At 39.7% G+C, this 116,540-nt stretch overlaps 2 protein-coding genes across 2 annotated transcripts; both read left to right on the top strand.

The window, feature by feature from the left end:
• The first annotated feature begins 16,347 nt into the window (after positions 1-16,347).
• CLCA2 (chloride channel accessory 2) lies at positions 16,348-48,944 on the top strand. Its single transcript, XM_007978078.3, has 14 exons — positions 16,348-16,981; positions 17,850-17,987; positions 21,105-21,255; positions 23,550-23,658; positions 24,930-25,089; positions 27,083-27,310; positions 31,420-31,650; positions 32,693-32,870; positions 33,980-34,086; positions 36,353-36,577; positions 39,162-39,432; positions 42,446-42,616; positions 45,227-45,460; positions 46,969-48,944. Exons 1-14 carry the CDS (start codon positions 16,796-16,798, stop codon positions 47,409-47,411), a joined length of 2,832 nt encoding a protein of 943 aa, XP_007976269.3. The 5' UTR covers positions 16,348-16,795; the 3' UTR covers positions 47,412-48,944.
• Positions 48,945-60,304: 11,360 nt separating this feature from the next.
• CLCA1 (chloride channel accessory 1) lies at positions 60,305-93,420 on the top strand. The gene is made up of 14 exons (XM_038002423.2): positions 60,305-60,511; positions 65,093-65,233; positions 65,405-65,552; positions 68,149-68,254; positions 73,892-74,069; positions 77,436-77,654; positions 78,628-78,855; positions 82,182-82,356; positions 84,443-84,549; positions 86,509-86,724; positions 87,309-87,570; positions 88,642-88,812; positions 91,734-91,970; positions 92,812-93,420. Exons 1-14 carry the CDS (start codon positions 60,350-60,352, stop codon positions 93,201-93,203), a joined length of 2,742 nt encoding a protein of 913 aa, XP_037858351.2. The 5' UTR covers positions 60,305-60,349; the 3' UTR covers positions 93,204-93,420.
• The last annotated feature ends 23,120 nt before the right edge of the window (positions 93,421-116,540 follow it).

The raw sequence follows: 116,540 nt of genomic DNA, 5'->3' as shown, positions 1-116,540 counted from the left end.
AGTGAAGTCTGGAGTTAGATGCTCCTGGGTTGGCTCCTGAGTTACCAGTGTCATCGGGGATGCCAGCTCTTTCTACCTTTCAGCTCTACTACTCTTTGCTTTTTGACTGCCCTCACACCTTTTACCTGACAGTCACAGAGCCTCCCTCAGCTTCTGACACCATGATAGGAAAGAAGAATGGGGATCTTCCAGACTTCTCTTTTCCAGGAGAAAAATCTTTTTTCTGAATGATCCCAAAACCACCACTTCCTTCTCTTGCGCCTCCCTCCTGCTAGCATATCCTATTGTCAGGCCGCATACTCATGTTCCAGTATAAGGGGTGCTTGGAAAAATGAGCATCAGACATTTGACCTCTGTCATGGAAGACAGGTTCTGCCAGCAAGAAAGAAGGAAGGAGAATGGTGATTCATAGGCATTAACAAAACCTAAGCAGAGGCCACACACATGGGAGACCAGCAATACATTAATTGAGATTAATATCTATTAAACTCTTGCTCTGGCCTAATCATAGTTTTAGTCACTATATGTCTCAATTATTACACCAATTTTACAGATGTATCAACTGAGGCATAGCGATGTTTAATAACTTAGCTAAGGCCACACAGTTAGTAAGAAGCAGAGCTGGGATTTCAATCCAGGCAGACTAACTTCAAAGCCCAATCATTTAACCATTTAACCACTGCTTCCACATGATTGTGGTAACACAGGATTAGCAGATGAAGGCCAATAAAAGTTCATATAATGGAAAACAGAAGTGGCAGGAGATTTTGATGTATTCTTATACTCTGGAATTTTATTCTTTTGGTTTTATTGCCTTCTTAGTAAGTAATCTACAATGTGTGACTCATTGCTATAATCTAGATTATGGTAAATTATTCAAATGGAGATAAAGCATGTATGTGATGTAATAACATTTAGGATAAGTTATGACACTAAAAAATTTACTCTTTTATTCTTTAAAAAGATAATATGCTTGAAAAGTTTCTTTTAAAAAATGTGTCACTTACTCATAACTATTGTTTTTAAAAGACTCAATATTTTTTGTAATATGAATATTTGATCTTGGATAAAATGTACTACATATTGTACACTTTTGTTTTGGAAATTATTGCATTTTTAGTAACCAATTATAATATTACATCAAAGAACTGATTCATTTTCCTTTTTCCTAGTTATCAGACTCTAAAAAATCTCTACTCAAAAATATCCCATTACTTTCTAATGGAGAAAAAATTAAAAACAGATATATTGTGAAAGATACATACTAATTTATTTATTTTTTATTTATTTATTTTTTTTTTTTTGAGACAGAGTCTCACTCTGTCACACAGGCTGGAGTACAGTGGCACAATCTCGGCTCACTGCAAGCTCTGCCTCCCGGGTTCACGCCATTCTCCTGCCTCAGCCTCCCGAGTAGCTGGGACTACAGGTGCCCACCACCACGCCTGGCTAATTTTTTGTATTTTTAGTAGAGATGGGGTTTCACCGTGTTAGCCAAGATGGTCTTGATCTCCTGACCTCATGATCCGCCCACCTTAGCCTCCCAAAGTGCTGGGATTACAGGCGTGAGCCACCGCGCCTGGCCTAAAATTTTTTTTTTAAAGTTGTTCCTGGCCGGGCACGGTGGTATGGTGGGATATGGGAAGAACCCTGAGACCTTACTCTGAGACCTTGGCTATGCCCAGCTAGTTAAAGGGAAAATGGCAACTTTAGAAAATAAAGCTGACATGTCACAGGAAAAAGAATGGTAGAGGAGAAAATACTCTGACTTTGAATTCAGAAAAGAATAAATAGAGGTGAACTCTAGTCCCTTTTGAAGGCCCCAGGAAGATGAATGCCTTTGCCAAAATAGTCTTTGAAAGCTCTTATTGAAGAATCCCTCTTGGGGAGAGCACTTGGTAAATGTCTGGGGTGGGGGGGAGCTATTCTACTTCTCCTATCTTGCCTGGGTTTTGAGTGAGTGGTTCTTAGGATTCAGAGGAGTAAGGCACAGGCTCTGTATGAGGCCAGGAAAGGCTTGTTTTGTTAATGGTTGGTTGGATGCTTTTACTTTTCAAAGTGAGGAAGAGAGAAGAGAAGAGAGATGAAGATCCCTCAGGATAGAAAGAGGCTGAGGCAAATTGGGGGCCAAGGAAGATCCACATTTGTGGAAAATTATTTAAAGAATGTTGCCAGCCAGGTGTGTGGTGGCTCAAACCTGTAATCCCAGCACTTTGGGGGGCCTGCGCAAGTGGATTACTTGAGCTCACGAGTTCGAGACCAGCCTGGGCAACATGGCAAAACCCTATCTCTACAAAAAATCAAAAATTAGCCAGGCATGCTGGTATGCACCTGTAGTTCCAGCTACTCAGGAGGCTGAGGTGAAAGGATGGCTTGAGCCTGGGAGGCGGAGGTTGCAGTGAGCTGAGATTTCACCACTGTACTCCAGCCTGGGCAATAGAACCAGACCTTGTCTCAATAATAAATTAAAAAATAAAGAAAGAATTGTCAGGTTCTAACTGAGGTCCTAGGGGAGTCAGTGGGTGAGTGGCAGGTAGCTAGAAAAACACTTGAGGAATCATAGACAGTTTTGACATGGCTTTACTCTCTCTCTGGGCATGAGTGAACCATATGGACAGTGTTAGTGGGGTAACTATACCTTTTTCAGACAATAGTGGCTCCAATCCTTAATGCGCCTCATGTGGCATGGTTACATAATGTGTGGGGTTGTGCGCCTGCACTCCAAACCCACTGAATCATGCTGCACCAGAAGGCCACTTCAGCCTACTGCTGACTAAAGTGCAGCCATATCACTTCCACTCCACCCCCTAGGCTGAGGGCCTCCTCCAGGCAGGGATACATGACCATAGGGGTCATGACCATGGGATACTGAATCCATATCCCACAACAACAATACAGACAGCAACAGCTCCCTACTAGGATCCCAGCTATGCTACTTAAGACTATTAGGGCCCAGCGTAGGCCAGAGCCTGGGGAATGCCACCGTCTCTGCAGGGGGTCATCAGTAAGGCTCTCAACTGCCTTAATCTCCCATGAGACCCCTTGCAGGGCAGCTGTTAAGTTCTGCTGATTGTCAGGGATAAAGGTACAACACTGTGTTTCTAAAAGGACACAGGTACCACTTGGGCAGCAGTTATGATGCCTAAGGTCATTTGGTTTTGCCACACCACCTTTCTGATCTGATCAACCTCATCCGTTAACAGGAGGAGGTCCACTCAGGTGCAATTCAGAGCCCAAATGGTGTGCTCTACAAGAGGAGTAACTTTTGCTTCTACAGTTATGACACCCGCTCCAGGGATAGTCATTGCCAAGGGGTAGAACCACCAGGGTGCTCGTCGCACTTGCAAAAACCAAGAGCGTAGCACCTCCCAGTTACACAGACATCTGGGCAACATGGAGAGAACAGTGGCAGGTACATAAGGCCACTCCAAGGTACAACATTCAATCCAGTCATCTGGTAGGTAAGGCCACCCTGTGTCCCCACAGATTCATAAAGTCTCAGGGGCAAAAAGTCCATTGGGGCCTGACCTAGGTGGGGCCGCTTGTTCCATCCTACCTTCGGTGTGGTGACACATGTTATGTTTGCACAGGCCATGATAGGTACCCATCCCACAGTGGTGTTACCGCAATGTTGCTCTATGCACTGCAGTGCCTGGGCCAGGGGTACTACATGTTCCCCCGCTAGGCAGCCCCACCTGTCATAAACACTACAGGCCAGCCAGGGGGTGGGCGCACCATGGGTCTTGCAGCATCCTTTGTCCAAAGCTTGCCACTTCGCGTTCCAGGTGTCAGCCATGGGACCCCAAGTCTCCAACTATGTCCAGTTCTCTGCAGATGTAGGATGCATGTGCCAAGGCAAGCTATCCGCAGCTGCTGCTGGAAGGGTGGTGCAGATCCAACAGTTGAAAACATTGCTCACCTCAGCATAGGTCCACAATGCAGTTGGAGCATGTTAACCTATGTCGAAGTGACAGAGCAAGCACAGGTGCTAATGGGGGTAAATCACGTCCCTCAGGCAAAATACAGGCTAACCTTTCATCCCTGGATAACAATGCAACCGCCAAGGGCTTTTGCCCTGGGCGATGGTACCACACCTTCTCAGCTCCCTATGGTTTCTTTGAGTCCTGTATCAGTGCCAAAGTCACAGGGGAGTACATAATAGGCCACACAGACAGTACATGTGTCCCCCAAGGAGGGCTCCTTCCCTGGCTGCCCCACCTTGAAAGCCAATTGCAGGGGCCATGCATCAAACACCCATGGAGTGACACGCAAGTCACGCTGCAGGCCCTCCCCCCAGGGAGCTGTGATGGCCAACCACCAGCAGGGGGGGACTTGGAGGATCCACACCCACAGCCAGGTTTTCTGTTCTCCTGCCTTCAAGGGTGTTGGGGCAGGCAACAACAGGTTACCGTTCGTCCCCATATCTGGTCAGCAGAGGTCATCCCTGGTATGTATCTGCAACTGAATGGGACAGTGGCCCAGTGTAACAAAGCCTCCACTGGGACTGGGCCGCCTTTCGGTGGTCATCCATTCAAGGTTTGGAGCACCAGGTCCAGCCTTGAACTCCAGCCCCACAAAGATGGGGGTGTGACATGCAAACTTAACCCATTCTTCAGGAGCCTGTTATATCACTCAATCATACCCACAGCTTGTGGGTTGTATGGCACATGGAGTCCCCACTTTATGCCCATTCATTGTGCCCATTTTTGTACCTGTTGTCCAGTGAAATGTGTTCCCCTATCACTCTCAACACATAAGTATTGCAGGGCCTGAATGGTGTTCTGTTGGGTGACCACCCTGCAAGAGTAGGCGAACAACAGGCTTGTGGCCATGGCCACAGCTGTTAGCACATGTGTGTACCCTAGCAGCTTCAGCAGTGGCCCGGTGTAGTCTACTTGCCACCTGATCAAGGGCACTTGCCCTATTGTTACTGTTGTGTAACACTGGGCAGCTGCCTCTGATTAGGGTATGTCTGAGCACATGCTAGGCATTTCTGACAAGCCTCCCAAATATCTTGCATGGGCAGGGACAGATCCTAATGCATATTGACCCGTGACATCAGTTTACCCCCGCATGTCCCAGTTTCTGGTGTAGCCACATGACCACATCTCATGTAGGTGCCGACTCTAACCATCAGACCTTGGCCAAGACATCTGCCTCATCATTGTTGGGGGTGGCCAAAGGCCACTTCTGTATTTTCCTGGTAGTTAACCACAAGGTTAAACATTGATAGACCACCCAACTATCCGTACAGATTACCATAGGTTTCACCTCCTTGGTGATCACCATCTGTACTGCTTCATGTTCAGCCTGTCAGCCTCTTTGTCCATACCCAGTTTCAAACCATATTGTGTCAGTACTAGGTTGGACTGCAACAGCGTTCCAGGCAGCAGTAGCACCTCGGCTAGACCCATCTGTGTACCATGCCACATTGGGAATGGGGGGACGCCCTTCCTTAAATGGTGAAGGCTCAGGGTCTAGGGGTGCCTCAGGCTTTATCTTGCATTAAGACTACAGGTCCCAAGACCTCTTGCAACTCTGCTGCTAAGGGGCTTGTACTCAGCATACTCCACCGCTCCAAGTAGGTGCCCCACTTTGCCAAGGTGGATGTCTGTGCCATCCCAGTCTGGGGGGTCATTACCCATGATGCACCCATCCTGCTATTGGTAAGTCATTGGCACAATGACTGCAGCCCATCCTGTCACACTCTCACAAGCCTAAAGGGCGGCATATAGAGTTGCTAGCTGTTTCTCTATCAAGGAATACCAGAGCTCAGCTCCCTTCCATAGAGATCAAAAGCCTAATGGCATTCTCAAGCACTCCTTGTGCTGCCATGTGTGGTCACATGCACATCCAGCTCAAATGGGTACCCCTGGTCAACTACCCATAGGGCTTGTGCCGGCTGAATAGCCTGCTTGGCTGGCAGGAAGCCAGTCTCAGCCACATCATTCCAATCCGAGGATTCTTTGTTAACCAATGCAATGGTTTTATCATTTGAGCTAAATTGGGCACAAATGCCCACTAATATCCCAGGAGGCCCACAAAAGTCTGCAGGTGCTTCACCGTGGTGGAGCAGAGATATGCCTAAATCTTATCAATGATAACTTCTGGGATGGCCTTTGTCTCACCCAACCAGATAACTCCCAATAATTTCGCAGATAATCTAGGCCCTTGGACCCTGGATTCATTGACAGCCCAACTGCAGGGTGCCAAATGTTGCTGCAAGAGGGGCACTGCCACTTCTAAATCTGCAAGAGAATCAGAGGTTAATATAATATCATCAACATGATGGAATAGACAGGCCCCTTCTGGACATTGCCAGGTGGCTAAATCTGTGGCAACTAGACCATGACATATGGTGGGGCTATGCACATAGCCCTGTAGCAACACTGTGAAAGTTCATTGTCCCCCATCCCACATGAAGGTGAACTGTTTCTAGCTTTCTGGAGTGATGTCTATGGAGAAAAATGTATTGGTCAAGTTCAGTACATAGTGGTACTGTCCCAGTTCTCTCATCAAATGGTCCATCAAATCCATTATTGATGGTACAGCTGCATGCAAAGGGGGTGTTACTTAATTTAGTTCTCGCTAGTCCACGGTCATCCACCAAGTTTCATCAGGCTTTCTATCTGGTCACACTGGAGAACCGTAGGGGTTGTAGGTACCACACACTATCTGCACCTCCTCCAGCTTTTTAATTGACTCAGTTATCTCGGTATGCCCACCCAGGCTTCACTTTCACTGATCAGCCTCCATAACTGTCAATGTAAGCAGGTTTACCTGGAAACTTATCCAGGTTCCCATAAACAAGGCTGCAATCCATGCCAGTATCCGCCAGTGCCAGCACCCGCTGTACATTGGTGGGGGAGCAGTGGATCTCTAATTCCACATGTGGCCTCCAGTCATCTAGTGTCCCCACAAGCCGGGGACCTCAGCCAGTTCCCTAATCAAACAGAAAAAGGCTCTACGTTTCCACCTGGCTGCAGCAAGTAGTCTTTGAGCTAAAGCACCCAGGTGGGACCAGGTGGCACCGGGTGGTGCAGTAACATCCTTCTCCCCCTTGGGAGAATTTTCTGGAATTGCTGCTCTGAAGAAAACTATCTTCACAAAGTTAAGAGTACTTCATTGGGCTGCTTATCAATTTTCTCTCATCCAATCCCGGCCAAAATCAAATCTATCTACATCTGTGAGCATGTCACTCATTGCAGCCCACTTTTCTCCCATGGTGTGACCCCTATGGGCAAGACGTCGTCCCCTTCTTTACGGCGTGGACCTCTAGGTCCCACCAGTGGCCTTCTGCTTCTCCAAGAGCCGCCACAGCAGTAGTCACTTCATGTATGCAGCACCCTACGTATGGGGTGAGGACAGCAGCTAGGAAGCCAAAGGCACTTGGGAGCACAGAACCCAACAGCAGATCCCTCAAGTGGGAGGTGAAATATTCATCATCTGGCCCCCTGGGTATTCAGTTCAAACATAGTGTGATGGCTAATACTGAGTGTCAGCTCGCTTCAATTGAAGGATACAAAGTATTGATCCTGGGTGTGTCTGTGAGGGTGTTGCCAAAAGAGATTAACATTTGAGTCAGGCAGCTGGGGAAGGCAGATCCACCCTTAATCTAATCAGCTGCCATCGAATATAAAGCAGGCAGAAAAACGTGAAGAGGAGAAAACAGCCTAGCCTCCCAGCCTACATCTTTCTCCCATGCTGGACGCCTCCTGCCCTAGAACACTGGACTCCACGTTCTTCAATTGGAGACCCGGATTGGCTCTCCTTGCTTCTCAGCTAGGAGACAGCCTATTATGGGACCCTGTGATCGTTTAAGTTTTAATACTTAATAAACCCTATTAGTTTTGTCCAAGAGAACCCTAATACACATAGTCTGCCGCATACTCATCTCCCAGGTGACTTACACCAAATTGGCATACAATTGCCATTTACTCATGGTTTCAAGTATTTCACTGGTGGTGTTCCACACAGTCCGTATGGCTGCCCATAGCCACTCAATCTAGGTGTGGTCACCTTGCCCTTGTGTCAGCCACCAGCTAACCTGCAACTGCTGATGGAGGGAGGGGTGAGTCATGATAGAGGCCATCTTTTTCATCTCAGAGGCAGAAGAGGAGATACTATCTGCTCCCTCATCCCACAAATGAAGCATCCAGATGAGCAGAGGTTCCCCTGGATGCTGACGGCACTGCCTGCCTAACTCCCAGAACTCAGTCGGGGTATAGGCAGTATCTGAAGTACGCTGCATTATGGTGGTAGGTCCATGAGCCTACCCTTGGGGCCCCAGTGGCTACTTATGATCTACCTTCTGATGGGCCACTGGGTAAGCCCATAACAGGGGTTCTTCCTTCTTGGTATCTGACCAAGTGGGGGTCTCTGGCTGAGATAACCAACCCAGGCCTGCATTCACAGCAGGTTTTTAAATTAAATTTTATTTTTTTTAGACAGGGTCTCTGTCACTCAAGCTGGAGTGCAGTGGCACAATCTCAGCTCATTGCACCCTCTGCCTCCCAGGTTCAAGCAATTCTCCTATCTCAGTGGCCCATGTAGCTGGAATTCCAGGGGCACACCACCACACCCGGCTAATTTTTGCATTTTTAGTAGAGCCAGGATTTCACCATGTTGGCCAGGCTGGTCTCAAACTCCTGACCTCAGTAATCCACTCACCTTGCCCTCCCAAAGTGCTGGGATTACAGGCGTGAGCCACCCCACCTGGCCCACAGCAGCTTCTAATTCCTTTTCCAAGCTCTGTAGCCAGCACTTCAGGCACCCCACTGACACCTGGAGGTCCCCATTCATGGCAGTTTCTAACTCTTTTTCTGAGCTGTGTAGCCAGGCCTCAAGGTGCGCTGCCTGCACCTGGAGGGCCCTTACCTGCATTGCATCCCTCAGGGACTGGGTGTGTACTTCTTGTAGTGCAGTCAAAAATGCCCATCCAACTCTGCCAGCAAAGGCTCACCCCTCAGTGTCTGTGCTTCCAGCTACTTCAGCACCTTCTCCATGCTCATGGGGGACCCAACTACTGCTGCCCAGGTTTCCACTGAAACCCATCCAAGCAGAACAGCCGCCACGGGGTACCACCACAACCCATGTTTCAGCCACATGGCCAACCTGGAATCAATGGGAGACCAAAGGCTCACTCTCCTCAGGATCCTGTTCATGATGCCAATTGTCAGGTTCTAACTGAGCTCTGAGGGGAGTTGGTGGGCAAGTGGTGGGTAGCTGGAAAAACACTTGAGGAAATATAGACAGTTTTGACATGACTACTCTCTCTCTGGACGCAGGTGAGCTGTATGTACAGTGTTAGCAGGATAATTATACCTTTTACAGACAATAATGGCTCCGAGCCAAGCACGAGCTCACATGGGTGATCACCTAATGCACCTCATGTCATGTGGTTACATAACGTGCAGGGTTGTGCACCTGCACTCCAAACCCACTGAGTCATGCTGCACCAGAAGGCCACCTCAGCCTGCTCTTGACTAAAGTGCAGCTATTTCCCTTACAAGAATGTTGCCATTTTCACTGCTAAAGTTTTATTTTTTTTCTGTGATATAAGTACCGCTCCAGTTTCCCTAAAAACTCTTTAGAAAAGTCTAAAATGCTGCAAACACAATATATACATGTTTCTTTGAGAAATTCCAAATACTGCATTTAAGACAATGTAGTGAAACACAGAAGCGGCAGGTGTGGATCTGGGAAGCAGGAGTTTTGAGAAGTCAAGCATCCAGGGTAGTTGCAGAAATTTAGGAGAGGCTTGATCTTCCACAGACCATGAAATTGACAAAGGCAAAAGTCAATTATACCTACTTCTCTGAGGAGTAAAAGAACTCCAGCTGACAATACTGATAATTATATTAATTAATAATTACTGTAGAATCAGCTGCCATTTGTGAGGCATTTATGGATGAGACATTAAGAACCACAGCCTTATAAGCTTAAACTTGAACTACATTTTTGTCATTTGACTGCCAATAACCTGACTAGGTCTCAGGTTATTTTTGTCATTGTTTCTCATTTTATCTCATCTCTTGTCAGTCAGCATTACGTTAAGGCCATTTGGGCAGGCAAAGAAGTATGATCCTTCCTCTTAATAAGCCTATAAGCTGAAGGGCTTTTATTTCACCCACACAGCAACAATATTTAATAGGGAGGGGAAAGGAAATTCCAAGAAAGTTGGAGGATGAAGACAACCCAACCTGTTGTCTGAGCTTTGTCTCCCTTCCTCACTGGCATTACAGTTACACCCTCCAACTGGCCCCCCCTCCACCTGCGGCCTCCTCCCATTGACTTTCAACTCAGCAGCCAGAGTGGTCCTTACAAAAAGAACATCAGAAGGTCATACTATATCACTCCGCCATATTCACCACTGATTCCCCATTTTACAGAGTAAACTCCCATGCTTTACATAAAGTTGCAAGCTTTGCATGATCCGTGCACCAGAGGCCACCTGGATGCTTTAGCCTCTCCAGAGCCAGAGATTTCACCTCCTCTCTCACTCTTCTGTCTTGTGCCCACTCCACTGCAGCACCAGCCAGTCTCAGCCTTTTGCCTTTCTACCTGCTGTGTTTTACTCTAGGGTAGTTGCATGATTCCTCCCCTCACTCTTGATAATCTTATCTGTGAGGCCTTCCTCGTACCAGCTAACACAAAATAGGAAACCCCAACTTCCACCCTCTCATTGCCTCCCCACCTTATCTGATTTCTTATTCTCCACAATATGGTCACTAGATGCTACATTATATTTCTTTGTTGCCTCTCTCCCTTCTCTGGAATGTAAATTCCATCAGGCCGGGGACTTGGTTGGTTTTGTTCACTCATATCCAGCATGTAGAAAAGTGCCTGACATCTAGTAGGAACATAGTTTTGTTTGTAACAGCTTTATTGAGATATAATTGACACAATTTTACTTTTGAATGAATGAATGAACCAGTGTGCAAAAAGAGAGAGTAAGAAAAGTTAAGGGAGCAGTCCCTTGCTGAGTAAGGCAATCATTGAAAATTACTTGTTTGAGGCTATGTGTTGGAGATCACTGAGGAAGCATAAGAAATTTTTTTAAAAGTGCCCATTAAAACAATCTTATCATGCCTCACATATGATCAATAAGAAAATAGATGGATTGAACTGGGGTGGGGAGAGGGGTGGGGCAGGGTTTTAATAATAGAGAAGTGATTGTGAATTTTAGGATTTCAAAACCACAGATCAGTGTTTTTGTTTTGTTTGGTTTCGCTAAAAAAAAAAAAAAAACAAAAAAACAAAAAAAAAAAAAAACACAGTTCTTTGCAGTTGTTTCTTTAAAAAGAATATTTAAACTATGGTGTCACCATAGAAATGCATAATTAATGCAATGTTTTTCTCCTGAGTTCTGAAGAATACACAGGCCTTTTCCACAGAAGGTAAAAATGTGTTTAAAGACTATAGAGACTACCTCTTTCTGGTGTAAAGGCTATAATCGCGAAATAAATCCCTAGATATTTCCCAGGACCTTTCTTGACCCAGAGGTTACTTCAAGTATGGCCCAAGGACCAGTGGCCCCAGCCACATAAATAAATTTCCAATATATATTTCATTTATTAGGTTGAGTTTAGAGTAAGTTGTTAATGTTTGTCATAATGATTCATTCATTCTTTATGGGCAATCCTTACTTATTAAAGATGTCATTGATTGGCTGAAATTAACAATTCCCTGTTAATTCACAATTCATATTTTAGTGTTAACTATAAAATAAAACAAAGGCTGCAAAAGTCACAAATTAATTTACATTCTCATTGGAAACGTAAGGGAGCATAATGGAAGCTTAATAGACATGTAGAATATTGGTCTCATCTTGACCCACTGAGTCAGAATCTGCATTTGAATAGGTGATTCTTGGGTATAATAAAACTTGAAAAGCACTGTTCTAGACAGCTGTTGGTACATTTTGGAAGAGAAGTCTGTGCAGGCCCATTCTGTTGCTGGGAATTTATTTAGAGATTCATAGCCCCAGATACCTGCACCCCAAGAACAGAAGGGGGAGCCCTAATCCCCCAGTTGCCAGTTGAAAAACTGGTATAGATACTTCCCGTTCTTCACAGGGCAGGCAATGTGAAATGGAGTATTAGAAGCAGCAGAAGTAGAGGAAGGAGAACAAAAAATACCTGCTACCCCTTCCCAGTGGGGTTGCAAGCAAGAGGAGAATCTGGCAAATCCCTGGGGTCTCAGAAACATATGGAGGCCACTGTCAGAGCACCAAGCAATCGAGGGGAAACTAGGGAAGAACAGAGTCGAAATCTTGTTCTTCTACTTCTGTATACTGTTCTGAGTCTCCCTGGTTATTTTTCATCTCTTTAATAAATTTCCTACACTTCTGCTTTCTCTCTTTTTTTTTTTCTCTCAAAAGTAACAGTAGTAATAATGATAATATCTTATATCCACATGATGCTATATACTCTCTGGTACATAGTAGATATAGCAGTCTTTTACAAAAGGCAAGTTTGTGGCTGTTTTGCAAATGATAAATGTTCCATACACTTTCTCCCAATTTTTAATTGGGTTATCATTAAAAGTATTTCTTGTTTTTCATTCATTTTGGCAAATTTTGGAGGGTTTGGGTATGTTTGTGTGCACACAATATAATCTGTTGAGTTATTGCCACAGTGAATTGAATGAGGAAAGAGGAAAAATAATACCATTCAGTAGATCAACCCCCTTATTTTGAAGATGATAAAACCAAGCCTGAAGAGTTTAAGTGATGTGACTTGGATCCTACAGCAAGTGAATAAAACCAGTATCTCCCATTCTTTACATTCCATAGTACACTGTACTGATATGCATGGAATAAATTTTAGAGAACCTGTGAGCTAAATCTTAACCTTGTGTGCAAGACAGATCTCACCTAAATGGTCCTTTAAAAAAGATAGCTACTCTTACTATTCTTTAACTTCCACAGAAGCAGAATTTATAAGTTCCTGTGACTCATGAGATACAGTATGATTAAGAAGGGCTTTGAAAAGTGCAAAGCACCATACAAACATGAGAGATTGTTTCTAATAATGACTGGTGCCCATAAGCCTTTATTGCCATGAGTGTCTTTGCAATATCCAAACTCAGTGCCTCCTTCTGCAATGTGAGACAGTCCCTGTTTTGTTCAATTTTGGAATATTTTTACCATCAGTTTCTCAAGCATCTCTCTCTGAAACCAACTGGTTTATCCTGACATGCTCAATTATGAGTTTATGTTTTATTGTGTTTCACCTTTGCTCTTGATCTCCATGATTTGGCATGGCGGTGATTTGACAACACAAATGGCTTCCCAGACCCTATCTGGACCATCCACTTTGTTGCTTTGCTTTGAAAATGAGTCTAAATTTGAAGGAAATGGGATAAAGGAGGTAGGAAATGTACCATCTCGGCCCTTGGCAAACTCTGTGTTTTGTTTAAATTCTTAGTCTTGACAATTTGTCTCACTTCTTTTCCGATTTATTTCACAGGGATTACATAAACTAACGTGGCCCATGAGCTGTGTAGCCCAACCATACAGTGTACTACACTTTCCTCTTCTAAATGGGATTGTTGAAACCAAAGCCTGAGAGGAAATAATCCAAAATTTTCTTTGATTTCCCCAGGATGCCAAATCTCCTGACTTCTCTGACACCAACTGGGTGTTTTATTCACTTAGACTGTGGGTCTGTACCAGCTGACTCCATGAAAAAAATAGACCCTTCTGGGGCCAGGTTGAACTACAGAGTCAAACAATTAACAAAGATGTGCTTTAGATTCTTCAGTTACTGAAATTGAATAAATTTTCTTGAAAGCAGAATAAAAGCAAAGCAGATTCCTAGAGTTTATAAAACATTGAAATAAACGCTTAAAAACTGTATTCCTCCTTTCTTTTCCTTTAGGTATATTTTCTTTCTCAGATATTATAAAATCTAAAATCTATGGCTATGACCAGTTAATTTTTGTTTAATGAAAGGATAAAAAGTTCACTTTATTGACAAAGTCACACTTCACAAAAAGATGCTGTGCTAGGTATAATTTCTAATTCCTTTAGTCAATTTCATTTTCTCCACCTTTTTAGTTTTGTCTGCTGTAAGGTCAGCCTGCTGAAAGAAGGAGGCAGTAAAAAGAGACCTTCAACTGGCCCAGTCCCAGGCCTGGTTGCTGAAACAAAAAGGGCTGTGAATTATAAGTTAAAAAAAAAAAGCAGATAGACAAGGGTAGATATCATGCCTAGACTCTCAACCCAGGCTAAGCAAAGCCTGAGTGAGCTTGTTCAGGTTTCAACCCAAGTAAAGCTGAACAAAAATTGTTCGTTTGTGGCTGTTCTTTATAAAGTTGCATGCACTCTCTAGCCAATATTCTCCACCCTTACATCCCAAGGGAATCATCGTAATGATAAAAACAAGTGGAGAGAGTGCTGAATGTCAGTCCTCAATCACTCCCTCCCACAGCAAACAACCTATACAAGTGTCAAGAAAAATTTCCCTGGGTGTTGGCAAAAAGTCACTCTTGCAGTGTGCTTACGAGTTTAGTTTTTGAGCATATTGCTTTATCGATGGGAATATTTTTACTCTTAAAATCACAAGAGGTTGGCATAAGAAAATCAACTGCCAAGGATATTTGAAATGAAGTGCATTGTTCTGCTCAATGAGTCACATGTACAGACAGAGCCTTTGGAGCTGCCACACCTCCGGCCTTCTACTCTGAAAGACACAGTGAACAAGCAGAACAAAACCAGAGCTGGGAATTCAGTTCGGGAGAAAAGGCAGCTAAGCTGACCTTTGAACTTTAGGGTGAGACACTTGGGCAGCCACGTAATGACCAGCGTCATCTCATTCTCAAGGGAGAGCGCCATGCCCAAGCACTGCCTGTCAAGAGGGAGCAAGAGGGAAACTGTTCTAGAACAGAAGAGATGCCTTCTAGAAAACAAGAGTAGGGGAAAGAATTTTTACACTATAATCCAGGGCTCCTTCACTATCTGGTTTTATTTACTTCTCCTGACTCCATTCATTCAGTCATTCAACAGAGAGTTTACTGAGTTAGGTGCTGGAGAAGTACTGAATAAAAACAGACTCCATCCCTTCCCTCATACAGCAGGAAGCTGACAATCAATTTATACACTATAAATGTGACACTGTTGCCATGATCATGCTGCAAAGGTGAGTTATCTGATGCTATGGAAGCATGAAAGAAGGGAATTCGACCTAGTTATGGAGCTCAGCAGGCTTCCAGGATACAGCTGGAATTTGAAGGAAAAGCAGGTGAGAAGAAGCATGAGAATAGGATTCAAGCAAGACAGCAAGGGGAAAAAATCCCAACATCTGTCAACATTGCAGTGCAATATCAAAGCCCAGGTTCAGAAGACTCCAACCTTGGTGTGAAGAAGAGTGACATCACACTGCCCATGAAGATGGACAGTAGAGCAGAAAAGAGACAATGTTGGTGAAATGCCTGTTGACAGCAGGGAGAGACCCTTTCCTAACTGCTACACTTCCTTCCCCAGACATTCAGAGATGGGGCCACAGCAGGGAAGAGTCTCAGGTTTTGCTCTGACGCTGTGAATAAAACTTTTTCTTTAGTTTTACAATAGCTGTCACTGTGTAGCATTTTTAAACACAAAGAAGAGGGAGAAACGGGGTTGCTAAGATAATTTAGTAACTAAGAGAGAATATGATATATTGAAAAACTGGAATTTGGAGTCAGTTGGTTCATTCTAGTATGATAATAATACTCCCAACCTTGAACAAGTTACTTAGATTTTTTTGAACATTAGTTCTGTCAACCATAAAATAGGCATAATAAAATCCATCACTCAATAAATGTTAGTTTCTTCTCTCATTGGCTAATTTTCATAATCAGAATTTCCAAGACTCGGTGTTTTCACTTGAAAAGTATGAATTATACCTGCATCAGAGTATTGATATTTAAGTAAGTGCATATGTAAAACTTTAAAGCATGAGGTAAGTATCAGGTATTATGAAACAGTCATAAAATATTTGAGAAAGTTACTATAGATTAAATCCTGTTTTTGGTCCTAGAGAAATGGAAGGTTGACTGAAGCGGGACCTTGCCCTTAGGAGACAGCTGAAGGAGAAGTCTATTCTTCTTCCTTATGCAGAGAGAAAAGGTAGCAAGGCCAGAGGGAAAGGCCTGCACAGGTACCCAAGTTCCTGGCAGTTGGCTCTCCCTGGGGGATATCTGATACCTGACCCCCAGCCATCAGCTGAGAGCTTGCCCAGACTTTCTGACCCAAGAGCTCTAGGGACTGGGCTGCTGAATGGATTTCTAAATCTTCAAAATAAACAGCCAAGGAAATCTTACACCAAGTGAAAAATGACTTGAGGGCAGTAGAAAGTAGTTGTGCCAACTGATGGAGGAGGTTATGAGAAACGAGGAGAGGAAAATCACTATAGGTTTCTGTGTTTCTACTGCAAGGGGATTGAACAGTCCAGATATACTAATTTCCTGCCCAGCCAGCCAGATTTCCTGCTTTTAAGCTCCTTTGGTCTTATTTCTCTCTTCTTTCTGAGAAGTTATAAAATGAATGAGGAGCAGAAGGTTTCTTGCCCAACCATGATTCAGGAGGCAGCTGAGCCACAGAACAGGCAAGTGTAGCATTGCCTAGAGGAAAAGGACTAGTAGAGGCAGGTCCCAGATGGATCCACCCCAGACTTTTCGAAGAAGACACCTCCTTCATCTTGTATTCTAAAACCTTGCAAGTTCAGGAAGAAACCTTCTGCATCCACATTGAAAACCTGACACAATGTATGCAGCAGGCTCAGTGTGAGTGAACTGGAGGCTTCTCCACAACATGACGCAAAGAGGCATTGCAGGTCCTGTTTGCAACCTGAAGTTTGTGACTCTCCTGGTTGCCCTAAGTTCAGAACTCCCATTCCTGGGAGCTGGAGTACAACTTCGAGACAATGGGTATAATGGATTGCTCATTGCAATTAATCCTCAGGTACCTGAGAATCAGAACCTCATCTCAAACATTAAGGTGAGTGGAAATTATGGAACTGATACTAGTATACCATTTGATCAGACCTGTAGCCTTATTTAAAAAGCTAACTACCCTGCCTGGTTTGTATTTGAGTAGTAGAGAGAACAGCATTTTTAAAAGATAGCGCCACAGCGTTATGATTATGGCTAACTAAGCCAGTTTGCTCATCTAATTCTGTGTAGTCTCAGCTCAACAAAGTGTTGATCTAGCCTTCTCTTTTGTTATTGTTGGTTGCTACTAATTTCAGCTTTTTTGTTTTCCTACATTACCGTTTTTGGGGTAGCAACTTAGAAAAATAACAACCCATTGTGTCAACAAAAATTGAATATTTAACTGATGAATAAGCATGGTAATGAGCCTGCTTGTTAAAATCATATTGCTGGTTTCCATCCTAAGGGTGAGAATTCTCAGGCAGAAAGGGTGAGAGTCTGTATGGTGGGCCAAAAAGCAAAATTATTTCTTTTCACTTGAATGAGCTATAACATAATTGACTATTTTTACTTTAATATGGCAAGGGAGGTATGAGCCTCCTTTTGGTATTGCTCTAGTGAAATCAGTGTCATCATAAGGTGTGGTCTTGAATGTGCACACAGGTGTGACACGAAAAGGATTTGTTCAGTAAAAGCTTAAAAGCCTTTCTCAAAATTGGGAAAACTATGAAGGCAAGCACAGACATATAATTAGTGTCCTAAAATCTTCCAGATAGTCATTTAAAGTTTTTTAAAAATTTTACTCCTATGTTTTCACAAAGTCTAGGTCTCTTCAAAATACTTCAATATTTTTATTACTGTTTAAGCATACCAGAAAACCAAAACATACAGGATTTACAAGTGGTAAAGGAAGTTTTTCTTTTGTCTGGCTATAGGAAATGATAACTGAAGCTTCATTTTACCTATTTAATGCTACCAAGAGAAGAGTATTTTTCAGAGATATAAAGATTTTAATACCTGCCACATGGAAAGCTAATAATTACAGCAAAGTAAAACAAGAATCATATGAAAAGGTAAGAATCCAGGATTTTACTCAATGATCTCAAGGGGAAAACAAACACCAAAATATACTGTGCTTAAACTATAAAAGTGAGAAGTTAAGTAAAAACAAGTCATCAGTATTAACAATGCAAATAATTTTAATGGGTAGAATGTTATCAACAAAATACATGAGAATAAATGAATCCTAATTATAGAGTGAAAAATGAGTCAAATGCCATTGCCTAAGTAGTTTCTCAGAAGAGCTCTTTATTTTGTAACTTATGGAGTCCTTTCTGAAAAGTTTGGTTAAGGATCAAGAACTAGTTTTATGTTACTGAGGATGAGCTACAAAGGGAACAGTTCCAATTATGAGTATACCCATTTACCATCCTGTCAGGAGCAATAAACATGCATGTCCAGACAGAAATATAAACCACCATGCATTTAAAAATATGACTGCCGTCTCATGCCATGGTGTAGACTACCAGAATTTCACATTAACTCCAGTCCAGGATATTGTTTTAGGGGAATACGGAGATTAGAAGGAAGGGAGGAAGGATGTGGGGATGTGGGTGAGTAGGGGAATGGCTACCATTTTTTTTCCACCTATAGAAGAACTTCACCTTGAAAAGCTCTCATAAGTTGCAGATCATGATTAAGCACCCATGATGATGTCTGGTACATACTAGCATGCACACTAAAAATAAATGATAAATAATATAAATGGTAAATCACTGTTTGAAGTCAACTGTGAACAAGAGTCCATTGCAGTTACCAGAAGGACTAGAAGCAGAGGCACTGACAACTTAGCTCAGGGTTTCAGCAATGGAGTGGGTTTGAGACTGTAGCTACATCTCTAACAGAATGACTCAAACATGCGGTACAGCTTTTCCCTTTCCTTATTTCTGACCCTCAGTATGAAATTTCCTAAGTCTGTTTCATCCTTAGCTCTCCTTCGAAGCTACTCTGTCAGAAATTGAATGGTATAGCAATCCAGATAGGTACCCCAATGTCCTGAAGAAGTTAAAGAGCCTGTGAAAAGCTGTTGACTTATGACCAGATGAAAGCATTTGAGAATGCTTGCACATGAAGATAGGATAGGTGGGGGAACTGGGGTAAACTGGGAAGAGTTAGTGTTTAAGCTCCAACTAAGTGCCAGGCATTTAACATATATTATTTAATTATCACATAACTTAAAATTAATTTCTGTGATCACAAATTAAAACACTGGGGCTTGAATAAGGTCTGGACTTTGTCCCAAATCAAATAGCTGGTAAATTCCAGAGCCATATTTGAATGTCTATTTGACTCCAAAACCCATGGTTTTTGCACTAAGCTTTGTTGTCTCTAGTTGTCGATAGAGATTTCATGTATCTATTTGGCCTTCAATAGAACTAAGAAGTATTGGAGACAACAAACACCAAAACCAGGTTGCCATAGGTAATACTCTTGATCCTAATGGAGAGGAGAGAAATAAATAAGTAAAGCAAAAGTGAAAATATGAGTGAACGGAAAGACCAAAGGAAATAATAGTCACTGAATGCTGTTCATATATCTGTTGGATACCAATTCTTTAACCTCAGAATGTCAGTTAAGCAAACACTTAGTGAATGATCATTATGTATGGGGCCATGCCAGGCACTGCAGAGAACCCAAGGACCAACAAGGTAGTTCCTGTCCTTGCAAGTCTACAATGTGATGTAGGTAGGAATCAGGGAAGGGGGAAAGGGTTAGGAAAAGTAGGTAAGAGCTAAATTACTGTGGTTTATAAGATATAAGGTAACCCCAAGCAACATCTGAGTATTCCATTCCATGAAGGGCACTCTTTCCGTTTGGCCTCAGGACAAATTTTCAGACATAGGAATGAGGTTTTATCCAAGTGAGGACTCTCCAAGAGCATGACCTCTTCAGTCTTTTCTGTAGGTACTTCCTTGTAATGACTTCGGCTTGAATTCTTATCTTTCCAAAAAGAAATGTTAATTATTATAAAAGTAATTTATGGGGGGAGGGGGGAGGGATTGCATTGGGAGTTATACCTGATGTAAATGACGAGTTGATGGGTGCAGCACACCAACATGGCACAAGTATACATATGTAGCAAACCTGCACGTTGTGCACATGTACCCTACAACTTGAAGTTTAATAATAATAAATAAATTTAAAAAAAAAAAAAAAAAAAAAAAAAAAAGTAATTTATGCTCATTTAAAAAATTAAATAATGTAGAAATATGGAAAATAAAAATAAAAATATTATTGTCCTCTTCTCCTCAGTGGCACACACAGACACAGATGCACACACATACATACACACACACAACATATATACATATTGTGCATATAGTGATAATTATGTATATTGGATCACATTAAATCTATTTTTCCAAAATCAGCTTTTTAAAAAACTTAACAGCATATTTAACTTTTAAGGGCATATCCAGAAAAATATGTTATCTTCTTCCTAAAAATAAAAGAAACAATGTTATATATAACATTTTATTATCTTGATAGTTATATGAGTAGATATTTCAGTTTGGGACTTCAAATACATTTTAGCAACGGTAATGGAAGTGGTCAGGCCATAAGATGAGATATAACTTCATTGGAATGATTGTTTTGCTGATCTAATTGGTTACAGGAAAGAAAGGACAAATTTTCAAAGAAATAATGTTCTATTGTCTTACACCAGTAAAATAACCCACAGAAAGTTGTTCACAAAAGGTTGTAACATTTTACAGCCTTCTGAGTGGTTCTAAATGATAGCTTTTAGAATTTCTTCAAATATTTTAATTACATTTTATGGTCTTTTGCTATATCAGACTTTTATAGGATTGACTTTTGATAATATTTTAATCTGGAATGTGGAAAGATCAAATGGAAGTAATGAAGTTCCATAAAAATTTGCTAATCTTTTATAACATAGACCTTTTTGGAAGTCCCAAGTGATTTTATTGATATGTAGGCGTGGGTGCATTTTAAACTCCATCCACAAGGTGTTTTTCTTCAATTCTGTTTTTAAATTGGGGTATAATTACATACGATAGAATGCACATATGTTAAGTGTACAGTTCAAAGTGCTTTAATGAATGTATACATTTGTGTCACGAACATCAGAGCTGAGAAAGTGTTACAAGGCATTTCTTTTAATGTAGGCAAATGTCATAGTGACTGACTGGCATGGGGCACATGGAGATGATCCATACACCCTGCAGTACAGAGGGTGTGGAAAAGAGGGAAAATACATTCATTTCACACCTAATTTCCTACTGAATGATAACTTAACAGCTGGCTACGGATCACGAGGTAAGTGGGACCAATAAAACAATAGCCATTGAACGGTACTAGTTATAATATTCCGTGCTTGGTGCTGAAAGGGACTCGCTCACAAAACCTGAAACTTGTCAAGGACTTTTCATTCAAATGGGGAGATAGGCCTTATGCCCATGCAAAGATGAGGGGCTAAAGTGAACCAGAAAGAGTTCAGCACCAGATTAGTGGCCCAGAGAGGAGTGCTATAAGAATTCAGTCAAGGAAAGGTCATTTAGAGCCGAGGGTGGTCAGAAATGGCCTCACAAAGGAAAAGGTCTTCAAGGTTGAACATCATTTTGATAAATGGAAAGAAGGGAGAAAATAGTGGGAAGACTATGAAAAAAACTGTGGCAGCAGAAAAATCATGTAGAAGAGACAGAGACCCCGATGATGGTGCAGGGAGACTGTGGGCAGTGGGAGAAAATGCTGAAACGCACATGAGGGCAGTTGATGCACTAAAATGGCCACATTTTCAAGTCACCGCTCAAGGTTTCTAAGCACAGGAGTGACTCCATCAAAGCAGTGTTTTAAGATTAATCTGGCTTCCTTTGATCAATGAGGGAGAAACTGGATATCAGGAGAATAACTGGGAGAATTGGAGATACAAGGTCACAAGACTTAAAAATGGGTGGAGACCGTGAGACGGGAAGAATAGTAATAAGGACAATGAGGATGTCCTATGTGCTGCCGCTCTGTGGTTTGCTTTTCAAATGTTATCATACTTAATTCTAGCAACTCTAAGTGATGAGAAATATTCCGGAGATAAAAAACAAAAAGAGGTCTGAACGGCTACAGAAGGAAAGGCAAGAGGCATGTAGAGACAGCATTAAGGAACAAGGCACACACCAGGTTTTTGTCAGACATGGAAAAAAATCAGCTTAAAGAAGAAATCCCACAAGTCTGGATCTAGGCAAGTTCATGGTGAAGAGCAGTAGACTATGCCAGGGAAAGTGGTTCAGCCTGTGGTTAGATATTGATGGCTGGAGTTTGAGAGAGAAGCCAGGGTTATATAGGCCTTGAGACTGGTATTTAGTAAGTGAAATCTGAAGGAGAAAATAGTGAGCACAGTTCGCCAGTCAAGGACTATCTATCCCAATCTTTATTTTTTGTTTTTGATTTAACTTAACAGTAATGCCTTTCAAACGATGTCTTAATTTTCTTTTTTATCCCTAGTTAAATCTAAACGAGGGTTTTGTTAACGAGGATTTTGTTATCCTTTGTATAGTTAGCAGGAAGTGGAGTGACACACTCCACAAAATACACTTTACAAAATGCTTTATAAATCTTTAGAAAAATGTAGTTTTTTTTTTTCTTTCCTGGTAACCACGAGATGCTGATAATCTCTGCTCAAGCATGATTTCATCAGCACTTCTAAATTTCATGAGTAGGCACAATCTTTCCCTCAACACTCACAGCTTGGACTGTTACCCTCCCTTCCTTTGTCTCGAGGTCCAAAAATTACACAATATGCTACAGCCTGAGTCAACTCAGCACACACTTCCTGAGTTCCCAGAACTTAAAATAATTCAGAAAAAAGAAATGTGTGCTTTGGGAGGGGAGTTCATCTGGAAAGCTTATATGGGAAAGTTATGGTCTGAACTTCGAAGGGAATGTAAGGTTTAGAGAGAGAGAAAGTTCTAAGGGATCTCATGCTGAGGATGGGGGTTTCCCTGACCTAGGAGCTGTAAAATATACATAAACATGGAGAATAAGGGATAAAATCAAAGAGAAGGGACCATCCAGGCTGGTCCTTCCCTGGGAGAGAACATTCTGTAGTCTCCTTTTTTGCTCCTTTCTCCTTCCCTAGCTCCTAGGTTTCAACTATTGCTCTAGATAGGATAATTACCTGCAAGAAAAGAAGCAGGTCTGCTTCGATAGCTCAGACAGAAGATTAGGAAAGCTTTATTTGCCTATCTGGATATGCTTCTTTCCCTTTCTCCAAACCCTGAACTTAGAGGCCTCTACGAAGCTGAATAGAAACCTGTCGGGCAGCTTCACTGGGGAGATGAGAGGATGTGGGACTACTCACTAGCTTCAAATAGATGTGCAACAAGTAAATTACTGCATTTACAAGACCAAACATATTTTCATGCTGCCTTTTTTATGATGGTAGGGTGAAGTAGGAGGAAATGTGAATAGGATAGGGGAGATGAAAAGGGGAGAGAGGGAAGTAACTTAAACTCTTTGGAATGAGTATGTGTAGTCAAGACATGTTACGTCTTCACTAGTTAGCAAGGCACATTGCTGAGATTTTAGAAACTCAAAAGCAAAAGCTCTTTCTTCCACAGGCCGAGTGTTTGTCCACGAATGGGCCCATCTCCGTTGGGGTGTGTTTGATGAGTATAACAATGACAAACCTTTCTATATAAATGGGCGAAATCAAATTAAAGTGACAAGGTTAGTACTTCTTTTCATGTTATAATTCATTATTTGACTCTAAAATTGCTTATAACTTAAGCAATTAAATTATTGCCTAATTTAAGCAATCAATTTAATTGCAGCTAAAACTTAGTTGACAAGAAAGAGATCCTTTCATTTTTCAATTCTTAAGTTATATGGCATTTTTCTTTAAATTGGTATTTATGTGGTTCAAATATCAAAACAATATAAAAAGTGATGCCTGTAGCTGTCTTGCTCGCAGCAGTATCTTCACTGTTTCCCCTCATGCCCTCTAAGTAACCACTTTGATTAGTTTCTTGTTTATTTTTTCAGTATTTCTTCAGGCAAATTCAAATGAATGGAAATATATGTTTTTCTTCGCTCTGTGTTTTTCAATTGCGTAGGGTTCCATTATGTGACTGTACCATAATTTATCTAACCAGTCTCCTCTTGATGGACACATGGGTTGTTTCCCATCAACAATTACTGGGTCAAAGGGTGATTTGGGTAGCTATTGACTGCTTCTTCTCCTAAAAGTGGCACTATTTTTCATTCCCATCAACAATATTTGAGATTGCTTATTTAGGAAAGAATTCTGTTAAATATCATCATTACATGTTAATTCTCTTTTTTTCCCTGATACCAAGTGGAAATGAACTCAAAGGAGTGCTAACCCAGGATCTTGCCACTCATGTCCATCTGGATTTCCTGGTATCTTTTGCGTTGACTCTATTTAGTTGTTAAAGCCCTTGTTAATACAGAGCCCCTCCATCAAGATAAAATGCTTTAAAATAAAATAGAGTACATTTCTAACTTAGTGAACTTTCTTAATAAAGCAGATTTTTGTTTGTTTTTGTTGTTGTTGTTGTTTTTTGAGATGGAGTTTTGCTCCTGTCGCCCAGGCTGGAGTGTAATGGCACGATTTCAGCTCACCGAAACCTCCACCACCTGGGTTCAAGCAATTCTCCTGCCTCAGCCTCCTGAGTAGCTGACATTACAGGCACCCACCATCACACCTGGCTAATTTTTGTATTTTTAGCAGAGACGGGTTTTACCGTGTTAGCCAGGCTGGTCTTAAACTCCTGACCTCAGGCGATCCACCTGCCTCAGCCTCCCAAAGTAATGGGATTACAGGTGTAAGCCATAGCGCCCCGCCAGCAGAGCAGTTTTTAAAGGTTTGTATATATCTAGCAGGCTACAATCCTTGAAACAATTATATGAACTAGTCAAGAAGAAACATAAGTGTTTCTAAAATAGACCTAATTTCCAGTTTCTCTTTCCATTTTTAGGTGTTCGTCTGACATCACAGGCATTTTTGTGTGTGAAAAAGGTCCTTGCCCCCAAGAAAACTGTATTATTAGTAAGCTTTTTAAAGAAGGATGCACCTTTATCTACAATAGCACCCAAAATGCAACTGCATCAATAATGTTCATGCAAAGTTTATCTTCTGTAAGTATGCCCTTGGAATGACACACTCTTGCAGGATTCCTTCTCTTCCCATGTTTCAAGTATTTAAATTATAAGACAATTAAGATGCACTATACTTTAGAACTTGGGGGACCCTAGAGTTCATCTAGTTTTTATTCTACAGATTTAAAAATTGAAGCTCCCAAGATAATTACCAAAATGATACCTTTAGGAAAGTGACTATTTGCTTTCCTGGGAGGTTTAACAAGGGAACTCTGGGGATCACAAAATAAATTGTTCATATGCTGGTGTTCTTGTATCCTTTCATAAGAAATTACATTGGGTTAATGAGATTAATATAACAAATGGTTATAATTCTCTTGTTTGAGGTAGCAGGCCACTCTCTATTTGAAATGCATTTCCTAAATCTCTTTACTTTGTTTTGAATAGTCTAGAACTTAAAGGTAAGGTATCACCAGGGGAAGTCAACCAACTCTGCTTTGCAGAAACCCAACCTTGTCAATATTCCATGCTAACTAACTGACAAGAGACTAGCATATAAATCCAGAATATTATTTTTTAAATTATTAATTAAAAAGAGTACTCTGTCATGGGAATCTCATATGTGCATCCTCTGGCCAACTTATTTTCTCTCTGGATGAAGCAGCCTGGAACAGCCACTTCTCACCAGATGCAGGGTCAGAGAGCATGGAATCAGAAAGGAGGGAGTTAGGTGATTCAGAGGTTAGTAGCATCAGCCTTCATGACCTGATATATCTCTCTAAGTTCACAAAAACCTGTAAGTCACATCTGTGGGTCATCTCTTCACAGATCTGGGGGTACAGCCCACACATGCCTCTGTGGAGTTTTCTCTTTGTTTCCATGGCTGACCAATGCCCCTTGGATTGACATGCTATTTTATTTCACTCTGGTTTAGTCAGGACTAGGAGTTATTTTGAACCTTTAGGGTAATTTTTCATATTTCTTGTCCCATCCATTATGTTTCTTATTTATAGCTTTAATATCTGATACTAACCTAATGCATTTGATCCACATTATTTGTGACTAGGTACTATCTTCACGATGTTTTGAAAGACCTACTCATAAATATCTTGTCAGAAAAGTTTTACAATCCCATAACCATAGTCACGAAATGGAAGAAAAAGAGTTAAACAACGCAAAGCAAAATCAGATTCTGTTCCAGTCCCCACACCGTCCTAAGAAACTCATATCCTTGAGCAGTTATCAACCTTTCAAAGCTTCAGCTTTCTCTTCTGTGAAATTAGAGCTGAGACAAGAGAGGCTATTCAGTGGCTTCTAGCTCTAAATTTCCATGGCTGTGTTAACAGGAAGTATCGACTCTTTGTAGGAATAGAGCCACTGGGAATAGATGGTTATGCATTACTTAGCAATGCAAACCACATTTTTAAGTGGGGGATTAACATAGGTTCAGTATCATTCAGTGAATTATATCTATATTTCTGTAAATTATATCTATTTTCCAAATTGAGTGAGAGGTGGGGGCATCAGGAAGTAAATTTGTTTATCCCCTTATCTATTTTTACAGAGATCAATATTTGAGGTAGAAAAATATATATTGACTGATCAACAAATAAAGGCGCAGTGGTCATTAAATATTATTCCAAGGAGTAGGCTTGGAATAGGAGTAGGTCATGATAACTTCTCCTGGCTGTTTTCTTAACAAAATATTGTGCTAAGGGAGGAGGGAGATTGTTTTCTTTTGTTTTTCAAGACTATGTGTATATATACACATATATGGTTTGTTATCTAATACCAATAAACTTTAATAGAGATTGCTCTCAGACCGCAAAGGTGCTAGTGTTTCCAGCAAGAAAGCCAAGGTTTATTTGTAAATTTGATGTCATTCTTGAAGGAAAGAGGTATATCACTGTACCACTTTTGATTTCTTTTCTTTCAGTTCACCTTTTCTTTTACCTATACTTCCTTGAGAATGAGAACTATGTTTGCTTTGGGAGGCATTCCTTTCTTTATTAAAGACGGTTTTTGTTTCCAGGTGGTTGAATTTTGTAATGCAAGTACCCACAACCAAGAAGCACCAAACCTACAGAACCAGATGTGCAGCCTCAGAAGTGCATGGGATGTAATCACAGACTCCGCTGACTTTCACCACAGCTTTCCCATGAATGGGACTGAGCTTCCGCCTCCTCCCACATTCTCGCTTGTACAGGCTGGTGACAAAGTGGTCTGTTTAGTGCTGGATGTGTCCAGCAAGATGGCAGAGGTAACATTTTGAACGAAAATGAATGTAAACATTTATCATTTTTTCTATCAGTTCTGTATTATTTTATTTTAAGTTCCAGGGTACATGTGCAGGATGTGCAAGTTTGTTACACAGGTAAACGTGTGACGTAGTGGTTTGCTGTACCTATCAACCCACCACCTAGGTAGTAAGCCCCGCCTGCATTAACTATTTATCTTGATGCTCGCCCTCCCCTCTGTCCTCCAGGCTGGATGGAGTGCAGTGGCACAGTTTCAGCTCACTGCAGCCTCGACCTCTACGGCTTAAGTGGTCTTCCCATCTCAGTCTTCCAAGTAGCTGGGACTGCAGGCGTGGGACACCATGCCTTTTCTCTCAGTTTTTAATTATTTTTATTTTCAGGAAGTAAGGGTGAGAGTTGGAGGAGGCAAAAGGTTTGGAATAGTCAAGGACATCCTATTTTTCAGGGGTTGGGAGGAACAAATTCAGAATGTGGCCAAAAGTTGAGATAATGCAGATAAATGAAATCCACAGATAATTTCTAATGCTTATTTTTGCTACTAATTGAAACTCTTTCCAACCAAGATCCTTTTCCAAAATTCTTACCTATTACAATCCAAAATTCTATATATAACGAAAAGTTGCTGCTGGCTACATTCTACTCACAGGTAAATATCCCTGGTTGAGGAAGTAGACTGTGAATTTGCAGTGAAAGTGAATGTCCATTATATGGCTATTTTCCACATCATTGTGTACAGAAGACCATATCTCAGTCATCTAGCAATCTAGCAGCCTCCAGCTGCTTTAACTGATTAAAGTCTTAGTCTCCACAATCAGGCAGCTGTGTTTTAATCCTGGCTCCTTCACTACTGTGTAATATGTCTTTGTTATAAAGAGCATGATAGCCTCTCTGAAGCAGTTTTCTCACCTGTAAGATAGGGATAATAATGCCTGCTTTTATGAGAGTCAGCTTTTAAAGTTTTAGGAAATCTGCAAACCAGTAATTAAATGTAGTTATTAATAACACTTAAATGATATAAGCTTACAATAAAATATACGAAAACAAATACACGAAATACTCAAAACTCATCACTTCTTAATTTTTCCTACTATTTTTTACTATTATCTGTGCCCAGGGTCAGCAAACTATGTCCCACTACCTGTTTTGCATGGTTCACAAAATAAGGACAGGTTTACATCTTAAATGGTTAAAAAAAAATCAAGAGGCTTTTTCATGACATGTGAAAATTATATGAAATTTTCCCACAAATAATTTTATTGGAATATAGCAATGCTCATTTGTCAACATATTATCTATGGATACTTTATTGCTACAGTAGCAGAGTTGGGGAGTTGCAACAGGGAACTTATGGCCAGCAAAGCCTAAATTATTTACTATCTGGCCCTTCACAGAAAACTTCTGCTGATCCCTGAGCTAAATTCTTGAGGTTATTTCTGGTCTATTGCATTTGTATGAATGTGCCACTACAATTTCATCCTAACTGTGCACTCAGTGACGTCACATTAACAGCAGGAAATCAACCATGGTTTCACACATGGAAGAATATTTACCCCACAGAAACTGGCGTTTGCTACGAGTCAGGCCTGCCTGCCTACCTTCCTCTCTCCCTCCCTTTTTCCCTTCCTTTCTTTTATTCTTCATCAGAAAACTGTTATTAAACATTTACCAGCATACCACTGTCTACTTCATAGGGTTATTGAGGGGGGAGTAAATGAGATAATATGACATTTTTAGTTCAAAATAAATAATAAGTGGTAGCTGTTTATTTTAATAGTAACTTGTCCAAGGAGAGAATTTATCCCCTCATGCTCTGTGGATCAATAGTCCTGGAACACTTGCCTTTTTGGCTGATACCTGAAAAACTAAAAACTCTACTAATATAGCCAGCATTTGAATAATTTTGCTATGTTGCCTACCTGCAGTTGACTAGGGCATGTTTTTTGTTTGTTTGTTTGTTTGTTTGAGATGGAGTTTCGCTCTTATTGCCCAGGCTGGAGTACAATGGCACGATCTCAGCTCAACGCAACCTCCACCTTCCAGATTCAAGCAATTCTTCTGCCTCAGCTTCCCTAGTAGCTGGGATTACAGGCATGTGCCACCATGCCTGGCTAATTCTGTATTTTTAGTAGAGACGCGGTTTCTCCATGGTTGGTCAGGCTGGTCTCGAACTCCCGACCTCAGGTGATCTGCTGCCTTGGCCTCCCAAAGTGCTGGGATTACAGGCATGAGCCACCATGCCTGGCGGCATGCTTTTCTTAAATATGGTCTCAGAGTAATTTATATTGGCTATCTGCCTGTATTGAGCAAGAATGGATGGAGTGAAGAGGAAAGATGATGGTACTTGAGAGGAGACCTGAAATATGTAGAAGAGAAATAAGCCCAAAGTAACAAACTCATGGCAAACCAAACTTTCCTCCCTTTTCCTGCCAACAACAGTCATTGAACCATTATTTCCATTCATTCATTTATCAGGTGCCTACGCTGCACTGACCTGAGGGATATGGAGATGACAAGAACAGTATCTCTGCTTTGAAATGCTTACAGTTAATGAGGGACACAGGGCACACACATGTGAATAGATACAATACAATGTGACCACGCTCCACAGAGATGTAAGTTACTATGTGAGCACTGAAGAGGCAGCACCTGGTGCTGTAGCAGAAAGTGGTCAAGGAAGATTTCACTGAGAGAATCAACTTGGAGTTGAATCTTGAAGGATTCAACTAGGTGCTTGCTAGGTTGGGTGATGTACGGAAACAGAAGAAAAGAGGACATTTGTGGGAAGGGAAAAATGTGTGCAGTGACCAAGAGGCAAAATAAGAAGGATTCGTTCAAGGGAAGGGCATTCATTTGTATGACGCTGGATGGATCTGAGAGGTGGCGAATGGGATAGAGACATAGGTGTGGATTTGAGAGAAATTTAAGATATTGAGTCGATGGGACCTGTTCAAGAATATGGAGGCTAGTAACAGAAATGGTAAGAGAGTCCTGGGTTGCTGGCTTAGCTAGCTGGCAGTAGAGATCAAGATTGGAAGTGATGACTTGATGGCCATGAAGATGGCAATAGCTATTCTATTGTGAGTGCTTACTCAGTATCCATTTCGCAGATGAGAAAACTGAAGCTAAAAAAAAAAAAAAAAAAGAAGTAATTTTACTATGATCACGTAATTAGCAAAAGTTGAAGGCAGAGTTCTAAGACCTTGTTTTACCCCCTTTACAACTTACTTCCCAATATTGTAAGAGAAACAGTATTTGAATTCAAAGTGTAGAGTTGCCATCTTCACGGTCGTCAAATCATCACTCCCAACTAGTTAAGCCAGAAACCTGTGTCCTAAGAAGTGTGAAATGCAGGTCTAGATCTACCCAGGAAGATGCCTGAGTTGGAGATAGAGATCAGGGTCATCCCTGAGTGGGTGGTCATTGAAGCTCAGCTTGCTGCTCCTCTCTTTTCCCAGAGCTTTCAAAAGAAGTGACCCCAGTGAATTAATCAATAGCATCACCTCCCCAAAACTGGTCACTAATATACTTTAAACCTGGTTAGCCCTTCATGGTTTAACTGTACTGCCATATATGTATCTCACTTGATCCTCACAGCAATTATAATTTAATAAACAAGAAAGCTATCATCCTCACCCTATAGATGAAGTACCCAGCCTAAGGTGACCACAATAGCAGAGGGTAGTGCCAGGGCAGATCATGGATCCTCTGACTGCCACTCCTCTGTAGCAAAGGTCTCTTTGCAATGTTTCCTTTTACCTGGACTGCATTTTTAAAACAGCAGTTACAAATCTCGTCTCAGCTGGGTTCATGGATCTTTGAATTCTGGGTTGGAGTGAAATAGTGGGGATGATGAGACACAGAGAGTGGTAAATTACGAACATCTTGCTGGGGGCAGACCCCCAAGCCACTCCCTCTTCCCTGAAAGCATTCATTTTTGAGCCTGCAATTAATCAAATAATATTCTAATATTATGTTACTCTTTAAAGCTCAAAAAATTATGATACAACATCCCTAAAGAATTAGCAGAGATGTTTGCTAATTGAGTTACTTCATCATACTTTTGTCTACCAACCAAATGTTGCCATTTTCTTTTTTCCTTTTTGGGACATAGGCTGACAGATTCCTTCAACTACAACAAGCCGCAGAATTTTATTTGATGCAGATTGTTGAAATTCATACCTTCGTGGGCATTGCCAGTTTCGATAGCAAAGGAGAGATCAGAGCTCAGCTACACCAAATTAACAGCAATGATGATCGAAAGTTGCTGGTTTCATATCTGCCCACCACTGTATCAGCTAAAACAGAAGTCAGCATTTGTTCAGGGCTTAAGAAAGGATTTGAGGTACAGTAGAGCATCCTAAGCCTTGGATCACCATCATTTTCCTTTCCTTCATTTGGTATACGAGGTTTCCTCTGATGGGGGGCAGTCTGTTACAGGGTGGTCATAACAGCCTCAACTATGAAAGTAATGATGGATTATCTTTAAAGTCAGGAGCCGTGCCTTATTCACCATTGTACTCCTTGTGCCTAGCAAAGTACATAGCATAAAATAGTTGCTTAATAAATGCTTGTTGACAGAATGAGCAAATAAATGAATACAATGGACAAAACTAGAGAACCTAAACAACATCTGGGCATTTTCTAAACTGTTCCTAGTCATTCTGGGACTGCCTCAGCTGTGGCCATTTTTCCCTTTCAATTTTCTTGTCAAAATTAGCATGTCTGGCTTCTGTCTATAGTCATTCTAGACTTCAAGCATATCAGAACCAATCAAGGCCAGAATTGTGTTTCAGGAATGACAGAGTTTATTTAAATCAATACAAGTTTGAATTCAGCATCTGGGATGCTTATCTGATAGCAAACAAGACACATCAGCTATGGTTGTTACTGCCCATAGTCTAAACCTTGGCTATCTATTGAAATCACCTGGGGATTAAAAAAATACTAATGCGTGAGTCTCACCCCCAGAGATTCTGATTTAATTGATCTGGGATGTGACCTGACCATTAAAATTGTTTAAGTCTCCCCATCTGATTCTAACGTGTAGCCAAGACTGAGAACCACTGCTCTAGGCCCTCTTATTGGTCACTTGCTGGATCTCAGAGGCAAGCCTCTCACACTATGATGTATTCCATATCCTCTATGATACAGTTCTAAACTATGGGGACATCTTGATGATTCAAGCAGGAAAAGTCCCTGCTCACAAGCACACTGGCAGTGGAATGTAGGGTGACAAGTGCTGTGATGGGTTGAGGTAAAACTTCAGTGGGGTTGGGCGTGGGGTGGAGGAGCTACAGTGGGAATTTGGATGACAGAGAATTCTTTTGCTCAATAAAACAATTTGAACTACACTTCCTTCCAAATGACTAATTCTGTATGTTCAGGTGGTTGAAAAACTGAATGGAAAAGCTTATGGCACTGTGATGATATTAGTGACCAGTGGAGACGATAAGCTTATTGGCAATTGCTTACCCACTGTGCTCAGCAGTGGTTCAACAATTCACTCCATTGCCCTGGGTTCATCTGCAGCCCCAAATCTGGAGGAATTATCACGTCTTACAGGTAATAAACTTTTAAAAACATGCCTTTTGGAGCATTTCCCTTTAACTTGAATATCCAAGACACAACTATGAAACTCATTATATGGCTTAATTGAAAATATATAAACTGTTTTTTAAAAACACACACACGTATTGCTAAAATCTGTCAACATTTTGCTGATTTTTTTTTTAACATTTTCCCTAAAGGTTCTAATTCTATACATCCAAAAAATAATATTTTATAATTCTGTGTTAAGCCAGTCTGAACATGCATAATCATGGAGCTAAAACATATGTTTAAGATTAAATGCTTTGTGGCCGGGCACGGTGGCTAACACCTGTAATCCCAGCACTTTGGGAGGCTGAGGTGGGCAGATCACTTGAGGTCAGGAGTTTGAGACCAGTCTGGCCAACATGGTAAAACCCTACTTCTACTAAAAATACAAAAATTAGCCGAGCATGGTATCAGGTGCCTATAATCCCAGCTACTCGGGAGTCTGAGGCAGGAGAATCACTGAACTTAGGAGGCAGAGGTTGCAGTGACCTGAGATTGCACTACTGTACTCCAGCCTGGGTGACAGAGTGAGACCCCATCTCAAAACAGAAAAAAGATTAAATGCACTAACTTCTATAATAGTGACACACACAGTGTTTTAAGATACATATCTTTTTATACTAAATGAGGCACAGAATAATTTTCTCTTATATTCCTTATTCAATAAAAAATGGGCATGCTGATTTGATAATTGAAAGGTTTTATTGGATTATCTTTAAATGCAAAGTTTTCAGAATATAAATGTAAACATAGGGACGTAAATAGCAATGAACCTAAATTATCTTAAAATTACTTTAATCTTGAGTATTCGATAAATATTTATTGAGTTCTTATGTACTGTGCATAAGTTCTAGGCCCTGGCAATACAGTCATGGATAGAACAGCTGAAACTACTCGCCTAGGGCCACTTACCATGTGGTTGTATAGGATGTCAGGCAAAACAAGTCAAGCACAGCACCCATTTCCCCAAAACAAACACTCTAATGTCAAGAAAGTTTGTTGGAAAAGGCCTAACATTTTTATTTTTGTTTTATTTTACCCATTTTAATAGTGAACATCCCTATCATGTATTTCAGGAGGTTTAAAGTTCTTTGTTCCAGATATATCAAACTCCAATAGCATGATTGATGCTTTCAGTAGAATTTCCTTTGGAACTGGAGACGTTTTCCAGCAACGTATTCAGGTCAGAATTTTCTCAATGTTATATTTCCAGGTGGAGAGTGGGAAGGGAGAAGGAAACAAGGAAATTGACGAATTGTGCTACTTGCTTCATTAACCTTACTTGAATATGTAACAGCCTGTGTATGAAAGGCTTTTAAAAGGCTGCTTGGCATCACCAGAGCCAGGCTTTCAGCCCTAGGAGCCATTTACCACAATTGCCACCTCAGCTTTTCAAAGTCTACGAGTGGAGCTTGCTCCTTCCTTGTGGCTCAAAGTGCAGATTGGGGTGTGGCAGAGGCAACGTGCAGAAGAAAAATAAGGAACAGTGAATTTAGTTTTAGTGTCGTAGTAACTTTCCATCAATCAGAATTCATCTTATTTTTGCTTCCTCAACATCTTTGAAGCTCTTCCTTGTATAAGGGGTATCAACTATTTCATTAAATTCTAACTACCACAAATATCTAAATATCTCTTTGACTACCACAACTTACATGATTTTGCTCACCAAAGCTTCCTCTAGTTAAGTTATTTTTTATAGGGCCATTTTTTTTCTTTCCAAAGTACTTTAAAGATATTTTGGACATAACTGAATAATGTTTTGAACAAAATTTCGTCTATAGTTTCCTCACAGATGGCAAGTGTACCTGCCAAGTTAATGGCTTGATGTGACCAATGCAGCCTGTCAATTCTTGTTAGGAAATATTTAACACGAAGATTATATTTACACAGTGAAGGCAATAACCACAATTCCATAATAAGAAGTAAAAATGTGAATTACAAATGACAATATCTGGTACAGATTAGGTTATAATTGGTTCTTCTGATAATGCTCAATCTTTATGCCCTGTGACTTCCTCTTCAATAATATGGAATAAAAACAATTGTTTTAAAAAATAAAAAACAAATTTAACAAAATATTATTCGTATGGGATCAAATTAGCCTTAACATTCCCAGACTTGTCCCCCTCCCCAAAAGCTGTTGGACTTATTAGCCCCACTGGCCTGAGGTGGGAACTACATGTAAATCCCCTTCAACAGCCCAGGGCCCAGCATAGCATGTGGCACAGAAGTCAGCAGTCCATAAATATTTCTTGAATTGACTTGAACAAACAATTCACAATGCCTTTGCTGTTATCCACCAATATAATTTTACATGCTTTGCAGGTTTCAGCAATTTAACGAAGCATTGCTAATGTGTTTGTTTAATAAATGTAAATTTTCAAAGTTATTTAGAGACTTATAGCCATTGGAAATACATAGTGATTAAATGCAGGGGCTCTGGTGTCAGGACCACTGGGTTTTATCACAGTTCCACCTCCTTGCTATGTGACATTGGCAAATTACTTCTCCAAGCCTACTCTTCTCATCTCTAAAATGTGGATAACGATAGTATTTATCACAGAGGATTTTTATAAGGATCAAGTAAGATTGTGAAGCCTTTAGCACAGTGCCAGGCAAACGTTTGTACTCTGTACATGTTACACATGCATGTGCAAACACATGGCTTATTGTGAATGGCTAAATAACTTTTGTTTGTTTGTTTGAGATGGAGTCTCACTCCGTTGCCCAGGCTGGAGTGCAGTGGCGTGATCTCAGCTCATTGCAACCTCCACCTCCTTGCTTCAAGCAATTCCTCTGCCTCAGCCTCCCAAGTAGCTGGGATTACAGGCACACGCCACCACACCCGGCTAATTCTTTTGTATTTTTAGTAGAGACACGGTTTCACCGTTTCACCGTGTTGGCCAGACTGGTCTCAAACTCCTGACCTCAGGCAATCCACCTACCTCGGCCTCCCAAAGTGCTGGGATTACAGAAATGAGCCACCGTGACCAGCCTAAATAATTTTTTAATGTGGCAAAACCAAGCCAAAACCCAAGTTTGTATTTCTTATCAAAACATGTAAAAGGATCTGGACAAATTATATACAAATTAATAAAATTTAAGCATATTCACAAATGAAAATTTTTAAAAGCTTGTTATTATAATTGCTGATCTGAGGCCAATGTTGGTTTGGATAAGAGGTAATATGAGGACAACTAAAATCTCTTAATAAAGAATAATGAAATGACACTTGCATTAACTACAACAAAATGTTTTATACCTACTGTACTTAAATAACATGCAATATTTTGCTTTGCAAAGTATTTTTATATGAAAAATGATGTATAACTATAGTACCTGTCAGAATTAAATTATTTTTATTTTTTCCAATTCATTGTTGTTTGTTATAAAAGATGGAATGATTATGCATACACCAGAAACTCTAATATGTATCTTCTCTTTAACAGCTTGAAAGTACAGGTGAAAATGTTAAACCTCACCATCAATTGAAAAACACGGTGACTGTGGATAACACTGTCGGCAATGACACTATCTTTCTAGTTACGTGGCAGACCAGTGGTCCTCCTGAGATTATGTTATTTGATCCTGATGGAAGAAAATACTACACACATAATTTTATCACCAATCTAACTTTTCGGACAGCTAGTCTTTGGATTCCAGGAACAGCTAAGGTAGGTGTTGTGAGCTTGTTCCTAAGGACAACATTCTGCCAAGTTTATGATTTTCAGTTGAATTACATGATTAAATGCATTGTGTAAAGAAAATCTTGTTTTAATATATCCAAAGTTTACTTTAAATTTATGAGGCCATTTTGTGAATATTAAAAATTTAAGAGGAATAACTAAAGTATATTCTCAGTTTTAAATATTAGATATCAAACACTTCAACACTGAAAATTAGTATTTCCACTAGTATTACAATTAAATTTTTTTCTAGCCTACATGTTTCTTTACATAATCCATATAAACACACTTTTCTATATGCTTAGAAAAAATCTCTGCTTAGAATTTATAATATGAATACATGCTATGCATATGGTTTTTAGCATCTACTGGGTGTACTGGGTCTTGTTCTAGGTACTTTGCAATAAAATGTCATGGTAAGAGTATAAATAGGATACTATCAGAACATACAAGAGGGTGGGAGGAAGAATGCTTTTGGAAGCAAAGACATCAAAATGGAAATATAAGGAATAACGGGGCCAGAGGTGGGTATGACATTCTGGGCAAAGGAAACAGCACATAGAAAGACTCAGATAAAACGAACATGACTTCATAGAACTAGAGTAGTTCAATAGAGTAGGGTAGTCTATAAGGTAGGGATGTAGGCAAAGGAAGGAGAGGGGAGTAGTGAGGCTAGACAGATAAACAGGATCTGTATTAGCAAGGGCTTTGCACAACAGTAAAGTGAACAGGGGCTTGAATCCTGAAATGAAAGGGAACCACTTATGGTTCTATGGAGAATTGTAAGTTGATCAGATTCACTCTTGCACTGCCTGAATTCAGTGCCTCCTCACTTGCTGCCCCACTCACTGCTGTTGTTGTTACTGTTGTTGTTGTTGTTGTTGTTGTTGAGACAGAGTCTTGCTCTGTCACCCAGGCTGGAGTGCAGTGGCACAATCTCAGCTTACTGCAACCTTCACCTCCCAGGTTCAAGCAATTCTCCTGCCTCAGCCTCCCGAGTAGCTGGGACTACAGGCACTTGCCACCATGCCTGGCTAGTTTCTCTATTTTTTTGGTAGAGATGAGGTTTCACCATATTGGCCAGGCTAGTCTCGAACTCCTGACATCAAGTGATCTGCCTGCCTCTGCCTCCTGAAGTGCTGGGACTGCAGGTGTGAGCCACCGTGCCTGCCACCCTCTCGACAGCCCCTTAACTAGCCTCTTTGACTCTAAACTGCCATCCTCCAGTGCATTCTTTACCTCTATCAAAGTGATCCTTCTGAAGCACAAATCAGTGTGTCTCTTGTTCAAAACCTTGTTGGTGGTTTCAGAATAAAATCCAAGTGGTAACTCTTACATACCAGACCCTTCATGTTTTGGCTTCTACCCAAGCTTCTCTCTTAACTTCTTCGATGCTCTGCTCCTATTGAACTTTTCTCCAAATTCATCATGTTCTTTTCACACCTGTGTATAAGGGCCAGGGACAACTTTACCTGCTTCTTGCTCCCCTTGCCTGACCTCTTGGTCTGGATTAGATGTCCTGTATCGAAACATTTATTGCACTCAGATAACTTTTTGATGTGGAAGTTCCTGCCATGCATCTGTCACTAAGGTTATGATTCAAACAAACAAACAAACAAACAAACAAAAAATGTGGTGCTTGAATCATGACTAATGGAAAATGGTGAAGCTCATGAATCCCAATGAAGAAAGATGGCTAGGGTGTGGTGCATCTTAATTCTCCACCCTGAGTTACACTTCAACCCCTTGATTTTCTGTTCTTCCTTCTGCTTTGTTGTGTATCTCTTGTTACTTCTGGGGGTTTGATAAGGAGCAGCAGCAGAAATCAGGAAAAAGCAATATAAAGTATAGCTTAATCAAAAGGATGAATTTCTTCTATATTATAATTTTAGTCTTTTTCTTTCAGATTTTCTTTTTTGTCGGTTTTTCCCAGGCAGATACGCAAGAGTGGTGTTTAACAGTATTTCTATAAATTACTCAAATTAGATATTGTATAATCCTGACCTATTAAAAATAGTAGGTCCTTTTCTTGGTCCCTAAGAGTGTATGTGTTTTTTGCTGATTGAGATTTCTGAGTGTGGAGTTTTTTGGGAAGTGGAGTGAAAGAAGGATATTGTTGCCTTTTTAGTCCATGGTGTCCACATAAATTATAATGGTCCACTTAATTTGATGTAATTTTCTCAGTTACGAAAAGAAATGAAAAACATTTAAACTCCTTTTTGGGGAAGGGGCTCAGATTAATATCTGTAAAGTACTTTGAAGCTGGACACTATTATTGTTATGTTCTAAAAATGGGAATCAAGATGTATCCTCCCTCACTCCAAATAAATCCGAGGTGTAATTCCTAAAGAATCACCTAGAAAGAAAGGTGACTTATGCTATGAAAGCCATGTAAATATGAATTTATTCGTCCCTTAACCAATGCTACTTTTCCTGGCATCTTTTTGTAGTATTTTTAAAAGTGTAACATCAACAAAACAAGAGCAAAATTCTCCAGCAGCTTAGATGTATGCTTTCAAATTAGGGTTGATTTTTTTTCACACTTTCCAAAACAATAAGACTTGTTTTACAGCCTGGGCACTGGACTTACACACTGAACAATACCCACCATTCTCTGCAAGCCCTGAAAGTGGCAGTGACCTCTCGTGCCTCCAACTCAGTTGTGCCCCCAGTCACTGCGGAAGCCTTTGTGGAAAGAGACAGCCTCCATTTTCCCCAGCCTGTGATGATTTATGCCAATGTGAGACAGGGATTTTATCCCATTCTTAATGCCACTGTCACTGCCACAGTTGAGCCAGAGACTGGAGATCCTGTTACACTGAGACTTCTCGATGATGGAGCAGGTAACAAGGAATGTCTTGACATTTTATCATGTTCTCAACAGCTCTTATGATATGATGCGGTAGTATCAATATTAAGCCTATCTGTAAGATTCCTTCAGTTCAGTAATTTTTCTTAATCTTACAATATTCTCAAATTCTCATAGAATCATTGATATTTCCATGTTAGCATGGAAAAAGAGAGTCCTCGTGAGGATACTCATAGTGTCTATGTTTGAGCAAAAGGTGGGAGGCAGCCGCTGGACACTTTGGTCCTGGCTTCCATTTGATGAGGTCATACGGGAGCAGGCTTCTATGTCCTTATGACATACTTATATTCCTCTAAGAGTCACCAGCTTTATTATTCACTGAGTAATCAGACTGGACTGTTAAAGTAGGAAATGAAAATCAGAAGGGAGGTGCAGCGACAGCGAACCCACTTTTTCCCTTTGGACCCCAGTTGTGAAGAAAAAATTGGAAACTGAACTTGTGACCTATAAGATGACCCTAGACCCAAGAGGCTGGGTTGATGAGAGGGCACAGCTCATTTCTAGCACAGCCACTGCCTTTTACATGTGTGATTTGGTCCCAAGAAGACCCAGCCTGCAAGCCTAGAGGAATCAGAATAGACAAAAGCTCTCATTCTGCACATACAGCGTTCAGAGCCTGGTCATCATACATTATAGATGGTACAGCATCCAGCCAGGTAAACAGCAGCACTTGGGCTCCTTTGAAAAACAAATTCCTTTGTTGTTCCATCTTTCCTATTTGGTTATTTTCCTAAACTACATTCTTAGAATGGCGGTAGACCTGCCTCTGTTGGCAGCCCGAAGTGTTTGATCTACTAACAAAATTATATTCTTTTGCCCTGTTGTTTCAAAGTTAATCTTTTTTCAAGAGTCTTAAGTTCGGTAGCCCATTAGTATCTTGCCATGGCAATCATGTATGATGTGCAGGAAAACAAAAGTTCATTCAAAGGGTTTTGGTTCAAGTCCACCTCAGGGGGATACCAGAGAAGTCTTCTTACTTTGCCTATTCGATTGGATCCAAATGAACTTCTCATGCTCTGATGGCTTATCCATGGTTATACCTTTCAATTTTTGTTTATGGTCCAAAAATGCACTTTTGTAGAATGTTTCTCTCTTGCCCCACCCTGTGGGCTGGCCTGGAGAACAGAGCCTACTCTCCTAGGGAAAATCATCTGATTCAGCTCAATAGGCTTTTATATTATTCCCTGGAACTATTTTATTTGTTTGCTATCTAAATGTATACCCTAAAAAAAGAAACAATAAAAAATACTGCTCAGGCATCAAAATGTAAATTGTTTCCCCTCCAATCAATACCTAACATGTATGTACATAGTTGTTTAATACTTACTTTTATAATGGAAGCAGTATTTATCTGCTCAGTAAATGAACTATAATAAAACTTATACCTCTGAAATGATTTACAATTTAAAATGTACCTTTTCATGCATATTCTCAAATAATCATCACAACAACCCTGCAAGATAAGTTATCTCCATTTTATAGATGAGAAAACTGAGGCTCAGAGACATGAAGCCTCATAGCTACTACGTGACAGATGCAGGCCTTCAAACCAATTCCTCTGTCTCCCAAGCCAATGTTCTTTCCCCATTTCTTTCTGCCTCAGTGATTAAAAGAGGTGGCAGTGGTGACTTTAATATGGAGAGATTTTCCTTTGTAATTTCTCAACAAAGATAAACCTTATTAATCATTAAACCACTAAATACCAAGATTTGATTTTTTTTTTTTTTTTTTTTTTGAGACAGAGTCTTGCTCTGTTGCCCAGGCTGGAGTGCAGTGGCGCAATCTCAGCTCACTGCAAGCTCTGCCTCCCAGGTTCACACCATTCTCCTGCCTCAGCTTCCCGAGTAGCTGGGACTACAGGCACCCGCCACCATGCCCGGCTAATTGTTTGTATTTTTAGTAGAGACGGGGTTTCACCGTGTTAGCCAAGATGGTCAAGATGTGATTTCTTACAACAGACAAAAAAGAATTCTAAATCTCCCTTGATAATAAAATGTTTAGCACTTCTTATTTCATTTAAATATACTCCTGTTTTTCTTATGTTAAGGAGCCCTGCCTCTGCAGTGGGGAAGAGGGAGATGGTGGGGACACTTTAGCAATGATACACTGCTGGTGTGCAGCGCCGTGTGTGTGGTATGAAAACTGAATTGACCTCTAGGATAGAGGACAAGCTGCTTGCCCAATATGACCACCTGTACTTGAATGGCAAAAGTGATCTATACTTGGGCTAAGCTGGACTTCCCTCTGCTGCCCTGGGGTCTAGGCCTTCGTGCCACTGAGTCATGAATTTGGCTTGGAATTGAACTGCTCTCTGAAGATCAACACAAAAGGAAGGAAGTACATCACTGGCTAACCTTTCAGAATGCCCCCTGAAGCAAGGCACAGTAGATGCTACCAAATTCTGTCAAACTCCAGGTCATCAAGCCCCCTAGAATCTAGAAAAACAGTTCCAGATACCCTCTAATGAGGAAATTAAGTAATTTCACACTATTTTATAAGCAACCAAAGTTTGTATTTATTAAAGGTCCTTAATCAAGTGACTTCTGGGCATTCACAAACCCTTGAAACTGTAGGAAAATGTGTATATGTGCATATATATTTATTTCCTAGAGACAAAATAGCTTTTCTTAACATCTCAAAAGGGTCAATGACTATAAGCAACCTGAAGAATGTGCTTGATTTCTTAAAAAAACTAGTATTATTTTCAACGATAAGAACAAGAATGTTAAAGGTGATAATTAAATGTTTTATTAGCATGGTACAACTTATTCACCTTTAGAAAATCATTTTTCTGAGGTAAGAAATTACAGGGAGAAATTATGGACCCATTGGATTTTTTATCACCTGAGAATATAAAAAGTAGATAAGAGCATGATCATATACCTTATATAGAAAGAATAAGGGGAGTAAATCTTGTTTTTAATGACTTAAATATTAGTAATCTACTATGATAACAAGTGTTGACACTGTGTTTTTTATATATACAGGTGCTGATGTTATAAAAAATGATGGAATTTACTCGAGGTATTTTTTCTCCTTTGCTGTAAATGGTAGATATAGCTTGAAAGTGCATGTCAATCACTCTCCAAGCATAAGCACACTAGCCCACTCTGTTCCAGGGAGTCATGCTATGTATGTACCAGGTTACACAGCAAACGGTAAGAACCATTAGCTCTGTTATTTGAGTAACATCATTTCATGTACATATCTCTGATGGGTATGTGTGTACTGGGGTGGCAGGGAGTGAGAGAAAGAAAATTTCAAAAGTCTTTACACTTAAGTCCATACATAATTTGTTGACTGTTTCTTCAGTCCTCAGTGATTCGTGGTAGGCGGGTAACAGGAAGGCAATCGGTAATGTCCACAGATTATAGCTACCTTTATTTTAGTCATTATGTTGACCTCTTTCTTGTTTCATCAGAATTACTAATAGTTAATTTCTCAGTTCCTGCTTCTGTGTTTCCTCTAGAGGTTTAGACAAGAGAAAGAGGCAAAAAGTTATTAGCAGTTGAAAGAAGGAGGCCAACAGCCCAAACAGTCCACACAGGAAATGAGTTCCTAAATAAATATGAACTTGGATGTTACAGACAACTAAGTGATTCCTGAAGATGTTTTGTTTTCCTTCAAGAAAAAAATGCAAAATAAATGGAAGATATTTATCTTTTTAACACCATTATAATAGTTCCTGATAGGAAGCAGTGGTTAAAGCACAATAGACAAACAGAAATATGTCATGCTATAGTCTTTGAAAACAATCTCAAAAAAGACTTCTAAGCATTTGTATTTCCAAAAATGCAGATGCTTTATGAACATTATTCATGTATTTTAAAAGTTATAACTAATCATTTGGACTATTCCATAACATGACTCTATCCTTTTTGTTTACTTTTCAGTCCTCATTCTTTCTGACCTCACCAGTATCAAACACAGCCAATTGATCCCTCTTTTGCCATTTCCTGGTTTCTGTGATACCTCACTCTCTTAATTACCTCTTATTTTCCAGAATTTTTTATCAGGCTCTTTTTCCAGCTCCTTGTTTTCTACCAGGCCGAGTCTGTTAGCTGAGTCTGAACCTTCTTACTTTCCCGTCTGGAGCCACATTGCCTGGCTTTGAAACCCAGCTCCTCCATTTACTAGCTGTGTGACTTTGGGCAAGTGACTTAGCTTCTGTGTGTCTCAGTTTCATCATCTAAAAAAATAAGGGTAATAATTGCCCTCTTCATAGCCATGTTGGGAAAATTAAATATCTGATACATGTAAGGCCTTAGAAAAGTGCCTGGCACATAGAAGGCACTCAGTAAATACTACTTATCATTACAGTAATAATTATTATTAATCTCATTAATCTGTATGCCTTTAATAACATCTATCTGTGTATAACCTCCAAATTCATAACTTTAAAATTATTACATTTAGCTAAAATCTCTTTTTTAAGCTTAAAATCCAGATCTAAATGGCTCATTAACATCTTGAATTAGATGTTTTACAGGAATCACAAACCTTGTAATTTAATTTTTGGTCTTTTTCTCCTTAGCCTGCTTCTCCTCCCAGTTTGCTCATTTTAGAAACCTGGAATTTTTTTTTTCTTTCACTTTAAACCAGGTTTCTCTTCTTCACCGTTCTATATTCATATCCATCACCAGCTTTTGCTTGACCTCTGCAGAAGACCTCTTGAACTGCCTCTTTCTTGCCCCCCTCTCCACACTATTTCCCATCCCAAGCTGCTATCTTCTCTCATCTGGACTATTGAATGGGTAAGTGGCCACCTTGTTGCTTGCTGTGCTTTAATTAATTCTACACCAAGCAGCCAGAGTGTTCTATTAGAAAGGAAATATAATTTTGTCACTTCCCTGCTTCCCTACAGCATATAACATTAAAATCTAAAACCACATTGGACCGTGAGGTCCTGTGTAAACTTATCTCCTGCCTCATCTCAGATGACTCACTTTGCTTTTAATTTAGCTTTTCTAACTTGAAACCTCTTTTCACCTCAGGGTTTGCTGTTCTCTCTACCTAGAATCTTCTTCCCTCTCTTCTTTACCTGGTCAGTTCCTACTCAACCTTTAGGAAGCCTTTCAATGTTACCTCCTTGATACCACTCTAAATTATAGACCCACTTTATTTTCTTTCGTAGCATCCTGCCTTCCTTCCTTCTTACACTTATCATACTTTGTAAATATGTGTTTATTAATGTGATTAACATGACTATAAATTCCATGAGGGATACTGTTTTGTCTGTAATTATTGGTACAGCATATGCCCTCAATAAATATTTACTGAGGCCGGGTGCAGTGGCTCACGCCTGTAATCCTAGCACTTTGGGAGGCCAACGCGGGCAGATCACAAGGTCAGGAGTTCGAGACCAGTCTGGCCAACGTGGTGAAACCCCGTCTCTACTAAAAATACAAAAATTAGCCGGGCATGGTGACGGGCACCTGTAATACAAGCTACTTGGAAGGCTGAGGCAGGAGAATTGCTTGAGCCTGGGAGACAGAGGTTGCAGTGAGCCAAGATTACACCACTGCACTCCAGCCTGGACAGCAGAGTAAGACTCTGTCTCAAAATAAAATAAGTAAAATAAAATAAATATTTATTGAGTGAATAAATGGATGAATTAGTGAGCAAAGGATTGTACAAATACACTCAGTTATTCTAAAGATGTAGTAAATAAAAAAAGGTTTAAGAAAGTCTCACCGTGTCAAGAACAAGCTATTCAGAAGCTTTGTAATTTGTCGTTTTGCCTTTTTTTTTTTTCTTTTTTGTCTCAGGTAATATTCAGATGAATGCTCCAAGGAAATCAGTAGGCAGAAATGAGGAGGAGCAAAAATGGGGCTTTAGCCGAGTCAGCTCAGGAGGCTCCTTTTCAGTGCTGGGAGTTCCAGCTGGCCCCCACCCCGATGTGTTTCCACCATGCAAAATTATTGACCTGGAAGCTGTAAACGTAGAAGAGGAATTGACCCTATCTTGGACAGCACCTGGAGAAGACTTTGATCAGGGCCAGGGTAGGTTTGCTCATTTCATGACCTACTTTTCCATAAGACAGCATTTCTAATAACTAGGTCAGTGGCTAGTTGAGTGAACATAGCTTTGGGGGTTTAGAACTGAAAAAGGTACAGAGGATGTTGTGAAAAGCTCTGAATTGCTGATAAGGCTTTAAATCCTGGAGTCCCAGAAGGACAGTGTGTCGCCTACCCCCGGAGTGAGGAGGCCCTGGCTAACTCACTGATACTAATCACTCAGAAATCCTGACTAGAAGCATAAACACCATGTGTTATGGTATCTGTTTAGTAGAAATAGGCTCCGCACTACAGAGCATGTGCTTCCCAGTACTGGAAGTGATTTCTTTCTGAAAGTTGGGTAGTAAATATTTATTCATATATTTATCAGTAGGCTTCGGGGAATTTTTTGCGTAACTCATGCAAACCTTGGTGCATTTTTGTTTCCTACTTCTGGCCGTTATTTTTGTTAGGAAGGCTGGGACCAGTCCCCTGATTCAGGGCTTTCTTATTCTTGCTTGGGCAAACATTGACGGAGTACCTTTTTCTACTTTCCCTTTTCTAAGGCTTATGTTAACTTTCAGGCTTCCACCTCCGTTGTCTTTTTCCAAATTTTTTACCCAATTTTCACAACACTATTTATTCAGAAATTTTATTTTTCCCCCATTAATTTGATCTCCACCTTTATCATATACTAAACTTCTGAATGTGTTTTGGCCTATTTTTTGATGTGTCTCTTCATGCATCAGTAAGTACCACAGCATTTTAATTATTGAGGTATTATAGCATTTGTATATCTGGTAGAGTTAGTCTTTCCACGTTGCTATTTTTAGACTTCATATGTTCAATTTGATTGCTTAATTTCCATATGAATTTACAATAAATTTGACTAGTTAAAGCAGAAATGAAGCATTTTAAATAAAATCACATACCAGGCCGGGTGCAGTGGCTCACGCCTGAAATCCCAGCACTTTGGGAGGCCGAGGTGGGCAGATCACCTGAGGTCAGGAGTTTGAGACCAGCCTGGCCAACATGGGGAAACCCCGTCTCTATTAAAAACACAAAAATAAGTCAGGCATGGTGGTGCATGCCTGTAATCCCAGCTACTTGGGAGGCTGAGGTAGGAGAATCGCTTGAACCCGGAAGTTGGAGGTTGCAGTGAGCTGAGATGGCACCCCTGCACTCCAGCCTGGACAACAGAGCGAGACTCCATCTCAAACAAAACAAAACAAAACAAAAACAAAAACAAACAAAAAAATCACATAACATTTACAAAATAACTTAGGAAAAAAATAACATCTTTTATGTTGAATCTTGCTTTTCAAAAAAAAAAGTCCTCAGGTTTTAATGAGTCCTTGTGTAGTGTTTTAAAGTTTTGCTTGTATTCGTATTTCTCGTTATGTTTATTTCTAAATATTTTGACTTTTAGTTGCTGTTCTCATTAGTAATTTCTAATAAACTAGAAAATATACTCAAAGTGACTTAATTTTCCTATTTATATTTTTTAATTTCAGCTACAAGCTATGAAATAAGAATGAGTAAAAGTCTAGAGAATATCCAAGATGACTTTAACAATGCTATTTTAGTAAATACATCAAAGCGAAATCCTCAGCAAGCTGGCATCAGGGAGATATTTACGTTCTCACCTCAAATTTCCACAAATGGACCTGAACATCAGCCAAATGGAGAAACACATGAAAGCCACAGAATTTATGTTGCAATACGAGCAATGGATAGGAACTCCTTAAAGTCTGCTATATCTAACATTGCCCAGGCATCTCTGTTTACTCCCCCCAATTCTGATCCTGTACCTGCCAGAGATTCTCTTATATTGAAAGGAGTTTTAACAGCAATGGGTTTGATAGGAATCATTTGCCTTATTATAGTTGTGACGCATCATACTTTAAACAGGAAAAAGAGAGCAGACAAGAAAGAGAATGGAACAAAATTATTATAAACAAATATACAAAATGTCTTCCTTCTTAGATATAAGACCCATGGCCTTTGACTACAAAAACATACTAACAAAGTCAAATTAACATCAAAATTGTATTAAAATGCATTGAGTTTTGTACAATACAGGTAAGATTTTTACATGGTAGATCAACAAAATCTTTTTGAGGGGAGATTAGAAAACCCGTAGACTTTGGCTATGAACAAATAATAAAAATTATTCTTTAAAGTAATGTCTTTAAAGGCAAAGGCAAGGGTAAAGTTGGACCAGTGTCAAGAAGTTTGTTTTATTGAGGTGGAAAAATAGCCCCAAGTAGAGAAAAGGAGGGTAGATCTGCATTATAACTGTCTATGTGAAGCAATCATTTAGTTACTTAGATTAATTTTTCTTTTCTCCTTATCTACACAGAACAGGTTGCTTGTTTACAACTGAAGATCATGCTATATTTTATATATGAAGCCCCTATTGCAAAGCTCTTCACCTCTTGCTATTTTGTTACATATATTACAGATGAAATCTCACTGCTAGTGCTCAGAGATCTTTTTTTCACTGTAAGAGGTAACCTTTAAAAATATGGGTATTACCCTTGTCTCTTCATACCAGTTTTATAAAAAAAGTCTATTGAATTTATTTGTTTATAAGTTTCTATTCCCATCAAAGCAGCTTTCTAAGTTACTGCCTTGGGTATTACTGTATGATAGTTATAGCCCTTCTAATGCCTTAACTAAGGAAGAAAAGATGTTATTCTGAGTTTGTTTTAATACATATATGAACATATAGTTTTATTCAATTTCAACCAAAGAAAAGGTCAGCAGAGAGATACTAACCTTTGGAAATGATTAGCTGGCTCTGGTTTTTGGTTAAATAAGAGTCTTGAATCCTTTCTCCATCAAGAGTTACTGACCAAGGGCAGGGGAAGGGGGAAATAGAGGTCACAAGGAAATAAAAATCATCTTTCCTCTTTAATTTTACTCCTTCCTCTTATTTTTTAAAAAGATTATCGAACAATAAAATCATTTGCCTTTTTAATTAAAGAGTTTAAAACTTTATTGAAGTATATACATAATAATGTAGACTAGATCTAAGTTTTATAACCAGGACCAATTAAGAATAAAAATTAGATTATGTTTTAGGGTGGTGGAGAGGGAAATGTGGGGAATTGGGACAGGAAGAAAGAGACAGCATGAAGCCCTAAATGAGAGACTCAGACCAGTGCTGGGGAGAAAAACAACCAGCAACCCTCTCTACCCAGGCCACCTCCTTGTAGTTTATACTGATCCAGGGTCTGGCCTGTTACTAAGTCTCACAGTGCCTACATTTTCACAGATGAAAGCTTCAAGACCCTTGCAGCTCAATTCCTAGCTGGCAGTCAGTCCTTCCTCCCTCTATCACTATTATACTTGCTAGCATGGAATTTGCTTCTCTCTAGTTTCAAACTGGGCTAGTGAAACACAGAGATGGATTGTAGTGGGTTTCAAGTTCTTGAATATTTTCCTCATTTTACAGACAGGAAAATGGAGGGTTGGGTGAGTAATTCAAAGTTTTATACTTGTTAATGGCAAAGCTATACAAAGGAAGAGCCAGGTTCTCAGACCACTCCTTTACTCCTATTTAAGAAGGTATGGGCAGATGCCAGGGTTTCTACCTAGAGATATTTAACTGTTTCATGATAAGTTCGCAGGACAGCAGATCTAGCTTTAAAGAAACCTGGTAGGTTTTGCTGTTGATGTTGTTGTTGTTTGTCTTCCATTTTGTGGGTACAGGAATGGAACATATGGACTTAAGTCCAGAAATCAGTGAGTATAAGAGGCAAAATTAAGGGATTCTAATGATATTAAAGTAACAAACAAATATAACAGTGTAGAAAGAGTGACCTCATGAAGTGTGTAGGGTAAACACTGTTCAGTGGTTGTAAGGAGTGAAAATATTAAACAAAAAGAAAGATGTAGTAAATGTAGGAAAACACAGATTTAGAGATTCCAGCAATCAATAGAACAGAGTCATAGTAAATGCCCTGTTGATTCTGTATACCTGATTTAAAAAAAAAAATAGAAACAATAGGGCATTTGGCCGAAAAGAATGAAAAACTATGATGTGCTCACTGGTCACTAGTGAAATACCATGATGTCAATACATGTGACATCATTAACAAGATGACCCAAGATTGCCAGAGGAGGAAGATTGTGGGCCAGATGCACAGTTATCTGAGAGAGGGAAGAGAAGTCTATGGAATTAAGCAATATGGGCAGATACAATTTTCAAATTCCAAAATAGTCATTGTTATGTAGTGGACAGAAATTTGTTCTGGAAAGCGAAGAGAACGTCCCCCCATTTTTTGCCCTCTTCTTTTAGGGATAGTACAGGAAGATTAAATCTCAATGGAAGAGAGACAAAAGAAAGGGATGGAGGATTTTTAAGAGCTGCTAATACAGCCTATGCACTGAGCAGATCACTGTTTGTGTGGACACCATCGACTGTCCTAAAAGTACCTTTGTACTTGTATGTTAATAACAGAAAGTCTTCCAAAAAAAATGTTGTGTATGCTTTATCTTCTATTACAATGCAATTATTCTTAGAAGAGTTAACCCCTAGATATAGCTTACATTTAAAACTTAATGTGACACTGATGGTAAAGCTGCTCATATCAAACTAATCCTCTTACAAATAACAATTATAATTCTGGAAAAAAATGTAGAACACAATTCTTGAAGCAATGGACACTGACAGAAGCAGGTAGAAACTGAAGGAGATTTGACCCTTAAAAGGGGAGAATAAATAGAGATGAGATACACATTTAACCAAATTTTTTCCCAAAGGCTCTCCCTAGTTTGCTCAGAACATCTGGATAGCGCTCAAGCCGAAAGCAGCCATCTTCCCAGGTTGACAAGTCAGAAGTAAGCTATCTGGGTGTCAGAATAGTTGGAAATTGAGGAAGGAAATCCCAAAAAGAAGCAACCACAAAGAGGAAAGTCCCCAAACCTGCATCCTCTCAATCTGGAAAAAAAAAAAAAAAAAAAAAAACAAATTTGATTTAAACTATCAATCCACAGATCTTAGATGTTCAAGTGAACCTAAAATAGGATCTATACAAAGAAAACACCTAGGCATATCATACAAATGGTGACTGACTACTCATCAGAAACAATTGAGGCCACAAGACAATAAAATAGCATTTTAAAGTGCTAAAAGAAAATCTGTCAACATAGAATGATTTCAAGCAAAAATGTCTTTCAAAATGTAGGTAAGTAGAAGCTAATTTTTGCCAGCAAGAAATACCAAATAAATTTCTTTAGGCTGAAGGAAAATGATGTCTGATGGAAATATAGATCTACAGCATTGAAGGGTTTTTAGAAATTATAGGCTGGGCGCAGTGGCTCACACCTGTAATCCTAGCACTTTGGGAGGCCTAGGCGGGTGGATCACCTGAGGTCAGGAGTTCAAGACCAGCCTGGCCAACATGGTGAAAACTTCTCTCTACTAAAAATACAAAAATTAGCTGGGCATGGTGGCGGGTGCCTGTAATCCTAGCTACTCGGGAGGCAGAGGTAGAAGAATCACTTGAACCCTGGAGGCAGAGGTTGCAGTGAGCTGAGATAGCACCACTGCACTCCAGCCTGGGAGACAGAGTGAGATTCCATCTCCAAATAAATAAATAAATTATAAATAAGTAGGTAAGTATCTATGCTGTTGGTTTGCTTTACCCAATTCCTTTAAAAAACAACTATGGCAGAAATAAAAACAATATATTGTGGTATTAATAACATGAAGAAGTATGATATAAGATAATAAGGGCAAAATGAACATAAAGGTGACAAATGGAATTATAATATTGAAGGGTACTCTCATTATACATAAATTGGTATAATATTAATTCACAGTAGACTGGGATAAGTTAAGGATGCACACTGTGACTTTTTTAGCACCCATTAAAAATAGAGAATGGAGGCCAGGTGTGGTGGCTCACACCTATAATCCTAGCACTTTGGGAGGCACAGGTAGGAGGATTGCTTGAGCCCAGGAATTAGAGGCCTGCTGGGGCAACAAAATGAGATCCTTCGCTACAAAAAAATCAAAAAAATTACACAGGTGTTGTGGCACATGCCTGTAGTCCAAACTACATGGGATGCTGAGGCAGGAGAATCACTTGAACCTAGGAGGTCAAAGCTGCAGTGAGCTGTGTTCATGCTACTCTACTCCAGCCTGGATGACAGAGTGAGACCCTATCTCAAAAATAACACATAAAATAAAAATATCTAAAATAAAAATATGCTAAAACCCTACAATGCACAGGACAGCCCCTGTTAGCAGCAGTTAACCCACATGGGTCTGCAGCAACTAAATTCTTGCCCCGTTGAAGGAAAGAATTTAACCGAGGGGCATAAGGCAGAGTGAGAGACTGAGGCAAGTTTTTGAGCAGGAGTAAGAGTTTATTTAAAAGCTTTAGAGTAGGAACAAAAAGAAGTACATTTGAAAGAGGGCCAAGTGGGCAACTTGAGAGATCCAAGTGCCCTGTTTGATCTTTGACTTAGGGTTTTATACGTTGGCATGGTTCCAGGGTTTTGCATCTCTCCTCCCTTGATGTTTTTCTTGGGACAGGCTGTCTGCATTCACAGTGGCCGGCCAGCACTTGGGAGGGGAGCATGCGCAGTATGTTTACTAAAGTTGTGTGCATGCTCATTTTAGGCATCTTTTTCCTTACCAGTCAAGTGTTCCTAGAGGAAGGTCATTTACCAGTTAAACTCCACCATTTTGCTTCTTAGTGCACATGCTTGAGTTCACCTGCCCAGTTCCTGAGGTCTTATTGGGAAGCGGCTGATCACCAGCTTCAGGTATTTTCTATCTATTGGGAAACTACCTTCTCCTGGTGCTGGCTGCAACCAATTATTATTTTAGAGAGACAGTTGAACAACTGCCTGACCATCACCTGATGGCTGCCTGACATTCCTGATGGAGGGTGGGGGGTCTGTCTCCAGTCCTACTCATGTCTGCCTAGCTACCTACTCTAACACCCCTACAACAAAGAATTATTCAGTCAAAAATGTCAATAATGCTGAGGCTGAGAAACCTTGCTTTCTAAGGAGGAAGAGAAAGAGGCAAGGATATTTGATACGCAAAGAAAAGAAAAAGTGACCTTATTGAGGGGGAAAACAGAACAGGAGTGTGAACCAGATCTAAATAAAGCTGATAAGACAAAAGAAAAGAAAAAATACATTTAAAACAAAATTAAGATGATCCATAATGGAGGACTGGATGTATAAGACTGGTAGAAAATCCACCTCATGAAAAATAAAGATGGAATGTATACAAAGTTGGGTGGATGCTGCATTATGTGTTAAGATCTGCAAATGCAAAGTGCAGGGAAACAGGAAGTAGAGGCAGAGGGAAGTCAGATGAGCAGCAGGCTCTGAAAGAAAAAGAAATCCGATTTCTCGTGTATGTATGCATTATAGGAAGTTTAATGCCAGATCTGGCACAAAAAAGAGATGAAATAAGGTATGAAAGGGATATATCACAGAGTACACGGTGATAGAGAAACACTCAAAGACATAGACACACAGGCATGGGGGTGATTAGAGCTTGTTCCCAAAGATCAAAAGCCATGCCTTGGTCCAAAAATCCCTCCTGCCCTTAGAATGAGTAGCTCTTATCAGCAAGATGGTTCCCGAAATGGGTGGAGAGTGACCTGGATGGTGGCCACTTTTATTTCCCAGTCCCTCTCAGCTACAAGCTGCTGATTCTTATCAAAAAGCTGCTTTCTGACAACTGTTGCCTCAAGGACCCAGGAAGAAGGAAGCTATCCAGTACCGTGGGCAATTACTTTCTATTTCCCTAGCTCTGTGTAGCGAAAGCAATATAAAAGAACAAACATCTAAAAGGAGTATGTTTTAAATTGGCATGATCTTACTTCACACTAACATAGGAAAGAAGAAGCAAGAACATGAAGAAGATAAATGGTGGAGAGGGGCCCCAGAAGATTGCCATTTTTACAGTTGAATGCACAGGCTTTCATAAGAAACCAATGAGGGCTCGGTATCTCATTTGCATAAGGCATGACTTTCTGATAGCTCCACCCTGTCCTCCTAGTGTGCATGTAGGCCCTTAGCTTGAGTTGCTCCATATTGCTTTGTTCCTCTTACTGCGCATGTGTTAGCGGACAGAATTTTTCATTGCAGGCATGTCTGGGAAAGTCGACTGTGTAGCCTTTTTTATCTGTGTGGTTGTGGGCATGTCTTAGGCAAGCCCCTCTGTGCAAGCTCCCTTATCTATGTCTGTAGGTTGTTCTTTTGTTTGAAAGAATTCAACCGAAGACCCACCCTAACTGCCTCCTTGACTGGTTTCTTCCTTCCTTCTCTCTCAAAACATCTCCTTTGCCCTCTGAAGCTCAGCTGAAAAATCAACTCACAAAAGGCAGATTAGTTGGAGAAATGGCATACAAATTTATTTAATGTGCACATTATTTAATGTCCAACAGAGTTCAGAAGCTTGTTTACCATCCTGGCAAAACAGATTATGAGACAGGGGAAAGAGGAATATAATATATTAGTGTGTGTATATATATATAATATTTATATTAGTACATATTAATACTACAGGGAAATTAAATTAGAAATCAAAAATAAATCAACTAGAGAATCCCCAAATGTCTGGAAATTAAGCAACATATTTCCACATAACTCATATGTTAAGAAAGAACTCACAATGAAAATTAGAAAACAGTTTGTAATCCCACCACTTTGGGAGGCTGAGGCAGGCAGATCACTTGAGGCAGGTAGTTCCAGGACAAGCCTAGCCAACATGGCAAAACACCATCTCTACAAAAAGTACAAAAATTTGCCAGGCGTGGCGGTGTGGGCCTGTAATCTCAGCTACTCGGTACGGTGAGGTGAAAGAATCACTTGAAATCAGGAGGTAGAGATTGAAGTGAGCAGAGGTTGCTCCACTACACTCCAGCCTGGGTAACAAAGCAAGACATTGTCTCAAAAAAAAAAAAAAAAAAAAAAAAATTTATATTCTGTCTGTATACACCCTGCAACAGTTTTTATAAGACTATTTTTTAGTTTCTTAAATTTCCTCCTGACTGTTGCTTTAGCTTGTCATATAAATTTTGATACACCATATTTTAATTATCATTTAGTTCCAAATATTTTCTAATTTTCTTGTGTGTGTGTGTGTGTGTGTGTGTGTGTGTGTGTGTGTGTGTTTTGAGACAAGGTCTCACTCTGTCACCCATGCTGGAGTGCAGTGGTGTGATCTCAGCTCACTGCAACATCCACCTCCCGGTTTCAAGCAATTCTCCTGCCTCAGCCTCCTGAGTAGCTGGGACTACAGGTCTGCACCACCATGCCCAGCTAATTTTAGTTTTTTTTTTTTTTTTTGTAGAGATAGGGTTTCGCCATGTTGGCCAGGCAGGTCTTAAACTCTTGGACCCAAGTCATCTGCCTGCCTCAGCCTCCCAAAGTATTGGGGTTACAGGCGTGAGTTACCATGCCCAGCCTCAGAATATCCTTGATACTGATACTTGGCAAGGACACTACAAGAAAGGAAAAGTACACACCAGTCTTATGAACAAATATGCAAAAAACCTAAGCAACATATTAGCAAATTGAAAAGGATGCTACATCATGATCAACTAAGATTTACTCTAAGAATGTAAGAGTGACTTAACATTGAAGAATCAATCATTGTAACTTGTCATGTTATCAGAACAAAGAAGAAAAATTATATACTCATCTTAATAGATGTATAAAGAGCATTTGATAAGATTCAACACCTATTCATGATTTAACAACAACAACAAAAACACCTTTCAGAAAACTAGGAATAGAAAAATACTTTTTTTTTTTTTAAAGACAGGGTCTCAGGGTCTCACTCTATTCAAAGTGAGAGTGAGAGGCAGGATTGTAGGAGTACAGTGGCTCTCCTGGGCTTAAGCAATCCTCCCACCCCAGCCTCCCAAGTAGCTGGGACTACAGGGACATGGCACCACACTTGGCTAATTCTTGTATTTTTTGCAAAGATGGGATTTTACCATGTTGCCCAGTCTGGCCTCAAACTCAAGCAGTCCTCCTGCCTTGGCCTCTCAAAATTCTGGGATTACAGGTGTGAACTACTGCACCTGGCCCAAAGAGACTTTCTCAATCTGATAAAGGTATCTAAAAATATCTCTAGGTAACAGCATACTTAATGGTAAAATATAGAATTCTTTAGAATGTTTTTCTCTCTGAGATTAGGAACAAGAAAAAAGATATCCATTCTCTTCACATTCAATATTGTACTCAAAGTCCTAGCTAGTCCAATAAGAGAAGGAAACAAAAATATTGGAAAAGAAGAATCAATATGTTATTACTCACAGATGACATAATTATATACATATAAAATCCAAAAGAATCTACAAATACTAGAAATAAGTGAATTAAACAAGTTCACTAAATTTAAGGTCCATACATAAAAATTTATTTTATTTGTATACACCAGCAATAAGCACTTAGAAAATTGAATTTTATAAAAATACTGTTTACAATAGCACCAAGAAAAACCCCTAAGAATAAATCTAATGAAAGATGCACAAGATACCTATCCTGAAACTATAAACCACAGTTCAGACAAATTAAGTAAAACTTAAAGTGAAGAGACACACCATCTCCATAATTTGAAATACACAATATCATGAAGATGTCAATTTTTCTAAAATTGATCTATAAATTTAATGCACTCCTATAAAATCCAGATTTTTTGTATGTGAAATTGACGAGCTGCTTTTAAATTTTATATATGAAATGCACCTAATGTAGCCAAAATAGTCTTCAATAAAAACGAATCTGGACTGTTTACACTACCAGATAATCAAGGTAAGGATAGTCACACAGACCAATGGAACAAGGAACAGAACAGAGAGTTCAGAAGCAGACCTGCACATCTGTAGTCACCTAAGCACAACAAAAGCACAACTGTAATTAAGTAGGGGAAATATGGTCTTTTCAATAAATGCCCTTGGCTTACTGGCTATCACAGAGGAAAACAAAACAAAACAAAAACCTTGAACCTTTCCTCACACCATACACAAAAATATTTTGAGATAGATCAGTATACCTAAACATTAAAGGTTAAGCAGCAAGGCTTCTAGAATCATATATTGTATAATATCTTCATGAATTTGGGGAAGCTGTCTTAAATATGACACAAAAGCATTACACATAAAAGATTAAATTGGACTATACTAAAATTAAAAACCTCTATTCATCTAATGATACTATTAAGGCAAGCCACAAACTAGGAGAAGATATTTTCAATATATCTTTCAGTACAAAAGACTCAGTATCCAGAACATATAAAGAACTCCCGTAAATCAATCAGAAAAAGACAATTTAATTAAAAATTGTGCAAAAAGAACCTTGAAGAGACACTTCACAAAAGACCAATATGTATATAAAAAGGTCTCTAACAACATTAGTCATTAGGGAAAATGCAAATCAAAACCACCAAATAATATGACTATACTCCCAAGAAAATGAATACAGTTAGAAAGACTGATAGTACAATGTACTTGGAATGTGGAATAACTTGAACAACCACTTGAAAAGTATTTGGGAGATCAACATAAGCTAGTATCAAAGAAAAACTTCATGCAAACACTTGTTAAAGATGTTAAGGGGTGGGGGCCATGGAGATAGGTACAAGGACCATTGCAAGGAGGTCTTGCAGTTGGGGAGAGAGAGTGGATTAACGCCAACTCCAATAAGGACAAGTGGGAATTTATAACCAAGGAGAAGGCTGGGGTCAGTGGATGAAAAATGCCTAAGAGGAAACATCAAGGATAAGGAATGTCTGGCTAAACTGACTCAATAGGGTTATTGCTGAAGGCAGACCATGGTGGAAAGATGCTGAGAATGGTCAGATACCAAAGGTGGGGATTTTCCCTAAACTGACTTAGCAGGATTCTTGCTCAAACTGGATTCTGCAAGGACAGAGAGGGAAGCCCAAGGTCAGACCTAGTCAGAGAAGACTCAGGATCCTGACTTAAGTTTTAGTCAAAGGAAGGAGTCTTTGTCACTAGACAGATGTATACCCTGTCACCCAGCAATGTTACTCTTTGTATATTCGCAACTGAAATCAATGCTTACATCCATGGTAGCTTCATTCATAATAGCCCCAAACTGGAAATAGTCCAGATGTTCATCAAGAACAGGTGGTAAGTAAATCGCAGTATATTTTTACAATTGAATGCAATGGAAAAAGAACATATTACTGCTATATTCAACAACTTGGCTGAATCTCTTATAGAAAACGTTATGTCACAGTAACCAAATGCAAGAGTACATATGGCATATTTCTGTTTATATGAAGTTCAAAAACAGGCAAAATTAACCTATGTGGCAATAGAAGTCAGAACAGCGATTATCTTTTTGGGGGATTGATTGGAAGGGAATGCAAAGGAAACTTCCAGAATGCTGGAAATATTCTTTGGTGAAAGCTTGTCCCTGCACCTCTGGTTTGTGTTATTTGGCCCATTTGGGCTGCCTCTGACAAAGCCAGATCCCAGTGCCATGGTGCAGTGCTTTATCTGAGCCAAAGCCTCCGCGCATCCGTTTCAAGCCAGACTTGGGCACGGGAGAGAATGGAGGAGCTGCCCACACAGTCTGCACAGTGAAGGCCATGCTAAACTAGACCTTCTTCCTGGGGAAAGCTAAGAAGAAACACTGGTTTTAGGAGATGTGTGAATTTTAGCAGCAGCCAAGACTATCCATTGAGCAAGCAGCCAAGACCCAACTTGCAGGGGATGCCAAGCAAATTTGGAGAGCACTTAAACTGGGTCTGTCACACCAGATGACCCCGTCATAGGGAAATGCAGCAGCTGCAGCCAACAAGGGCAAGACAACTAAAGACCCCACTAAGGGATGAAAGGTGGGATTACCCCAACAAGAGAGCAAACAATACAGATCAGCCAAAATGCTGAGTAAAAGTGAAGGAAATAGGCGATAAAGGAGGGAGATTATAAATGTCTTGAGACCAGCTGTAGCAGCAGGCATTGCAATTTATTTCAACAACCCTCTTGCCTTATGCGTTTGAGCAGATTGCAATTGACCACCACTTTGAAGGAGATTCTGTAAATGATTAAACTTGTACCTTCTCTCAGGGAAAAAGTGAGACAGCTTGTGCTCACACACAGAGAAATGCAAATCCCACATTATAATACTGGAGCTAGATATGATGAAAGTACAAGAGTGAATCTGAGCAGCTCAAAGAGTGAACTATATCATACTCTTCTTATTGAACCTCCTCAGACTTGCTTGGTTCCATCTGTCTACTGGGCACTCAGTCACTTGCTCCACCTCAGTCACTATCCACTCCTTGCAGGTCCAAGCAGTTCCACTGCCTGAGGTCAAGGTGGAACCTCTTGTAACCCCTGGCTCCTCACATACCACAAGGCATGGAGGTCTCTCTTTCTAAGCAACTGCTGAAAGGGCTGGATGACACAGCCAGAAAGTCTAGGGGGAGATGATCACCTGTAGAAGATTAGGAGCCAAATGCTTTTCCTTCCTCTCTCCAAAGGGCTGCTCCAAGGCGTGGTTTCTTTGCACAGCCCCTCAGGAGACATCCCACACAGGAAGGCAAGGGTACCTGTGGGCTGGCCTGCTGGGTCTCTCAGATGCATGACTTAGTAATGCTCCTCCTTCAGTAATGATTCCCAGCCTTGCCTGACTCATTTCCCCATTCCCTCATTCTCACTGCTCTGGGATTAAACTCTCAAACTCTTAGCACATATGACTGCCTTAGGCTCTGTTTTTCAGGGAACCTAGGCACATACATTTGGAGTCTGAGATAACTTGGAATCTAAATTTTTAAATTTTGTATAATAAATGTATACATATTTTGATATAAAAGCATATTTTGGATCATCTGGACAACCACATTATAATTGAGTATTTCTACTCTATTTCAGTGTTTCCCTTTTAATTGCTTAAGATTATGCTAGCAAAAAGTACTGATTTAATTTTTATGAAAAGGCACAGACAAGATGAAATTGATGCTTACCACCATCTGAAGACCAAATGAAGTTATGGATGTAAAGATATTTCAAGTATTTCAATATAAGAAAATGGTGGGCCAATTTGAGGTTCCACCTGAGGTTTGGCAAATGGAAAGAATATATACAGCTGCTGACAGTCCGTAATTCATGTTCCAAGGGACATTTCGTTTCGGCAAAATAATTTAATGTTGTTAATTGGAATTTTATTGACTGGTAGGAGCTATGGAATAGAGAAAGCAGAGGTCTGATGAGGAACTTGAAGGAGTATGCTTTGTAAAGTAAGATATACATGTTATCTTTACTCTCCATTATAAAATATTCAATAATATCTACATCACTTACTAATGCTTTTGGTACAAATGGATGTGGAATATAATTGAATATTTTCTTATTTAAGGGGAGCATGAAGAGGTGTTGAGGTTATGTCAAGGTAAACAAAACCACCATTGTGGTAAAGACCACCATGAGGGATAACTAGATATATGGCTTACAAGATATTTATTGAATATGCAGAACAGTCTGGATGTTCCTAGGCAGGAAGGGGTTGGGGTAACTTTGGGTGGGTTGGTGCCCATGGCTGGGTAAACATTTCTAATAAGTAAACAAACCTATCAATGGCCAAGCTGCTTGTCACCTGTGAAGACTTCCAAGGAACCGGATGTGGGCTCCCCCACCCTTACCCCAGCATCTGGCACACCTGAAGGCAAACTGAAATATTTACAAGTACACAATTTGAGACTAAGATATTGTTATCATTCTCCTACTGAATACAAAAGCAATAGTAAAACACAAAGACCTGTGATAAATCACCTCTGACAAGTTGGAAATGTGTGTCTTTATATATAATGGTAAAGAAAGACACCTTCATAACCCACATTTTCCAAAGAGAGAAACCACAGGGAGATGTACAGCAATGGGGCCATTCAGGAGTTCTGTGTTCATCTTGATTCTTCACCTTCTAGAAGGGGCCCTGAGTAATTCACTCATTCAGCTGAACAACAATGGCTATGAAGGCATTGTCATTGCAATCGACCCCAATGTGCCAGAAGATGAAACACTCATTCAACAAATAAAGGTAAGTTCTTAGTAATTACCCATGCTTTTTAAAACATAGCATAATGTTGTGACAGAGAGAACATGAGTGCCCTATTCCAGCTGCACGACACTGGCATGTACTTTTATGTCTAAGTTTCAGTTTCTTCATCTGTAAAATGGAAATAATAAGTTAACCATTAGGATTCTTCTGTCGGATAAGATAATAAATGCAATGCACATAACTCAGAGTGATACATTGTTGGTAATTGATAAATGATAAATTGATATGTACTGCTGTGGATTATGTCACTGAAAATTTAGTTCTATAGTACGGCAGGGTCAGCTACATTTGACAGATATTGTGAGATGCACAGATCCTTTGCCTGATTTTACCCTTGGCACGTATCAGGCTCTCCTTTTATTCTCCTAATTGGAACCCCCTTCCCTGTGATCCTAAAGGAAGCCCAAGATACAAATCTCTGATGTAAGAACAACCCTGACCCTCTGATGGGAGAAAACCTTGCATTTTATCAGCCCCAATTCAAGGGATCCTTTCAAGGATTTCTTGCTACCTCTTACGTAGCAGAAGGGAAAGGAAGAAGACTTCCTGTCCTGGCAGGGGCATCTATACCATTGAAGAAGGTCTTGTACAACAGCAAGCAGCTAAAACTAAGAGGGAAATGCTTTATGAAAGACCACCCCGGAATCTGGTTGTAGCACATCCAGAGGCAGTGCTGTACTAGTAAGAGGACTAGTCTGTAAAATGGGAAGAGTAATAATAAATATCTCTCTTATTGGATTTTGTGAGGATCAAAGTTTAAAATGCATGCCTATAAAGGGAAGCTGGGTGGAGTATGTAAGAATACAGTGCAATATTTTGCATGTCTTCTGTTAATCTAAATTTATCTCAGAACTTTAAAAAATAACTTTAAAAATGCATGCATTAGTGCCTGGTACATAGTAAGAGCTCAATAAATGGTAGATATAGTCATCAGCTCTCTCTAGATGGAAAATTAATAGAACAAGGGCCCAGAGGGGTTTCCCCAGAGATCCATTGCTCTAAGCAGAGGCAAATACAGAAAGATAATGTTTGGGAAGAAAACCGTCTCTACCTGCCGGGAGTGTGTGGTTAGAGAATTGGAGCAGTAGGGGATGGGGAACAGAGTGGAGGGTGTCATTCACCATAAAGTTTACCTACTTAACCCAAAGAGACTCAGGCTGTCTGTGATAAAAGGGGGATTCAGACCTCTTGAATCTCTCAATCATCTAAAATGTTGAGTGAGTTTTTGATTGTTTCTAAATTTGGAAGTGGCATCAGCAAACATGTGACCAGTGTGTTTCAGTCTCTGGCTAGACAGTGGGGTTCAGCAATATGCCAGAAGGAGAATGTAGATGCCATATTCATCTTCAATGACCCTGGTAATTTGTATCTACAGTATATAGTGCTTAGAGCTTTTAAAGTGCTTCCACTTCATTGTCCTTGGAGGTTTTCTTCCTGAGATATGTACTTCTCACTACAATTATTAAATTGGCTTTCTAGTATGGATCCTGAAGTTGGGGGTGAGATAATGATGGCTTCCATCATTTCCTTCTCTGTAACAAGAACACTTAAGTGAATAGAATGCTCAGAGACCCTAATTCCCTCCTATTCGATGTGCCAGATCTGCAGAGTTGAGGGACCTCGTCGAGGGCTTGGCCACCTTTCCCGACCATTCCTCCCTCTGCTCCAACAACCTTCTTGCTGATGAGAGGCTCTCCCCTGGTGCCCCTGTGGGGACAGAAGCCTCTAAGTCAGCCTTTAAAATACTTGCTTCAGCAGGACAGTCCCCAGATTTCTCTACCTACAAGAGCAGTTGATGGCTCTGCATCACTTCCATCCACTGCATTCTTGCTAATATTAGTAGGGTGAGTACACGTCACAAGCTGAGGAAGGGAGAGTCAGAGAGAAACTCTCCCCTCCATCAAATATACATACACACACATGCCCATGTACACACGCAGACATACACACGCGCGCACACACACACACAAGAAGGTACACAATAGGGTTATTTTGGAGTCTGGGCAATGCACAGGACCCCACGCACTGCCTGTCTTGGCACTTCTATACCAGTTTTTCACTTACCAAACCCACTTTATTTATCCATTCATTTGTTTATTCATTCAACAAATATTTACGGAACATCTAAATTATGTCAGGTACTCGAAGTCCAATGGTCAATATACTGTCCCTGTCCTGAAGGAATTTCTAGCCCATCCTATAAACTGTCACCCCCAACCTTCTCTCAGCCTGAGAGTCTAAGTGTGTATTAGGATGTGAGGTCATTTTCTGAAAATCTGGAACAGATGCCAAAACAAAGATCCCTTATTATTGTTTCTATTACAATGTGGAAGACAAGAGCATTCCATGTTACTTATTCTTCCTGGGAGACATTGGAAATTCCCATTTCACAAGTCAAATGGTAATATAATACTCTAATATGTGAAGTTTTATACCTACTTTTCAAGTTTTTGGTGATCTTGGCTCATTTTTTAATTTTATTTTTTTAAAGTGACATAATATTAAACTCTCCTAGTGAGTGTTAAAAATCCAGGAGTTTTAGAAGAAAAAAATGTAAATCATTAAGAACACTTAAAAAAATAGAGGCAACCATTATTATCACTATTTGAAAGGGAGAAACTGAGGCTCAGAGAGGTAAAATAAGTTCCTCAAGTTGACCTCTTAGGAAGAGGCACAGCAGGATTCCCCCGTGCACTAATCCCCAAGTGCTGCTTCCCCATAAAATGATGGAGTGTTTCCGCTCCGAAGATGACCCCCACTAGGCAATGGAGTCTGGTCACTCTGGTCTGTTCCCACAAGGACTTTGCTCCTGCAATGACCCCTTTTTCTCTTACATTTTTGGGTTTTTTTCCATTAGCATAGAAATATTGTACAATAGTTCCCATTAAAACAAACAAAACTGTCTTGTCCTGAAGTCCACTTCCAGCTACTGCCTATTTCTCCATTCCCCTTTAGTTCACAGAAAAACTTCTGAACCTGTTGTTGTCTGTACTCACTGTCTCCACTGCCTCACCTCCCACTTTCTCGAATCCACTCTATGGAGCTGCTGTCTTTATTCTGCCACAAGGGCTCACCATGCTGCCAAGTCCAGCAATCAGTTCTTAGTCCTCATATGAAGTGATGGCTCAGCAGTGCTTGACACTGATGATCACGCCCTCCTCCCTACAACACTCTCATCCCACAGCTCCTCATTTCCTCTGCAGGCACTGGCTGCCCTTCTGAGGCCCCTGTACTGGCTCCTCCTCTTCCTACCTCTGAATGCTGGGGTCCCCCACATTCACTAGGCTCAGTCTTCAGCCTCTTCTTTCCTGTCTATGCTCACTTTCGAAGCAAATGGTTTTCAGTCCTAACAGACATACTGCCCCTTTTCTTTTTTTTTTCTTTTTTTTTTTTTTTTTGAGACGGAGTCTCGCTCTGTCGCCCAGGCTGGAGCGCAGTGGCCGGATCTCAGCTCACTGCAAGCTCCGCCTCCCGGGTTCCGGTCATTCTCCTGCCTCAGCCTCCCGAGTAGCTGGGACTACAGGCGCCCGCCACCTCGCCCGGCTAGTTTTTTGTATTTTTTAGTAGAGACGGGGTTTCACCCTGTTAGCCAGGATGGTCTCCATCTCCTGACCTCGTGATCCGCCCGCCTCGGCCTCCCAAAGTGCTGGGATTACAGGCTTGAGCCACCGCGCCCGGCCTATACTGCCCCTTTTCTATAACAGTATCTTCTATCACTCTCCCTGCTCTCTTGTCATAATGTATCTCAGGGAATCTGCAGACACATTTATAATTTAACACTGTAGCTATTTCATTTTAGAGAAGTAAAATAAGGTGTAATTTGAAAATATATAATTATGCTATTTTCTTATATCTAACTCTTAGTACCACGCTGTACAAAAAATAAATACTTCTATCAGCCCTTGGTAAAGTTTAAGAAAAAGAAAAATAAATAAATAAATAAATAATACCATAACATTTAGTATTACATTTAATTTGACTTAGTATATAATCCCAAAATGATTACAAGAGTCAGCAGGTGTTAAAATCACATTCACTTTTTCTCTTCATTACTACTTGCCGTGAGACCTTGAGAATTGTACTCTCAGTTTCACCCTCAAAGATTTATTGATCCTCAAAGGAACGAGTGAAACGAAATGCGTAGCTAACATTTTATACTTGCTTGTGCGAAGCAAACATTGTTCCTAGCACATCACATGTTTCACTTTGTTCCTCACCACGACCTTATCAGCCAGTCACTATAATATAATATTCCATTTTGTAAATGGGAAAACTGAGGCTCAGAATTAGAAATTGCCGAATGTCCCACAAAAAGTGGTGCAGCCAGGATTAGAGTCTGTCTCTAGAGTCTGCATTGCTAGTGATTTTTCGATGACACAGGGTATATGGCAAATGCTCACAAAGCTTAGCTATTATTATTAAAATGTGTTTCTACATTTCTTCTTCCCATCCTAACAAATAACTAGCTTTTGAAAATGTGAAATCCCGATGTGAATTTGAATGACTGATAATTTAATTTATTTTCAGTCAATTATTATGTATATATTTTTTTCTTCCCAGGACATGGTGACCCAGGCATCTCCATACCTGTTTGAAGCTACAGGAAAACGATTTTATTTCAAAAATGTTGCCATTTTGATTCCGGAAACATGGAAGACAAAAGCTGACTATGTGAGACCAAAACTCGAGACCTACAAAAATGTGAGAATATCAAGTTCTTCTTTAAAATTCCACTTCCTCCTGTAACCCAGATTTTTTAAAATCAAAATACTCTAAAATCAAACGTGATTGTTTAAAACTTACTCCAGCATGAATATGGTTAATTCATTTGCTGAAACTTTGTGATGATAAAAACTTTTTCTTAAATTTCAGGCTGATGTTCTGGTTGCTGAGTCTACTCCTCCAGATGGTGATGAACCCTACACAGAGCACATAGGCAAGTGTGGAGACAAGGGTGAAAGGATCCACCTCACTCCTAATTTCCTAGCAGGAAAAAAGTTAAAAGAATATGGACCACAAGGTATGAACTATTCTACCATACGTCTCATACGATTTAACTATTTTATGTTCAAAGTGTATCAACACTAGCATTATCTTTGTGAGTAAGCACGTATAAGCCAAACTATTAGAGTTTAAAACATCATCGCATTTTTCACTTGAAATGGAACATGCATTTCACTTAGAATTTCTAGCATTTCTCAGCTATGAATTTAGTTTACTTCAGATACATGTACAAATATAGTATTTTGAATTTTCATAAATTATTGTAGCATCATACTATAACTGTAAAAGAATTTAATTTGTATTATTAAGTTTGTATGGATATGTAAGGAGACAACGGAATTAAATCTTCTGCCTGCAATTCATATGATAGCCACGAGATGGCGTATATGTGCAGTGTTCTCAGACGTGCATTCAAATTATGTATGAATCTTGTTAAAATGTGGATTCTCCTTTAGGAGACCGAGGCGGGCGGATCACGAGGTCAGGAAATCAAGACCATCCTGGCTAACACAGTGAAACCCGTCTCTACTAAAAAATACAAAAAAATTAGCCGGGCGTGGTGGCGGACGCCTCTGTAGTCCCAGTTACTTGGGAGGCTGAGGCAGGAGAATGGCGTGAACCCGGGAGGCGGAGGTTGCAGTGAGCCGAGATCGCGCCACTGCACTCCAGTCTGGGTGACAGAGTGAGACACCGTCTCAAAAAAAAAAAAAAAAAAAAAAAAAAAAAGTGGATTCTCATTCATTAGGTGTAGAGTGGGACTCAAGAATCTGCATTTTTAACAAGCTCAGAGGAGATGTTTATTCTACTGGTCTGTGGATCACACGTTGAGTAGCAGACAGAATACCTTTCCAATTCAGCTCTCAAAAACATGTAACTAAAGAAAAAACTCCAATGATAAACTTTATCATTTATATATGAGGTATACATAATAATTATTGGAGGAAGTATTAAGTAATGACATATATATAAAATGTACTTTTCAAGTATAACCAAATGTGATTCATTACTAAATAACTAGCATTAGATTTCTTTATCTCAAAAAAGGTTTGGATCCCCTAGAACCAGCTTGATTTTCTTTTTTTAAACACATAAGGCAGAGAAAACAAGCAAACAGAACACTATCCAAGCCCCACTCCCAAATACACTAGAGCGCTTAAAGACCTGATCAAAAGGATGTGTCAAGCGTACCTCTTTGTTGTTCTACAACACATTTCACCTCCATAACAGGAACAGAACATTCTCAATGTATGGCTCAACAAATAAGTGTTGAATTGATTGACCTAACTGCCCCATCCCACTCCTGAGCCCACTCCAGCCATCACGATCATATATAAAACCATTCCTTTATAATGTCTCCTTTCTGTACTGTGACTCCACTCCTATTCTCTCACAATCTTCCTTTAAAGAGACCACGAACACCTACAAAATAAAGTCCCAATCCTTAGTGTGGGATACTAGAGTTTCCACAGAATGCCCCACTTCACATAACCGTCCAAATTCAGCCTTCCTTGGAATTTACATTCCAGAAAAACTGAGCTGTACGTAAGTCATTAAGATTTCATTCAAGTTTAACAAATATCACTGAATGCCTGCTAAGTTCTAGACACTATGTGCCCAGATATGACAGTGAAGAAGTCATATTGTCGGTCCTCATGGAGACCATTTTCTATTGCAGGAGACTGGCAATTGAGTAGCAATGGCTGTTTATCATTGTAAGTTCCTAATGGGAGATAGTGAAATGCAAATGGGGAGTACTGGGCCTAGGATGAGGATATCAGGGCAGGCTTCTAGGCACACAGAAGCTTGATTTTCAAAGAAGAATAGGAGTTATCCAGGCAAAGATAGGAAGGAAGTATTCCAAGCTAAGGAAACACAGGTAAAAAAGACCAGAGTTGAACAAGAGCATGATGTGACTTAGGAAAAAAGGAGTTCAGGAACTCATCCTAATTCTAGAGTTTGAGAAGTGAGTGGAGAACAGCAAGAAACAAGGCTGCAGAGAAGAGCAGGCCTGAGGCATCAGGGACCTGGTACACCATGTTGAGAAGTTGGACTTTCCCTGAAGGATGGAGACATGGAAGCCAATCTGGTGACTATTGCAGCAATTCAGGAGTAAGTGGCAATGGGCCTGGAAAGGTGAGAATGAATAAAACAGACAGAGATGGAGTAAGCAGACCTTGAGGTTTGATGAGATAGGAGCCATGAGGAAGAAGAATTGGTTGAGGATGTTGCCCCGGCTGCTGTGGGAATGCCTGGGCTCCCATAGCCGCCTTTGCTGACCTCTGTCATCATGCCTGCACCACCAGGCATTTTAGCTTCTAATCACACATGCCCTCCACTACACCAGGAGCTATGTGAGGACACGGCAGCTGTTTCTCTGTGTCTGAATGGCTGCTTGGCACTTACGAGGTGCCTGATTAACATTTGATAAGCCAAAATAAGTATTCATATTTCAAGAAAATGTACAGCTATATTAGATCTAAAGAAATCAAGTCTTTCATTTAAAAAATTAACACAGCAAAGCATAAATATTCCAAAACATTGCTTTCTCCTAGTGTGAGAAGGTAATTTTGCCATTCTTACTGTAATCAGTTTTTTAAAATACTTTCTCACAGGTAGGGCATTTGTCCATGAGTGGGCTCATCTACGATGGGGAGTATTTGATGAGTACAATAATGATGAGAAATTCTACTTATCCAATGGAAGAATCCAAGCAGTAAGGTGTGTATATTTTTATTTAACTTGTTCCAAACTATTTTAAATTGCAACCTTTTTTTTCTTGAATTGATTACTTTAAAAAATGTGTGTCCTGTCTTATTTTCTAATTTAAATTCATTCTTAGTGCCTTCTTTTTCAGAGTTCCACAAAACCACTGTTTTGTTACTTTACAAGTGTTTCAGTTCATTGAATTCTTCACTCTGCAGCTAGAAATCATTTGCCTCCTTTTTTTTTTTTAATTGTACCAACCATAAAAAATCTACAGGTGCTGTGTTCAGTGTCTCCATCATCCCATACCAGCACCAGTGACATAAACAGAGCTAATGAGGCTCTTCAATGCCTTGAGGGCAGAATACTATCTTTTTTTTTTTTTTTTTTTTGAGAAAGGGTGTTGCTCTGTCACCCAGGCTGGAGTGCAGTGATGCTATCACAGCTCACCCCAGCTTCAACCTCCGAACTCAAGCAATCCTCCCACCTCAGCCTCCCGAGTAGCTGGGACTACAGGCACACATTACCACATCAGACTAATTTTTATATTTACCGTAGAGATGGAGTCTCACCATGTTGCCCAGGCTGGTCTTAAGTTTTCGTACAGACAGGGTGTCCTTATGTTGCCCAGGCTGGTGTTGAACTCCTGGGCTCAAGAGATCTTCCCACTTCAGCCTGCCAAAGTGCTGGGATTATTTCTGCCATCATGGTGGTGTGAGCCACTATGCCCACCCAGCCCAGCATGGTATCTGTGTGGACTTTATCAGTATGAATGGGCTTGGGAGGGACTGTGAAACTTATCTGAAAAAGAGTTTGAATATCAAAGCGAAACAGAAACTCCTCCCAGTTTGAATTAAACCTTGCGCGATGTCAGTAGAAATCAAGCACAACCCTTGGAAAGAACGCTTGGCTGCCGTGAATGTATGGGCTAATTCTTGCAACCAGCAGTCTCAGTGCACAAAAACTGCTTTAGTGCAAACAGAAGTGATAGGGAACTTCCCAATGTATTTTAAAGAGTTAGTATAACTCAGACACTAAAATCTGACAAATGGAATGAAAGAAATTCTGTAGCTACAGCCTCTCTAAAAAGATAGAGGCGAAGATTTCAAATAAAAGGATAGAAAATTACATCTGGCAAAATTAAGGGAATAACAAACACATTAAAGCCAAGTGAGAATGTGTTCCAGAAATCCAAAAATGTTGTAATAGTAAGTAATGAATATAGTACATGAAGAAAAGAAGAAAATAAATGATTGTTCCAATAGATTCTCAAAAGAAACTTGATAAAAATGCACGTTTATTCCTGCATTTAAGAACAATACCCTCTTTTTAAGTAGAAGTTGGTACAGCATCCTCTCCATGTCTGCTTCCAGTCTTGCTTGCCTGATAGCCCTTTAAGAAGATGCACTCAGCTTTGATTCCTGTCTCGGCCTAGCACAACTTTTTCAAAAGGGGCTCAGAACTCAGTTCTAGCTTCCATTTATCCCACAAGGCCATTACTGCTCTTTACTTTTCCCTTTCTTTATAACAGTCAGACTCTGTACACTTGGTCCATTTCCATTATATTATGCCTTAGTGTTGGATCTCTTCAGGCGTAAAGAGACACCAAGTAGGCTGGGCACAGTGGCTCACATCTGTAATCCCAGCACTTTGGGAGGCCCAGGGAGGATCACCTGAGGTCAGGAGTTCGAAACCAGCCTGGCCAACATGGCAAAACTCTGTCTCTACTAAAAATACAACAAAACAGGCCAGGTGTGGTGGCACACACCTATAATTCCAGCTACTCAGGAGGCTGAGGCAGGAGAATTGGTTGAACCCGGGAGGTGGAGGTTGCAGTGAGCCGAGATTGTGCCAGTATTCTTTCTGATAGAATATTTCTTTCCAGAGATATTCTAGAAATGAGTACATATACAACATGTTTTTCTTTCCACAGATAAGACATGATCACCATGTCCTCTTTAAACCTTTTAATTTTAATATATTAATAATATGTATTGCTCATTATCTTCCAAATTTTTAAATTATTTGTAAGGCTTAGAAGCAATCACACAAATGACAGCACTGCCCAGGACAGGAGGTTACTTCATTCATATGATACAGAACATCTGTTGAGAGCCAACAATCTAACTCATATTTAATAGGGAAATACTAGAGACACTGCCAGGACTAAGAATGGCCACTGTTATCACAATTATTCAACCTTGCTTAGGAAATTGTGGCCAAATGATGAAAAGGTAAAGATAAAAGATGGAAAGGAAGAGAGAAAATCACTGTTACGCAGATGATCTGTGATCCACTTAGAAAACACAAGGAAATAAACTGAAATTAAAATTGACAAGGGAAGCCAATAAGGTGACCAGGTACAAAATAAATATTCAAATTACTTTTCCATATATTAGCAATAACCAGTTCAAAAATATAATACTCCAAGACAGCAATGAAAGGTATAATAAAAGTAGAAACAACACTAAAAAATGTGGAAGACATATTTAAAGAAAACTATAAAATCCTTCTCAAGGGGTTAAAAGAAAACCAAGATAAATTGAGAGACATTCAATTCATGGAAGACATAAACAAATTTCATATATAGGTTTTATGAAATTCTAGTCAAAAGTACATCAATTTTTACCTCATTAAAAAAAATCCAAGAGTTCGTTTAGTAGATAGTAGCTAAGATCATTTTGGAGAAAAGACGTCCTTGTTTCTTGGATCATGAGAGGAAAATCACAGAAAGGCAATCTGTCAGAAACTGAGCACAGACTCTGACCCTTTGAAATGGCGACATCACCTACACATCTAACCTTCCTATATTTTCAGATGTTCAGTAGGTATTACTGGTAGAAATTACTGGTAGTAATGAGAGATGTAAATTTGACAAGGATGAGGTTCATGTATTATCTAGTAAGTTACTGTCAGTGGGATGAAAGCTCTCACAGATGGTTGTTAGAGGCCTAAATTCATAAAGGGGATTCTTACTTTTCAAATTTTAAATATGCTATAAAACTACATTAATTAAAACAATGTGGGCTGGGCACAGTGGCTCACCACACCTGTAATCCCAGCACTTTAGGAGGCCGAGGCAGGCGGATCAGGAGTCAGGAGATCGAGGCCTTCCTGGCTAACACGGTGAAATCCCGTCTCTACTAAAAATGTAAAAAATTAGCCAGGCGTGGTGACGGGCGCCTGTAGTCCCAGCTACTCAGGAGGCTGAGGCAGGAGAATGGCGTGAACTTGGGAGGTGGAGCTTGCAGTGAGCCGAGATCGCGCCACTGCACGCCAGCCTGGGCGACAGACGAGACTCTGTCTCAAGAAAAAAAAGAAAAAAAAAAAATGTGGGCAGATATTTACATTTACACATATAATTTAGTTATTATAGGTAGAATTACAAATCTGTGAAGAAAGGTAGGATTTCTTGAGATAGACAATTTTTTTAACTATGTGGGGAAAATATTAACAGACTCTTTTCCAATTGGATGAACTCTTTAAAGATAAAAAGCAAAATCATAATGAAAACTAGAAGAATGTTAATAAGTATCAAATCCCTGGATAGCAAAACTCTTTCAATGCATTCAATCATTGAAAAATATAACTAAGAGAATAATAAATGTGGCTACATAGAAATTCAAAATTTTGTTGCACATAAACCAAACATAAACCAAATAAAAAGGAAAAACAGAAAAAGATATTTGCAAAAATAAAAAAGAAAGCCTTTAGAAGCTTAGTATTGTAACACATAAAGAGCTTTTGAAAAATCAGTAAAACAGTAACATCCAAATAGAAAAACAGACAAAGGAGAAGGATAGATAATTTACAAAAGAAGAAATTAAAATGCCCAGGAGTTTGAGACCAGCCTTGGCAACACGGTGAAACCCTTTCTCTACAAAAAATACAAAAATTGGCCTGGCATGGTGGCACGTGCCTGTGATCCTGGCTACTTGAGAGGCTGAGGTGGAAGGATCATCTGAGCCTGGGGGTGAGGTTGAAGCTGCAGTGAGCCATGATCACACCACTGCATTCTAGCCTGGGCAACAAGAGTGAGACCCTGTCTCAAGAAAAAGAAAATTAAAGAAATGAAATAAAAATGTCCAATAATAAAAATGTTCATACTTACTAGTAATGAGAGATGTAAATTTGACAAGGATGAGGTTCATGTATTATCTAGTAAGTTACTGTCAGTGGGATGAAAGCTCTCACAGATGGTTGTTAGAGGCATAAATTCATGTAACTTTTCTGGAAAGCAATTTGGGTGACACATATTAAATTTAAAAATTTATTGATCCTGTGATTTCATGTTTAAAAATGCATTTCATGTTTAAAAATGCATTGTAAGGACATGATAGAGAAGCTGTATCAACAGGCTTTAAAATGTTCAAACTTTTGGATCTAGTAATTTCTCAGGGAATCAATCACAGGGCAAATTTTGAAATACAGTCAAACTTGGATATGAAATTTTGTTTATTCATTGATGTTTTATTTATAGTACTGACAAATTGGGAAGGGAAACTAAGTTCAACAAGTTAGTCTGAATACATATGATGGTATTAAACGATATAAAATTATTAAGATCACATTTTGAAAATTTTTTTTTTTTTTTTTTGAGTCAGTCTCAACTGTGTCTCCCAGGCTGGAGTGCAGTGGTGCGATCTCAGCTCACTGCAACCTCTGCGTTTCAGGTTCAAGTGATTGTCGTGCCTTAGCTTCCCAAGTAGCTGGGATTACAGGTGCACACCACCATGCCCAGCTAATTTTTATTGTATTTCTGGTAGAGTTGGGTTTCGCCACATTGCCCAGGCTGGTCTCAAATTCCTGGCCTCAAGCAATCCACCCACCTCAGCCTCCCGAAGTGCTGGGATTATAGGTATAAGTCGCCGCACCCAGCCACATTTTGAAAAATATTAAATAATATATAAATATATAAATAAATGATATTAAAAAGTTAAATATGCTAAGTTTTTTTAAAGCAGGAAACAAAGCTATATGTGCAGTGTTATGTTAATATATACATATTCAACATGGTAACAGTAGCTCATTTCTGATAGTGAGACATGTTTTTTTCCTTTTCTTCATGCTTTTTGCCATTTTCCAAATTTTCAATAGTGCTCATGCATTGTTATATGGTTAAAAAATAAAATTAAACAATAAGATGTAGGGGGAAAGCATTCCAGCTGTAATAGCAACAAAACTCATAAATACCTAATGCATGGAAACATTTAAAATACCTATGAGCATACCAGAACTCCGCAAAAGTCGTATGCAATAAAGTAATTAGAAAACAAACAAATAAGAAATGTCAGCAAATCTTTTGTGGGAAATAAAAGAGGGCTCTTGACCTTCTAGGGATGAAGGGAATAGATTCAGAGGTGCCTGAGGACTTATGTCTGTATTAATGCTAACCACAGCCCTAAGCCAGACTTGGCTCTTCTGCTGCATAGAAATACATTCTAATACCATTTTTGTAATCCCCCCAGATACTTTCTGGCAAACAGAAATGACTCTGATGACAGTTTAACAATTTTGCTATGATGGGATGTCCTTGTTTCTTGGATCATGAGAGGAAAATCACAGAAAGCCAATCTGTCAGAAACTGAGTATAGACTCTGACCCTTTGAAATCATGACATCACCTAAACATCTAACCTTCCTATATTTTCAGATGTTCAGTAGGTATTACTGGTAAAACTGAAGTAAACAAGTGTCAGGGAGGCAGCTGTTACACCAAAAGATGCACATTCAATAAAGCAACAGGACTCTACGAAAAAGGATGTGAGTTTATACCCCATTCCCAACAGACCGAGAAGGCTTCTATAATGTTTGCACAACATGTTGATTCTGTAAGTACCTTGTTTTCCCCTCTGCCACCCCCCCGCTTCAGATTCTTTTGAATTTAGTGAGGCTTTTACTCCAAGTGCTCCAAGGGAGAATCAAAGTTTAGAGAAATCATCAGTGAGCAATGGATTATCTCTGGGACAAGCTGGGCGTGCAAGTCAAGGATAAAGTCCTATCTTCCTTTCCCTCACCCTCCAAGTGTCTACGCTTTCTTCTCCATCATCCTCCCCCAACTAGTTTTTAGTTCAAGTGCTTAGGATTACTTTAAATACTCACAAAGGCATACAAGCACACACATTCTTACTTAAATAAGGACTTTACCCAGGAGGATTAGGCAGTTCCTTTTATTAGTTAATAAAGACATGATCAGTAGGCTCTTGATTTAACTTTTCAGAGAGTTCTTTTCAGCCTGCATGTTTGCTTTTGGCTAACTGAAATTTTCTATCTTTTTAAGAGTATTGGTTACGTTAGGGAGTGCATATATAGTTTAAATAGCTTTAAAGTTTTAAAATTCTTAATTTTTTTTAATGTCCAACTGGTCATAAAATGAACTTGGCCAGTTATTGATATTACTGCTAAATATATAAATCAGAAATTTTGCACAAAATGAGATTGAAGGCATCAGTTAACTGACTTCAGTGGGAAGTCTCTCTTATTTTCCAGTCTCATATAAAATTACATTTTCCTTTTGGAATGGAGGTTGAAATAAATTGCAAGAGTCTGTCAATAGGAATGTAGCATAAGTTTTTAAAATGTGATGCACCATGGCTCACCAGGCCCATCATCCTTCAATTTGGCATTGCAGTTCATTCCCAGGCCTATTCAGAAACTTCCAAGAGGAGGCCCAGATTATATATTTTAAATTAGCCACAGAGTTAAATCTGATGCCTAGTCAGATGTGGTAGCCTCTGCCTGGGGTTTACACAAAAGTTTTTCAGGTCTTCTTCCTAAAAAGTATCCATACTGATAACATAAAAACATTACCAAAACACATGACCTGAAAAATGCACATAAAGAGAAAAATGTTGTACAACTAATGATTACTTTCTAAATTAATAGAATCCTAGATACTAGGATTTATAATTGAATGATAATATTGTAAAGTCACTGAGAGGAGGAATCATGTTACTTCTCTTTTGTATACTATGCCTTAATAAAAAATCCCCCACATGTGAGGGATATAAATACTAGCAAGTGTTATATGACATAGGAAAGGGAAAGGAACCATCATTTATTGGCTGTGTTAGTATTGACCCTAGTGCCTGTATTCTCATTTATTCCCTGCATAATAACTATCACTATTTTGTAGATTTAATAATTCAGGTGCAGGGAGGTTAAGGTTAGTCAAAAAAACAACAAAGTTATATTGAGTTTTTGTTATGTGTCAGACACTAGGGCTAAATTTTGAGGAAGCAAAATTTAGGAAGCAGGTTTTTGTAATAGATGGTGTATTAGTTCATTTTCACACCATTATAAACTATACCTAAGACTGGGTAATTTATAAATGAAAGAGGTTTCACTGACTCGCAGTTCCACATGGCTAAGGTGGCCTCAGGAAACTTACAATCATGGTGGAAGGGGAAGGGGAAGCAAGGCACACCTTATAAGGCGGCAGGAGAGAGAGAATGCAAGGGAAACTGTCACTTACAAAATCATCAGATCGCATGGGAACTCACTCAGTATCACAAGAACAGCATGGGGGAAACCATCTCAATGATCCAATCACCTCCCACCAGATCCCTCCCTCAACACGTGGGGATTACAAATCAAGATGAGATTTGGGTGGGGACACAGAACCAAACCATATCAGATGGATTTACAGTCCAATAAGTGCATTGCAATGTTAAAGGGGCCTTATTGAAATTTCTACAAGATACTATAAGGCTGTAAAGGGCAGAATGGAAATTCTCAGTAGGAAGAGTAGAAAATGAAGAAACATTTCAGAAGTGACTTTTTGGCTGAACATGAAGATAGTTTACAACATAGAAGACAGAGGAGAAGCAAAGCCTTAAAGATGCCAAAGGTTGGCAAGTTTGGGAACTGACAGACTATAGTGGGGTAAATTAAGAGACATAGAACACACAGCCAGAATGAGAATGGAGAAGGAAGCAAAGTTCCAAGTCATAGAGTTTGCCGTTGGTATATGAAGGAGTGGATTGTAATGTATGATCAATCATGAGCCACCAAAGGGTGTTAAGCAGAGGAATAAGAGGAAAGACTCTCAGGCAGCTAGGAGGTGGACCAAACAGAGAGGAAACAAGATGGAAAAGTTATATAGGAAACTGCAATCATCTGAGGGAGGGACTGTGATGGCTTGGGTGATGGATATTTCATTGGAGATGGAGAAAAGATGATGAAATGGAGAGACAGTGAAATGTATTGGTCTTGGTTACTTTTTAGGAGGGAAAAGGTAGGAAAACTTCCAGTTTCCTAATTTTGGTGATGGAGTGCATAGTGGTGACATCAAGTTAGGAAATACATGTGGAGGAGGAGTAGATGGGAGGAAGGTGATAAGGTCAATAATGAACATGAGGAGTTTGAGGAGCATGTGAGACCTCCAAGTGGATTTTGGAGAGAGCTGGAACGTTGGGAGTTGAAGGTTGGAATACAGTGTGTTAATAAATGAGTGGGAAGTAAGGAAGTGGAGTTTGGTAGTATAAGGATGGAGAGATAAGATGGTTCCAAGAGAGGAATGCTGGAAAGGGTGCCATGGAGAGAGTAGTGATGGCTTGAAATGGTAAATTTGAGGAGTAGGAAGGAAACCAAAAAGAAGAGGTAAATGGATTGCCAAGGAGCACTAAGGGTCTAATGAGATTGAAGGCCTGATTTAAGGTGGGAAGTCTGCATTATGACCATGATTTTCCCCAGCACTGTTTTACAGTGATTGTGCAATTGAGCCAAGGTTATGCAATAGCAGAGCAGACAGGAAAAGGACAGAGGATTAAACTATTTTAAATGTGGATTTAGAATATTTCTATCAGGCTGGGCATAGTGGCTCATGCCTATAATCCCAGCACTGTGGGAGGCCGAGGTGGGCAGATCACTTTAGCTCAGGAGTTCAAGACCAGCCTGAGCAACATAGAAAAACCCCATCTCTACTAAAAATACAAAAATAAGCCAGGCATGGTGGCACAAACCTGTGGTCCCAACTACGCGGGAGGCTGAGGTGGAAGGCTTACTTGAGCCCCGGAGGTAGAAGCTGCAGTGAGCTAAGATTGTGCCGCTGCAGTGAGCTAAGATTGTGCCACTGCACTCCAGCGGCTGACTAAGTGATACCTTGTCTCAAAATAAAAGAAAATATTTCTAACAAATTATCAAATATTTTACCACATAGTTTACCATTATCTATATCATTTCATTGACAATTTCAGGTAGTTGAATTCTGTACAGAACAAAACCACAACAAAGAAGCTCCAAACATGCAAAATACAAAATGCAATCTCCGAAGCACATGGGAAGTGATCCGTGATTCTGAGGACTTTAAGAAAACCACTCCTACGACAACACAGCCACCCAATCCCACCTTCTCACTGCTGCAGATTGGACAAAGAATTGTGTGTTTAGTCCTTGATAAATCTGGAAGCATGGCGGTATGTTCAATGAGTCTTGGTCTTCTGGATGCTGGTCACAGATATGCATGTTCTGGACCCTGACTCGGAACTGGTTGGGAATAAACATAACCGGAGGGCCAGAATAGTTGTAACTATAACACTGTCTTCAGAAATGCCCACTTCACCTTTGTTCAACAAAGATTCAGCATCAACTATCTCATTTGCCAAATTGAATTAATTTTCAATTTATGAGCCAAGATCTGATGAATTATATGAGCTTAACATTTTTAATGTTTCACTGACGATATATAAGTCTATAGGTCCACAGCCTTATGTATTACTCTGTTCTCATACTGCTATAAAGAAATACCCAAGACTGGGTAATCTATAAAGGAAAGAGGTTTAATTGACGCACAGTTCTCCCTGGCTGGGGAGGCCTCAGGAAATTTACAATCATGGTGGAAGGGGAAGCAGGGATGTCTTACACGGCAGCAGGAGAGACAGTGAGAGAGAGAGAAAGAGAGAGAGAGAGAGAGCGCGCACAAAGTGGGAAGAGTCCCTTATAAAACCTTAGATCTTGTGAGAACTCACTCACTATAGTGAGAACATCATGGAAGAAACCACCTCCATGTTCCAATCACTTCCCACCAGGTCCCTCTGTTGACATGTGGGGATTATGGGGATTACAATTTGAGGTGAGATTTGGTTGAGGACACAGAGCCAAACCATATCACCTGATACAGAACTTATCTAGAATTATTACTAATGCATTGAACTTTAATGATTATGTAATCTGGTTTTATCTTTTACTATTTATACACTGGCCCTAAAATTCTACCCAAAGATGCTGCTAAATATAAATAAGAAGTTTTTCCCCCTAGGATATGCCTCAAGTAAGCTTATGGTCATTTGCTCTACATTCATGCAGCCACTTCCAAATTCCCTATTGCCTTTTCTGTTATTAGTCTTTCCTTCTAAATGTAACCTGTTTTTCTTTTGCTTCTCCATTTAGACTGGTAACCGCCTCAATCGACTGAATCAAGCAGGCCAGCTTTTCCTGCTGCAGATAATTGAGCTGCGGTCCTGGGTTGGGATGGTGACATTTGACAGTGCTGCCCATGTACAAAGTGAACTCATACAGATAAACAGTGGCAGTGACAGGGACACACTCACCAAAAGATTACCTACAGCAGCTTCAGGAGGGACGTCCATCTGCTCTGGGCTTCGATCGGCATTTACTGTGAGATGTGTTTTTCTATTGTAGTTTGGAATGTTTGCAATTTATGTTGCTTAACAAATTTCCATTTCCAGTGTTTCCATGCATGCCTAGGGTCCAACTGGATGAGAGAGCCAAGGTCAGAGCAATGGTTCAAATGATGCAAAGATACAAACCTCCAAAGATACTAGTAACCAATTCATTTATGCTTTTATGCTTTTTTGCATCTGTGCATTCATGCTTTTCTGCATGCGTATCTGCATTCAAAATATTCATGGTGTGCCTTCTACATGCCAGGCAATGGTGCTAGGCCCTAAGAATACCATGAGGGCCAAACAGACACTACCCTTCTGTCATGGAACTTACCATCTTATTGGGGGAGACACATTAACCAAAATATAACACAAATAAGTGTATATTTACAAACTACAATGAATGCTGTGAAGTAAAGGTACACAATGATGTAAAAAAGTATCTTCTATGGGAATAAAGAGGTCTGTGAATATGGTTAAGCTTTGAGGCAACTGAACACTCCAAACTTTAGGGCGTATCCGACCTCCTTTTGGGAAAGCAAATAGTTTATTTATTGAAGCAGGAGGCCTTGGGGACTGTAACTATGATTGTATTGGGGTAATACCTAAAAATCTCATCTGACCATCCAATCACATCATTCCTCTACTTAGATGTCCTGTCTCCCCATTTTCAGCGAAATTAAGAAAAAAATTCTCTATCTAATGTGTAAAATCTGTCATGATGCAGCTTTTATCTACCTTTCCAGGCTTAAGCACCAGGGACTCTCTGCCAGGCAGCCTGTGTTTAAGCAACTGGATAACCTGTCCTTCAGAGCTTCCACATCTTTGCCACATTAAGTCCTCACCAGAGCACTGTCTCCTCCCTTCTTTGAACTTTTAATCATGCTCATTCTTCAAAGACCCATCTCAGACACCACCTGCTTCTTGACATCTTTCCTAATTCTTTCAACCATATAGAATTGCTTCCTAAACCCTATAACTCTTAAAAGAAATTCCCTCTTATGACATCTAGCTAGTCTGTCTTACATTCTAATTATCCATTGTAATTGAGAAGAACTACTTTAGGAATAGGACTTATCTTCTTACCTCCTAGACTGCTAGCACAATATCATTTATGCAGGAGGTTCTTAGTAAATAAAATTGAATTCATTGTTTGATGCACTAATAGCACCTGATGTTTAGTTGCTGCAAGTATAAAATGCAATATTCCATCTTTACCTGGAGGCTATTTTAACCACATGAAACAGAATAGGAGATTGAAAGGGGCTGGCAGGGATAAGGTCTCAGAACCTCGCAGTATCTTAGGCAAGTTTGCCCTAAGCCTGCTCGTTGGGCACATCACACTCAATAGTGCTGTTCCAGTTTCCCACATGGCAGCGGAAATCTGTAGTTTCCAGCTGACACTGCTTCATGTGGACAATGGGCTTGACCATTTCTTCAAATGCTTCTGTCCCGCTGACCATTTTGGTCCACTTTGAAGATCAGTGGGGAAGGACCACTGGGCCTGAAAGTGGTTTCTATTGCATATACAGTCAGCTACGAAACCCTTCTCCAGATGCCTGCATGCATCTGCATTTTATTACCCCTGTCACCCACCCAAGCCTTGACTAAAGGAGCAAATAAGGGAGGAAAACAGACAATGAAATCACTGATGTGCTGTACCAAACTCTCGCTGTGCAAGACCCTAGGGGAGATGACTAATGCCAGATGGCATGGTGGTGAAGAGAGAACTTCTGATTCTGCATTTTCCGTTCAGATGAGTAAGAGAGAGAGTGCTATACCAGTGGAATTTAGGATGCCTCCTGGAGTGGAGTCTGGGTTTGGGGTGGGAGAAACTCATGTGCCTTCAGGGTGATGAGGCAAAGGACCTTGGATGTTATACTGTCTTCAAGATCCCTGCTAGTCCCTGCTGCAGGCCCTGGTCAGGTCTGCCCTGGGCTCCTTGCAGTGGTGTCTGCTGTAGCCATAGCAGTTTGGCTTGTTCTCTTGGCTTGCTCAGGGCCCAGTGGTCCTTCCCCACTGACTCAGTCCCACCCTGGCTCTCCCTGTTGGAGAGGAGCCCTGAGCACCACCCTGTCCTCCATCCAGCCTCTAGCCACACTGTACACTCCTCAACCTCTGAGGCAGGATTATCTTTCTCTCACCTGCCAACACTCAACTCAGCTGTCTTCTGTCTCTCCTTTAGGATATATGGGAACATTTGCCTGTTTTCCATGACACACAGTAGTTATGGGAAGTGAGACAAGAAAATCCAAATTGGGCCTCTCTGGCCTGCAGCTTAGTAAGGCCAAAGCCGTGATCACAGCTGATAGGCTTCTGGGCTCTGGGCTCCTTGATACAGCAACAGTCACAGTTCTGTTCTCTTCCAGGGAGTCAAGGCAGCCTCCTCTAATAGCTGAAACAGAGAGAGAGGTGGAAGCCCCCTTTGCCTTCAACTTTCAGAGGACACCTTCTTTTCTGAGATTCTAGGCCTTTGGAGGATGCCTTCTTATCTGAGATTCTAGGTCAGAGAGATGCTTAGGCTTGATTGCTTGTTTCCCCTTTTTCTGGGTCTCTCCTTCCACTCTTTTTAGGGGAAGAATGGACTCTTGCTTTCTCTTCTTAAATAGATAGAATTATTATTTTATCTAATTTTCCTCCCATCCTAATCTTATTCAAATTGGCAGGAGTATCCTCTCTACGCCATGTAAAAAAATAAATAAATAATCCGAATGTACCAGGAATAGTTGAGACACAGGTGTCACAAAACAACTAGGAACTGAGATTAATGGAAACGAAATGTTTTGCTTTAATCAGAAAGACTGTTAAAAATATTGACAACTCATGTGACCTAGGTAATGACCAATCAAAACCAATGCCAGGCATAAATAGCTGGTATTGTCCGACTAGTGAATATCATACAAATTCAAGTCTGCCCTGGGTCTAATATCCATCCCCCCAATATAATCCCCATTAAATGAGGATGGTTTCTGAAGGCGTCTTGGAAGCTCTGAAAGCCTATCGAGGAGAGACCACGTGAAGGAAACTAGGAACATCTTCTTTGCTGTTTCCCCAGTGCTGTCCACCCCTAGAGTTACCCTGCATCCCACACCATCCCTCTCTGCAGCAGACTAGCCAAGGGGAAAGACAGCAGTCAAGTTCCATGAATGCTGCTGGGTTAAGATTGTATCATTTCAAGGCAGACAGATATTTGGTCATTCCCAGACACTTTGGTTTATTCCTTCTGGAATTTCTTTTCTCCTTTCCTGTCAGCAGAATTTTCATAAACACCTTGGCCACCCTGAGTCTGATAACTCATGACCTGAATTCTGTCCTTAGGTGATTAAGAAGAAATATCCAACTGATGGATCTGAAATTGTGCTGCTGACAGATGGGGAAGACAACACTATAAGCGGGTGCTTTAACGAGGTCAAACAAAGTGGTGCCATCATCCACACAGTCGCCTTGGGGCCCTCTGCGGCTCGAGAACTAGAGGAACTGTCCACAATGACAGGTGAGGGATGATTTGCTGAGACCCCCGGTATTGTCTCTCCTACTGGACTGTGAGCTCCAGTGAACTAGGGAGTGGGGGAAAGATGGGATGGAGAGAGAGAAGATAACCTAATTGGCCAACTAGCCACCCTTACCCCCAAATGACTATTTGAATGGACTCTGCTCATTTATTTTAAAGCTTTGGATCTAGGACTAGGGCAGCCTGGAGAAGAGAGAACTAGCACAGCACTCTAGTGAGGACTTAACACCTTCTTCCTGGGCCAAGAACCACTCCCTTCCAGTGGCAGCTGGCCAAGAGACCCAAAGGAGACAGATGACAAGCTACTAACTACATAACACCATGGCACAAGTGCTACATTAGCAACAGAAAGTACAATAAAGCACAAATAAGGGAGCCTTTAACTTTACCTGGAGAAGAAGCGTTCAAGAAACAGGAGGAGTAGCAAGGAAGGGCAAAGAGCCTGTTAAACAAGGCAAAAGATCACTCCCAAAATAGAATACAATGCAGTTTCTCCATAAAACCTTAACGTATTGTGTGTCTAACTCCCATACACAGTCAGATGGTTAAAATAGATTCCATATGTTTCCGGCTTCTTTAGAAGAGTAGGTGAACACATTTTTTTCCTTTTTTAACTTAGGGATAATATTGTGGATCTCAATTATCATACTGAGTTGCCTTCTAAGGCCACTAAAATGCCAGAGCTGTGTATTCCTAATACTACCTGTCCTAGACTGGGTTTCTTAGAAGCAGAGTCTGAGACAGGGATTTGGGTGCATGCAATTTATAGGGGAGAGAGTGCTCAGGAGAAAAGGAAGGAGGAAAGGATAGGGCCAAGGAAGGAGCTAAGCACCGATGCAGATGTAGTCAGAGTCTAACTGCGCCCCCAGGGGACTCTGGAATTGAAAGTGCATCACAGACTTGTCTTCACCTTGAGGCAGGAGGGTGGCCTTTTGCACCATTGTGTCTATCAGTCTTTGACTGTGGACTGTCAGAACAGGGCAGAGGAGAGGGGCATGTTATTTCTCTAGGTAGCGTGGCCCCTTTTAGTAAGACAATTCTCTGGAAGAGGAGGCAGCTATAAGCCAATGCCTAGAGCAGCTGGGAAGAGATGCACTTGGCTGGGTACAGAGATGTGGGTGGGGCATCAACAGCCTTACTGAAATTATTTCCTTAACTTCAGATGGAATCATAATAGTTAAAAAGTGCTTTCGCATCAACTAACTTAGTGACACCTATTCTAAATAGCCCAAGACTGCCTGGCCTGGTGTAAAATCCTGTTTTTACAATATACTACTCTGTAACTGTCCCTTTGTCCACTGTTGTTTCTTGCTGTTGTCACATATCTGTCTTTCCTCATTTAGAAGAAAACTCTAAAGCCAGGTTTGTTAGAATTATGTTTCAAAGAAGAGTAAATCAATAGTCTTGGAGTACGTCTTAATGAATTCTCTCATGTAAAAGTGCAGGACCTTTAATATGTAGATTTCATGACATAAGTTTATACCATAAATTGATATCAAATCGTATCAGAGATTCATGGCTGCTTTGCAGATAGTTGAAGTAACCAGGTGACTGAGATGTTGCTGAAGCTATTATGTACTAAGATTTAACAATTAGTGGCTGGGTCTGGTGGCTCACTCCTATAATCCCAGAATTTGGGGAGGCCAAGGCAAGTGGATTCATTGAGCCCAGGAGTTTAAGACCAGCCTGAGCAACATGGTGAAACTCATCTCTAAAAAAAAAAAATACAAAAATTAGCCAGACATGGTGGTATATGCCTGTAATCCCAGCTATTTGGGGGCTGAGGTAGGAAGATCACTCGAGCCTGGGAGGTGGAGGTTGTAGTGAGCCAAGATCATGCCACTGTACTCCACCCTGGGCAACAGAGCAAGAGCCTGTCTCAGAAAAAAATAAGTAAGTTAAAATAGTATCAAAGTCTGAGTTAATGTAGGCACCTATTTGATGTTGATCTATTTATACTTTAATAACACAATGGGATATTTATTTTGTATATTCTCTAAACAACAGTTAAAATGTTGCAAATATTTGCTTTCTGGTAAGTAATTTCTGAAAATGTATTGCATTTTAGGAGGTTTACGGACATATGCTTCAGATCAAGTTCAGAACAATGGCCTCATTGATGCTTTTGGAGCACTTTCATCAGGAAATGGAGTTGTCTCTCAGCGCTCCATCCAGGTTGGAGTTCTTAATCTTTGTTTTTCATATTTACACACAATCATAGCCAAGATGAAGCATTTAATGACTAAAAGTTTTAAGTTTTATACTCTTCTGGTACTGAATTAAAATTAAAATAGAAGGTCCAGCCTGATATTAGACATTATTCCTAAAATGCAATACTACTCATTTAAATAAGGCAATTAGTGTTCACTTGTTTGCAAGCAATACCAAGTGATTTCCTCATAGAAATCAGCAGATAAAATGTCGTAGGTCCAAGAATTCTTTTTTAACATCTCTACACAAGCAACTAGAGCAATGTAGTTGGCTCAGAATTTTCTTCAGAGTAGATCATCTCAATTAGAAATTTTCTGGGACAAGTGTCCAGGGATTACTTGTTTTATTTTTCCATTACATCAAATTTCTGATGTTTGCCAAGATTTACATATAATGGACAGAAAGTGCTTTGTACTGTAAAAAGCCAGTGGTATCAATCCAGACCCCTGTATCTTGGCCCTGGGTCTGTCATTAACTATGTGACCTGGGCAATGAACTTCACCTCTGTGGACTTTCATTTCTCTACCAGGTGTAGACCAGAAAACTTCCAACGGCCCATCTGGTTCTAAAATTTCAGGAAAAACCAAAATGCCTTTCAAAAGTCTTGGGACTATTAAGAAAAAAGAAAAAAAAATGCATTTTTTTCAATGCTTTTTTTAAGTAATTGCAGAAATCATTCTCGTTAATTTTTAAACTAGAGAGAGTGAACAATCAGCATTCACATTGGTGTGAATTATAATTTTTATGATGAAAGTTCAGATAAAGGTAAAGGAATACCATAATGTCAAAGCCTAATAATGACAGATTTTGAAACCATAGGCTTTCTGGCTTATCAATGGAGCATTTATTCAATCTAGGAAGACACCAATTATACCCATCTGGGTTATTCTGGTTCAGATTTAGAAAATTAAACTTAAGGGCCTGGTTTGGGAAAATGGAGGAATGTGTCCTAGAAAAGTAATTAAAGTGATAAAAGGACAAGTTCACATTTAGGAAATTTCTGCCTGTGATTTTTGTATTTAAGAAACTTAACAGAGAGACAGCGAGAGAGATGGAGAAATGAGCAAGACTCATTCACCAGCGTGCCACAAGAACCAGGTCTAATAGCCCTTTACTTTCTCCATATGCCAGCTTGTAATCTACCCGTGAAACTAGGAAATCTGGCTCCATGACCAGCCCAGTCTGTCTTCTAATAGGTGCTAACTTTGAGACAATAACTACCTAGGAGATAATCCTCAAAATCACATTTTCTAAAAAAGTCTTCCCTGCCTCACTCCCTGCTCTGCAGCTCCCTCATCTATTCCAAACAAGTTGGCCTTGGCTTACTTCATTTATCCTCACAGGGCCTGCAATACTCCCTGACCTAGCAATTAGGTAATTCAGACAATTTCACCCACAATGTGTGGGTGTCACACATTGGATGAATGTCAAAGGATTGATAGAAATAAATAAATTGATAGAAATAAAATCCTATAGGAGATCAGAGGAAAAGGGGAAATTTTTTACAACTGGTAAATGAGATGGACAGCAGATAAAACTTTACAGAGAAAGTAAAATTTGAATTTTGAAGGATGAGTAAGGCTTAGACAAATAGAGAAGACTAAGAAGGCTTAGATAAATGGGGAAGACAAATGTAAAGCCTTCTAGGAAAAGTAAAGAATATGATAATAAAGTCAAAGAGTCAGGGATTCACAAGGATATTTTGGGGAAAAGGTCTTGTTTGGGTGGAGGAAGGGAAATTGTGGAAGCTAAGGCTAGAAAGATAACTTAGCACTGCATCATAATTGCTCCTAACACCAAATCAAGGACTCAGGCATCACTGAAGTCTTTTTGATGGGGCACTGGGAAGACAGGGGCAGAAGGGAAAAGACCATGTGATGGGAGCTGTATTCTCCAGAAAGTAAGAGCTGTTTTTCTTAACAGCTTGAGAGTAAGGGATCAACCCTCCAGAACAGCCAGTGGATGAATGGCACAGTGATCGTGGACAGCACAGTGGGAAAGGACACTTTGTTTCTTGTCACCTGGACAACACAGCCTCCCCAAATCCTTCTCTGGGATCCCAGTGGACAGAAGCAAGATGGCTTTGTAGTGGACAAAAACACCAAAATGGCCTTCCTCCAAATCCCAGGCATTGCTAAGGTATGAAGTCAGCTTTTTTTGTTTCTCATAATTCAACAAGATAAAATAAAGCTTTTACAGTATAATTGTAGCATTTTAAATGTTGGTGGTTGCTAAAAGGAGAGTCAGTATTGAATCAAAGAGAGAACAAGGAAAAAAGTCTCCATCCAATGAAAATCACTCAGTATGCCAGCAAGTAAAGAGAAAGGAAATAGGTGATATTTTGTCCAGGTACTAAATGGAGAACCTTCAAATTACATAGTAATCAAGATGCAAAATGATCCTCGACGTTTTGGGATCACAAAAATGATTTGCTTTATCTCAGAGACTCGTCTCTTATAAAAACAAAGCAACAATAAACATACAGCTTTCAGACTTCACCATCCCCCTGACACCCCCCGTGGAATTTTCTTGACAATGGGAATGATATAGTTAGTTCAAACACTGAAGCTCCCCGTGGCTGCCAGAGTATCAGACATGCATACCTCTTCTTAGAATGCTTCCAACATGCTTGTATCAGAGGCTTTTCCTGTACGTGACACTGAAGTCAGGTCTGTGTCACCTGAAGTTATTCATTGGAAATGTTTACATGCGTTTTGGTTCAGGTTGGCACTTGGAAATACAGTCTGCAAGCAAGCTCACAAACCTTGACTCTGACTGTCACGTCCCGTGCATCCAGTGCTACCCTGCCTCCAATTACAGTGACTTCCAAAATGAACAAGGACACTGGCAAATTCCCCAGCCCTATGATAGTTTATGCAAATATTCGCCAAGGAGCCTCTCCAATTCTCAGGGCCAGTGTCACAGCCCTGATTGAATCAGAGAATGGAAAAACAGTTACCTTGGAACTACTGGATAATGGAGCAGGTAATCACCCAAGAAATTGGAAAGTATGTATTTCTTTTTCCAAGAAGCAACCAGGAAATGCCAAGAGGGCACAGTCTGGTGAGGGCAGTTAGACAGGCAAGGCAGAACAGCACTGGGGTCGGGTTGGGAAAGTTCTCCATTTCCCCACAATTCCTACATTTCAAAATGCTGGAAAATATGAAGGCTTCTGCAAGGCCTAAAACACATTAATGGCTCAAACTCAATGGATTCGGAGTCTCTAGAGAGTTGTCATAGGATATTCCACAAACCCCAAAAAAAGAAAAAGAGGAAAATTCGTAACTATATTGTGGTAGGTGCTTTGTATATACACATACGTATACAAACACATGTCTGTATGTATATATACACAAATGCATATATACAAAGACATATATAATCTTTGTTTTGCAATATCTTCACTGAGGCTTTCACATTTAGAAAGCAGCAGACATAGATTCAAGCACAGTCCTATATGATTCCTGTATCTATGCAGATTCTATGTTAGCTTGCCCCAAAAGTGAAAATTCTGCCCCTTATTCTTGTTTTAAGAAGTCTATCGGGGAGAGAGAGAAAGAGAATTCTACATTTCTTTTTAGAAAAAAACATGTCTTCTTACTGTGAAGCAAGTAACCTTACTAGAATGAATCCTGTGAATGAATTTCCCACCTAAATCTACCCTGGGGAGAAGTCATGAGTTTTATTAAATAACCATACAACATTTTTTTCCTCCACAGTTGCATATAGCAGTTTAATTTAGTTCAACAGATACTTATTGACTAGTTACCTTATGCTATGTTGGGTGTAACAAAGAAACGATATCATCTTAGATTTCGTTTAAAAAGTCAAGAATTCAAGAAGACAGAATGTATACCTAAAACTACACACACTACACACACAGTGATAAAAGAAGTAAGCCTCACCTTCAACACACCAAAATCTTAAGGTCTCTTGGAGCTAATGCTGAATTTCTTATTGCTTTGAAAATTCTTAGCCTACATATGAGTTGGAAATACACAAATACCCTCCCAGTTACCTTTAGGATATTTATTAATTCCTTCATTCTTTATCAAGGTGCTGATGCTGCTAAGGATGACGGTGTCTACTCAAGGTATTTCACAACTTATGACACGAATGGTAGATACAGTGTAAAAGTACGGGCTCTGGGAGGAGTTAACGCAGTCAGACAGAGAGCGATACCCCAGCAGAGTGGAGTAATGTACATACCTGGCTGGATTGAGAATGGTAAGTAATCTGTAATAACACACCTGGCTTGTGCAAAAGGATTGGTTTCAAGAGGAAACTATTAAGCCTGTGGGGCAGAATGGTGCATGATTAAATCAGGGTTTCTCAACCTTGGCACTACTAAGATTTTGAGCCAGACAATCCTTTGTTGTGGAGGGCTATCCTGCACATTGTGGGATGTTTAGCAGCATCCTTAACCTCTATCCATTATTTGTCAATAGCAATTCCCTAGTCATGACAATCAAAAATGTCTCCATATGTCATCCACTGTCCCTTAGGGGGGCAAACTAGCCCCCAGCTGAAAATCACTCGATAGAACACAGCTTTTGACTGCCTCACTTCAAAGCCCAGCCCTCTATCAAATACAGTATTTTGTGTAATCTTTTTGTACTTCACTCTCCTCAGTTGTAAAATAAGGATAATAATGGCAGCTACCCGATAGTATGGTCACAAAGAATAAATAACACATCTAACAAACTGTTACTGGTAAATAGTATTTAATAAAGATTTTATCATTATTTTAAAAACATTTTTAATGAAGTTCTTTCCATTGAAGCATTTCTAATTTATCCTAATGAATCATTTAAACAGAATTTAAAAAGCAATAATTTAGGGTTTTTTATCTACATCAATATCATTATCCAAGTCCACTGTCTGTCTTTCCTCTTTTCTCCTCCTGCTCAGGCCAGGGAGCATAGTAGATGAATTTCACGTGGGCCAGCACACTGAGCCCACGTGTAAGCAGGTGAGAAAATTATGTCCATGAAACAGACAGTCCCATACCACTTTTGGTTACAAACACTTGCCCTGGACTAGAGAAGGAGTTGAGACCAAGTTTGTGTCCCAGTGGGTTCCCGGACTAGTTTTCCATCAATCTCCACCCTGTCCTGGGCAGGCTTTTTCTTGATGTTGGTGTGGGGGAAGGAGAAGAGCTCCTTTGAGAACCTTCCCACTATCATCTTTACTTGGCTGTGTGCTTAGTGAAGAGAGGATTCAGAGACACATGGTGTCCCTCACGCAAAGGTGATAATAGAGGGGAAATGTTTTAAAAGATGCCACTGCCTTTTTTCTTTCTTTTTTTTTTTTTTTTTTTAGACAGTCTTGCTCTGTCACCAGGCTGGAGTGCAGTGGCGTGATCTCAGCTCACTGCAACCTCTGCCTCCTGGGTTCAAGTGATTCTCCTGCCTCAGCCTCCCGAGTAGCTGGGACTACAGGTGCATGCCACCATGCCCAGCTAAGTTTTGTATTTTTAGTAGAGACAGGGTTTCACCATGTTGGCCAGGATGGTCTTGATCTCTTGACCTTGTGATCTGCCCACCTCGGACTCCCAAAGTGCTGGGATTACAAGGTGAGCCACTGCGCCCAGCCAATGCCACTGCTTTTTGAGTTAGGGGAAGGAGGCAGAAGGGGACTGGTTAAGTGACTAAGTCTAGCCTTATCACAGCATTTTACTTACAGTAATACATTTCATTCTTGTAAGTATCCATTTTTAAAGATGGGGAAACAGAAGCTAGAGAGGTTATGGGTTCATATCACTAATAGTGTTAGTGCCTGGCATAACAGTAGGCCATGTTCTTCCCTCTATCCCTCGATAAGCCTTAACGGCAGTCTCTACTGGTGCTTTCAATATGAACCCTGAACCTGCTAGAGCACTCACTTCATCTTTGCCAAAGACCAGATTAATGGGTATGAAGATTAAATGGTCTTTAACAGATAAAAATTTTATAAAGAGGTAGAGTTTATGAGAAAACAAATTTTAAGTAATGCCATGTTAGGATCTTATGAGATATTTTTATTGAAAAGAAAAGAGAACTTGAGAACTCTATAGATTGAACAGACCAGGGTATTTTTTAAATTCCAGGATTACTTTTATACCTATCTTTGACAAGAATGTGAATGAAATTGGAATTACTACAATAACTACATTCCCATGCATTTACTAAGAAAATCAGAAGTCTTTCAGAAGCACAAAATTGTGGAACCTCTAACATAAAACATTTCATTAAAAACTGAAATTTAATAAGAAACAGGAAACACAAACATGGAGAAAGTGAAAGAAATATGCATAAAAAATCAAGGCATTCTTGAAGGTCCAGTTGATTAGTTGCCAAATAAATAGGAAAGATAATGAAACCCACACTATTATTTAGGTGGAAGACATTTCTTGAGGCAGTCTGAGGTTTAAAACAAAGTTAGTATTTAGGCCGGGCACAGAGGCTCACTCTTGTAATCCCAGTACTTTGGGAGGCCGAGGCAGGTGGATCACCTGAGGTCAAGAGTTCGAGACCACCCTGGCCAACATGGTAAAACCCCATCTCTACTAAAAATACAAAAAATAGCTCGGTGTGGTGGCACATGCCTGTAATCCCAGCTACTCAGGAGGCTGAGGCAGGAGAATCCCCTGAACCCGGGAGGCAGAGGTGGTAGTGAGCTGAGATCACGCCATTGCACTCCAGCCTGGATGACAAGAACGAAACTTCGTCTCAAAAACAGAAACGAAAGAAAGGAAGGGAAAGGAGAGGAGAGGAGAGGACAGGACCGGACAGGACAGGAAAGGAAAGGAAAAACAGAGGTAGTATTGAAACTGATCTTGCGGAAAGACAAGATCAGGATGGGCAAAGAGATGGGAAAAGAAGCAATTTCAGGACAAATGTCATGAAAATAAATTCCAAAAGGTTATTCCACTAAATATCCAGGAAATATCTTAAGAGATCAAAAGCTGTGATTCTCTGTTTGCTCTTTTCCCTCTGATGAAACCGTATTTGGGGTCTTGTCTCCAAATATTTAAAATTAATTCTGTGTGTGGAAGGAAAGAAGCAGAAGTGGGGAATAGGAAGAGGGTGATATGATAATAAAACAGACGGAGATATCACCATTTAGTGATGTTGCTTACCATATTTTGCATAATTTTTTAAATGCAGATGAAATACAATGGAATCCACCAAGACCTGAAATTGAGGACGATGTTCAACGCAAGCAAGTATGTTTCAGCAGAACATCCTCGGGAGGCTCATTTGTGGCTTCTGGTGTCCCAAATGCTCCCATACCTGATCTCTTCCCACCTTGCCAAATCACTGACCTGAAGGCGGAAATTCACGGGCACAGTCTCATTAATCTGACTTGGACAGCTCCTGGGGATGATTATGACCATGGAACAGGTAAGCTGAACCTGGTGTGGACCCTGTAAAGGAGTTTACCAGCCAAGCAGAGGAGCAGAAGCGGGTGAGGCAGGCACCCGTGTTCTGATGCTTGGGGGCAGAAAGCAGGAGGGATCTTGCTGGTCCTTTGAAATGAGGGATAAATGTATTTAAAGAAGAGAGATTTAAAACCTGAAAAACTGGTATACTTTGGGAGTAAGAGGTTTCAGCCAGGAAAGGTGAACCTCACTTAGTTTCTGAAACCTTGCCAAACTGTCCTTTGACAAACTCCATTTTCTGGGGAGCAGTGACTCCTGGGGAAGAACTGGGAATAGAGCATAGATATCTATAGAGCAGAGCTCTTTTGGAAGGAACCTCAGGTCCTATCAGACTTTCTCTTTCAAAGTGCAGTCTGTGGGCTACAGCATGCGGATACCATGAACACTTGTTAGAAAGTGTTTTCAGATCTGCATTTTCAGATCCCTGGGTGATTTGTATACACATTACAGTTTGAGAAGCACTGGTGCAAACTCCCTCTATAAATAATAAAATAATAAACAGTTTTTAAACAACCTGTTCTTTCTGCCAGGCACTATGCCCAGAAATGCTGACCAAGGCTTTAAGTCATGCCCAATCCAGTTTTACGCTTATCACTGTGTCATTATATACAAAGAAGAATGTAAAAGAGATAGTGACCCTTGTAAATAGGACCATCGGTTCATTTATTTGGGAATCTTATGGGGTAATGATATAATTTCTAATAGACTTTTAAAGCTTTTTAAATATTTTTTAAAGTTCTACAGCTTAGGAAGTTTCTTTAAGATTTCAGAATTGAAGTCACATTCTTCTTTTTTCTTTTTAGCTCACAAGTATATCATTCGAATAAGTACAAGTATTCTTGATCTCAGAGATAAGTTCAATGAATCTCTTCAAGTGAATACTACTGCTCTCATCCCAAAGGAAGCCAACTCTGAGGAAGTCTTTTTGTTTAAACCAGAAAACATTACTTTTGAAAATGGCACAGATCTTTTCATTGCTATTCAGGCTGTTGATAAGGCCGATCTAAAATCAGAAATATCCAACATTGCACGAGTATCTTTGTTTATTCCTCCACAGACTCCGCCAGAGACACCTAGTCCTGATGAAACGTCTGCTCCTTGTCCTAATATTAGTATCAACAGCACCATTCCTGGCATTCACATTTTAAAAATTATGTGGAAGTGGATAGGAGAACTGCAGCTGTCAATAGGCTAGGGCTGAATTTTTGTGAGATAAATAAAATAAATCATTCATCTTTTTTTTTTTTTGATTATAAAATGTTAAAATGTATTTTAGATTTCCTGTAGGGGGCGATATATTAAATGCATTTCCTGGAGGGGGCGATATACTAAATGTATTTTAGACTTCCTGTAGGGGGCGATAAAATAAAATGCTAAACAACTGGGTATATATGCATAAAAACTATCCATTCAAATCCAAAAATTTAATAATCATTGAGTCTTTTATTAATGAATTTGAATACCAGAAAGAAACAGGGCTTGCATCAATAAATGGAAGAATGTTTTTATTTGTTTTAAGGAGCTTTGCCCCTTAAAAAAAACATGCAATTGCGTAAATCTAACAGAGTTGCTAAAAGTTGTTTGGTTTCTTTTGGTGAAGAAAAGACCAAACTAAATTATTTAAATATAAAAGTCATGACTTTTTATATAGGGATTTTGGACCAGCATCACCAGGAACATGTCTTATTTTCTCTAAATTTGAGCAATGATGGTGCATTTAAGGAAGTGATGGCATTGAAGAAAGAAAGAACAGCATAATGAAAGTTCTCTAGGCACAGAAATGAATGTTATGTGCATGAAATTACAAGAGTTAGCGATGCTTTAAGCCATGGCAGTGGGGATAAGGTGGGAAAGGTAGCTTCAGGCCAGGTGTGAAGGGAAAGTGATTGAGAAAAAAATATTTATTGTGTACTTTGTCCAAGGGCCCAACTAATGCCTTATATGCATTACTTTATTTAATGTAATTCAGTTCTTTCAACAAATGTACACCAGCTGCTTATTATTTTCCAGGCCAATGCTAGGTTCTAAGGATAGAAAGATAAGTAAGCATTGGCCTTTTCCTGTACACTAAAAAGAGCATTTGAGGATTTATTTTTGAAGTCAGGAGGCAGAAATGCTCAGAGATATGCTTGAGAAGGGAGTCTCGGAGAACCACATGAAGGCCTTAATAAGCGTGAGAAAGGCCGGTAGCATGACAGATGAAAAGGGAAGGAGAAGAGGAAAAAGGGCTGCAAGTGTAGGCCTAGCAGTATGGCAGTCCTCATGAAGGACTAGTCACAGATTCCAGTGCCTGCAGGAGTAGATATTCCTGTGAAAATTGTTTGGAGTTCTCAGTTATTAGCACAATGAGTTCAAGATGTGGGTGGCTTTCTTTATGATTGAAAACAAAATATCTAGCATATCATTTTTGTGTCACCCCAAATTTCTTTATGTGTAGACCTTTCTTATTTCAAAACCAGATTTGAGGCATCTTAGTGATACATGCAATAAACATAAAAATAAAGAAATAAAATATGTAATAAAAACTAGAAGAAGTGGTCAGCTATAAACCTATAAAGAATGCATGGGGGAAGAAAAACTAAAGGAAAAATCACCACATCGAATGCCTAATACAATGTTCTGTACAATTGCTACAGCCAAGTCACATATTTCACTTTGTGGCAAGTAGGCAGGACAAATGAGGCGTATATAGTAACAAGATTAACAGAGTCTATAGTGAAAAGCAAGCCAGAAGCAGCTCAAGAGAAGCATAGCTTTTCCTAGTCATGAGACCCAGGAGAAGTTTTATCTATGGATCCTCAGTTTATTAGGGCACTGTGATGTTAAGGGCTGCAGCAGCATCCTTACAGTAATCATAACAACAAGTTTAATATAGTGCTAATTACATCCTTCACAGTAAGCCAAAGGAGCAACACCACAGCATTGTTCAGGAAAGGCAATTATACAGGGACCCCAAAAATGCAGTTAGCTCTTGAGCTTGCCCCAGAGGTGAAATTTGGAGTGAATGGGTTGCGTGTCCTTCAGGCTATTTCCTAGGACCCATGTCTCTTACATATAAATTTGTTATAAAAACTGAACAGTAGAGAGTTCCAAGACTATGAAGACCCTGATGTTCCCAAAGTCAGTACTGTTTATTGAGGGCACAACCAGTTGCTTTGCCAGCCAAATGGTCACAGGGTTGTTGGGGGTGCATTGCAATATATTCAAGCTTGTGTACAAGGCATTTGAGGTTGGGGGCATGGAAAAATACTGAGGCACTGTGTGTATGATATTTGTGCATGGGAATGTAACTCCTTGACCCTGAAAACAGGACAAGGAATGGAGTGTGTCATAAGAAACGCTGAAAACAGCCTCCCGAGAATGCAGCTGGGGAGCTTTTACAAGGCCATAGATGCCTCGCGACCCGACCTCAAAAGGCCATCTAGTGGATGTTTGTAGTTTAACAAGCCCTTTCAATAAATACTTGGCAGATAGATTCTGGGGTGATACTCTCTCTCAGAAGAGTGGTCCCCGCTCCGCTCAGCTGGAATCGTCTGATAACTCATTCTTGGTGTTCACTGCAAGCTATAGGCTCTGCAAGGGTCAGTTTGGAGTCCTCTTCTGAATGTTACAAAACCAAACCAAGCACATACCTGATGAGAAGGCCACTTACCTGCTCCATGTGACAAATGAGTCTGAGGTCCCAACTTCATAGAACATGGTTGCCATGGGTTTCGCCTGGAAAATTTCCAATAATTCACTCACTGAGATTTTAATTTCCCATTTAGGTGAACTCAGAGAAATGTAGCATGGGATATGGTAGTAACCTGCAGAGAGGCATACCATGTGACTTCAGAGAAGAAGAGATAAATGTCATCATGTAGATAAGATAGAAAATAGAGAACAACAAAGAAAAAGCATTCTTATGTACTCTGGGTTATAGGAAAGTTTATTGCAAAATGGATCTGCATTGTCAAAGGAGATAAAATAAGCCAAATTTTTGCCTTATGCCATCATTGACTCACAATGGCCTTAGTTTCTTTAGTTTCTGATAAGCCAATTGAGTGAGTGAGTAAATCCGGTAAATCTGTCCCAGACATTGGTACTTTGCTTGATATCCAAGTATCCAGCATCAAAAGAGGGTAGGGAGAAATATTCTCCAAGCTGCCCTTTGCAACTTCCAAGCTAGGATGTTACCCCTATGATCTAATGTGGTTTGTTTAAAGCCTCCATCCTATGTCATTGATCTATGCTGTTTTTTATCCTTTCTCTTCACTGTTATCTACCATCCTCACCCAAGCTAGACACAACACTCTTCCCCCTTCACCTCTTAAAATCACTCTGAGTGGGATCAGAATCTATATGAATGAGTCAATTAACATCTCAGCCTCAAAAGTCCTTGACTGTCACCCCACCTCCACTAAAATTTAGCAAACTATTGGTTTGAATAATAAAACTGTCTCTTTATAAGTAAAAAATTCAAATATTGGCAATTCCATGTGGTTTGACCAAGTACAGCTAAGGCCACATTTTGACCTAGTAATGACCTGAAACAACTCCACCTGTGAAATCTTAAAATCCAGTATCCTATTCTGGCCACAACCTCCTAACCCTCTGTGCTGTTCACTTCCTACCCCACTGAACTGATATTGTAATTTCATGACTGTCATCACTTGATTGTTTCTTTTCACCTGGTCCATTATCTTTTTCTTTATATGGCCCCATATGCCTTGGGGTGTCACTTCAAGTCCTCCTTTGACAATTCCTTCAACTCCCACATCTACTTACCCTCTTAACACACCTGCCCTGAAATCCTCTAGCTTTGCATTTAGCATGTTGTCTGTGTGCTTGAGACATTCATTTATCTATTCAGCAAATATTTTTAAAGTATCCACGTTGTATTCCAAGTTCCATGTTAGACACTAAGATTACAATGGGTAATAAGCTATATGGTTTCTGCCAACTAAAGTACAATGAAGCCAGCAGACACTTAACAATGCTCAGATCTATAAGGAACTTAAATTTACAAGAGGAAAACAAACAACCCCTTTAAAAAGTGGGCAAAGAACATAAACAGACACTTCTCAAAAGAAGACATACATGCAGCCAACAAGCATATGAAAAAATGCCCAACATCACTAATTATTAGAGAAACATAAATCAAAACCACAATGAGATACCACCTCACACCAGTCAGAATGGCTGTTTTTAAAAAGTCGAAAAATAACAGATGCTGGCAAGGTTGCAGAGAAAAGAGGGACACTTATACACTGTTGGTGGGAGTGTAAATTAGTTCAAATTGTGGAAAGCAGTACGGTGATTCCTCAAAGAGCTGAAAGCAGAACTACATTTGACCCAGCAAACCCATTACTGGGTATATAGCCAGAGAAACATAAATCATTCTAGCATACAGACACACACATGTGAATGTTAACTCCACCACTATTCATAATAGCAAAGACATGGAATCCACCTAAATTCCCATTAATGATACACTGGATAAAGAAAATGTGGTGCATATACACCATGGAATACTATGCAACCATAAAAAAAGAACAAGATCTTGTCTTTTGTGGGAACATGGATGGAGCTGGAGGCTATTATCCTTAGCAAACTAATGCAGGAACAGAAAACCAAATACCACATGTTCTCAATTATAAGTGGGAGCTAAATGATGACAACTTGTGAACATAAAGAAGAGAACTACAGACCCTGGGGTCTACTTGAGGATGGAGGGTGAGAGGAGGGAGAGGAGAAGAAAAAATAACTATTGTCCTCTGGTCTTTATACCTGGGTGATGAAATAATCTGTACAACAAACCCTCATGACACAAGTTTACCTATGTAACAAACCTTCATATGTGCCCCCAAACCTAAAATAAAAGTTAAAAACAAACAAACAAAGCAATGCACAGTATATAGGGTCTATTTCAGGGGAAGCACATATTATAGGAACTCATGCTATATATACCTAATCCACATGTGGTATCTGCCAGAGAAAGTGATCCTTTTACTTTAATGGTGTCTGGGTATATGTATAAAATAAGAAGAGAAAAGCAAGAGAAAGAAATGAAGCAAAATAACCCTAATCAAACCTCTGTTTCTCCAAATATTACTACATCTTGGAATTAGTCATACTGGGCAAAATCTACTTCCAGGTATACTCTGGAATTCCTCTAGGGATCAAATTCTTTTCTTATTAATTTTTTGTTAGATATTGGCAAGTTATAATTATGTATATTTTATGAGGTACAAAATGATTCTGATATATATATATATATACACACACACACACACACACACACTATGGAATGATTGAACCCAATTAATTAAGAAATCCATCACCTTAAATTCTTATCATTTATTCCTCCTGTCTGGCTGAAACATTATATACTTTGACCAACATCTTCCCATTCCCCTAACTCCCCAGCCTCTGTTAATCCCCATTCTACTCTCTGTTTCTATGTGTTCAATTTTTTTGGCTTCCACATATAGATGAGAACATAAGGCATTTGTCTTTTGTGCCTGGCTTATTTCACTTAGAATAATGTCCTTCTGGTTCATCCATGTTGTCACAACATAACCTCTTTTTTTAAGGCTGAATAGTATTCCACTGTGTGAATATATAGATATGTGGTGTACATATATATATATACAGCTGTATATGTATGCATATACAGATACACATACATTCATCCAAACAGATGAATGGATAAAGAAAATGTTCTATATATGGATGGACACTTAGATTGATTCCATAACTTGGCTATTGTGACTGATGCTATAATGAATATGGAAGTACAAATATTTCTTCAACATAGTGATTTTAAAACTTTTGAATATGTACCCAGAAGAGGAATTGGTGGGTTATATGGTAATTTAGTCTTTTAAGAGACCTCGATACTATTTTCCATAATTGCTGTCTTAGCTTACATTCCCACCAACAGTATACTAGGTTCCCCGTTCTCTACATCCTCGCCAACAACTGTTTTTTGTCTTTTATTATAATTGCCATTCTGATAGGTAATAAGTGATATCTCACTGTGGTTTTAATTTGCATTTCCCCAGTGATGTTGACCAGTTTTTTCACGTATTATTGACTATTTGTATGTCCTCTGTGCTACTTTGGCCCATTTACTGAGTGACCCGAAAGACTGCCAGTTTTTAGTGGGGTCCAGAACAGAAGGCTTTGCAACAGGTCCAGGCTGCTGTGCAAGCTGCTCTGCCACTTGGGCCATATGACCAGCAAATCCAATGGTGCTTGAGGTGTCAGTGGCAGATAGGGATGCTGTTTGGAGCCTTTTGCAGGCCCCCATAGGTGAATCACAGCGGAGGCCTCTAGGATTTTGGAGCAAGGGCCTGCCATCTTCTGCAGACAACTACTCTCCTTTTGAGAGACAGCTCTTGGCCTGTTACTGGGCTTTGGTGGAAACTGAATATTTGACTATGGGTCATGAAGTCACCATGCTCTCTGAACTGCCTATCATGAACTGGGTGCTTTCTGATCCATCTAGTTATACAGTGGATCATGCACAGCAGCATTCCATCATCAAATGGAAGTGGTATATAATGTGATCTGGCTCGAGTAGGTCCTGAAGGCACAAGTAAGTTACATGAGGAAGTGGTTCAAATGCCCATAGTCTCTACTCCTGCCACCTTGCCTTCTCTCCTCCAGCCTGCACCGGTGGCCTCATGGGGAGTTCCCTATGGTCAACTGACAGAGGAAGAGAAGACTAGGGCCTGGTTCACAGATGATTCTGCACAATATGCAGGCACCACCTGAAAGTGGACAGCTGCGGCACTACAGCCCCTTTCTAGGACATCCCCGAAAGATGATAAAGGGAAATCTTCCCAGTAGGCAGAACTTCCAGCAGTTCACCTGGTTGTGCACTTTGCTTGAAATTAGAGATGGCCAGATGTGCAATTATATACTGATTCATGGGCTGGAGCCAATGGTTTGGCTGGATGGTCAGGGACTTGGAAGAAGCATGATTGGAAAACTGATGACAAAGAAATCTGGGGAAGAGATTTGTGGATAGACCTCTCTGAGTGGTCAAAAACTGAAGATATTTGTATCCCATGTGAGTGCTCACCAATGGGTGACCTCAGCAGAGGAGGATTTTAATAATCAAGTGGACTAGGTGACCCATTCTGTAGACACCACTCAGCCTCTTTCCCCAGTCACCCCTGTCATCGTCCAGTGGACCCATGAACAAAGTGGCCATAGTGGCAAGGATGGAGGTTACTCATGGGCTCAGCAACATGGACTTCCATTCACCAAGACTGACCTGGCTATGGTCATTACTGAGTGCCCAATTTGCCAGCAGAAGAGACCCACACTGAGCCCTCCATATATGAATGGCACCATTCCTTGGGGTGATCAGCCAGCTATCTGGTAGCAGATTGATTATATTGGACCTCTTCCATCATGGAAGGGGCAGAGGTTTGTCCTCACTGGATAGAATAAGTGTCTATCTGGAATAGACACTTACTCCGGATATGGGTTTGCCTATCCTACATGAACTGCTTCTGCCAAGACTACATCCATGGACTCACAGAATGCCTTATCCACCGTTGTTATATTCCACACAGCATTGCCTCTGACCAAGGTACTCATTTTACGGTCAAAGAAGTGTGGCAGTGGGCTCATGCTTATGGAATTCACTGGTCTTACCATGTTTCCCAACATTCTGAAGCAGCTGGATTGATAAAATGGTGGAAAGGCCTTTTGAAGTCAAAATTACAAAGCCAACTAGGTGACAATACTTTACAGGGCTGAGGCAAAGGTCTTCAGAAGGCCGTGTATGCTCTGAATCAGCATCCAACATATGGTACTGTTTCTCCCATAGCCAGGATTCACGGGTCCAGGAATCAAGGGGTGGAAGTGGAAGTCGCACCGCTCGCCATCACCCCTAGTGATTCACTAGCAAAATTTTTGTTTCCTGTTCTCGTGACATTACATTCTGCTGGTCTGGAGATCTTAGTTCCAGAGGGAAGAATGCTGCCACCAGGAGACACAATGATTCAATTAAACTGGAAGTTAAGATTGCCACCTGGACACTTTGGGCTCCTCCTACCTTTAAGTCAACAGGCTAAGAAGGGAGTTACAGTGTTGGCTGGGGTGATTGACCCAGACTATCAAGATGAAATCAGTCCACTACTCCACAACAGAGGTAAGGAAGAATAGGCATGGAATATAGGAGATCCATTAGGGCGTCTCTTAGTATTACCATGCCCTGTGATTTAGGTCAATGGGAAAGTATAACAGCCCAATCCAGGCAGGACTACAAATGGCCCAGGCCCTTCAGGAATAAAGAGTTGGGTCACTCCACTAGGGAAAAAGCCATGCCTGCTGAGGTGCTTGCTGAAAGCAAATGGGATACAAAATGGGTAGTAGAACAAGGTAGTCATCGATATCAGCTACCCTGACAGGACCAGCTATAGAAACAAGGACTGTAATTGTCATGAGTATTTCCTCCTTCTTTTGTTAAAAACATGTTTGTACATATATACACTTACACCAAGAAAATATCTTCATTTTACTTCCTTTCTCCTTTATCATGTGACATAAGATTTATTGACTTCACATCAGCATTTAAGTATCATTAACTTTGTGTAATAGTATTTGGGTTGGAGATTGGTGCATTTCGGTTGTATGAAGGACAGTTGTATTATGTTAGGCATAATCATGACCTTATTATTATCTCTATTTGAAGATTATGTGTGATCTTAGGACATGTGTATGGGTTCAAGTTGACAATGGATGGTTAATACTGAGTGTCAACATGATTCAGTTGGAGGATACAAAGTATTGATCCTGGGTGTGTCCTTGAGGGTGTTACCAAAGGAGATTAACATTTGAGTCAGTGGGCTGGGAAAGGCAGACCCACCCTCAATCTGGGTGGGCACAATCTAATCAGCTGCCAGTGCAGCTAGAATACAAGCAGGCAGAAAAATGTGAAAAGTAAGACTGGCCTAGCCTCCCAGCCTATATCTTTCTCCCGTGCTGGATGCTTCCTGCCCTTGAACATCAAACTCAAAGTTCTTCAGTTTTGGAACTTGGACTGGCTCTCCTTGCTACTCAGCCTGGAGATGGCCTATTGTGGGACCTTGTGATTGTGTGAGTTAATACTTAATAAAATCCCCTTTATATATTCCATTAGCTCTGTCCCTCTAGAGAACCCTGACTAATACATCCTCTTTTGAGAAATGTCTATTTAGGCCCTTTGCTTGTCTTTTAATCAGGTCGTTTTCTTGTTATTGAGTTGTTTGAGTTCCTTCTATATTTTAGATATTCTCTCTTTATTAGATGTATGGCCTTGCAAATACTTCCTCCCATTTCACAGGTTGCCTATTCACTCTGTTATTTGTTTCCTTTGCTGTGCAGGAGCTTTTTCGTTTGATGTAATCCCATTTGTCTACTTTTGTTTTGTTGCCGGAGCTTTTGGAGTCGAATCCAAAAAAATCATTGCTCAGAACAATAACAAATAAAAAGAAAATATAAGCACTATAATCTTTAAATTATACTTTAAAAATACACCTGACATATGGCCTCAATAGATTTTCATTGCCTCCAAGTAATTCTACACAGTTTCAGACTTTTAAAGAAATGCCAAAATCTTTCCCAAAAAAATGTGTTAGAGTAATTCATTAAACTAAGAAAGAGAAGACAAATCAACAAAGCAGTGTTCAAGGATGCTTACAGTAAAATTTCACATAGACAGTAACATTTAACAACCCAGGTAAGAACTAAATAATGAGGACAAGGAAGTTATTCAATTAAAAAGCCCAAGCAATGCATAGTTACTGTATTTGAGAAAAATCTATTTAACTGAGTTCCTGAGCCCACATGCCAAAAGGAAAACATGTTAAATGGTTCTTCCTAACCTATTTTAGCTGTTTCTAGAGATAAACCTTTTCCTAAATTTCAAAGAAGTTCAGAATTCTTAAGGGGGAGGGGAGACTAAAAAAGAGTGATGACCTGTACAATGGACAGCACAATTCAAACTCCAGAAGGCACATTGAGTTCATGTGTGATTCAGGCAGGCACAGGAATTCACTACTCCTACTCATGGGGCATGGAAGTGGGACCCCAGGCAGCACTTTAAGGATCCAGGCAACCAGTCCATGAAGAGAAAGGCATCCCTCCTCAGATACAATCTGAGGGTTGGAAAGCAAAATACTACCACCATCATCACACCAACTGGAGGGGGGAAGTGCAGGGGGAGGGAGAGGTGAACAAAACTCAGAGCCTTGACCAAGAAGAAAATGGTGTGATATTATTATCATTATCATTAATTATTGTATCTGATAATGATAACAGCTACCATTTCCTGGTTTTTTTTTGCTTTGTTTTACTGAGTGCCAGACACTAAGTGCTTCCCATATTCACATCTAGGCCTTCCACTAATATTTGAGTGTCCTGAGGCAAGAGGACAAATGTAGATCCAGATACCATGTGTCTAAATATGCAAACATTATAAATCAGGCCTACAAGGTGTTACAATGTGTTATCTCCAATCTTGACAAATATACCTTCATAATGATTTGGAAGGCCAGGTTCAAATTTAAAATTCTTGGAAACCTCTTAGTGTGATGGTGGGACATGACAGCTCAGGAACAGATGGGCCATGGTTCGCCCTCTTCCTATCTTTCTCCACCCCACAGTCCAAATCCCAACGGGCCTCATGCATATGGGTGTGGCCTCATCAGCTCATACACCACATCAGTAGCCACCTTTTTCCATCTTTCCAACCTGGAAGTATACATATCTTTGTCACAATCTTCCCTAGGAAGAACCGGCCCTGGCACCCAAGTCAGTTGTGGCACACACAGACCATGGAAGGAGGATGAGTCATTTGTCAGGGAATTTCAGGTTGGGTATGTTATGCATGTTCCAGAAATGTGGGGCTCTGGGAGGACACACACTGGGTGTCACAACCCCTTGGTCCTGTGGACTCTCCATTCCCATTGGAAGAGGACAGGACATATTACATAATTTTGGGGAGCCAGTACAAAATGAAAATGCAGGACCAAGGCCTTATTCAAACATCAGGAAAAAAAGTGTTATTAAAGTTAGTAAAATATAAAGCTTTTTTCTTTCTTCCACAGTGCATCTCAGCTTGTCATGGTATTTTTTTTTTTTTTTTTTGGTCATTTAATGTTCTACGTAAAGAAAAATTATAACTCTAAAGTATTCATATGAATTTCACCATGCATCTACATTATGTGGTGCCAGTTTTAAACACAAATGTAAGAACTTTTAACTTGTATATTGAATACACAATTTGTATTTTGTAGCTTATACATGCATACTTACTTTGTTTTGTCAAAACAATGAAAATACTGCATAAAACTGGCTCAAGTGTTTTTATTTCATTTAATATGTTCACATTCTACCAACACACTCTACCTTCAGCTGACTGACGAATAAGAAAAGACTGAAAGGAAAAGGAAATATGGGCTGCTTCATCTTCTTCCTTCTATGTCATCATTTTCAGCACAAGTAATTGGCAAATACAGGGAAGTAACACAAATAAGAAAGGATAGATAGAATCGCGTGGTCATTTATGTTTCTTAGAATGTCGTTGCTTTCTTTCTGTGTTTGAAGAAAGTTCTGATTTGAACTGAAAGTGTGGTCTCAAGATGTCAGGGCACCTGCTTACTCAGTCCTAGAAATGGCATGCTTATCTGGTACTTTGAGTCTCACTGACTTTCCATGCATTCTAGGTCTACCCGAATTCTTTGTACATTAGCCATCAGGAACCTGTATGCAAATGACACAGTACAGAATGGCAAATACACATATTACACCTATCTCCACTAGTTACACACGTCCTCTATTGTCCCATCAGAGTTCCCTTATAAAACACAAATTCAAAGATAAAATTATTAAGAATTTTAAGACACCTGAAGCAGAGGAATAAACCAAGGACAGGACCCCTTGAGTGCAGGGCCATAAGTGACTACACAGGACTCTCATGCCCTTGAAACTGGCCCTGGGCCCACTAAGGGGAAGAAATGTCTTATCAAAAGGCTGTGTAGATGGACAACTAAGACTGAAAGTTAAATGATCTGCCTGCAAACTCATTTGGTAAGTGACTTAAGTAGTATGTAACTCAGAGTTAGTCTGACTCTGGAAGCCAATCTCTTTCACCAGTTTATTATATTTCCTCTTGAAGGAAGCTTAGTTGCATGAACTGAGCCAACACTGTACAAGCCTCAGATGTTCAACAGCTTTAGTCCCTATAGCCAAGAAGCATTTTCAGGTTAATTCATTGGCAGGCTCACTCCAGAAACACAGTCGCAATTATATGAATGTTATTCACAAGACATTATTTGCTGGATGAAGAAAGAAGCGGAAAACTACTTTCCTTATAGCAGTAACAGAATACTTAGAATAATAACAAAATACTTATTATTGCTTAGTAATAATACTAAGAATTGCTACTATTTACTAAGCACTTTCCATGTGTCAAGCACTACTCTAAGAGCTTCTGCTGTATTATCTCATTTTTCTTCACAGAAACCCTAGGTCAATGATATTATTATCTGTATTTACAAATCAGGAAGCTGAGGCAAAGAGTGGTTCAACAAGTTGAGTAAGGTCATAGTGACAAAGCACTGGGTTAGTTTAACCCAGACAGCTTTGCTACTTTGAACTATCTCTATGCATGGATCCATCTCTGTGTTAGTGAGCTCTATCTGTAGGCAGATAGAACTAAAGCAATTGACCCAGACAAGATAATCTGTAAATATTTCTAGAGTAATAGTACAAGTAACTTCAGGAACATTTTAGTTTATCTGTTGAACATCTAACATTATTCATTTTTTTCTTGCATTTTACTTTTCAGAAAATAATTTTTAATGCTTTCATTAAAGATCTAACTTTTTGTCGTGTAGCCAAAGTCCCATATGCAGGAAATATTTTGTATTTAATTCAATGTCCTGTGTACCTTCCTTACCTATATTTCCAGGAACCAGGAAATCAGGGGAAATTTCTATGGATTCAGGGAGGAACTGTTACAAGGGACTATTCTCAACATAACTATTGACTTTGGAATTTTTATGACTGTGCGTCCATCAAATTTACTAACTTAAAGTATGTAGTTAATGGCCTAGCTTGCTTGCCTATTTTGTTTTTCTGTTTTAACACCGGATAAGGCGTGTCAATCAAATTTGCTAATTTAACATAGTTGACATAGTTGTATAGTGAGTTGGAGTTTTTTGTTTTGTTGTTCTGTTTTACTGCTGAATAGATTCTTAAATCAGGAGAACTGGCATCTTACTAATCTTTGTCACTGTGGGTTATACGGTTTGAGAATCTAGTGAAACTTTGAATCAGAATCCCAAAAGTGGTTTTAGATGCTTTAAATTCTTACCACTTTTCTTTCTTTCTTTTTTTTTTTTTTTTTAAATAATAGAGACAGGGATCTTGCTATGTTGCCCCAGGCTGGTCTCAAACTCCTGGCCTCAAGTGATCCTCCCACCTCAGCTTCCCAAGATGCTGAGACTACAAGTATAAGCCACCTTACCCAGCCCATTCTCTTAAAAGAAAAAAAAAAAAAAATCACCACTTGAAATGATTTAAACCATTCACCAAAAAAAAAACTACTATAGAAAAAACATCTATCATATTATAATTTAATTCATCAACAATAAGTGACATAAACAATTCTGTGTAAAAAGTCAATATTCTTTGGAACTGTCCTTTAATCCTTTGGGAATCTGTTGTAATCAACCTTCGTTCTGACTAATAGCAAAGACACAATCTGATTTTTTAAAGCTCTGATATGCAGAGAAGATAAAGAGAATAGTTGATTCTTAAAAATGTTTTTGCTCCATTCAACCAAAGAACAAATTCTTTACCGTCAAAAAGCATTTTCTGGCCAGGCGCGGTGGCTCAAGCCTGTAATCCCAGCACTTTGGGAGGCCGAGACGGGCAGATCACGAGGTCAGGAGATCGAGACCATCCTGGCTAACATGGTGAAACCCCGTCTCTACTAAAAAAATACAAAAAAACTAGCCGGGCGTGGTGGCGGGTGCTTGTAGTCCCAGCTACTCAGGAGGCTGAGGCAGGAGAATGGCGTAAACCCGGGAGGTGGAGCTTGCAGTGAGCTGAGACCCGGCCACTGCACTCCAGCCTGGGCGACAGAGCAAGACTCCATCTCAAAAAAAAAAAAAAAAAAAAAAAAAAAAAGCATTTTCTAGACTTTACCTGGAATAAGCTAGAAAAAAGGATTGGTAAATTTAAGAAACTCCTTCCCTTCCTCCCTCCCTCCCTCCCTTCCTTCCTTCCTTCCTTCCTCCCTCCCTCCCTCCCCCCCTGAGAGGGAGTCTCAATATCATGTGGAGAAAACATAATTAGTGTGAGGCCCAAAGAGGAAATAAGTCACTGCTATAGAAATAGGTATTTCCAGATGCCAGTATCTAGTAGCTGGGGTGAATTTGTTTAAAAAAAAAAAAATAGGTAATTTATTATAGAAATGATGAGAGAGTAAAGTAAGTCTGAATGTCTATTTCTTTGCATATATGGCAAACTATTCCAGAGAAAAATAGCGAATATTTCTCTGTAAAATTTCCTCCAAAAGAAAATTCCAAAACTTTTCAAGATACTGTTGTATTCTATATTTTAAACACAAGATAATCTTACAAACATTTCCTTGCAATACCTCTTGCTACAACTTAAAATCAGTACTAATTTTCCCAGTCTCAGAAAAAATAGAGAACTGTTGATCCTGGTTAATGTGTTCTATGCCTCTTAAACTTGAGTGTGTACATGAAACACTTGGGAGCTAGTTAAAATGCTGATTTTGGTTCAGTAAGTTCAGGAGCCCAAGATTCTTTATGTCTAATAAGCTCCAGACGATGCTGGAAGACATCATTTTGCATGAGACTGCCCCACTTCTCATACCTTTGGCTATCTGCCCCTTCCCTCCTTGCTATCACTGATTCACCCTAGGTGGGCACCTGACTCAGAAGGCTTATCAGAGCTCTTCTCCAGGACTCATTCAACAGGAGCCAGTGAAGGAAATCAATGTCTCTGACAGAAAAACTACATGTTATAAGGCTCGGGGCTCCTCTCTGTCCATTTTTCCTGCTGAAAGAGGGAAGCTGGTATAAGAGGTGAGGCCAGTAGACCAAGAGATGGTCAGAACGCTGGCTACATTCATGTCCCCAGTTTTCCCGGTTCCCTTTGAACCTGAGCTCTAGGGGCAGCCTCACCTTTACGATGCTATTTGAGACATGCCCATTATTTTTTACATATACTGTATATTTAACTAACTTATTTGAGTTGGTTTTCTGTCACATGCAACCATCAGAGTGCTGCCTAAGTATAATACTCATACAGTACAATTAAATTTCAGAAAATAACTTGTTTATGTTAATTTCCTTTTTGAGCTAACTAAATCATTTAGTGTAACCTTTGTACACAGAACCTATTTCCTAAATTTTTGTTTCTTATCTCTTGGTCTGAGTCTAACACTGTCTAGCACCTGAGACATAGTATTTGTTGTCTGGGATTCATCTACTCATGGAGAACAATCTGTACCACATGTCAGGCACTGTGCTGGAGGTGGGACCATGTGGTCCCTGTTTTCCAGTAGTTTACAATTTAGTACGGGATATGGATAAAGCAACAAAGTAATGTAACGTGATGTAATATAATGTCATATAAATATAGGAGCATAAAGGAGACAGTATCATGGAGAGGGTGGTACCTCCTCAAAGTCTTGATGGATAAAGAAGGAAGAAAGAAATTCTAGCCAGAAAGATTCAAATAGGCAAAGGTACATAAATGAGAATTACAATGCTTTATGTAGAAAAGTGCAAATGTTTCATCCCAAAGCATGAAGAGGAGAGAATAAGAGGGTCAAAGGTACAGAGGCAATAGGGAAGTAGCCAACACAAATCAGGAAAGGCTTTGAATAACATGACAGCGATCTTGGACTTTTATCCTGTAGGCAATGGATAACGCTTGTGAAAAGCAGCAACAGGTGTGGATCATGTTTTTACTTAGACCGTGTTGCAGGACATATTGAGAGCAATCAAGTTAGAGGCAAAGAGTTCTGTAAAACAGAGTTGGCAATCTTTGAGCTAGTGAGCTATAGAGCAAAGTTATAATGAGGCAGAATAAAATATTTTAGGGTCAACTGTTTTTTTGTTTTTCATTACCTGTTACAAATATCCTAACTTTCATACATTTTCTTTTACACATAGGTAATTTTGGAAATGTTACATTATCGTTTAAAATATTTGTCTATGAACCTAATACTATTGCATCATTTAAAAATCTATACTGAGAGTCTCTGTCTTACTAGAATTGAGGTTTACTAATTTACAAAGGTTTATTATTTATTTATTTCTTGCATTTATTTCTTCATTTTATGTATTTCCTTTGTGTTTCTTCTGTTTTCCTCCTTTCCTAACATCTATTGGATAGGTTGAGTTTTACTCTGCTGGTTTGAAAATTACACATTATGATTTTTAGTCTTCTGGTATTTTTCTCAACTTAAGATGTGTTCTTATCTTTAGTATTCATTGATTTATTTCCTACTGTAATAGAATTCTAAAGCTTGTCAGTAGTTATATTTTCCTTATCCCCTTCATTTTCAACAGAAATGCCTTAGTAAGCTCTTTTGTCTCTCTGGACTCCAACACCAATCTGACTCATGTTGATGTTTTCTAAAGTTTAAACATTGATAGACTTTTGTTGTTGTTATTCTTTACTTTAGACAAGAAATTTTACTAAATTATTCACTGATATTTATTTCCTATATCTTATTTGCTTCTAACTGGATAATTTCCTCCAACAGTGCTTTTAACATGTGTGTTAGATGGTCTGAGTCTTAGTATCCACTTCAGGCAAATATGTAAGTGATAATTAAAAATACTAGGTTTAATTTGTTTCTTTAAACACTTTGAAAATATATTCTACCACTTCTTGCACCTAGGGCTGCTGTTCAGAAGTCTGAGCTGGATGTGTAGTTGGCCATCATCAGCATACGGAGGATAACTGAAGCCATGTGTGGGAGGGAGATCACCAACTGGAACACAAATGGGAGAATAGAAGGGAGCCAAGAATGAACTCTGAGAAAAGCTAACATTTAAGGAGGGGATACAAGAAGAGGCATTGTGAGCTAGACTGAGAAGGAATAGCCAGAGTTTTGCAAATGTAATCAGAAGTGCATCATGAAAACCAAGAAAGGGGGCAGTTTCAACAAAGAGGGATGATCAGCAACAACCTCAAATATTACAGAAAGATCTAGCAATACAAGTATTTCAAATTGTTTTTCGCATGTAACGATATGTCCAAGTTACTGCATTTTCTTTAAGATGAGAAAGGTTTGTATCATTTTTCTATGTTGGTTGGGGGTGGGGGTGGGGGGAGGAGTAGGAAACCAGTAGAGAAGAGGACATAAAAAAGAGAGGAGACAAATAGTACATCAAGAAGGTACTGAAAGAGAATGGAGGATAAAGAGCACAAGTGCACGAGATTACCCTTTACAAAGGTAATGATCAGTGTTCTCTGATGATTAAGGAAAGAAATAGTCATGAAGGCAAGCATTTGAGGGAGTTCATGTCTAGGAGCTTCTATATTCTTTGTGAAGTAGGAATCAAGGCCTTTTGCTGATAGATAGGGAGTGAGGTGAGTTAATAGTGCCAGTAGTATTGGAAATATTAATGATACCAGTAAATAGCATCAGTAGTACTGGTCTACTTGTACTTGTCATATGAGGTATCGCTTCTAATTAGATCAAAGAACAAAAACATTTGCCTAGAGTATATAATTAGATTTCCCCCATTGATTCCCCAGAATCAAAAACCAAAAATAAACCTAAGAGAAAGTCTTGCTTCTATGTCCTTAAAAAGTTGTGAAAAGGAACCATAGTTCTTTAATTGCATGTTTAAGAATCTATTACATTTTCCTTTTTATGTTATGAAGTGGAAGTTGTCTGACGAGTCTCTGGTTCTTTGGGGAAAATTTGGTTCCAACCTAGATTTTTGTAATTCTAAGCTCTATAATTAAGGCAAAGACTCAGTTAACAAAATTTTACAAAGTTAAAGAATGATCAGGGAGCAAAATTTTGGTCCCTGTATAGTTTCCTAGGATTTCTATAACAAAGTGCCACAAACATGGCAGAATTTTATTGTCTGATAGTTCTGGAAACTAGGAGTTCAAGATTAAGGTGTTGGCAGGTTGAATCCTTCTGAGTTTTTGAGGGCTGTGAGACAGAATTCGTTCCATTCCTTTCTCCCCCTAGCTTCTGGTAGTTTGCTGGCAATCTGTGGCATTCTTTGACTTATAGACACATCACCTGATCCCTTGCCTTCATGTCTACATGGTGTTGTCCCTATTTGAGGGTCTGTGTCTAAATTTCCCCATTTTATAAGTACACTAGTTATATTGAAATAGGAGCTTCACCAGCATAATCTCTTAATTAATTACATCTTTAATGGCATTATTTTCAAATACAGTTATATTCTGAAGTACTAGGGGTCCAGACTTCAACATAGGAATTTTTGGGGTAACAAGATTTAACCCATAATAGCCCTTTCCCAAACTTCCAAAACTCTTTCCAAAGAGCCCCTTTCAAAACTTTTCAGGTCATGAAAGTGACTCAGTGTATTTCAAACTCTTAGTCTATGATTATTACTTTCGTTTTTGTTTTTATTTTTATTTTTTCCCAGGTTTTCTGCTTATGAGAAGAAAAGCAAAAAGTGAAAAGGAGGAAGCCATTTATGTAACAACCTAGGAGGAAGGTGCTGGCAGCCTAAAGAAACAGATGTGAGAGGAATTCTGGTCTATATAAGAAGTCTGACTGCCATTTAAAAATTCAGGATTTTAAAAAATAATTTTGTTTAAACAAGAGCATTAAAAATACCAGCTAATCAATAATTGAAAAGAATTAAGAATTAGTGAATGCCATAAACTATGCATCTGACAAAGGTCTAATACCAAGAATTTATAAGGAACTTAAACAATTCAACAAGCAAAAACAACCCCATTAAAAAGTGGGCAATCACGCCTGTAATCCCAGCACTTTGGGAGGACAAGGCAGGTAGATCACAAGGTCAGGAGTTCGAAACCAGCTGACCAACATGGTGAAGCCCGTCTCTAGTAGAAATACAAAAATCAGTTGGGCGTGGTGGCACACACCTGGAATCCTAGCTACTCAGGAGACTGAGGCAGGAGAATCGCTTGAACCCGAGAGGCGGAAGTTGCAGTGAGCCGAGATCGTGCCACTGCACTCCAACCTGGAGTCAACAGAGTAAGACACCATCTCAAAAAAAAAAAGAAAAAAAAAGTGGGCAAAAGACATGAACAGATGCTTCTCAAAAGAAAACATATAAGTAGCCAACAAACATACGAAAAAAAATGCTCAGCATCACCAGTAGTCAGAAAAACGCAAATCAAAACCACAATGAGATACCATCTCACACCAGTCTGAATGACTATCATTAAAAAGTCAAAAAACAATAGATGTTGGCAAGGCTGCAGAGAAAAGGGAACGCTTATATATTGTCAGTAGAAAAGTAGATTTGTTCAGCCACTGCAGAAAGCAATTTGGAAATGCCTCAAAGAACTAAAAATAGAATTATCATTCAATCCAGTAACCCCATTAGTGGGTATATACCAAAAAGAAAGAAATGGTTCTACCAAAAGGACACATGCACTCGTAAGTTCATCATCACACTATTCACAATAGCAAAGACATGGAATCAACCCAGGTGACCATCAATGGTAGATCAAATAAAGAAAATTTGGAATAGCCATAAAAAGGAACAAAATCACGTCCTTTGCAGAAATATGGATGGGTCTGGAGGCCATAATCGTAAGCAAATTAATGCAGGAACAGAAAACCAAACACCATATGTTCTCCCTTGTAAGTGTGAGCTGAACATTGAGCACACAAGGATATAAACATGGGAACAATAGACACTAGGGAGGAAGAGAGGGGTGCATGAGTTTAAAACTACCTATTGTGTACTATGCCCACGACCTGGGTGATGGGATCATTCCTACCCCAAAACTCAGCATCATGCAATATACCCATGTAGCAAACAAGCACATGTACCCCTGAATCTAAAGTAAAAGTCGAAATTATTTTTTAAAAATTAGTGAATGTAATCCTGATAAAATTAATAGAATTTTAGAGTTGAAAAGAATCTTAGGAATTACCTATTCTAATATCTTAATTTGCTACATCATATTATAGAAGGTCAGAGAGATGGCAAAGTTAGACCCAGAAACCATTTCTCTAGATTTCTAATACAGTGGTTCTTCCTCTGTCTCTTATGATACCCAGTGTGTTCTACATGACAATAAATCAATCAGTAAATACCTGCTAAAAATCCTTAATTATGAAAGAAGGCAAAATATAAGGCATGACTGATACTTCAAAGAAGCTTACAATTTTGTTAGAGAAATAAGACATGTACACTATATAAAGATGATAGTAGGTAATTTTAGGTTATTGTCTTTCTGGATGAGAACTGCCTCCCGCATCCAGATCTCTATGACTTTAGAACTTTTCCGCCATAAGACCCCCATATTCTGGCCACAGGTGATTGGTTTAGAGACTGGTATGTGACCCATGATGGGCCAATTATAGTTTCTTATCCCCCTCCCACTCTGGTAATTGACCAAGGGATGGGTACCTAATCCAAGTCAGGCCAATCAAAGTATTCGCCTAAGAAACTGAATGAATCCATTCTTTTCCAGTGAGAGAAGCTTTAACGCATAAAACTCAGTTTCTGTTCTTGGCTCTGTTTCTTGTCGTATGGACAAGGTCAGCCTTCATAAGAGAGAATGGAAGTGACTAAAGAAAGTAGAAACAAAGGAGAGAGAGAAATGGGTAAGTTCCTGGTTTCGACTGCTCTTGAAATTAACTGTACCTTGACCTTCCCACACTTCCTTGTTCAATCTTTATTGGGATCTAATAAGTATTTACCACATGTTAAGCCCTATTCTAAGCATTTCACAATAAGAACCCATTTAATCCTCACAACAATCCTATGAGGTAAGAATAATTACTACCCCCATTTTACAGAAACTAAAGCACAGATTTAGTAACTTGCTTAAGATCACACTTCTGGTAAAAGTAATCAAGCCAGGATTCAAACTCAGGCAGTGTGTTCCAGAAACTGCTCTTTCAACCAGAATTTCATATATATTTCTGTTATACATTGCATTACACTAAGTTGCAGTCATTTGTCTCCATGTCTGTCTTCTGTGACCTCATTTGTCTCCATGCTAATCTGTGACCTCACTAAAGTCAAGGGCTATATTTAACTTCTTTTTGTATCTTTAAGGCCTGCTACAGTGCCTGGTTAATAGTCAGCAGGGCACTGAGCAAATGCTTATTGGACTATTGGTAACCCTGGAAAACTGCAGTTACCAATACCTGACACCAACCTACCTAATAAAGCTTTCTAATAAAGGCAATAACACAATGGTAAGTGTTTAACTCATTAACTTAAACATGAGATAATAGAAAATGTTAAACCTTCATCCTCTTAAGTTTCTAAATTTTTCCTTATGGCAAAATATATGTAAAATAAAATTTACCTTTGTAACCATTTTTAAGTACACAACTTAGTGGCATTAATACATTCACGCTTTTGTGCAACCATCACTCCCATCCATCTATAGAACATTTTCATCTTCCCAAACTGAAACTCTACCCATTAAAAATAATTTCCCATTCCTGCCTCTCCCCAGTTCCTGGCAATCACCATTCTACTTTGTGCCTCTATGAATCTGACTCCTATGGGTACCTCATAAAAGTTGACTCATACAATATTTGTGTCCTTTTGTGACTGGCTTGTTCCACATAGCCTAATGTCTTCAAGGTTCATCCATGTTGTCACATGTGTCAAAATTTCCTTCCTTTTTAAGGCTGAATAATATTCAATTGTGTGGAGACCAGCTCAGTCAGGGAAACCCTAACCCAGTGGTGCTAGAGGAATTAAAGACACACACACAGAAATACAGAGGTGTGAAGTGGGAAATCAGGGGTCTCACAGCCTTTCAGAGCTGAGAGCCGCGAACAGAGATTTACCCACGTACTTATTAACAGCAAGCCAGTCATTAGCATTGTCTCTATAGACATTACATTAACTAAAAGTATCCCTTATGGGAAACGAAGGGATGGGCCGAATTAAAGGAATAGGTTGGGCTAGTTAACTGCAACAGGAGCATGCCCTTAAGGCCCAGATCGCTCATGCTATTTTTGTGGCTTAAGAACGCCTTTAAGCGGTTTTCCGCCCTGGGTGGGCCAGGTGTTCCTTGCTCTCACTGCGGTAAACCCACAACCTTCCAGCTTGGGCGTTATGGCCATCATGAACATGTCACAGTGCTGCAGAGATTTTGTTTATGGCCAGTTTTGGGACCAGCTTATGGTCACATTTTGGGGGGTTTGTTCCCAACACAATTGCACATAGATAACACATTCTTTTTTGGTTCATTCATCCATCAATGAACAGTTTGGTTGTTAACTGTAAATAATGCTGCTATGAACACGGGTGTACAAATATATGTTCAAGTTCCTATTTTCAATTATTTTGGGTATATACCCAGAAGTGAAATCGCTGAATTATATGGTTATTCTGTGTTTAAATTTTTGAAGAATCACCATACTATTTTTCAAGATTGCTGCATCATTTTACATTCCCACCAGCAATGCAAGAGGGTCTCAATTTCTCCACATCCTTGCCAACACTCGTTATTTTACGTTTTTTGTTTTGTTGGTTTGATGATAATAGCTTCCTAGCAAGTGTGAAGCAGTGTCTCATTGTGAAGTTTCTAACATTTTTGACCATTGTTTTTTCTTTCTGGCAACTCTGAATATTCTAAATTTCATACTACTCTTGAATCCTACACTGAAAGAAAACTTATTTGAAATCATAGAAATAAAGAACACTTCCCAAAGGATAGTATTCTTTCTATTTTATGCATACTGGTATGGAGGTGCTGAAATACTCTACATTTTGTGCTTAATATACAAAATTCACACTTTTTTCCTAGTTAACCCTATGTTAGTCTTTGTCCTGTCTTCAATTGAGCAGTTCATTTAGACCCTATTTATCTTTATTCCATTTATATCAGCCTTACAATTTTTCAGTCATTCAAACGTTTTATCCAGTTCTTCAGGTAAGAGTCATCAACAAGTGAATGAAGAAGTACGTTATTTATCAACTGCATTTTCTAAAATCTAGGGGCAAATTTTAAAACATTTTATGCTCTTTATATTATATATTATTTATTTAAACATTGTATATTATTACTTTATTTATTTATATTATTTTATATTATTACTTTATGAAGTATATTATTACTTTATGAAGTTTTCTCCCTTAAAAACATATTGTCTTAAATAACCGTCAAAAGAATTTACTTACAAAAAAAAAAAACACAGCAAACTTTTTATGACTGTATGACAGGCACTTTGTCTAAAAGAAATTTAAAATTGATTTGTTCTCTGACAAGCTTCTGATTGATATCTCAAAGTATACAGAAACATTAAATTTCTATCTAGAGGGAAAATCCA

Source organism: Chlorocebus sabaeus, chromosome 20 (assembly GCF_047675955.1).
Source record: "Chlorocebus sabaeus isolate Y175 chromosome 20, mChlSab1.0.hap1, whole genome shotgun sequence".
NCBI classification, from domain to species: domain Eukaryota; kingdom Metazoa; phylum Chordata; class Mammalia; order Primates; family Cercopithecidae; genus Chlorocebus; species Chlorocebus sabaeus.
Note: the sequence above shows the minus strand (reverse complement) of the source record. Positions and strands in the feature narration are given on the sequence as shown.

Excerpts from the sequence above, each read along its gene's own strand:
- CLCA1 (XM_038002423.2), top strand. The coding sequence starts at position 60,350 with ATGGGGCCATTCAGGAGTTCTGTGTTCATCTTGATTCTTCACCTTCTA. Across the intron at positions 84,550-86,508 it reads TCTCTCAGCGCTCCATCCAG|CTTGAGAGTAAGGGATCAAC; the intron begins GTTGGAGTTCTT and ends TTTTCTTAACAG. Across the intron at positions 86,725-87,308 it reads AAATCCCAGGCATTGCTAAG|GTTGGCACTTGGAAATACAG; the intron begins GTATGAAGTCAG and ends GTTTTGGTTCAG.
- CLCA2 (XM_007978078.3), top strand. The coding sequence starts at position 16,796 with ATGACGCAAAGAGGCATTGCAGGTCCTGTTTGCAACCTGAAGTTTGTG. Across the intron at positions 21,256-23,549 it reads AGCTGGCTACGGATCACGAG|GCCGAGTGTTTGTCCACGAA; the intron begins GTAAGTGGGACC and ends TTTCTTCCACAG. Across the intron at positions 36,578-39,161 it reads GGATTCCAGGAACAGCTAAG|CCTGGGCACTGGACTTACAC; the intron begins GTAGGTGTTGTG and ends CTTGTTTTACAG.